The 144,179-nt window shown below is 44.0% G+C and overlaps 1 long non-coding RNA gene across 1 annotated transcript; it reads right to left on the minus strand.

The window, feature by feature from the left end:
* Positions 1-16,186: 16,186 nt before the first annotated feature.
* Positions 16,187-87,659, minus strand: LOC137380966 (uncharacterized). The gene is made up of 3 exons (XR_010977097.1): positions 87,611-87,659; positions 37,674-37,845; positions 16,187-16,269 (listed from the first exon to the last, which is right to left on the minus strand). It is a non-coding gene; the product is annotated as an uncharacterized lncRNA (long non-coding RNA).
* Positions 87,660-144,179: the final 56,520 nt, after the last annotated feature.

The following is a 144,179-nucleotide window of genomic DNA, read 5'->3' on the forward strand; positions in this document are numbered from 1 at the left end:
TTCCTCTTTTTATTTTCCATTTTGGGGTTTCCATCGCCTAACTTCTGGGAACCGTGATCTGTATTTGGTCCCATACATATTCCCCTCTGGACAAAAGATGGTAGCTAGTTATTAAACTTCATGGCATGTCAAAGGAAATTGAAGAGGCTACAAAACAGACGGTCAATAATAACTGCATTCTGGAAAACTAGTCAACCTAAGTGGACTTTTAGAAGCCCTGTGGCATGATGTACCTTAATTTCCAAAAGGCTGTTGATAAAGTTCCCTCAAAAGGCAATTAATTATACTCAAAGCTATGGGAAAACTCTGGAAATGGATAAGAAACTGGCTGAAGGGTAGGAGTATGTACTCATTGGAGCTGGAATCTCCTCAATCTACCTTAAAATTTATGCCCGTTCTGACATCGAACTTGCCGATGGCAACTTATGCTGGAATTTCCTGAGAATCTTATTAGCATAAAAAACAGCATCAAACAAATGGAAGTCAATGTAAACAACTGGGGCCTGAGGAAGACATGGAACGTACTATGTTATGAGAATTTAAGTTTGAAGCCATCAAACCAACATTTATTCACATTGAGCACAGTGTGTTTAAGAAAATACAAGTGAATAAGCTTTATTGTTTTTACATAACAGATTTTGTTGCTATATATAGCAAATGCAGTGAAGGTCAAGGTAAAGTGAAATAAAATAAAATCGCTTTAAAACAGTAGAAATTGTAACTTTGGGCCCTGCAGTATCTAAAATTTTCGCCTTAAATTTATGCCAGCATAAATGCAGGAAACTCACATTCTCTGGCATTTTGTGTGGGAGGGCGGAACTATGTTAATCAGCTGAGTAGGGTCGAAACTTGGAAAAGTGGCTAACGATCAAGTAAATTTGCACCTAGTGAGGTTCTGGTGCAAAACCAGTGTAAGAGATCTTATCCATTTCCACTGAACTCAAAACAAAACGAAAACCAGGAGAGGTGCTAACTGGTCCATAGCGTATAGCTATTACTAGAATTTCAACTTACTCCCCCCACCAAATAGTGATCAACAGCTGGATTAAACTTCCATGTAGACTAGTGGAGGGAAAACCCCTGAATCACTGAAAAAATAATTAAATGCTACAACGGGAGACCATTAGATGCTCTCTGGATGGTTGAACGAATTGAAACAGATCTAATGGCCTTCTTCACCTGTAATTATTGTGTGATCTGGCGAAAAATGTTTGCTCACAAAATTGCTCAGACAAATTGATGGCAGTTAATATTTGCATCCCATCCGTCCAGCAAAATAGTATAATGATCCAAGGTTTCAGACAGGGTAATTTCAATATTTGGATTAATAACTCAATAAAAGCATTGTTCAGTCAATCCGAGACTTCTAGTCCAATATTTATTGATCTTATTTAAAGAAAGTCTCACATGTTTGAATTTGAAAGAGGCTGCCAGGGAAGATAAAGTGCATTCTGTTTAAAAGAAAACTGGTATGTATATTAGCTGGGGAGTTACATGTTATTTGTGAAGGTGATGCATGCCATTAATATGGTTGATGTCAGCAGGTTGTAATCCAAGGTAATTGAATACTGGGCCTTTATCATCATCTCAGTTTAACTGCTGTTGATATACTGACTATGGCTCAGTGAGTAACACTCTTGGGAGGTTGAAGACTCAAGTGCCACTCTGGAGACTTGAGTCCAAAGAAACTAGACTGGCAGTCGAGTACTGTACTAAGGGAGTGCTGCCCTGTCAGAGGTGCAGTCTTTCACATGAGATGTTAAACTGGGGCCATGTCTGCCCTTTTTGGGTGGATGTAAAAGATCCCATGGCATTGTTTCAGAGAAGAGAAGGGGTGTTATCCCTAGTGTTCTGGCCAATATTTCTCCCTCAACCTTCGCATCAAAACAGATTATCTGATCAATATCACATAAGAAATGGGATTAGGACTAGGTCATATGGCCCATCAAGCCTGCCCGCCATTCAGTATGATCATGGCTGATCTTGGGCTTCCACTCCACTTTCCCACCTGCTCCCCATATCCCTTGATTCGCTGAGAGGCCAAAAATCTGTCTATTCCAGCCTTAAAGGTATTCAATGATGGAGCATCCACTCCCTGCTGTATTTCCTACATTGCAATAGTGACGACACCGCAAAAGCACTTCAAATGCCCTCGAAACCTCCTGCCCCTTACCTCAAATCTATGCCCCCTGGTTCTTGACCCCTCCGCTAAGGGAAAAAGTTTCTTCCCATCTATCCTATTAATGCCCCTCATAATTTTGTATACCTCAATCAGGTCCCCCCTCAGCCTTCTCTGATCTAAGGAAAACTACCCTAGCCTATCCAGACTCTCTTTGTAGCTGAAATGCTCCAGCCCAGGCAACATCCTGGTGAATCTCCTCTGCACCATCTCCAGTGCAATCACATCCTTCCTATAGTGTGGTGACCAGAACTGTACACAGTACTCCAGCTGTGGCCTAACTAGCGTTTTATACAGCTCCATCATAACCTCCCTGCTCATATTCTATGCCTCGGCTAATAAAGGCAAGTATCCCATATGCCTTCCTAGCCACCTTATCAACCTGTGCTGCTGCCTTTATACAGCTCCATCATAACCTCCCTGCTCTTATATTGCCGTGGTTCACGTAGGTACGAACAACATAGGTAGGGCTAGTAAAGTGGTTCTATGAGGGACTATGAGCAGCTCAGGGCTAATTTAAAAAGCAGAACCACAAAGGTAATAATCTCCGGATTACTACCTGAGCCACATGCAAATTGACATAGGGTAAATAAGATTAGAGAGGTAAATGTGTGGCTCAAAGATTGGTGTGGGAGAAATGGGTTCCGATTCATCGGACAGTGGCACCAGTACTAGGGAAAGAGAGAGCTGTTCCGTTGGGATGGGCTTCACTTGAACCATGCTGGGACCAGTGTCCTGGCGAATCGTATAACTAGGGTTGTAGATAAGGCTTTAAACTCAATAGTGGGGGGGAGGGTTCAATTGAAGGGAAGTTTAAAAAGTCGAAAAGTAACAAGAGAGCAGAGGTGCAGGGTAGTGAAGGGGCCTACATTAAGCAGAGTGTGACAGGTAGGGACAGAGAATGCAAGCATAAGAGTACAGCAGAAATTAGAACCAGAATAGGTAAAAATGGTAAAAAGTCAAATCTTAAGGCTCTTTATCTGAATGCACTTAGCATTTGTAACAAGATAGATGAGCTGATGGCACAGATAGAAATAAATGAATATGATTTGATAGTTATCACAGATAGTTATCACAGGTTGCAGGATGACCAGGACTGGAAACTTAATGTTCAAGGATATTCAACGTTCCAGAAGAATAGGCAGAAAGGAAAAGGAGGTGGGGTAGCTTTGGTATTAAAGGAAGGGATCAGTGCAGTTGTGAGTAATGATATAGGTGTAATAGATCATGATGTAGAATCAGTTTGGGTGGAAATAAGGAATAGTAAGGGAAAGAGATCATGGGTGGGAGTGGTCTATAGGCCCCCGAAGAGTAGCCTCTCTGTAGGACAAAATATTAATCAGGAAATAATGGAGGCATGTAAGAAGGGCACTGCAATTGTCATGGGTGATTTTAATCTGCATATAGACTGGACAAATCAAATTGGCAAGGGTAGCATGGAAGACGAATTTGTAGAGTGCCTCAGGTATTATTACTTAGAGCAATATGTCGCAGAACCTACCAGGGAACAGGTTATTTTAGATTTGTTATTGTGTAATGAGGTAGGATTAATAAGAGATCTCATAGTTAATGATTCATTAGGGGGAAGTGATCATAACATGGTAGAATTTCAAATTCAGTTTGAGGGTGAGCAACTCGGGTCTCAAATCAGTGTCTTCAACTTAAACAAGGGCAATTACAGAGGAATGAAGAAAGATTTGTCTAAAGCAGGCTGGGAAAATAGACTAAAGGGAAAGTCAGTAGATGAGCAGTGGCAGACTTTTAAGCAGATATTTCATAACACTCAGAAAACATTTATTCCGGTCAGAAGGAAGGACTCGATGAGAAGGATGGACCACCCGTGGATAACAAAGGAAGTTAAGGAGAATATCAAATCAAAAACAAAGGCATACAAAGCGGTAAAAGCTAGTGGTAGGCCAGAGGATTGGGAATATTTTAGAAACCAGCAGCGGATGACTATAAAACAAATAAAGAGGGAGAAAATTGATTATGAGAGTAAATTGACAAGAAATATAAAAACAAATGGTAAGAGCTTCTACGGGTATATAAAAAGGAAGAGAGTAGCTAAAGTAAGTGTGGGACCCTTAGAGGATGAGACTGGGGAATTAATAACAGGGAACAGGGAAATGGCAGATAATTTAAACCAATAGTTCTCATCAGTCTTCATGGTGGAGGACACGATAAACATCCCAACAATAATAGATAAGCAAGGTGTAAATGGGAGGGAGGAACTTGTAACAGTCTTTATCACGAGGGAAAAGATGCTTGACAAACTGATGGGATTAAAGGTAAACAAGTCACCAGGACCTGGTGTTTTAAAAGAAGTGGCTGCAGAAATAGTGGAGGCATTGGCCATAATATACCAAAACTCACTGGATTCCAGTAGGGTACCAGCGGATTGGAAAACCGCTAATGTGATGCCCCTATTCAAGAAAGGAGGGAGACAGAAAGTAGGAAACAAGAGACCAGTTAGCTTAACATCTATCATTGGGAAAATGCTAGAGTCCATTATTAAGGAAGAAATAGCCGGACATTTAGAAAAACATAATGCAATCAAACAGAGTCAACATGGTTTTGTGAAAGGGAAATCATGTTTGACAAATTTGTTAGAGTTCTTTGAGGATATAACAAGCAGAGTGGATAAAGGGGAACCAGTAGATGTAGTGTATTTGGATTTTCAGAAGGCGTTCGATAAGGTCCCACATAAAATGTTATTGCACAAAATAAGAGCTCAGGGTATTGGGGTTAATATGTTGGCATGAAGTGAGGATTGGCTAACACACAGGAGGCAGAGAGTCAGTCTCAATAGGTCTTTTTCACGTTGGAAAGCTGTAACTAGTGGAGTGCCAAAAGGATCAGTCCTAGGGCCTCAACTATTTGCTATCTATATCAATGACTTGGAGGCAGGGACAGAGTGTAGTGTATCCAAATTTGCTGACAATACAAAAATAGGTGGGAAGGCATGTTGTGATGAGGACACAAAGAATCTGCAAAGGGATATAGATAGGTTAAATGAGTGGGAAAAAACTTGGCAGATGGAGTTCAATGTGGGAAAGTGTGAGGAAGAATAAAAGGGCAGATTATTATTTAGATGGAGAAAGACTACAAAATACTGCAGTACAGAGGGATCTGGGTGTTCTTGTACATGAAACACAAAAAGTTAGCATGCAGGTGCAGCAAGTAATTAGGAAGACAAATGGAATTTTAGCCTTCATTGCTAGGGGGTTAGAACTTTTAAATAGGGAAGTCTTGTAACAAGTGTACAGGGTGTTGGTGAGGCCACACCTGGAATACTGCGTACAGTTTTGGTTCCCGTATTTAAGGAAGGATATACTAGCATTGGAGGCAGTTCAGAAAAGGTTCACTAGGCTAATGCCTGGGATGAAGGGGTTGGCTTGTCAAGAATGGCTAAACAGGTTAGGTCTTTATTCATTGGAGTTTAGAAGAATGAGAGGTGATCTTATTGAAACATATCAGATTTTAAGGGGGCTTGACAGGGTAGATGTTGAGAATATGTTTCCACTGGTGGGGGAATCTCAAACTAGGGGACGTAGCTACAGAATAAGGGGTCACACATTTAAAACTGAGATGCGAAGGAATTTTTTCTCCCAGAGGGTGGAGAATCTCTGGAATTCTCTACCTCTGAGAGTTGTGGAGGCTAGTTCACTAAATGTATTTAAGGAGGAGGTAGATGGATTTTTGAAATCTCGGGGAGTCGAGGAATATGCGAAGCAGGGCCAAAAGTGGAGTTGAGGCCTGGGACAGATCAGCCATGATCTTATTGAATGGCGGAGTAGGCTTGAGGGGCTGAATAGCCTACTCCTGATCCTATTTCTTATATTCTAAGCCTCGGCTAATAAAGGCAACTATCCCATATGCCTTCCTAACCACTTTATCTACCCGTGATGCTGCCTTCAGTGATCTGTGGACAAGTTCACCAAGGTCCCTCTGACCCTCTGCACTTCCTAGGGTCCTACCATCCATTGTATAGTCGCTTGCCTTGTTAGTCCTCCCAAAATGCATCAGCTTACACTTCTCAGGATTAAATTCCATTTGCCACTGTTGTGCTCATTTTACCAGCTCATCTATATCGTCCTGTAATCTAAGGCTATCCTCCTCACTATTTACGACACCACCAATTTTCGTGTCATCTGCAAACTTACTGATCATACTTCCTATATTCACGGCTAAATCAATAATGTACACTACAAACAGCAAGGGTCCCAGCACTGATCCCTGCGGTACACCACTCTTCACAGGCTTCCACTCGCAAAAACAGTCCTCAACCAACACCCTCTGCCTCCTGCCATGAAGCCAATTTTGGATCCAATTTGGCAACTTGCCCTGGATCCCATGGGCTCTTACCTTCTTGACTAATCTTCCAAGCGGGACCTTATCAAAAGCCTTACTGAAGTCCATGTAGACTACATCAACTGCTTTACTCTCGTCTACACATCTGGTCACCTCTTGGAAAAATTCAATATTTGTTAAGCACAATCTCCCCCTGACAAAGCCATGCTGACTATCCCTGATTAATGCCTACCTCTTCAAGTGGAGATTAATCCTATCCCTCAGAATTTTGTCCAATAGTTTCCCTACCACTGATGTTCGACTCACTGGCCTGTAATTACCTGGCTTATCCCCGCTACCCTTCTTGAATAATGGTACCACATTCGCTGTCCTCCAGTCCTCTGGCACCTCACCTGTGGCCAGAGAGGATTTGAACATTTGTGTCAGAGCCCCTGCAATCTTCTCCCTTGCCTCACATAACAGTTGCATATAGGTCAGGAAGCTACACTCAAACTGTACCGCACTCCGGTCTTAAAGATTGTATGCGACAAAAAGGAGAAATTCCAGCAATGGGGACAGTTCAGAGAAGGTTGATCCCTGTCTCTCCTCTGAGGTCAATGTAAAAGATCTCAAAGCTCTACTGGAAGAAGAGTTGCAAATTTCTCGGTGTTCTGGCCAACATTTATCCCTCAACCAACACACCCAAAACATATTATTTGATCATTTAATTCACTGATGTTTGTGGGACATTGCTGTGAGCATATTGTCTGTGGTGTTCCTTATATTACAACAATGGCTACATTTCAAAAGTACTTCATTGGCTGTGAATCACCTAGGACATTGTGAAAAGCATGATATGATGTGCAAGTTCTTTATTTCTTCTTCCTTATATTACTATCAAAATAACGAATTACTATTTTTTTCCAAGTTCTGCAACAGGAAGGCAAAAATTCAGCATTCAAAGTATGGCAGAAATGTTCCCACATATATTTGTTCTTTGCGGAGGTACTAACTGACTTGTCGATGGTTTCCAGCATTTTCCGTGATTTGTTTCAGAATTCCAGCATCTGCAAATTTTCCTTCGCTTTTTGGCTAAACTCATTACCATACTTCAGTGATGTTTGAGACTACGGGCTGAATTTTACAGGGGGAGTTGATGATGAACTGTCAGCCTTCACCGTCATTACTCCACCGAAATTCACCGCAACTTCAGGATGTCGGGCATGTGCGGGAATTCTGAAGTTGCGGTCTGTCACTCAGGGCTTCAACACAGGCTGCACTGTGGACTCGCACCCATCCTCAGACCCAGCAATCACTGAAATCAGCGAGAATTTCAACTTTCCCACTCACATATCGTCATTTGAAACCCCTTAAAAAATTACACCTTGTTCAATCATGTGTAACTGGATTTTTATTGGCAATGTGTTTAATAAAATTTGATGAACAACAGAACTGGCCCTGAAAATTTGTTCTTTATAATTGTGATTTAACTAGCCGATTTTTTAAAGTTCATATTTTTTATTAATTCTTTAAAAAGATTTTGCAGAATATTTTACCTTCTGCATTCATCCCATTTGTATATCCAAATCTTTAATTTTCACTATTGCACTTTTTTTAAATGATTTTACTTTCATGCTTTTCCTTTCCTGGTTTTGGTGGTGGGGGGAGGGGTGGCTGTGAGTGGTGGTTCCGTGCAAATTCTTTAATGTGATTGGCTGCTTGTACATCCTGATGATATCGCTTCACGCTGGGAATCCCGCAGTAAAGAACTCCACAATCAGTTGCCGTACCACTGAACGGTGATAGAGCTGAAATTCTTGCGAGATCTCTCATTGAGACTTAATTCGTGGTCAGCGGTGAGTGCCCTTGCTCATGACTGACCGCATATGACAGCCCATTAAGTTACAGCTAATGATATGACATTTCACAGCACTTACAGCACAGAAACAGGCCAGCTGAGAACATAGAACATAGAACAGTACAGCACAGTACAGGCCCTTCGGCCCACGATGTTGTGCCGATCCTTTAACCTACTCTAAGATCAAACTACCTACATACCCTTCATTCTACTATCATCCATGTACCTATCCAAGAGTCGCTTAAATGTCCCTAATGTATCTGCTTCTACTACCACCGCTGGCAGCGCATTCCACGCACCCACCACTCTCTGTGTAAAGAACCTACCTCTGACATCTCCCCGAAACCTTCCTCCAATCACCTTAAAATTATGCCCCCTGGTGATAGCCCTTTCTGCCCTGGGAAAAAGTCTCTGGCTATCCACTCTATCTTTGCCTCTCATCATCTTGTACCCCTCTATCAAATCACCTCTCATCCTTCTTCGCTCCAATGAGAAAAGCCCTAGCTCCCTCAATCTTTCTTCGTAAGACATGCCCTCCAGTCCAGGCAGCATCCTGGTAAATCTCCTCTGCACCCTCTCTAACGCTTCCACATCCTTCCTATAATGAGGCGACCAGAACTGAACACAATATTCCAAGTGTGGTCTAACCAGGGCTTTTTAGAGCTGCAGCATAACCTCGCGGCTCTTAAACTCAATCCCCCTGTTAATGAAAGCCAACACACCATACGCCTTCTTAACAACCCTATCAACTTGGGTGGCAACTTTGAGCGATCTATGGACATGGACCCCAAGATCCCTCTGTTCCTCCACACTACCAAGAATCCTGTCTTTAAGCCTGTATTCTGCATTCAAATTCGACCTTCCAAAATGAATCACTTCACACTTTTCCAGGTTGAACTCCATCTGCCACTTCTCAGCCCAGCTCTGCATCCTGTCAATGTCCCGTTGCAACCTACAACAGCCTTCCACACTATCCACAACTCCAGCAATCTTCGTGTCATCGGCAAACTTGCTAACCCAGCCTTCCACTTCCTCATCCAAGTCATTTATAAAAATCACAAAGAGCAGAGGTCCCAGAACAGATCCCTGCAGAACACCACTGGTCACCGAGCTCCATGCTGAACACCTTCCATCTACTACCACCCTCTGTCTTCTATGGGCCAGCCAATTTTGTATCCAGACAGCCAACTTTTCCTGTATCCCATGCCTCCTTACTTTCTGAATGAGCCTCCCATGGGGAACCTTATCAAACGCCTTGCTAAAATCCATATACACCACATCCACTGCTCTTCCTTCATCAATGTGTTTTGTCACATCTTCAAAGAATTCAATAAGGCTTGTGAGGCATGACCTGCCCCTCACAAAGCCATGCTGACTGTCTCTAATCAAACCATGCTTTTCCAAATAATCATAAATCCTGTCTCTCAGAATCCTCTCCAATAATTTGCCCACTACCGACGTAAGACTGACTGGTCTATAATTCCCAGGGTTATCCCTATTCCCTTTCTTGAACAAGGGAATAACATTTGCCACCCTCCAATCATCTGGTACTACTCCAGTGGACAGTGAGGACGCAAAGATCATCGCCAAAGGCACGGCAATCTCTTCCCTCACTTCCCGTAATATCCTTGGGTATATCCTGTCTGGCCCCGGGGACTTATCTGTCCTCATATCATTCAAAATTTCCAGCACATCCTCCCTCTTAACATCAACCTGTTCGAGCATATCAGCCTGTTTCATGCTGTCCACACAAACGACCAGGTCCCTCTCACTAGTGAATACTGAAGCAAAGTATTCATTTAGGACCTCCCCTACCTCCTCCGACTCCAGGCACAAGTTCCCTTCACTATCCCTGATCGGCCCTACCCTCATTCTGGCCATCCTCTTGTTCCTCACATAAGTGTACAATGCCTTGGGATTTTCCTTAATCCTACCCGCCAAGACTTTTTCATGCCACCTTCTAGCTCTCCTAAGTCCATTCTTCAGTTCCTTCCTGACTACCTTGTAACCCTCTAGAGCCCTGTCTGAACCTTGCTTCCTCAACCTTAAGTAAGCTTCCTTCTTCCTCTTGACTAGCTGTTCCATATCTCTTGTCATCCAAGGTTCCTTCACCCTACCATCCCTTCCTTGTCTCATCGGGACAAACCTATCCAGCAGTCGCAGCAAGTGCTCCCTAAACAGCCTCCACATTACTGTCGTGCATTTCCCTGAGAACATCTGTTCCCAATTTATGCTCCCCAGTTCCTGCCTAATAGCGTTGTAATTCCCCTTCCCCCAATTAAATATTTTCCCATCCCGTCTGCTCCTGTCCCTCTCCATGACTATAGTAAAGGTCAGGGAGTTGTGATCACTATCACTGAAATGCTCTCCCACCGAGAGATCTGCCACCTGGCCTGGTTCGTTGACAAGCACCAAGTCCAACATAGCCTCCCCTCTAGTCGGCCTATCTACATATTGAGTCAGGAAACCTTCCTGGACACACCTGACAAAAGCTGCTCCATCCAAACTATTTGCACTAAGGAGGTTCCAATCAATATTAGGGAAGTTGAAGTCACCCATGACAACAACCCTGTTACTTCTGCACCTTTCCAAAATCTACCTCCCAATCTGTTCCTCCGTGTCTCTGTTGCTATTGGGGGGTCTATAGAAAACTCCCAACAAAGTGACTGCTCCTTTCCTGTTTCTGACTTCCACCCATAATGACTCAGTAGACAAACCCTCCTCGACGACCTCCCTTTCTGCAGCTGTGATACTATCCCTGATTAGCAATGCCACTCCCCCACCTCTTTTACCTCCCTCCCTATTCCTTTTGAAACATCTAAACCCCGGAACATCCAACATTCATTCCTGCCCCTGTGATATCCACGTCTCCGCTTAATTGGTCCCTGCTAATGTTTATACTCCACATGAGCCTCTTCCCATCCTACTTCATCTCACCCCATCAACATGCCCTTCTATTCCTTTCTCCCTGATGTACTTAGCCAACTTGCCCTTAAATGCATCTATGCTAGTCGCCTCAGCTACTCTTAACGCATTCAAATAGTGATCCTTTGTCTGCTCTATTACTGAGTGTGCTAGCCCATTTAATGGTTAACGTTATCACCAAAATAGCAGAGAAAGTAGTGTCATAAAAAAATATCAAACTTTCAGCCCCCCAATACAGAGTATGATAGTGTAGTGCCTGTGGTACTGGACTAGTGGCCCAGAGGTTGTCAGTTGAATTATTGCCATGGCACACTTTTAACTTGAATGGAATTAAAGCAGTGATTTTTGGCTTGGCGACATGGTTGTTGATTGGTGCAAAAACCCAACTGGCTTCCTAATCTCCTTTAAGGAAGGCAACCTGTTACCCCTCTTCAGTCTCCATGTTATTCGATGCGATTGTCTCTTAATGCCCTCTAAGGCGGCCTAGCAAGCTACTCAGTTATACAAACACTTGCTGAAGCATGTTTCCCATCACCAGCAGGGCAACTGGAGATGGGCAACAAATGCGGCCTCGTCAACTATGCCCATATATTGAGAACAAATCGGCAATGGTAATTCTATATCAGGATGAAGATTTTCCATTGAGTGTCTGCATGATGCCAATGGCTGACACCATTTCCTTTAGGGGGCACTGTTGTCAGTTCCATTGATAATGAATAGACTCTCTGAAGGTTGGCAGTCCGCATGGGCACAATATGCCGGGCATACACTGATGTTTAAACTTCTTAAACATTTATGTGCAAAAGAACGTGAACAAAGCTAAAATTGATATATTTGGACAAATAACATGACAAACACAAATAGGCAACAATGCTGCATAAGTGGGGTTTCCAGTGCTCTGATATAGACTGTGAAAGCAGTGATATCATGTAAACAACATAAGAATAGAACATAAATACTCACTCAAGTAGAGCTTGTGTTAAGGGTAATATTTGCAAATTTAAAGGAATCGTACTCATCAACTGGTAGTGTTAGTAATAAAGTTGTTGGTCTTATGTATCTATTACCAAAAACCCTTCAACTCTGCATGTATATTTTTGAAAGAAAACATCATTCTGTAATTAATTTTATGTTGTGTAACACTCCTACCACTCTCCTTATTCTTCATTTTTCTGAGGGCAGACTGCACGCTTTTGACCAACTATAACAAATCTGTTTCCTGTGACCGGATCTGTTGGGAGTCTGGGCTTACTAAGGGCTTCCCTGGTGGTAAATGCAATGTATACGAGTCAGAAAATTAGATGGCCCCAGGTTCAATCCCCTCTGCGCTCTGCTTGCCGATCTCCGTCAGGTTGGCAGCATGGGTGCTCGGCAGAGTAAGGCAGTGAAAAGTCAGCCACGACTGTCAATCCTGATCATTATTCAGTGACTCCAAGTTGGAAAGGTCACGTGTGGGAACATGCAGTGAAGACAGTGCTGGGTTCAGCTACAGTGGTCCCCTGGTCAAAAATCTTGCAATAAAACAATAATTGTCTAGGCTCGTTATTGGCCAGTGTATTGTTGTTCATTGAAACATTCTGTCGTGATCCTGTGGACGGATTCAACTTAACAAACATGAAGCACATTGCTCCTTTATTTTTCAGCTTTCTTTCCTGAAGGTCATTCCACAGTTGTGCTGGCGCTGCCAACATCTCTTTGCGACAGCGCCAAGCATCCGTTCGTTATTTGTGAAAATTGAGAATTGGCAAGCTATTTGTTCAAACAGGAGTATCATAATCAGATGCTAATCTGTTTTCACAGACATGCACTATCCAACAGTAGAAAGCGCTTGATAAGAGAGGCTGCTGCTGCCACACTGTACCACTCGAAACCCCACGATCATTTTAGATATAGTGTCATAGAAAGCTTACAGCACAGAAGGAGGTCATTCGGCCTGTCATGTCCGTGCCAGCTCTCTGCAAGAGAAACTTGCTTAGTGCCACTCCTCCACCCTTTCCGCCTAGCCCTGAAAATGTTCTCTCTTCAGATAATTATCCAATTCTCTTTTGAATGCCTTGATTGAACCTGCCTCCACAACACTCTCTGGCAGTGCATTCCAGATCCTAACCACTCACTGGGTAAAAAATGTTTTCCCTCGTGCCACCTTGGTTCTTGTGCTATTCACCTTAAATCGGTGTCCTCTGGTTCTCAACCTTCCGCCAGTGGGAACAGTTTCTCCCTATCTACCCTGTCCAGATCCCACATAATTTTTAACACCTCTATCCAATCTTTTCTCAAACTTCTCCAAATCAGAGAACTTTTCTTTCAAGGTTTTAGAAGCTGCTTTAAACAAATGAATAGAAATCTTTTAATTGCAGGAGCACTGCAGCTCCTCCCAACCCCTTAGAAATAATTCAACATGTGGCTTTGGCAGGCCTCTTTAACTCCATCCTCCATAGAATGAATCAAAGTGAGCTCAACCTAAATTGGTAATGCAGCCGGCCCCAGAATATCAAACAATGCCAACTGCTCCAGCGGCTCAAAAGTTTTAGCACTCCTGTACACTCAGCACTCAGACTTGAAGCTCTGCCCTTCCCAGTATGTGTTATGAAAGGCGGATAGACCTATAGACTTTAGGAATCATAGGAATCACAGGAACATAGGAGCAGGAGTAGGCCATTCAGCCCATCAAGCCTGTCCCGCCATTCAATATGATCACGGCTGATCTTCCACTTCAATGTCTTTTTCCCACACTATCCCCATATCCCCTTAGGTCATTTGTATTTAGAAATCTGTCAATCTCTGCTTTAAACATGCTCAATGACTGAGCTTCCACAGCCCTCTGGCGCAGAGAATTCCAAAGATTCACATCCTTCTGAGTAAAGAAATTTCTCCTCATCTAAGTGGCTTCCCCCTTATTTTGAAATTGTGTCCCCAGGTTCTAGCCTCCCCGACCAGGGGAAACATCTTACCTGCATCTACCCTGTCTATCCCTTTCAGTATTTTGTAGGTTTCAATGAGATCACCTCTCATTCTTCGAAACTCTAGAGAATACAGGCCCAGTTTCCCCAATCGCTCTTCATAGGACAGTCCCGCCATCCCGGGAACAAGTCTGGTGAGCCTTCGTTGCACTCCCTCTATGGCAATAATATCCTTCCTAAGGGTAAGGGGTCCAAACCTGCACACAAGACTCCAGGTGGGGTCTAACCAAGGTTCTATGCAATTGAAACAAGACTTCACTACTCCTGTACTCAAATCCTCTTGCGATAAAGGCTAACATGCCATTAGCCTTCCTAATTGTTTGCTGCACCTCCATGTTAGCTTTCAGTGACTTATTGACAAGGACACCCAAGTCCCTTTGTACATCTACACTTTCTGATCTCTTACCATTTAAGAAATACTCAGCACATCTATTCCTCCTACCAAAATGGATAACCTCACATTTTTCCACATTCTATTCCAACTGCCGCATTCTTACCCACTCACTAAGTCTGTCGAAATCCCCTTGAAGCCGCTTTACACCTTCCTCACAGCACACATTCCCACCTAGTTTTGTCATTCGCAATCTTGGAAATACTACATTTGGTCCCACATCCAAATCACTGATATATATTGTGAACAGCTGGGGTCCAAGCACTGTTCCGTGCAGTACCCCACTAGTCACAGCTTGCCAATGCAAGAATGACCCATTTATTCCAATTCTTTGCTTTTTGCCTATTAACCAATCCTTAATCCATGCCAGTATATTACCTCCTATCCCATGTGCTTTAATTTTGTGAAACAACCTAGTGTGGGGGACTTTATCAAAAGCCTTCTGAAAATCCAAGTATACCATGTCCACCAACTCCCCTTTATCAATTCTGTTAGTAAGATCCTCAAAAAGCTCCAACAGGTTCGTCAAACATGATTTCCCATTCATAAATCCATGTTCACTATGCCCAATCAGATCATTATTATCCAAGTGTCCATTTATCACATCCTTTAGAATAGATTCTAGCATTTCCACTACTACTGATGTAAGGCTAACAGGTCTGTAATTCCCTGTTTTCTCTCTCCCTCCCTTCTTAAAGTGATTATCATTGACTGTCCTCTCATCTCAAATCAGCCACAGAGCAGAAGATTCCTTTTCATTCCACTCTCCCTTTAACTGTGAAGAATGGTTTTTACGCCCTTAGTCTTGCTTGATCATGTATGCGGGTCAGGACACAGCTACATCAGTGCAATATCAAATTTAATCGCAGAATGAACCTTCATTGCCCAGGTCACTAATTATGCAATTTTTGTTAGCTGAAGGCATTAAAGGTATGGAAACAAGGCAGATAGAGGGAATTAAGAAACAGATGGCTTGTGATATAATTGAATGCAGAATGGCGTACTCCTGTTCCTAAGTTCCTATAACCATCACCCTTCCACCAGTGGTTAACATTTGGTGTTAAAGGTGTATTATCAACAACCTTGAGTGTCTGAATCAGAGATGCCAGTTTGTTTCAAAACTGCTACGGCAGGAATCACCATTCCAACTTCTGACAAGCAGTATTATAATGGCAAATTATTTATGTGATCACTATAAAATTCAGTGTCTGATTCGCCAATCCACACCCCTGCTGAATGACTCCTGTGCCCAAATGCTTCACCTCACAAATTAGATTTTAAATTAAGTAAAGCATTTCAATTATTTTAATGAAGTTTACATTAAATTAAATTTTCTCAGTGTACTCAGAAGAAACATATTTTTAATAAGATAATAATTGATGAAATTATTTCCTGGATGAGCTGCTATAGTGATTGCTTCATCATTTTATTTCAAGAGAAACATTTATTAAAGCAATTAAAATTAATTTCATCTAAAAACAATTGTTTTCTAATTGAATTCTGAGACGCTATTCGAATTAAACATGATTTCCAGCGTTCAAAGTCAAACCATGAAAAGGAAGATATGAATATGAACGTAGATGAGGAAAGGTCTCTGGGTTCATCCATTCTCGTCCCAGCCAGTGGATCGTGCAACATCGTCCCCAAATTATAGCCATTCTGATTCCTAGAGGAGGGAATGAAGGGAAAAAACATTGTAACAAATCCAACCACTTTCTGTCCTTAAGTTGCCCTTAAAATGACTGGGTAAGTTGTAGGACACCATGGTTACTCGTGATGCATAATGGCTGGGATTACTTGCCCTTCCTTTACCCAATTCCATGTGGAATTGTGAACTGGAATGAGTTGAGAATGTGATCTGTGACTTCCCAGCATTTTTACGCTGCTCCGATTTCCCACTAAAGTGAAGGGTGGTACTCAATACACATGCCCAAAATTGGGACTAGTGTTTAAAGGGTTTTCAAATTTGCACTATAGCAATGCTGGTTGCCAAAATTTCTGTTTGTCGCTGGAGTCTATTGTTGGTCATGGGTTATAGATGGGTCCAAGAGCCAATGTAGTTGATCCCAGAGCAATTGCTAAGCTTAAACTCTTTTGGTGCTTATTTTAAAAAGTTGAGACATCTTCTGTCAGCACAATATCATTGTGATGGGCCTCCGAGGCCTATCACAGACTCCCTCCACGTGCCCTCCAGGCAGACCCTATGAAGGAGGCCATATTTATGAAAATGACCTCACGGTTGAAAATCAACCAGGGTCAGGAATACAATGTCAAGGCAGGCAATGTTCCCACCAAGACAATGATGCATTCCAATTCCATATAGGCAGAATGGCTGAGTCAATTAAACAGCTCACCAGCAGCTGCTGTTCAATACCACCAGAAGCTTGTATTATAAAGCACTTTTTATGGAGTAAACGTCCCAAAACATTTCACTGAGGCAATAAATCGGGTAAGTAAAGCTGACAGGTTTTTAGAAGTGAGGCAGAGTGTTTTGGGAAAATGGGGCAGTATTGAAAAGAACAGAGGAGTTTGGGGAGGGAGCAAGGATGTTGGACTGAGTCAAGAACTGGAAGTCTTATGATGGACATAGATAGTGGGACCCTTGATAGGACAAGACAATATGGCTGACGTGCCTTTTATAAACTTTGACATTTTAATGTTGTATCTCTGTAAATCAGCGGCAGAGAGAGAACACCACGAGAACAATGGAAGGGCCGAGAGCACAGTGGGGATAAAGCAGTGGCAGGGAGAGAGAGAGAGCACTGTGAGAGCAGCGGAAGGTCCGAGAGCACAACAGGGATAAAGCAGCAGCGGAAAGAGAGAGGGAGAGAGAGAGAGAATGAGAGAGCACTGTGAGAGGAAACCAAGAAACAAATATCAAAATGTGACATCACAGGGAAGCGGGTAAATAATTGATAGGTGAGTATTTCTCTTTTTCTCTCATTAAACTAGGACATTCTTTAAAATTAGGAACTGGGAAATTAATAAACTCAATCAGAGTGATTATAACAGTGAGTTAATTAAGAGTAGGAACACAAGGTCTGGAAGCATTAATTAAAATTAATAGCTTAAACAAGGTACCAACTAGATTCTAAAAAAGGGAATGGAGTATTTTTTTTAGATCATGGATGGGCAGCTGTGACCTGTTGCTTGCATTCCTGTGCCACGTGGCAACTTCAGGGCACTTCACATGTCTTGGGCGACCACGTGTGTAGGAAGTGTTTCCAGCTGCTTCAGCTCGAGCTCAGGATTTCCAAGCTTGAGGGGCAGTTGGAGTCACTGCAGAGCATCAGGGAACAGGAGAGTTTCCTGGATCGTACTTTCTAGAAGGTGGTCACCCAACAGGGAGTAAGAGTTCAGGATAGTAGGTGGGTGGCCGTCCGGAAGACTAGGAAGAGACAGGAGGTGCAGGAGTCTTCAGGGTGTATGCCACTCTCAAACTGGTACTCAGCATTGGAGACTGCTGGGAGTGACGATACCCTGAAGGAGTGCAGTCCAGACCAGGGCACCAATGGGCATGTGACAATACAAGAGGGAGAAGCAAAGTGCAGAAATGCAGTCATTATAGGAGATTCCATAGTCAGAGGGCAGACAGGCATTTCTGTAACCATCATCGTGAGTCCCGCCTGGTGTGTTACCTCCCTGGTGCCAGGTAAAGGACATCACAGGGAGGATGCAGAATATTCTGCAGGATAAAGGGAGTGATCCAGAAATTGTGGTAGACATTGGTACCAATGACATCGCAAGGGCCAGTATTAAGGACCTACAGTCAGATTTTCAGGAGCTAGGGAGGAGGTTAAAGAGCAGGACCTCAAAGGTAATGATCTTTGGATTACTCCCAATGCCATACACTAACGAGAGTATAACTAGGAAGATCATTGCATGGCTTGAAGCATGGTGCAGAAGGGAGAGCCTCAGATTCTTAGGGCTTTGGGACCAGCTCTGGGGCAAAAGGTAGATATTCAAGGTAGAGGGCGGCACAGTGGCGCAGTGGTTAGCACCGCAGCCTCACAGCTCCAGGGACCCGGGTTCGATTCCGGGTACTGCCTGTGTGGAGTTTGCAAGTTCTCCCTGTGTCTGCGTGGGTTTTCTCCGGGTGCTCCGGTTTCCTCCCACAAGCCAAAAGACTTGCAGGTTGATAGGTAAATTGGCCATTATAAATTGTCACTAGTATAGGTAGGTAGGGACAGGTGGGGATGTTTGGTAGGAATATGGGATTAGTGTAGGATTAGTATAAATGGGTGGTTGATGTTCGGCACAGACTCGGTGGGCCGAAGGGCCTGTTTCAGTGCTGTATCTCTAATCTAAAAAAAAGATGGGTTGCACCTCAACAAGCTTGGGACCAATATCCTCGCGGGGAGGTTCACTACTGTGATTGGGGAGGGTTTAAACTAAATGAGCAATGGAGGTCAATCATTTCAGCTCCAGGACATCACTACAGGAGTTCCTCAGGGTAGTGTCCTAGGCCCAACCATCTTCAGCTGCTTCACCAATGACCTTCCTTCAATCATAAGATCAGAAGTGGGGATGTTCGCTGATGATTACACAATGTTCAGCACCATTCACGACTCCTCAAATACTGAAGCAGTCCATATAGAAATGCAACAAGACCTGGACAACAACCAGGCTTGGGCTGATAAGTGGGAAGTTACATTCACGTCACACAAGTGCAAGACAAAGACCATCTCCAACAAGAGAGAATCTCACCATCTCCCCTTGACATTCAATGGTATTATGATCACTGAATCCCCTAACAACATGCTGGGGGTTACCATTGACCAGAAACTGAACTGGAGTAGCCATATAAATACCATGGCTACAAGAGCAGGTTAGAGGCTCGGAATCCTACGGTGAGTAACTCGCCTCCTGACTCCCCAAAGCCTGTCCACCACCTACAAGGCACAAGTCAGGAGTGTGATGGAATGAATACTCTCCACTTGCCTGGATGGGTGCAGCTCCAACAACACTCAAGAAGCTCAACACCATCCAAGATAAAGCTTGATTGGCACCCCATCAGCAAACATTCACTCCCTCCACCATCAACACACAATGGCAGCAGTGTGTATCATCTACAAGATGCAATGCACCAAGGCTACTCAGACAGCACCTTCCAAACCCGTGACCTCTATCACCTAGAAGGACAAGGGCAACAAATACATGGGAACAGCACCTGCAAGTTCCCCTCCAAGCCACACACCATCCTGACTTGGAACTATAACGCCGTTCCTTCGCTGTCACTGGGTCAAAATCTGGGAACTCCCTTCCTAACAGCAGAATGGGTGTCCCTACCTCACATGGACTGCAGGAGTTTAAGAAGGTGGATCACCACCACCTCGTCAACGGCCATTAAGGATGGACAATAAATGCTGGCCTAGCTAGTGACGCCCACATCCCAGGAATGAATAAAAAAAAGTAGGGTAATGGGCACCAGCATATAGAAGTAGAAAAGAGTAATAAGATGCATAATGTGAGTGTTGGACAGTACTAGAGAAGGGAGTAGTTCCATATTAGATAAGAGCAGACTGAGAAGGGCTACAAGGAAGTCAAAGACAGGATTACAATGCATGTATGTAAACGCACAAACTGTGGTGAATATGGTTGGAGAGCTACAAGCACAAATAGCAGTATGGGAATATGATGCAGTGGCAATAATGGAAGCATGGCTTAAAAATGGTGAGGACTTAATGCTTAATAGAAAAGGTTCATCAAAGATAGAGAAGGGAAAAAGGGAGGTGGGGTGACAGTACCGATTAGGGAAGACATTGTAGTGCTGGAAAGAGGGGATGTCCTTGTGTGGGCAAGGACAGAATCCATTTGGTTAGAGGTAAGTAGCAAAAAGGGTATGATCGCGCTACTAGGGGTATTCTATAGGCCTCCAAATAGAGAGAGAAAGATAGAGGAGCAAATTTGCAGGGAAATCACAGAGATGTGCACGACCTATAGAGTGGTGATATTCGAGGACTTTAATTACCCAAATATCGATATATCGATTGGGATAATTTTAGAGTAAAGGGAAAGGAGGGGGAGGAATTTCTGGATTGTCTTCAGGAGAACTTCCTTGATTAGTATGTTCTCGGCCCAACTAGAAAGAAGGCATTGCTGGATCTAGTGCTGGGAAATGAGGACCGGAATTTTACTCACCCCTGGAAGCAGGCTGGAGGTGTGGGGGGGATGGGGGGGGGGGGATGTAAAATTGAGTGGAAGGCGGGGGGGTGGTGTGCCGTTCCCATTGCCTACCTGCCCCTGCTACCATTTTACCAGCAGTGGGGAGGGTTAAAAATGCCCAATTGAAGCCCTTAATTGGCCACTTAAGGGCCTCAATCCACTGCCGCTAGTATTTTACCATCGGCAGCTGGGAATTTCAGCATCTGTGGAGGTTGCCCAGTAAAACCTAGCGGGCCCGATGGGAGGGGGCCCTCCTGATCGGGCACCCTGTAACCCAAAGAAGGCCCCCCAGCACCACATGCCACCCCAGATGGAGCACATCCCATCTTGCCTTCCTGAACGAACCACACAACCCCTTGCTAGGGCCCCGCCGATTGTCCCCGATGAGGCCTAAAACCCTACTTAGCTTTATGCAGGCCCGGAGTCCATGGTCCTCTTCTGGCTGGCTGCAGATCGGTGAATCAAAAAACAGAGCTCCTTGGATGACGAGAGAGGTAGAGATTATGACGAAACAAAAAAAGAGAATGTATGATGCATGTCAGGTGAATTCTTCAAGTGAGAACCAGGGCAAAAACAATAAGTTGAGAGGGGAGGTGAAGAGGACAATAAGACTGGCAAAAAGAGAATATGAGAATAGAATGGCAGTCACCATAAAAGGAAACTCAAAATCTCCTACCAACATGCAGGGATAGTCATCAACATGTTGTACCACAGACATTTAACAAAATTATTGACTTAGCCACAGATGTGGGGGCAATTAATCTGCATATAAAGTGCATAGCCAATCTAATGCCATCAAAACACAGTCCAATTTAAAACACATTTCTCCCTATAAATAAAGTAGCTAAGCATACAAATATCAATGGAGAATAGCTCAACTGTATTAGTTAGCTAGCAAGCAAAATAGTATGTAATGCTAATGCAATTACTTTCGTTGATAGAATAGAGATAGCTACATCATATCATGGGGTGGTAGTTGGACCTTATCGTATGACCTCTGTGGATTCACACTGTGTCAGGAGTGCAAATTCATCCAATAAACCATAGAGCTCAAGGAGAGGATTGTTATTGTGGTTATTGAGGTGAGGTAGTAGAAAAATCAGCAATAGGAAGATGGACCATTTCTCACACTGCTGTTGTCACAAGACAATTTAACCCATGGTCAATGTTTATGCAACTTCTCCACCTGCTTGTAATACGTGTATGAAGACAGGGTAGTCAACAAAAGGGCAGTAATCTCCAAATCAGGAGAATTTTATATGATGGAACAGATAGTATTTCAGATGAGTCATGTAAAACAGAAAAGCAGAGTGGGAGAGGAATGGACATATAGATTTATGGTAGGTAGCCAAGACTAGTTTATTCATCTTAACAGGCTTTAAACAAGTCCTGGACTCTAAAATATAGAAACAACAGAATCTCTCATGGACAAAACATCATTTGCTCACCAAAGCTAGTGACAAAATTAGATAAACACAATTACAAATAAAGAGCACCCTTTAGTTCCTGCAATAAAACGATTGTCTCAAATTCACTTTGGTCTATATCTGTCGATTCTGATACAGCTCTGGCAAGTTAATTATTAACAAAAGAATTTTTTGCAAAACGTTCAGCAGTTGTAACTGCATGTATTATTCAATTACAAAATGTTTAGTCACTATCTGTATGATTGTACTCCAGCCTAATCAATTTATGTCCAAGCAAAATCTGTTAGCAAAGGTGCACTTGTAATATGATACAGTTATATGATACAGACAACTTTCAAATGACATTGGCCACTTAGGTTATCTGCCCTCAAACTGGATAGTAAACGATGCACATCACAGTTACTGATCTTTGACATACTTGTGAAACTTGTCCTTTAATCCAATTTGCAGCAAAAAAAATCAATTAATGACTGTTTCTAACATGGTCATTGAAACAGAATAAATTTTTACTAAGTCTTCCCTGATCATTTTTAAAAGTGCAACTGCAGCATGGATTTTGTTAAGGGAATCATAGACAGTTCATCATAGATTAAGGTTTATTAAAACTATGCATTACTTTGTATTTACTAATTATTGTATATGGGTCAGCAGCATCTTGTTTTCACCAATATCACTCAGTCCCAATACACCATACTCTTGTATTCATGAAGAACATACAGTGCTGACTTCTGGAGACTCCATGGATTTTCTTGCCTGTTTTCCCCTCAATACAGTTCTGGAACAATGTGATTCCAAATCGATAGCAGCAGAATTGTGCATTCATAGAGAAATAAAAGGTTAGTAACTTTCAACATGTCACTAAACTTGTGTCCCAAGTGAAAGTAATGCGTGCCAGAGCGTAGAAATCGAAACATTCCCTAAGTGACTTTTGCCATTTAAAAATGAGTTTACATTACACAAGCCTTTAAATTTGTGTTTTAAAATAACCTCGCTGCTAAGTTATTTTAAAGCACAAGGTTAATGGCTTGGAGCAGGGGTGTCTAACATTTTTGCATGGGGGGCTACATTACAATTTTTGTCTTACATAGGGGACTGGTGAGACAATTTTGGAAAGATAGAGGCATTAAAATTTATCTTACTATGAATCAAAGCAGCAACCAATGTGCATTTTTGTGAAGAAGCTTTAACTGAGAAGACTACTTTATTGACTTACTTTCTCATCACTATGTTAGACACTGATTTAGTGAGATACCTGGAATTCTTTTGCTTGCACAAGTTGTCAATTAGAACATTACAGCGCAGTACAGGCCCTTCGGCCCTCGATGTTGCGCCGACCTGTGAAACCATGTCTGCCTGCACATTTGTTTAGTATTCCAGATAGATGTCTATCTGTGAGGAATGACCTTGATTGCTGTCTTCCACCTCTCTCTCTCTCTGTCTCTCTCTCTCTCTCTCCCCTCCATCTCTGTGTCCCCCCTCTCTGTATTTCCCTCTCTGTGTTGTCCCCCTCTGTGTTGCTCCCTCCCCACTCTGTGTTGCTTCCCCTCACTGTGTTACCCCCCACTTCTGTGTCGTTCCCCCCTTCTGTGTCATCCCCCACGCTCTGTGTTGCTCCCCCCTCTGTGCCATTCCCCCTTCTGTGTTGTGCCCCCCCCATGTTGTCTCCACCTGTGTCGTCCCCGCACTCTCTGTCCCCCCCTCTGTTCCCCCACCTCTCTCTCTCTCTGTCCTACCACCTCTCTCTCTGTCCCCCTCTCTCTGTCTCACCTCTCTCTCCCTCTGCCCCCATCTCTCTCTCACTCTGTCCCCTACCTCTTTCTCTCTTTCTGTCCCCCACATCTCTCTGTCTCCCCATCTCTCTCTCTCTCTCTGTTCCCCCCCCCCCCACCCACATCCCTCTCTGTCAGCCTGCTCCCTCTGTCCTCCCTCTCTCTCCCTCTGCCCCCATCTCTCTCTCTCTCTGTCCCCCACCCATGTCTCCCTTTGTCAGCCTGCTCCCTCTGTTCCCCCCCCCTCACCATTCTCTCCCTCTCTCTCTGTCATCCCCTCTCTGTCCCACTCACCTCTCACTCTCTCTGTCTCCCCCCCCCCCCTTTGAGTCCCGCTGCTCTCTATCCCCCAGCTCTCTCTCTGTCCCCCTCTCTCTCTCTGTCCCCCAGCTCTCTCTCTGTCCCTCTCTCTCTCTGTCCCCCCACTCTCTCTGCCCCCTCCCCATTCTTTCCCTGTCTCTCTGACCCCACCGTCCCCACTCTCTCTCTCCCCCCCACTCTCTGTCCCCCCTCTCCCACACTCTCTCCCCTCTCTCACTCCCTCGCCTTCTTCTCACTCTCTCTGTGCCCTCCACTCGCTCTCTCTTTCTGCACCTCTCTCTCTGTCCCCTTTCTCTCTCTGTTCCGCCCTCTCTCTTTCTCCCCCCTTTCTGTACCCCCACCTCACTCTCCTTCCCCACCTCTCTCTCTCTATCCCCCGCTCTCTCTGTCCCCCTCCCCATTCTCTCCCTCTCTCTGCCTCCCCCATCCCCACTCTCTCTCTCTCTCCAACTCTCTCTCTCCCCCACTCTCTCTCTCCTCCTCTCACTTACTCTCTGCCCATTGCTGAGAGTAGAAACAGCACTTTTAAACTTGCGACAGATTCGTGGTTTTCCAGCAGACTTTAAAAAGACCCGCTGGAAAAGAACAAATCTTTCCGAAGTTCAGAAAGAGCTGTCTCTGCTTCAGCTGTGAAACTGACACTTGTGATTTTTTTTAAAAACCGGCCTAAGAAGCCAATAGGAAATTTCTCATTGGTGAAATTACCAGTCACGGTCCTCAAAGTTGTTTACCACAGACACTGGTATCCATGTACGGACACGTTGCCAGCCCCTGCCAACGTGTAAGTAGTAAGAGGTGGAGTGGGGCTTATTAGGGACAAAGAGGCGAATGCTTAAAGGCACAGGGCAAGGCTTGAATACTTGAATACTTTTTTGTATTCATTTCATGGGATGTGGGCATTGCTGGCCAAGCCAGCATTTATTGCCCATCCCTAATTGCCGTTGAGATGGTAGTGGTGAGCTGCCTTCCTGAACAGCTGCAGTCCATGTAGGGTAGGTACACCCACAGTGCGATTAGGAAAGAAGTTCCAGGATTTTGACCCAGCGTGAAGGAACGGCGATATAGTTCCAAGTCAAGATGGTGTGTGGCTTGGAGGGGAACTTACAGGTGGTGGTGTTCCCACACATCTGCAGCCCTTGTCCTTCTAGGTGGTCGAGTACTTAATGAGTACTTTGTATTGGTGTTAACTAAGGAAGAGGAATCTGACCAAATATTGGTAGAAGCAGAGAGAGGAGAGGTAATGGATAAGATAAAAATTGAGAGGGAGGAGATACTGGAAACGCTGGCTATACTGAGAGAAGAAAAGTCACCTAGTCCAGATGAGCCGTGATAAATGGTTGTTTTTCAGACTGGAGGATGGTAGACAGTGTTGTTCTCCACGGGCCATTGCTGGGACCACTGCTTTTTTTGCTGTACATAAATGACTTGGATCTTGGAATACAGAGTAGAATTTCAAAATTCGCCCCATGATACCAAACTTAGAGGTGCAGCAAACAGCGAGGATAATATGAACCTCTTGCAACAAGACATGGATAGGCTAGCAGAATGGGCACAGAAGTGGGAGGTGGAGTTCAATACAGACAAGTGTGAGGTGATGCATTTTGGCAAGAGGGATAGGGCAAGGCAATATAGACTTAATGGCACAGTTCCAAAGAGTGCAGAAACAGAAGTTCCTGGGGGCGCATGTGCATCAATCTTTGAAGGTGGCAGGAAACATTGAGAGAGTGGTTAGCAAATCATATGAGATCTTGGGCTTGATAAATACAGGCATAGAGTACAAAAGCAGGGAAGTTATGCTGAAACTTCATAAAGATCTGTTTAGGCCCCAACTAGCGTATTGCACCCAGCTCTGGTCATCACCCTTTAGGAAGGATGTGAGAATTCTTGAGAAGGTGCAGAGGAGATTTACCAGAATGGTTCCAGGGATGAAGAATTTTAGTTACAAGGTTAGCTTGGAAAAGCTGGGGTTGTTCTCCTTAGAGCAGAGGAGATTGAGGGGAAATTTAATAGAAGATTATGAGAGGCTTAGATAAGTTAGACAAGAAAAAACTGCTCTCATTAACTGATGGCACAAGGACTCGGGGACACAGATTGAAGGTTTTGAGCAAGAAGTGCAGGGGGAATGTGAGGAAGAACCTTTTGACGCAGCGAGTGGTAATGACCTGGAACATGCTGCCTATGAGAGTGGTGGACGCAGAGACAATCAATAATTTCAAAAGGAAATTCGATGGGCACATGTAGGAAATAAACTTGCAGGACTACAGGGATCCAGGTGGGGAACGAGGCCAACTGGATAGCTCCATGGAGAGCTGGCATGGGCTCGATGGGCCAAATGGCCTCCTTTCATGTTGTAAATGACTCTTAACTCTATGGCTGTATAAGCAAAAATAGTGGCAGTTCTTATCCATTCTCCTCACTGAAAGTAATACTGCTGTATAACCTTATAGTGCAGTTCCACTTATGCCAAGACTGCAGATTATAACCTGTAGTAGTTTAATGTTCAGGAGTACCTGAATTTGATGTTCTGATTTTAATCTCACCCATTCAACAAGAATTGGATTGGTTTGAGTCAGACATCTGAGTTACAGCTGAAGGAAGCTTGCATTTTTGTTACTTGTTTTATAGACTATGATAATAGACTTGGAAGGGAACCCTTGCTTTCTTGTCAGCCTGTCAGCCTGACTGAAGTCAGGGTGCATATTATTTAGGATGCTGAGAGAGGGAAACCTATGTGTTCGGCAGATGAAAAGGAGCCTTTGTAAGATTATGGCTGAAGTCACTGATAAGAAGAAACTGTGCAACCAGTTGGAGAGATAAGGAAGCAAGGCCTGCAAAACTGTTAGAGATTCTTTGATGCTCGATAATTGAACAGCAGACTTTGGAGTAGAAACCATATAAATCAGCTCATTCTGCAGGGATTTTCAGGAGAACTACAGGCCACACCAGAACAATTCAATGGAGGAAAGAAACCTTTGTTTTCTCCCCAAGACAAAAAATCTGTTTGATTCTTTATGTCAAATTCTACTCGCTAGAAAGATAAAAGTTGGGTGAAAAGTTATTACTTCCTTCCTGCTACAAACTGTCGCCTGCATGTCAAATTCTTTCAGGTTAGAAAATAATGACAGTGCTTGCCTTGATTTCCTCGCCTTTTATATTCTGACCAAAAGAGAAAAGTAATCATACGAACCCTACCCTGAGGCCAATGGAGGGTAAACTTGGGCACGATGTCAATCAAGTGTCCAATCCGTGCCTAGCCTGTTCTTAATGGGTGTGTTAGTGCCATGCTAAGAACCCACCTGTCAAGAATGAGGCACATTAATTTTGTCATGAACATTGATTTTAAACTGTTACTGGAGTGAAGAAAGGACTTGTTAAACAGATCAGCTGTGGCTGGAAAGACATTTCCATATTAACAGACAGTGATTGGAAGGACAAAGGACCATTCCCTGACACATTCAACCCACCATGGACCTTGCTCACCAGGTATTGTGTGTAAGAAGAGAATTTCAGAGACTGCTGTAATCCAAGATGTGGTTAGACCAGTTAGTCACATGACTAACCTGCTTGCCAACCTGGGTTTTTTTGAATTGTATAAACAGTTTGAACTCAGAGAGAAGGACTGGATTGAGAAGATCTCTCCTGTCTGCTCCCATCTCTTTCTCACAAGTTTCTGAATCCACTGAAGACACATGAACCCCAAGAGAGAAAAGTCTCTGACAGAAAACAAGGGTTAAGAAGAATACTGGGCCCCAACGAAAAGCAAGATCTACCTAAAATCATCGACTCTACAGTGAGCTCGAAGAACCGCAACAACAACTCTCCAGATATTGCCTCAAACTTTTCCACTTTAGTTTTCTTTTGCTCTTTTCTGTCTCTATTTGCATGTGTGTATCGCACATGCATGCTAGCATGGGTGCATCGTGTATCCGCAGGCGTTAACCGAATTAGAGTTTAAGTTTAAGAAATTTCAACTTTTCTTCTTTAAACCTAAGAAAGCCATGTTTGCTGGTTTCTTTGCCTTATGATTGGAAAGCGCTGAACAAGGATTCACCAAGGGAGAGCTAAAAACACAATGTGTTTAAAACGCTGTTACAGTAAGACCAGGTGAAGGATGAGCGGGATCCCAAGACACCTTTATCACCTGGTCGTAACAGTTAAGTTAACATCAGGGCCTGGAGTCTCTGCTCAATTGCACTAGTTTTTTGACACCATTGACCTCATATCGGCATAACTGCTGCAAAAGCTTCCAGACTTTTCAGAGCAAATTGCGTTCAGTGCAACTCCATGTTTCCTGGCCCCAACCGCCTCATCTTCACTATGGACATCCACTCTCTCTACACTTCCATCCCCCACCAGGACGGTTTGAGGGCTCTCCACTTTTTTCTTGAACGGAGGCCCAGCCCAGTCCCATCCACCACCATCCTCCTCCACCTGGCTGAACTTGTTCTCACATTGAACAACTTCTCCTTCAACTCCACTCACTTCCTTCAAGTAAAAAGTGTTGCTATGGGTACCCACATGGGTCCTAGTTATGCCTGTCTTTTTGTGGGATAAGTCGAACTTTCCTTGTTCCAGTCCTACTCAGGCCCCCTTCCCCAACTCTTTTTCCAGTACATTGATGACTGTATTGGTGCTGTTTCCTGCTCCCAACCCGAAATGGAAAACATTATCAACATTGCTTCTAATTTCCGCCCTTCTCTCACCTTTACATGGTCCCTCCCACTTCCCTTCCCTTCTTCGATTTCTCTGTCTTCATCTCTGGGGATAGGCTGTCTACTAATATTCATTATTAGCCCACCAACTACCATAGCTACCTCAACTACACTTCTTCACACCCTGCCTCCTGTAAGGACTCCATTCCATTCTCCCAGTTTCTCTGTCTCTGACGCATCTGCTCTGATGATGCAATTTTCCATGACAGCGCTTCTGATATGTCTTCCTTTTTCCTCAACCGAGGATTCCCGCCCACTGTGGTTGACAGGGCCCTAAACAATGTCCCGCCCATTTCCCGCACCTCTACCCTCACCCCTTCCCCTCCCTCCCAGAACCACGACAGGGTTCCCCTTGTTCTCACTTTCCACCCCACCAGCCTCCACACCCAAAAGATCATCCTACTCCATTTCCACCACCTCCAGCATGATGCCACTACCAAACGCATCTTCCCCTCCCCTCCCCTGTCAGCATTCCGAAGGGATCATTCCCTCCACGACACCCTTGTCCACTCTTCCATTACCCCCAACACCTCATCCCCTTCTCACAGCACCTTCCCATGCAATCACAGGAGGTGTAACACCTGCCCTTTTATCTCCTCTCTCCACACTATCCAACGCCCCAAACACTCCTTTCAGGTGAAACAGCAATTTACTTGTACTTCTTTCAATGTAGTATACTGTATTCGCTGTTCACAATGTAGTCTCCTCTACATTGGGTATACCAAACGCAGACTAGGTGACCGCTTTGCGGAATACCTCTGCTCAGTCCGAAAGCATGCTCCAAGCTTCCAGTTGCTTGCCAATTCATCACACTCCCCTGCTCTCATGCCCACATCTCTGTCCTGGGCTTCCTGCAGTGTTCCAGTGAACATCAACGCAAGCTCGAGGAACAGCATCTCATTTATCGATTAGGCACACTACAGCCTGCTGGACTGAACATTGAGTCCAATAATTTCAGAGCATGACAGGCCCCCCTTTATATTTTTTTGTTATTTTTTCCTTTTTATTATTTTAGTTTGTTTCATTCATTTTTTTACCATGTGCCTACCGACTGTTTTTTTTTCATGTTTGTGCTTTGGCCAGGGCTGTTCATTTTTCTGTCAATTAACACCCTCTCTGCACTAATGCTTTGTCTTTCAGCGCACCATTAACATACCTTTTGCCTTTGCTCCATGACCTTCTGGTCAGTTATTCTCTGGGACCCTCTGTCCTATCAACACCTTGCCTTTTGTTATCTCTTGCCCCACCCCTGCTTTATTTGCTTGAAACCGATTAAATGTCTAAGATTTGTCAGTTCTGATGAAGGGTCACTGACCTGATACGTTAACTCTGCTTCTCTCTCCGCAGATGCTGCCAGACCTGCTGAGTGTTTGCAGCATTTCTTGTTTTTATTTCAGATTTCCAGCATCTGCAATATTTTGCTTTTATTTCAGTATTAATGTAGCTGCATCATTAGTACTCTTAAATATATCAATGAATAATTTTTAAAGCAACTTTTTAAAAAATTATGCTTTAGAACGCGAACCAATTGCACTGGTTCATGGCAGATTTTGCGTTTGATGATATGCAAATGAGTTTGAATGGAAACTCGTGGGGAAAGACTTGCAGAAACACTACAGCTCAGGCTTTAGATTCTACGAAGTCACTTCCGAGCCGAAAATCAAAGCCAGCTTCAACGCTCCTTTCCCTGGTTTAACGAGCTGTGATGTGATGACTTTCAAATTGACAGCTTTTAAATAAAGCTGTACAAACAGATCCCGATTCAATAATATATCACAGCAAAGTAATTATGAATTTATGGATTTTGCTCCAGCACAACCACGCCCCTGGGCTGATCATTTATAATTTGAATTGACTTTACTCTCTAGATTAGTGAGCTTGTACCTTTCAATAGAAAATTGAACAGAGGTCAACCTAAAAGAACAGCAAATGTTATTTCAGAGCAATTTTCATTTTATGAAACAGCACTGATAATACTGACCTGTTATTATTTTAGAATGCCATCTCTGGAAAATGCCAGCTTTCATTTTCAAAGCTAGATCAAAGTACGAGTACTTTTTCCACACACTCACTTATTGTAATGCTTCATTTGTACTAACAGAGTGTCCTTCCTATCACCAACCCTTTGGATTCAGCCTGGATCACACATGAGATCACAATTCAACTTGTACTGAAATATCACTATGTATTACAAAGTATGTATACCATAGAAGCAGCCCATTCGACCCAACAGGTCCATGCGGGTGTTTATGCTCCACACGAGGCTCCTCCCACTACCCTTCATCTAAGCCCATCAATTTATCTTTTTATTCCTTTTTCCCTAGCTTCCCCTTAAATGCGTCTATGCTAGTCACCTCTAGTGCTTTCACATTGTCACCTCTCTCTGGGTAAAGAAGTTTCTCCCAAATTCTCTGTTTGATTATTTAGTAACTATCTTAGAGTTATGGACCTTAGTTCTCGTCTCCCCTACAAGTGGAAACATCTTCTCCACATCTACCCTATCAAACCTTTCATAATCTTGAATACCTCTATCAGGTCACCCCACAGTCTTTTTGCTGGAGAAAAGAGCCTGAGCCTGCTCAATCTTTCATGATAGATATAACCTCCCAGTCCTGATATTATTCTAGCAAATCGTTTTTGGACCTTCTCTAATATGTCTATATTATTTTTATAACATGCAGACCAGAACTATTTACCGTCATCCAAGTGGGGTCTAACCAAGGTTGTATACAAATTTAGACTATGGTTGATGCGATCCAAATGCGAGGTGGAGGGTGGTGGATGAGGTCCAATCGAAATTAAGCCTTATCTGCATGAAAAAAAAATGAACTGTGGGTGCCAATTGGCATCCGAAAGTGGCTCACTAGTTGGGGCCTTAGGAAGTTTAGCTGGCTTCGATGTCAAGCTGGCCCACAGATAGATATTGGGGCGAGGGGGAGGCGCGAAGTGAAGTGAAGGGGGCAAGCCTGGGCCTGCATTATCTTTCTGGAGCATTCCTGCTCCTCTTGGCTACACACCGAGAAGCTGCAGGCTTCCAATGTGGTCGCCTGTGAACGTCTGAGGGAGATGGAGCATGTTAGATTGTGGCCCAAAATTTGTCCCCCCACCCATGCTGATTTTTCTGCCCCAAAAAAAGGGCACTCATGTTCAATTTCTCTTTCTTAGTCTCAAGATGTCATGAGGCAGCCAGCGACTAAGGGAAAAAGAATGCAGGATTATCTAAATATATCCTAGGAGTAGTGAAGGTCTTATATTAAAACCATTAGCTCGAAAGTTTGGATGAAGGGCTTTCATTATGATCAAACTATTTTATTACAGTAATCTCCCTTATAAATGTACAGATCAGTCTGCCTACATAACAGTCACTGCACTCAGTAATTCATTGTATGTAAAATGCTTTGAGACGTTTCTGAGAGATGTGATAAAGGCTCTAAATAATTACATAGAATTTACAGCACAGAAACACGCCATTTGGTTGAACTGGTTGAGCTGTGCCAGAGTTTAGACTGCACTCAATCCTCCTTGCACCCAATATCATTTGTATATCTTTCTCGCCATCAGCATGCCCTCCAATAGTATATCATTGCAAGTGTTTCATTTTTCACATAGTGGACCATCATTTATAATCTGTGGTCATTGATCAGTACTAATTCATAATGCTCAATTCCCTTTACCTCATCCAATCAGCCTCTTGCACCAGGCCAAATGCAGGACATTTTTTTTCATTCTGCAAACACTGCCTCACCTCTTTATTCCGTTGGTCCTGCAAGGGCCTGCCTACTCTCACCGGCAAGACAGCGACAGGCTCCATCACAGCTGCCGTCTGCCTTTGCCGCTCACACTTTGTAGGCAGCTGCCGCCTCCTGCAGATACTCGGCACCAATAATTGGACACCGAGCACGTCTCCTGCCCGATCAGGGCACTACCTTTTGAAGATCGTGTCACACTAGCGACGCAGCTCAGGCACAGGTTCGCGACCCGGAAATCATCCGGAAGTCGAGTTCCCGACCCCGTTTTGAAACTTCAGCCCCTTATTTCATATGCCTGCAATAATTATGTAAGGGTGGGGTGGTGTTGGGCAACTTCCAGAATCTCCTTGTTCCTCAAACTCTGGCCTCTTGTACATCCACCACTTCCTTCACCCCAACATTGATGACAGTGCCTTCAGACAAACGGGCCCCAACCTAGCCGGCTTCCAGGTGGGAAATGGAAGAAAAAGTTTTAGTGAGGTCTTTTTGTTAAATCCGACAGGACCTCCACATCCCCAGTCTTGCCGAGATTCCCTTGTGCTCTGTCAGCTCCCCAGAAAAAGTAAGGCGTATGATTACATTTCAAATCAGAGGCTGTTTAGGGCTGGCATGTCATGCTTGTAAGCCCCACTGGTCATCTGGACCCAGCTACCTCACCATACAGAGGGTCCTTGGGTATGCGACTGTCTTCCATCCTGCGGATGTGTCCGATCCACCGAAGCCGCCTCTGTTTGATCAGTGCCAACATGCTTGGGAGCTCTGCCTTTGAGAGGACTGCCACATTTGTGATTTTGTCCTGCCAGGATATACCCACAATGCGCCGCAGACAACGAAGATGGAAATTATTGAGGTTCCTTTCCTGGTAGCTGTAAGCCATCCATTTTTCACTGCCGTACACCAAGGTGCTGAGAACACAGGCCTTATAAACCATGAGCTTGGTCCTAAGGGTCAGCTTGGTGTTATGCCATGCGCGTTTTGCAAGTCGGCCAAATGTGGTAGCTACTTTCCCTATGCGTATATCGAGCTCTGCATCAAGGGACAGATTGTCCGTCACCGTGGACCCAAGTAGCAGAATTTGCTAACCACTTGTAGTGGGTGTTATTTAGTGTGAGCAGGGGCGGAGACGCAACACCTTGTCCCATGACCACTGTTTTCTTGAGACTGATAGTCAAGGAAATGAGTTACAGGCACGGGAGAGACAGTCCATGGGACTTCATGGGCCCTTAATTGGAGGCAAGTGGCTTGCTGTTCCCTCCACCACCCCCACCCTACATTGAAAATTTCAGACTGTCCCGATAGTGTCGGGTTCCAGAGATGACCTCCGGGAATGCGATTTTCAAATCGCATCGCATTAGGTCCCGACCCCATGGCCCTCTGAAAATCCAGGCGCAGAAGTTAATAACTGCAATTTGAAGTAATGTCTTTCAATCAAACTGATGGTAGTTATACTTAGATGAGAGTTTTTGTAGATATGTTTTGATTGTTTGCTTTTCTGAGTATAGTTTAGAATTTCTCAGTAAATAAATATAATTTATAGTTTAGAATTCCATAATTAAAACCCTCCTCTGAGTTCTGTTACTGTATTGTGAATAATTATATAAGAAGAAAGGATATCAGAGTGGCAAAAGCCAAAAATGACAAAAAGGCAATTTTACACGTTGAGATAAACATAATAACCCTTACATTCCAATCTATGAGCAAACTGAACAGAAACATGTGGGAGCATGTGGAGGGAAGTGGGGAATGCAGACAAAGCTGAGAAAACAAGAAAAACCCTTAGGGACAGCAGCTTAAAATGAAATGTTTGAACTGTTCACCACGGAGAGAGTGAAATATCGGAGGGCAATTTATCTCTGAGGCCAGTCAGGGTGGAAAAACTCCAGAGGTAACTTTTTAAAAATTTAATTGGAGGAATAGCAAGCAGTACAAGCAAAGTTAGGTGGTAAATTAGAAATTCAAGACCAATCGAGGTGCATTGTGACAGGAAGTGGTCCAGGGATATGCGTGGAAAGTTCTTTACGCAGAGGGTGGTGGGTGCCTGGAACGCGTTGCCAGCGGAGGTGGTAGACGCGGGCACGATAGCGTCTTTTGAGATGTATCTAGACAGATACATGAATGGGCAGGAAGCAAAGAGATACAGACCCTTAGAAAATAGGCGACATGTTTAGATAGAGGATCTGGATCGGCGCAGGCTTGGAGGGCCTAAGGGCTTGTTCCTGTGCTGTAATTTTCTTTGTTCTTTGTTCTTTGTTTTCCAAGAATGATTGACGCAGACAATTCTATCTGAGGTTTCAGAAATCCCAGCAGGAATGATGCGCTCATGTGTGCAAACGATGATGGATTAGATGGTGAAAAATGCTGACTCTCCAGCCATTTTTCACTAATCGGTCACAGGACAATTAAGTAACAGGGTTGATGGGCTCTCTGTGTGTCTCATTCTCATTTCCATTGACGTGCTTGAGAAAAATTATCTGACGTGTTGCTCGACATCACGGGAAATCGCAAGCACCTAAAGTAGCATGGAATGAGCAATGACTCTGAATCCTATTAACTCCATTCTTTTCACTGGCCATGAGGAAAGATTTTGCAAAGTTTACCCTCGCCCCCACCTTCCTCCATTTTACCTAATTAATTTATTCTTATTTATTCTTGCATCCTTCATCCCAAGCCAGCATGCTGTTCCCATGGTTGCAGAGGCACAGAAACCATTCATGTTACCATCAGTATTTGCTAATCTCTTTTCTGTACTTGCGTTTATCCCCCTGAAGCTTGTTTCTAATTTTAAGTATCCTTCCAGTGCTTGTTTAAAAAGATGTTAATTGGCATTTCATTGGATGTTCCATTTGGAAATTTACTCTTTACATCAGCCAGTCTGTAGGGAGAAAACCCTTCCAACTGCAGTCACTGGAGCTTGTTAAGACATTCTGGATGGAATTCCTGAGACCCTGGGTCTCTTCTCCCCGTACATAAATGGATGTGTGTGACTTATTTTGAGGCTCCCCCCAGACATTTAGCAATGTCATCAAATCTACAGAAAGGCTTTGTTTCCTGGCATATTTATCTATCTTCTATCAGCTCTTCAGTTCTTCTGGGTTCATTAAGATTGAGACAAAAAATCTAGAGTCTTTAGCAACCGTTCCCATAAACAGTGTCTGCACTTATCCTGGGTCATCACCTATATCAGGCAAATGACACTAACTATTTGCCATTACCATAGGCATCAATTACAAAGATGCCACTTTGAACACTTTGGGCCCAATTTTAACTCTATGCTAGTGGTTTTGAATGAGTTAAAATCTCACCCAATGGGTTTTGAGTACGTTAAAATCGGGCCTTTTAAGTGAGCCGACTATTTCAGGCAGCTGTTTTCGGTTTGTTTGCTCCTCTAGCACATTTCAGAAAGCTGGGTACTGTACAGGCTTCAAAGAAAGAGTCAGAACTATTTCATTATTTCAGAATCTTCAGTAGTTAAATTTGTAGGAAGATGTTCTCTCACAATTAGCCATTCAATGCTAATAGTGGGCAAATCACACTAATACTAAACACTTCTACTATAAGTGGTGGAGACTGTATTTGATTAGACAAAACCCCATGTATCAATTTGTAATAAGGATCCTTGCTCAGGTTTGGTAGTCCAGGAATTATAAAAATGGGGTGCTTTCAATCATAGAATCATAGAGTATTACAGCACAGAAGAAGACCAGTCAACCCATTCTGTCAACACTGGCTCTTTCAAACAGCAATCCAGTTTAGTCCCATTCAGTGATTTCTTTTCCCATATCCCTGCAATTTCTTCTCATCCAAGTATTTATCCTATTCCTCTTTGAGAGCTACTATTGAAACTATTTTCATCACCCTATCAAGCATTTCTAAACCTAAACACTCATTGCGTAAAAAAGGTTTTTGCTCATGTCACCTCTGGCCCTTTTGTCAATCACCTTAAATCTGTGCCCTCTAGTTATCAACCCTTCAGCCATTGGAAACAGTTCCAATTTTGAAGCGCCTTCTCTATTACTTACCTTCCTTTACAGCCTGCTGCTCCTCTCTGACTGGCCCTCCAGCTTTGAGTCCTGCCCGCCATCCTTAATTGGACAGAGAGCCTGTCTCCAGATCATTAAGTTGCCATCTTGGTGAGTGATTGCTTCCACTCCAGGGGTGGGTTCAGGACTCACAAACAGTCCTGACCTCTGTTCCCCACCCCCCCCGGAGATTTGATAGAGACAAGTTGCTCCTGCACCCAGAGATACGTTGCGGGATTTCCTCCAATCATACAGACTGAGTTACTCGAGTTGAAATTTCAGAAACCTTTGTCATTCAAATAAAAGTTACAAAGACACCAGGATCATTCTCATCTTACATCAAAAACTAAAGACCATCTGTAGTCCAGTGCTATTTCTGGTTTGCAATACTTCAAGAGAAAATATCACCATTAAGGCTCCTTTAAAAGAAAAATCCAGCAGATTTTAAAGGCCCACAACTTCATAGTGAAATAAAGCATTACTGACACTGGTGAGGAGCGCAGGGCGGAGAGTCTTTCAGTCACACATAATATTGTAATTTCATTGATAATGTTATGACCGGGTGAGGAAGGGGTCTCAGGCTCCCCTCTCACCCCTTGCCTGGTTTGGCTGTAACAGGGTTTAATTTTTTAAAACACAGTATTTTTAGCTTCCCCTCAGTGAGTCCTTGCTCACTGCTCTCTAATCGTAATTGTAAATGAACCAACCAGACAGGTTTCCTTCGGTTTAAACAAGAAAGATATAAGTTTATTAACCTTATCACTCTAACTCAGTTAAAATTACTAAAATATGCGACGCAACCATGCTAGCATGCATACGAGATGAACACACACACAAATAGTTCAAATAGATAGATGGGACAAAAGAATAACAGGGAGGGGTTGGAGTAGTAAATGGAATTAAGTTACCTTCAGTCCTTCAGTCTTTAGTTTTGCTGTAAAGTCCTTGATTGGAGTTGAAGTCTTGCAGTTCTCACTGGGGCCCAGTGCATACTTTCAAACTTGTTTCCCTGGCACCAGAAGGGTGAAGAGGTTCTCTGTCTTGAGGCTTAAGCTGCTTCTATGGGTCCCTGGGATTTTTCTTGAGAGAGAGAAAGAGAGAGAGAGAGGTACATTCCTTCTCTTTGGTCTTCAAATTGCAGTCTGTCCCAAACCTTTCTGTGAGGCACAATTCAAACAGTTCCCAGTCTGGACAGCAGATAAGTCAGGTGACCAGCTCTTTGTTTGAAACAACATCTTCTGGGTCTTACACAGACAAGATGTGAATCACTACTGTTACCCAGACCAATCTTGTTAATTGAATCAGTGAGCACTTCCATTGTCTCTCTATTCAACTGTCTCTCAGAATGCAATGTGCAACCATGTTTTAGCTGTTCAGCTCTGTGACCCTTTGAAACAAGTTATGTTCAATGTCCAGTAAAAGTTCAAGTAGTGTTCCATATGATGAAATTAATATGTTTCCATTTGGCAGGTGTGGTTTCCATCGCACCTCCACCTCTTGCCGAACGAAATGCAACATTAGGGGAGCATTTCATTATAACTTAGAAGAAAGAGACAATATAGGAAAGCACATATGCATTTCTCTTATTCGTTCTCATTCATTCAGAAATCTTAAAAATTGTTTCAGCCTGTTTTTCCTTTGTAGCAAGGCTGCTTTAAACTTCCCCTTTTCCTGGAGGTGGGCCTGAAATAGCAATGTGTTGCCCAAGGGGTTTAAAGTTTCAACACTATCAGCCTGCAATACGTTGGGAATGGGCATCGCAATAAACATGTGATTTTTGGGGAGGTGTAAAGTTTGCACATTTCCATGATTGTTTAAGGTGCCTTTGTTCCTGTTGGGGTCTGCAGGGGAATAGTTAGACTTAATTAGCCCTGGTCTGGAGCTCTGATCATGGAAGTCAACAGTGTGTGGATCCACTCTGACCTCACTTTCAGTGCTCTGGTGAGTCATGCAAGTGCTGTTCACTTTGGGGTATTGTTGGTTCCCTTTTCTCCTGACTGTGGGGTTGGGTTATTTGCTAATCTTCCCTTTGTCCTTTGGGATACTCCTGCTTGCAGGTGTTTGTCCAGATTTTATTGCACATCCCTGTGGCACTTCGACTAGGTGAAGCATCATCCTCAAGGTTTTTCTGCCCTCTTAAGGACTTTCTTTGTCCCTGCAGGTTTCTGTAAATGCTGTTAGAAATGCTGGTGGGGTGCTTCTGGTGTCTGCATTTACATAGGAGGATGTGGTCTAGTTTTTCAAACACTTTGGGGTTGGCTGACCAGACAGTAGGGGTTTTTCTTTGGGAATGCTCCCGGACCTCTATTAACCTGTCCTCTTTGTCCCCTTTTCCCCTTTCCTCTCTAACGTTTTGCCAGCCCTGTGCCTGTCTGTCTCCTTTTGTTCTCGGCAGGGGTCCCTTACAATTCACCAGCCCTCTGCTGGAGGGTTTCCCAAAGGCAATACAGGAATACGGGGTGCAGATTTCACTGCAGGTTGGGGTTTTCCCTCAACCTGGCACATGTGGCAATTCATACAGTACTCCACCACATCTTTGTGGCATTTTGGCCAGTCAAACTGCTGTCTTGTACAGGCTTTGGTTTTTCATATACCGACATGTACAGACATTGTAATCTCATGGGCCATTTTTTATATTTCATTCCGGTACCTCTGCAGCACCAGTAACTGGTGAACCACTGTCCACACTTCCAGTGTCCCTGACGACCATGTGTGCAGGAAGTGTATCCATCTGCAGCTACTGGCTACCCGCATTATGGAGCTGGAGCTGCGGGTGGATTCACTGTGGAGCATCCACGATGCTGAGGATGTTGTGGATAGGACATTTAGAGAGGTGGTCACACCGCAGGTAATGGCTGCACAGGCAGAAAAGAGATGGGTGACAACCAGACAGAGTAGTAGGCACAGGCAGGTAGTGCAGGAGTCCCCTGTGGCCATCCCCCTCTCAAACAGATACTGCTTTGGATACTGTTTGGGGGGATGACCTCCCAGGGGAAAGCAGCAACAGCCAAGTTCGTGGCACCATGGAGGGCTCTGCTGCACAGCAGGGAAGGAAAAGGGTTGGAAGAGCGATAGTGATAGGGGATTCTATTGTAAAGGGCGCAGATAGGCGTTTCTGTGGCCACAAACGAGACTCCAGGATGGTATGTTGCCTCCCTGGTGCTAGGGTCAAGGATGTCTCGGAGCAGCTGCAGGACATTCTGAAAGGGGAGGGTGAGCAGCCAGAGGTCATGGTCCATATTGGTACTAACGACATAGACAGGAAGAGAGATGAGGTCCTGCAAAGTGAATATAGGGAGTTAGGCAGAAGGTTAAAAAGCAGGACCTCTAGGGTTGTAATCTCAGGATTACTCCCTGTGCCACGTGCTAGTGAGGGTAGGAATAGGAGGATTAGGCAAATGAATGCGTGGCTGAAGAGCTGGTGTAGGCGGGAGGGCTTCAGCTACTTGGATCATTGGGATCTCTTCTGGTGCAGAGGTGACCTGTACAAGAAGGACGGGTTGCACCTAAACTGGACGGGGACCAATATCTTTGCGGGGAGGTTTGCTAGTACTACTCGGGAGGTTTTAAACTAGTCTTGCAGGGGGGGATGGGACCCAAAGTGGTCGTCTCTCCGATGAGATAGTTGAGGCAAATGTAGAGGTTAAAGCAAGCAAGTCCAGTAGGCAGGCCGGGCAGGGGCAGGACAGGGAGCATGGAAGATCTGGTAGGCTAAACTGCATTTACTTTAATGCAAGAAGCCTTACAGGTAAGGCAGATGAACTCAGAGCATGGATCGGTACATGGGATTGTGATATTATTGCTATTATGGAAACTTGGTTGAGGGATGGGCAGGACTGGCAGCTCAATGTTCCGGGGTGCCAATGCTTTCGTCGTGACAAAGTTGGAGGTAAGAGAGGAGGGGGAGTTGCACTATTGATTAGGGAGGACATCAAGGCAGTACTTAGGGAGGATATCCCAGGGGGAATGTCCAGTGAGGCCATATGGGTAGAACTTAGAAATAAGAATGGGGTGATCACTTTGATGGGATTATACTATAGGCCCCCCAATAGTCAGAGGGAAGTGGAGGAGCACATATGTAGGGAAATCACAGATAGGTGTAGGAATTATAGGGTTGTAATAGTAGGTGATTTTAACTTCCCTAATATTGACTGGGACTGCCTTAGTACTAAGGGATTAGATGGGGAAGAATTTGTTAAGTGTGTCCAGGATAGTTTTCTGAAGCAGTATGTGGATGGCCCTACTAGAGAAGGGGCTACACTTGACCTCCTCTTAGGAAATGAGGATGGGCAGGTGGTTGAGGTGTCAGTGGGGGAGCACTTTGGGACCAGTGACTATAACTCTATTAGCTTCAAGATCGTTATGGAAAAGGAAAGGACTGGTCCTCAGGTTGAAGTTCGAAATTGGGGGAAGGCTAATTTCGATGGCATCAGACAGGAACTCTCAAAAGTTGAATGCGAGAGGCTGTTTACAGGTAAAGGGAAGTCTGTTAAGTGGGAGGCTTATAAAAGTGAGATAGGAAGAGTTCAGGGCCGCATGTTCCTGTTAGATGGAAGGGCAAGGCTGACAAGTTTAAGGAACTTTGGTTGACGAGGGTTATTGAGGGTCTGGTCAGGACAAAGAAGGAGGCATATGTCAGGTATAGGCAGCTGGGATTGAGCGAGTCCCTCAAGGAGTATAGGGGATGTAGGACTACACTTAAGAAGGAAATTAGGAGGGCAAAAAGGGGCATGAGATTTCCCTGGCAGATAAGATAAAGGGGAATCCTGAAAGATTCTATAAGTATATTAAGAGTAAAAGGGTAGGTCGGGAGAGAGTAGGTCCCCTTAAGGATCAGTGTGGCAATCTATGTGTGGAGCCACGGGAAATGGGCGAGGTCTTAAATGAATATTTCTCATCCATATTTACAGTGGAGAAGGTCATGGAAGCTAGTGAGTTCAAGGGAGGGAACACCGATATCCTGGAGCATATCAACATGACAAAGGAAGAAGTGTTGGAGGTTTTGAAGCACATTAAGGTGGATAAATCCCCAGGGCCTGACCAGGTGTATCCTAGGATGCTATGAGAAGCAAGGGAGGAGATTGCTGGGGCCCTGGCAGAGAATTTTGTTTCATCGTTAGCCACGGGTCAGGTAACGGAAGACTGGAGGATAGCTAATGTTGTGCCTTTATTGCAGCAGGGATAAGCCAGGGAACTACAGGCCAGTATGCCTTACATCATTGGTGGGAAAGTTATTGGAAGGAATTCTGAGAGACAGGATTTATATGCATCTGGAAAGGCATGGTCTGATTGGGGATAGTCAGCATGGCTTTGTGTGTGGGAAATCATGCCTCAAGAATTTGATTGAGTTTTTCGAGGAGGTGCCCAAGCGGATTGACGAGGGCAGGGTGATGGACGTTGTCTACATGGACTTTAGCAAGGCCTTTGACAAGGTCCCACATGGTAGGCTGGTCCAGAAGGTTCCAACACATGGGATCCAGGGTGAGCTAGCCAATTGGATACAAAATTGGCTTGGTGATAGGACGCAGAGGGTGGTAGTGGAGGGTTGTTTTTCAGATTGGAGGCCGGTGACCAGTGGTGTGCCGCAGGGATCGGTGTTGGGCCCTCTGTTGTTTGTCATATATATTAATGACTTGGATGTGAATGTAGGGGGCATGATTAGTAAGTTTGCAGATGACACCAAAATTGGTCGTATAGTGGACAGCGAAGAAGGTTGTTTAAGGTTACAACAGGATATAGATCAACTGGGAAAGTAGGCAAAGGATTGGCAAATGGAATTTAACGCAGACAAGTGTGAAGTGATGCATTTTGGGAAGTTAAACCAGGGCAGGACATATACAGTGAATGGCAGGGCCCTGGGGAGTGTTCTTGAGCAGAGAGACTTTGGGGTGCAAGTGCATAGTTCCCTGAAAGTGGCAACACAGATAGATAGGGTGGTGAAGAAGGCATATGGCATGCTTGCCTTCATTGGCCGAGGCATTGAGTACAAGAGTTGGGACATCATGTTACAGTTGTACATAACGTTGGTTAGGCCACATTTGGAGTACTGTGTGCAGTTCTGGTCGCCGCACTACAGGAAAGATGTGATTAAGTTAGAGAGGGTGCAGAAAAGATTCACAAGGATGTTGCCTGGTTTGGAGGGCTTGAGTTATAAAGAGAGATTGGATAGGCTGGATCTGTTTTCCCTGGAGCAAAGGAGGCTGAGGGGGGACATGATAGAGGTATATAAAATTATGAGAGGCATAGATAGGGTAGATAGCCAGAGTCTGTTTCCCATGGTAGGGGTGACTAAAACTAGAGGGCATAGATTTAAGGTGAGAGGGAGGAGGTTTAAAGGGGATTAAAGGGGTAAATTTTTCACACAAAGAGTAGTGGTTATCTGGAATGAGCTGCCTGAGGAGGTGGTGGAGGCAGGAACAGTAGCGACATTTAAGAGGCATCTGGACAGGTACTTGAATGAGGGATATGGAATTAATGCAGGCAGGTGGGATTAGTATAGATAGGCATTATGGTCGGCATGGTCGCGTTGAGCCGACGGGCCTGTTTCTATGCTGTACGACTCTATGACTCTATGTTTTAGCTGTTCAGCTCTGTGATCCTTTGAAACAAGTTATGTTCAATGTCCAGTAAAAGTTCAAGTAGTGTTCCATATGATGAAATTAATATGTTTCCATTTGGCAGGTGTGGTTTCCATCACAATAAGGTTACTTTTGGTTTTGTTGCTTAAATTAAACATCATAGTTTAATTGGACCACTTGTTTATTTATGATATTAGTGGCGCCCGTAAAAGTCCACTTGTGCTGATTCTTATTTGGTGACGCTAGACGTTTTGATCCATTAAAATAGACCCAATGATATATCACTAATAATGCAAGTTTCTGTCTGTGTCTGTGTCTGACACTGCCACTCCCAAGCCATTCTGTATCGGCACAGCAGAGTTGAAGGTCACTGCCAGCAGAGAACGGGCGGGCAACAGGTAGAGCGTACTCACCACCCACCCATTCTCCGGGATGCCTGAGCCATTTAGACGCTTGGCCCTCATTTGCATTCCATCTACAAGCTGTGTGCCCCGAAACGTTCGCCTGCTACAGCTTATAACCTCCTACTGCAACATCCTTCCAGCTCCACAAAAGCTCCACAAAAACATAACGCAAAACATTTCTGAGTCTATTTTAGAAATGGTTCCTTTAAGAGCCAATGTTTAGCCTGCTCACAGCCTGGTACAACTGTGCCGAGTGTCCACTTGTACCTCAAAATTGCATTGGGACCCTGAGTTGCATACTTTAATGGGGCTCCCACTTGATACAGGAAGGCATCTAGGCTACCCTTCCGATTGCCCTGGGCAAAATGGTGGTGGGCCGGCTCAGAGTAGGGGCAGAGCAGTAAGTGCCAGCAATCTGATTTTAACTCTGCTCTACCCTCCATTCCCATCTGGTGAACTGAGTTAAAAACAGGATTTTAAATTGTGTGACGCATAAACACTTACTGCTTTCGAAAGAGCAAACAGCTCTGCCTTCCTGCCCAAAGCTTCTCTGCAACACTGGAGAGGAGGTGCAAAGATTAACAGTCCCTTCTGGTGATTTTAAAACAATCTGCTGCAAATAATTTTGCTGCTTTTGAAAAATCAAAGCCACCTTCGGACACTGATTTTTATTAAAAGCAAATAAAACAGGATGGAGACATGGCAATAAATGAAGTGCCATTGGCACAGGCCCTAAACACATGACTTTCTACCATTTTTTAATCTCCGCTTGTGAACTGTGCATGGAAAGCGTTTCCATTTACAATGCAGAGGGTGCGTAGCCCCAATGACCTACCTCCCCTCTCAGCTAGAGTAAATAATAGAACCAGAGCAAAGATGGAGCAATAATATAAAATAACTACTCCCGCAATAAAGAAAATGATTGTGGTCCTTAGAAGCCTTCCAAGCATGTTATTGATAGATTTAAATGTGCACTGTTTCCTCAGCAGCAGGTCTAATAAACATTAAGTGACCACATTATTGAATTATGCAACCCTTTCTTCAGTCATTTTAACATTTGGGAATGCATTAAAGTCAAATCCAGCTGCTTCTGACAATGTCATATAAATGGATTAAATTGTTTATTGTTTTATGTCACTGAGCATTTCTTGATTGCGCGACAGTTAGAAAGTTAGTGATGGTGGGGGCAGGGGGGAGGTTATATATTTTAGTGACTCAAACCCATTGACCATTCAGCTAAAAACCTTCAGGTGCCTTTTGCTTTAATTCAGTGCAGTAATAAATCCTAACGAGCAATATGCTGTCCATTCCAGTTCATATGAAAATTGGAATGTTTTCTCGGAATTTCTCCCAGAAGATCCTGATCATAGAACTAACTGTCAGAGGAAGAGACATGTTTGGACAGAGGGAAAAAAATCTGTCTGAGTGTGCACTTAAATCTCAGCCAAAAAAAAACAGGCTTCCATACATCTTGAATTAAACTTTTATAGTTCTGTCCATTCGTTTGCTTTTCATTCTTTTTCCTCATAGTTTGTGCAGGATGTCATTCCCAAGCCCTGTTATGAGGTTACATATTTACAACATGTAAGTTCCCATCTACAAGAAAGGAAAGAACAGAATGTGCATTCCCTTGTTTACAAGAACAAACAGCGGACGTGGACAGTTCCCAGTGTCACGTAACCCATAACAAAATGCTGCATACTGTACCAGCTAATCTCTCAGGACCAGCATGTCAGCGAGAAGTTTAGTTTGTCTCTCTGAGGTCCCAGCTGTCAACAATTATAATGCAGATCGGTGACAGGTGCATCTCAAGACCTGCAAGCCTAATATATATTTTAAGGACTGATTGATCCTTAATCACTTCAATCTGATAGCATATTGTTTAAAGGGAACATCAGTCAACGAAATACAGTCGGAGTAGAGCTACATATTAATCACAGTTGATCCCATGGGGCCCTGTGTATTGAAACTGGAATATTAGAAGCTGATTAAATTACTTCCATTTCAGTTGTTAAATTTCAGCAGGGATTTAGATGTACCACATTCTATCCTATTTATGTAGCTGAGGGCATTTTATCTTTTGCCATATCTTGAAATGTTGCCCTTACCCCACCCACCCAATATTGAATTATTTTACGTCACAGGTCATTCCTAAGCTGGGGGGGAGCACGGAGGGAAGTCTGGTGATAAATCGTCCCGCCCCGACACCTTTTCCAGGTTTTACACTGGAGGTGACATCAGGTGTACAATACACCCACATAAATATGCTAGAATTTTATCGCTTTCATAAATTCCCTCTGTGACGTGATACAACATGCGTCCTGCCATTTTCACCCTGACAACGATGAACACAAAGAACACTGCTGCATTTCTGCCATCCAGCATGACTGAGGGTATGAGTTTAAAAATACCAGTCCCAATCCAGGACCCTGGGCTCCAATCTCAGATAGCTGGCTCCAAACCCAGTCCCCTGGTCCCCATCCTAGACCCTCGGTCCCGATCCTAGATACAATCCCTGGACCCCTCGATGTAGTAAACCAGAAAGCCAGTTGGTGAAGGATAGAACTGGAGCCAAGCTTTACACACTGTTTATAAGCATTTATTTAGAGTTACACATTACAACAAAGCACCTCCTAACCCCAATCACCACTGTTTCAATCTGTGTTCATTTATAGGGGCCAAGTGAATCCCTAGTTAATGCCCATCACCTGCATACAATTAAACACAATTAATATACAATAAACACCCGGCCCCTATCCTGAAACCCCACCCACCAACTGTGTCCAATTCCAGAACTTCCAGCCCCAATCTCAGACCATAATGCCCAGACACACATTCCTGAGTACCTGCTGTGACTGTGCTTTGTCCATCACCCGCCTGGTGCCCGCCAATAGCAAGAGTATCTTTTCCTCTTTAAACAGACAAAAGAACAAGCAATGGTTTACTGCCCTGGAAACTTGCAGTCCCCCTCCAACATACAATCATACATATATACACAGACACATCCACATAGGCACAGATACAGGCGCGCACACACACACACACACACACACATCAGACATACATTCGCACACACAAATACATAGGGCTGAATTCTACTAGCGCTCCAACATCAAGGATTGTGGCGGGGGCCCCGGAAAATTCTTCCGGGAGAGGCCTGCCACGAACCCCAATGCCGAGAAGGCCCCACCGTATTTTACCGACAGTGGTGAGGCCTTGGTGCAGCGAGGCCTTCATTTTAATATTAAAATTAATTTAAAAACATACAAATAAACTTACCTGGGCCCGACGGCCGTCCCACGCCAATATTCTGGCTGACCTGCTGGAGTTCCTGTGCCTTCGGATATCCACACGGACATCCAAGGCGTGACACTGGTGGGAAGGGGGGATCAGTGAAATTCTCAGGGAGGGAGCAGAGGGGAGTGGGGGGGGGTTGGGGGGCAGTAGTGAAAACTGATTCAATTGGCTGAGTGAATGGTGGGAAGGGGTTGAAGAGCAAAGAGTGCAAAGTTTGGGGCTGAAAGGTGGGGACCGGCGAAAATGGTTTTTCACGGGGGAGAGGGAAATAAATATATTGTTTCATCATTGGGGGGAATGGAAGAGGGGCTTTGATGTGTAATGAACTGCTTTTATTCAAGTAAAAGGTGATGGTGGCTTTAAAAATTTAAATAATCTGTCAGGGATTGAAGCCCTTTAAAAATGGCACCATTGCTGGGGATGGAGCAGTCACCCCCTCTATGTCATCAGGGGCCGCCGTCATGCCCTCTCCATTTAAATGAGCTCCTGTGTGAAATATTGTAAGAGCTCAGCAATGGCGGTTCCGCGTGGGCGGACCGCCAACTTCAAAGAGTGCTGCCGCAATTTGCGGCGCCCTCATAAAATTCAGGCCACAATTTCCGACTGCATTTTCTGTTCACTGTCTCTCGCTAACTGATTAGCTGCTTTCTTGCAGTCTACACTTTATCTTTTATAAATGCTGGCTGATTTCTACCTCTTTGGTAAGATACACAGCTTATTCAATGAAAGGTTACATCAAATTGCCTCTAGGTCAAATGTCAAGAACACGCACCACATATTAAAGTAAGCATGCTGTGTGGTACCCAAATAAAATAATATATGCTTGGAAGTGAGTTACAAAGCAGTAATCCATGCAAGTGGGTGACATCAACAAAGTTCACGTGATTAATGAATATTGACAGAACTGAGAGATTGAATATCCTACTTTAAACTTAGAGGCAGACCTCTGCTACTGTTAGGGTTTATCAAATTTGCAGTTTATTAACACGGAGTTTGTTAGGGTTGATGCGACATACGTTAACCAGTAATTCTAGCATGAATGATGTGTAATTCTGTGGTACATGACATGAATTATTATGTTATGATACATAATCATACTGAGTACCATTTGACATGATGATTCCTATTTGCCATCAGAGTTATTTGCATCAAAATGACTACTTCCATTGAGAAGCACACTGTAATGTTAATAGTGAAGCAAACATTCCTGCAATAAGAACTGTAAAGTAGCATACAGTTATTCTGCACAATTCTTGCACAGCTACCGCCCAATGCAAAGAATTGCAAAGAACCAAAGAGATGAATTTCCACAAGGGTTCTCTTGCTCATCCACCATAACTTTAGCAGAGCAACGGAAAACCGAGAAAGCATAAATAGCACTTTTGCCATTGCCCTGGGTTTTCTACTGGGCGTCATTGGGTGAACTTAGCTCCGTGTATTACCTTAATTCAATTGTTAGCAGTCTTGGCCACAACATTATGAGTTCAAGCCTCGTGCCAATAGATTATGATCATAACTTAAGCTAATCTAGCCTACCCGCCCACTTTTCAAATCCCACAAGATTCATTTGAGGCAAGAAGATGCCACATAAATAGAATCAGATGTTATTTGAAGAAGAGAGAAGAGTTCTCCCTGTGGATGAATTTGCTGTTACTTCTTTTCCAATTCAGGGGTGAATGAAAAAAAGCTGTTAGGACGAGCACAATCCTGGCACAGCTTGGCACGTTCTGTCAGCTACTCCTACAGAAAGACTGATGGCAATCATGGAGGAGTCAAATGAGGCACCAGTGGAAGACTGAGGAATGTTGGAAAGAGAATTCGACAAAGAATAGGAAATTGGTTCAAGGTAAACATTCTGCTGAATAAACCATTACCACTACTGGCAATAGAATTCATTAAAATAAAAGCAAAATACTGCGGATGCTGGAAATCTGAAATAAAAACAAGAAATGCTGGAACCACTCAGCAGGTCTGGCAGCATCTGTGGAAAGAGAAGCAGATAGAATTCATTTACTTGACCAATGCTAAATTGTACAAAACTTCATGTTTATCTACCCAATAGCATGCAACTACTGTAGTTGATTGTTAGCAGTGCTGATCACCGAAATAAATAATCTTTCCGCAATTTGATTTCAAACGATTTGTTAACATATTCTTGAAATGGAGCACTTGGTTCCGGCACTGCAGAACTTGGCACAGTTTGTGCTTAATGTTTTGTGAAAATAATACAGATTTTTATAACACCCCGAATGCATTTTTATCTCAACATGGGAAAAGAACAGCTGAGGTTTTCACAAGCCACAGCTCTGCTGATCTATGTCTTTATGACAGAATTAAAGCTGGCCCATCACTTTTCTCCATTAACCCTCTGTTCAACTGTGACCCATTTATCTTTTTAAACCCATGCTCACCAGCCAAATGAGGCTTCAAATATTCTGAACATAACTAAATTGCCTTTCTAATAGTTCATACCAAATGCATCATTTCTCATGTCGTTTGAAGGCAATGCACATTATTACATGCTTGTTATTAAACTGCCTCTTCAGTTTTATTCATCTCCATCATACCCACAGAGCTCAACGGATATCCCTTCAGTTAAAAGGACTAGCAAAATAAGAGTCCTAATAGGACAACAGCTACTGTGTTAGTTCACAATACAACAGTCAGCAGAGTGTGAGTGTAAATGTAATTAAACACAGACCTCCCCCCCGCCCCCACCATGATGAAGGAATGTGCATAAAATATTTGAAAATTTTCAGTAAGGTGCAGGTAGCAAAGGACTGTGCCTGTTGCCAGTGGTAATGAACACCAGAGCTTTCTGAGTGCATACTGGCAGTCAGCAGGTTACCTTACTATTGGTGCAGGCTCTGAAAATAATTGCATAAAAACTCCCTAAAATGAAGCCCTGTTAGAGTCACCTTGTTTATTAGGAAGATGGATAACTGGAATAAAGTATTTTGGTCCACCGGTCAGCCACAGAGCTCAAAAACAGTTCACTACCTATATCTCCCAAATGATTTTCTCACCATCTGCTTGTCCAACTCAGCCTCAATCACCTTCCTGGACATTCCATCACAAACCTTGAACAATCAAATACAGTAGTTGTATCTCATCTTTCACTTTCACACTTTTGGGCTTCACATTTCACTTAATTTAGGTTCAGTGTTAACCAGATACATTAGTTCAAGATCATGCATGTATGAAAGGAATGGCCAGCTCGATGAGCCTTTCAGGGGCCTCCATATTACTAGACCATCTGAACAGCTTCAAAGAAAGCTCAGATTGTTGCCATATTGGCTCAGGGATGCAGCATCTCCTTTAGTTTTCATAACTTGACATAGTCGTACTCACAGAATCATACCTGACAGATAATGTCCCAGACACTGCCATCACAATCCCTGGGTATGTCCTGTCCCACCAGCAGGACAGACCCAACAGAGGTGGCGGCACAGTGGTATACAGTCGGGCGGGAGTCACCCTGGGAGTACTCAACATCGACTCCGGGCCCCATGAAGTCTTGTGGCATCAGGTCAAACATGGGCAAAGAAACTTCCTGCTGATTACCATCTACCGCCATCCTTCAGCTGATGAATTAGTAGTCGTCCATGTTGATCATGACTTGGAAGAAGCACTGAGGGTGGTAAGGGCGCAGAATGTACTTTGGGTGGGGGACTTCAGTGTCCATCACCAAGAGTGGTTCGGTAGCACCACTACTGACAGAGCTGGCCGAGTCCTAAAGGACATAGCTACCAGACTGGGACTGCGGCAGGTGGTGAGGGAACCAACAAAAGGGAAAAACATACTTGACCTCGTCCTCACCAATCTGCCTCTTGCAGATGCATCTGTCCATGACAGTATTGGTAGGAGTGATCGCCGCACAGGCCTTGTGGAGAAGAAGTCCCGCCTTCACATTGAGGACACCCTCCATCGTGTTGTGTGGCACTATCATCGTGCTAAATGGGATAGATTTTGAACAGATCTAGCAATGCAAAACTGGGCATCCATGAAGTGCTGTGGGCCATCAGCAGCAGAATTGTACTCAACCACAATCTGTAACCTCATGGCCCAGCATATCCTCCACTCTACCATTACCATCAAGCTGGGAAACCAACCCTGGTTCAATGAAGAGTGCAGGAGGGCATCCAGGAGCAGCACCAGGCATACCTCAAAATGAGATGTCAACCTGGTGAAGCTACAAGCCATAGCTACTTGCATGCCAAACTGCATAAGCAGCATGTGATAGACAGAGCTAAGCGATCCCATTACCAAAGGATCAGATCTAAGCTCTGAGGAGGTGGCTCCACAAATATCCCCATCCTCAATGATGGGGGAGCCCAGCACATCAGTGCAAAAGATAAGGCTGAAGCATTTGCAACAATCTTCAGCCAGAAGTGCCGGGTTGATGATCCATCTCAGCCTCCTCCTGAAGTCCCCAGCTTTACAGATGCCAGTCTTCAGCCAATTTGATTCACTCCACATGATATCAAGAAACGACTGAAGGCACTGCATACTGCAAAGACTATGGGCCCTGACAATATTCCAGCAATAGTACTAAAGACCTGTGCTCCAGAATTGCCGCACTCCTAGCCAAGCTGTTCCAGTACAGCTACAACACTGGCATCTACCCGGAAAGGTGGAAATTTGCCCAGGTATGTCCTGTACACAGAAAGCAGGACACGTCCAACCCGGCCAATTACCGCCCCTTCAGTCTACTCTCAATCATCAATAAATTGATGGAAGATGTTGTTGACAGTAATATCAAGCTGCACTTGCTTAGCAATAATCTGCTCAGTGACGCTCATTATGGGTTCAGCCATGGCCACTCAGCTCCTGACTTTGTTACAGCCTTGGTTCAAACATGGGCAAAAGAGCTGAGCTCAAGAGGAGAGGTGATAGTGACTGCCCTTGACATCAAGGCAGCATTTGACCGAGTATGGTATCAAGGTGCCCTGGCAGAACTGGAGTCAATGTGAATCAGGGGGAAAACTCTCCGCTGGGTGGAGTCATGCCTAGTGCAAAGGAATATGGTTGTAGTTGTTGGAGTCAATCATCTGAGCTCCAGGACATCACTGCAGGAGTTCCTCAGGGTAGTGTCCTAGGCCCAACCATCTTCAGCTGCTTCATCAATGACCTTCCTTCAATCATGAGATCAAAAGTGGGGATGTTCGTTGATAATTGCACAATGTTCAGCACCATTCGCGACTCTTCAGATACTGAAGCAGTCCGTGTAGAAATGCAGCAAGACCTGGACAATATCCAGGCTTGGGCTGATTAGTGGCAAGTAACATTCATGCCACACAAGTGCCAGGCAATGACCATCTCCAACAAGAGACCATCTAACCATCTCCCCTTGACATTCAATGGCATTACCATCACTGAATCCCCTACCATCAAAATATTTGGGGTTACCATTGACCAGAAACTGAACTGGAGTACTCATATAAACACCATGGCTACAAGAGCAGGACAGAGGCTAGGAATCCTGCAGCGAGTAACTCGCCTCCTGACTCCCCAAAGCCTGTCCACCATCTACAAGGCACAAGTCAGGAGTGTGATGGAATACTTTCCACTTGCCTGGATGGGTGCAGCTCCAACAACACTCAAGAAGCTCAACACCATCCAGGACAAAGTAGCCCACTTGATTGGCACCCCATCCACAGACATTCACTCCCTCCACCACCAATGCACAGTGGCAGCAGTCTGTACCATCTACATGATGCACTGCAGCAACACACCAAGGCTCCTTCGACAACACCTTCCAAACCTGTGACCTCCACCACCTAGAAGAACAATGACAGCAAATGCTTGGGAACACCATCACCTGCAAGTTCCCCTCCAAGTCACACACCAGCCTGACTTGGAACTATATCATCTTTCCTTCACTGTCGCTGGGTCAAAATCCTGGAACTCCCTTCCTAACAGCACTGTGGGTGTCCCTACACCACATGGATTGCAGCGGTTCAAGAAGGCAGCTCACCACCACCTTCTCAAGGGCAATTAGGGATTGGCAATAAATGCTGGCCGAGCCAGTGACACCCACATCCCATGAATGAATTTAAAAAAGTCTGACAGAGCATGTGGATAGTGGCTTTGAGAGTCTCCCAGTGTGCCTGTTCTCCTGCAGTGGATTTGCTGAGGTTTAGCTCCCTAGGAGTGGCATTGGCTCCAGGAAGGAAGTGCCTGTTGTCGTCTTAAGATGATAGTATACCTGCTCCCTCGCCAACCTCTCAACCAGAGCTCTTGTGGGGACCAGTTGCCCTGGCAAAAGCCAAGTCTCAGCAATCTGCAGCAGGGTCCTCAAAGGCCTGAGTTCCTCAAGGTTACTGACCATGACCATCTCAAGCACCCTCAGTAGAAGTTCAGAAGACCTCACCTCCCAATCTGTAGTTACTCGGGAACCACCTTGTAGTAACACAAGAATAGGGAAAATAGCACACAAGACAGGAACTTAGAGTTTGTACAAGGGTGATTTGGAGACAGGCATCAGTCATGCAACCATTTGTCATATAAAGACTGGAGTCTTTTGAGGTGGCGAAATGAAATGTTTTGGCTTTGGTATAGCTCTTGATCTTCAAAGTCTTAGTGTTATTACAGAAATAGCCATGATGTTGTACATATTGAGAGGCTGAGGTTATATGTTGGGTCTTAAGACTGGGTAAGGTGGAATGAGGGAATGTTGGTGCTCTGAGGAGGGGAGGGGAGGTTCAGGACATTCTCTCCTTGATAATTTGCTGCCTTACAGTTTTGGCTGTTCACTGTATTACTGGGCCATGCTCTACCCCTGCATCCTCTTTCTCTTCTTCGTCTTTATGCTCCACTTCCTCCTCCTTAAGAAGTTCCATGCAACTTCCCTTTGTATTGCGGAAACTGATTATGAATGTTGACACTTGCTCTGGGTTGTACTGAGGGACTCCTCCTGAACTGGGCAGATAACAGAACAGTCGCAATCGTTTGCTCAGTCTGAACCCTCCTTGCTGCATGACTCTCATTATATCAGCTCTGCCTTTGCGCCCGGGTTCCTGAGAGAAATCATGAGCCAGTTGGTGACGGGATAGCCCTTATTCCCCCAAAAGCCAGCCTGCCACCAATGATCTGTTTCCAGACTTCCAGCATCTGCAGTTGCTTGCTTTTTGTTTAACAATTGTTCTCACACGTTATTAATAACCGTCTCAGCACTGACTCTGAAATAGAGGTTGAAAGAAAGGTGGGTGCCCCTTCAAAGCTATTGTTGAGATTTAAAACTGATTGAAACTGCTTTGAAGGAAGTAGAATAAAGAATGAAGAATGGAACGAATCGTCATCTCCTTGTTTGAACTTCACTACAGGGACTGACAATGAGAGTGAGGTTAATGTACTTGAACTGCATGGAAGAATCTAGAAAGGATGCTTGAGAACTAGTGCTAAATCATCCATCATTAAAGTTGAGTGAAGAAAAGCTATTACTATGATAGACACTGAGGAACCTAAAATGCGATCGAGTATTAAATTGAACTACTGCTGCACATTGACAAAAGGAATAAGAAGAAAATGGCTGCTAGATAGTTATTGCAATCCAACTTCAAACATTTATTCATGTAATAAGCATGGTTTTAGTGCAGTAATGGAACAAGAATTTTGTGATGAACTTCTATCATTTGCTGTGTAAAGCCCAAATAATGTGCAAGTAAGCTGCAAGCGGTGATAGGGTCAGGATCGTCCACAATCATTCTTATGGTTGGACAGTCTGCCGGCATCAATGCCTCAACTCACATGCTAAAGGTCACTGCTTGAGCAGGGAACTGGACAGCAGCCGAGACTGTGGACCCAAACTCCAGCAAAGAATCTACACCTTCAGCAGAACAGGATGGGAGAACATTGGTAGGAGAAAGGATGAGAGCCGAGGTTTCTGTAATGAATTCCAAATTACTTCTTGATTAACGTTCATTAATAATCTCAAGATTATTAATGCTGAATCCTTCAGCGTGATCATCATCCGGCACCAACAAAGTGGATTGTATTGTGTATTTATCAAGCCTGATATGTTAAACGAACGTATGTATTTCTATAACTATTGAGAGCACAGGCTGCAGGCGTGCCATTTACTTTCTGAAATCGAAGGCTTTTTATTTGGTCCTTTTAACTCCGTTGTCCCCCAATCCTGACCAATTGCAATACTCTAAGGTTCATTTCTTTATACCACACTGGGGTCAGAATGTAATGGATGGGATTGCGTATCGAAATTGATTGAGTAGGGATTCTGATACTGAGTTGATTCAGACTCCAGCAGTCAATATTATGGGAGCTCAACATTTTCTTTTATTCGTTCTTAGGATGTGACTGTCGCTGGCTAGGCCAGCATTTGTTACCCATCTCTAATTGCCATTCAGAAGGTGGTGGTGAGCTGCCTTCTTGAACCGCTGCAATCCATCTGGTGTAGGTACACCCACAGTGCTGATAAGGAGGGAGTTCCAGGTTGTTGACCCAGTGACAGTGAAGGAATGGCGAAATAGTTCTAGGTCAGGATGGTGTGTGGCTTGGAGGGGAACCTGCAGGTGGTGGTGTTCCTATGTATCTATTGCCCTTGTCCTTCTAGGTGGTAGAGATCGTGGGTTTGGAAGGTGCTGTCTAAGGAGCCTTGGCGGGTTGCTGCAGTACATCCTGTAGACAGTACACACTGCTGCCACCGTGCGTCAGTCAGGGAGGGAGTGAATGAATGTTTAAGCAGGTGAATCGGGTGCTGATCAAGCAGGCTGTATTGTCTTGGATGGTGTCGAGCTTCTTGAGTGTTGTTGGAGCTGCACCCATCCAGGCAAGAGGAGAGTATTCCATCACACTTCTGACTTGTGCCTTGTAGATGGTGGGCAGGCATTGGGGAGTCATGGAGGTGAGTTACTCACTGCAGGATTCCCAGCCTCTGACCTGCTCTTGTAGCCAGAGTATTTATATGGCTACTCCAGTTCAGTTTCTGGTCACTGGTAACTCCAGGATGTTGATGGTGGGGGATTCAGTGATGATAATGCCAATGAATTTTAAGGAGAGATAGTTAGATTCTTGTTGGAGATGGTCATTCTCTGGCCCTTGTGTGGCATGAATTTTACTTGCCATTTATCAGCCCAAGCCTGAATGTTGGCCAGGTCTTGCTGCACGCAGGCACGGACTGCTTCAGTATCTGAGCAGTGGAGGATGGTACTGAATAATGTGCAATCATCAGTGAACATCCCCACTTTGGCCTTATACTGGAGGGGAAGTCACTGAAGCAGCTGATGATGATTGGGTCGAGAACACTACCCTGAGGAACTCCTGCAGTGATGTCCTGGGGCTGAGATGATTGTCCTCCAAAATCACAACCATCTTCCTTTGTGTTAGGTATAACTCCAACCAATGGAGAGATTTTGCCGTGATTCCTCTGATTGAGTTCAATTTTGCTCGGGCTCCTTCATTCCACACTCGGTCAAATGCTGTCTTGATGTCAAGGGCAGCTACTCTCACCTCACCTCTGGAACTCAGCTCTTTTTTCTTTGTTGGGACCAAAGCTGTAACAAAGTCTACAGCTGAGCCCAAACTGAGCATCGGTACCTTCCATGGCTTTGCTGATGATTGAGAGTAGATTGATGGGGTGGTAATTGGCCAGATTGGATTTGTCCTGCTTTTTGTGGACAAGACATGCTTGGGCAATTTTCCACATTGTCGGGCAGATGCCAGTGTAGTAGCTGTACTGGAACAGCTTCGCTAAGTGTGCAATGTGTTCTGGAGCACAAGTCTTCAGTTGTACAGCTGAGATATTGTCAGGGCCCATAGCTAATAATTTCTATCTTCATGAATAGTAACAACTACATACTATGGAATACTTGAAATTCTTGGAAGCAACAGAGATTGAGTAATTTAACTGCTTTAACATTTTGCTTCATGAAGGCCCAAAGTTCAATTTATCATGACATCCTAAGCTAAGACCTGGTCACTACAACACAGCTGGCAACCACAGTCATGATGTATATTTCTACCAAAGATCAAATAAATTCTCTGCTGTGGATAATCAGACACGTCCACCTCACTAAACTCTCTTTACATTTTTAGCTTAATCACAGCCAAACATGCAAAATATCAAAATTTACTTTGATAAAACCTGTTCAAAACAAGCTTATCAATATGAAAAGTCTAAGAGTACATGAAATATTAGGCCTCAGGGTCAGGATAATGTGACATTTGGGAGCACTTGAGAGATTCTTTGAGACAATCCTGTCCTTGTGTTGTGAGTAATGACAGTAATAATTTTCAGAGTATCATTCCCTATAAATCAAATTATCTGGCAGTCAAGTCTTGTTATTAAGATTGCATTTTAAATTGGCACAGACTTTCACTTCAAACAAGGTGACATTAAGATAAAATGCCAGTGACCTTTAATGTCTACCAGTGTCAACACTAATGAGGCTGTCATCTATCTAACAGAGATATGTGTGTTCTCATGATGCATTGGGCCCTGGAACAATGCTCACCTGATGAAAGCCTAAAGCCATCACTAGTTTAAACCTATTACATGACTCAAAAGTGCAGTGCACAATGGCATCCATTACACACTTTTGTTAATTTGCATGTCAAAAAATGTATGGCTTTAAAATATTAGAAAGAATTGCATCGAATCTACAGGACAGAAACAGTCCATTTGGTCCAACTGGTCTGAGCCCAGTGTTAATGCTCCACACAAGCCTCCTCCTGCCCTACTTCATCTAAACCTGTCAAACTATCTCTCTATTCCTTTCTCTCTCGTTCTTTTCTAGCTTCCTCTTAAATGCACCTATGCTATTTGTGTCAATTACTCTATGTGGTGATGAGTTCCACATTTTAACCTCCCTCTGGATAAAGATGTTTCTCCTGAATTCCCTAAAGAGTTCATTAATGATTATTTTATTTTATATTTATAGTCCCTAGTTCTAGTCTCTTGCACAAGTGGACATATCTTCTCTATGCTTATCCTATCAAATCCTTTCATAAACTTAAAGGCCTCTATCAGGTCAACCTCAGCCTTCTCTTTTCTAGAGACTGGTGTTGAGTCTAAGGCCTGGATATTATGTAAGCAAAGTGGGGAAATTTCAGCTGAGAAACCCGGAAATCTGAGTTTCCTCACATGCTGGGGAGTTTTAACTCCCTGACAGGTTCCCTGCCCAGAGGTCAGCCTGATTGACCTGCATAGCTCCCAGTTGGGTGGGAAGTGCTGCTCTGCAGGAGGCCACAGGCCCAAGTAAGTCTGATCCATGACTCCGGGGGGTGGCTGTTACTATCTGATCCGGGAGGGGGCCAATTCCCCTATCCCAGATGGGTGTCTGATCCTGGGATAGGAGGTCCAATCCCAAGAGTGGTCCCATCCCCAACCCCAGGGGGGTTCTATTCTGTGAACCTAGGGAAAGGGTGGCCAATCCCGACAGCCTTTCTATGGGGGGGGGGACGAGTCGGGGGGCTTGGGGGGGCTGCAGGGGAGGAGGAAGCACACCTGCTCCTTCTGTCCCACAAGTAGCATTGCTGAGAAGGCACTTACCTTCTCCCCGAATTTGTCCTCGCCTCACTTCAGCTGCCAGGTTTCTTGAGGCCTGGGAAACCCAGCTGCCTAAGGCATGAATGAAAGTGGACTTTAGTTTTGGGTTCATGTGTTAAGTATTACATAAGACCCATGTATTTATAGTACTCCACACATGTGACTAATCAGTGGCCAAATACACCTCAGCAACATTGACCTTCATACTAACTCAACTACCAGGGTTGCCAATCTTTTGATCTGTTATCCCACATCAAGAGAGCCCTGAGAAAAATGTAAATAATGTGCACCCATATTTTATTTCCTAAAATGGTTGTGTGCGTGTGGCTGGTGTTTCTTTGCCCCCTCCCCATTACTCCTCCACCATGCCTCCACTTGATGACAGTGTGTGTCTATTAAATCTAATCTTGTGCTCCCTCTGGTTGCTCCCCCTGAGGCAGGAATAACTGGACTGGTTGGCTGCTGGGTGTCAGTGGGAGCCTTTTGAGAATGAGTTGCCTCTTGACTGTCTGTGTGCTGGGCTACAAGATGGCCCTGCAATGTTTATGCCACATTTGCCTTTGCGATTTGTGCTGTCATTTGGCCACTTTCTGGGGCATCTATTGTCATTTGAGCCAGGTGGATGGATGGCCCAAATGTGATGTTACTCTGAGAGGCAGCTCCAGCCCTTCTGGTGGGAATTGACTCTGCGCAACCAGTAGAGTTACTGCCCAGACAGTGAAGCTGAAAATCACCAGGTTTGCAATCTGGAATGCACTGCCTGAAAGGGCGATGGAGGCCTTTAAAAAGGAATTCGATAAGCAACTGAAGGGAAAACATTTGCAGGGCTTTGGGAAAAGGGCAGGGGAGTGAGACCAGCTAAATTGCTCTAGCAGAGAGTCGGCATAGGATTGACGGACCAAATGGCCTCCTTCTGTGCTGTAACCATTCTATGATTCTATTTACGACATAGGATCCAATTTTCATGTTCAAATGGGTCTATTGCCTGAAGCAGGCAGGCACTTTCAAAGCAGAACCAGCAGCATTACAAAGTGGTAAAGCTACCAACCTCATTTTGAATCTGTTACTGCCCCCTTAGCGCCAGGCAAAGGGAGTGAAAATTGAGCGCTCTTGCTTTTTAATACACTAGTGCATCTCTATCTCAATTAACTCCAGCAATCAACTGGGGGTTAGTTAATAAGCACTTTCATGCACAAAAGAAATGGTTTCAGTGAGGCCAGACCATAACTACAACTAGCAAATAAGGAAACATCAAAAAATAGGCATTTTCTCAACATAGTCAAAAATATTAAATGATATCCTGGTTTATTGTTCACTTTTTTCTCCTTGAATGGCTAAAGGTAAAAAATGCAATAGTCTGAGCAAAACTAATACAAAAATACACCTACAGCAGAAGGAAAGATTAAACAGGCCTGATTCTTTTCATTTTTGCTCTAGGATCTCTATCATGATACCAGTTTTATCAGTGAGCCTTTGTTACAGTGCAAGGTTGATCTTATGAGTAGAATTCTATTATAACATGTCAGCATTCAGGACTTCAATCCAGGATTCTTCGTTGATGGTACATTTCTTCCAGGTGTACCTTGTTATCTTGTTTTTATCTCAAATGCACGTAATTAAAGAAGATTCAACCATGCCAACCACTCACAACTCATTACAATACAAAATTTCACTTGTCTGAAATAACACAAAGAATCTTCCAGGCATTTTTGTTTCACACTGATAATTTTGAATACCATTGTGTTTGATAGAAACTGTAAAATCCGTATACAGAAGTTTCTATGGAACGTAAAGATCGTACAATTTAGACCAAAGGGTTGTCCAACCCTTTTGGAAGGTGGGGGGCCACTTACAATTTTCATCTTACATTGGGGGTCAGTGAGACAATTTCAGAAAGATAAAGGCATTAAAAATGTATCTCGCTATTAATCAAAGCAACAACAAATGTGCATTTTTGTGAAGAAGCTTTAAATGAAAAGATTAATTTATTGACTTACTTTCTCATCACTATGTTGGACACTGATTTCATGAGATATGTGGCATTTATTTTTGCTTGCACAAGTAGTCAATGCTTGCCCGCACATTCTGGAAAGATGTCCGTCTGTCAGGAGTGATCTTAATCACTACCTCTCCCTCTCTCTTTCTGGCCCCCCTCTCTCTGCCCCCCTTTCTCTCTCTGCCTTGTCTCTCCCTGTTCCCCCTCTCTCTATCTCTCTCTCTGTCTCTCTCTCTGTTTTCCCTGTCTATCTATTCCCCTTTCTCTGTTTCCCCCCTTTCTCTCTGTTTCCTCCTCACTCTGTTTCCCTCTCTCTGTTTCCCACCTCTCTCTGTTACCCCTCTCTCTCTCTGTTCCTCTCTCTCTCTCTGTCCCCCACTCTCTCTCTCTGTTCCCCCGTCTCTCTCTCTCTGTTCCCTCCTCTCTCTGTCTCTCTGACAGTTGCAGGGAGCTGGATCACTCAGCAAAGCAGCTTTGTGGTTGATCAGTTTGTTTTAATAAAGTCGCACTGTCAGTTACACAGCTGACAGGTGCTGGAAACTGTAACAGCGGTTTCCCAACTTTGGGCAGATTCGGAGATTTTAATAATAGAGTTGGAAGCTGCCGGAAAGCGCCACATCTGTCCACCTGTCAGCTGTGAAACTGAGTTATGATTTTTTTTTAAAAGCCGGTATGAAAGAAGAAAACAATGGGAAATTTCTCATCTCTGAAATACATCCGCAAGCCAGATGGAAACTTTTAAGGAGCCCAGATCCTCGCCCGCAGGCTGTATGTTGGACAACCCTGATTTAGACTTTTCAAATATAGTGTCATTGCGGGGGACAATCGGCTGGGCCCTAGCGAGGCAAGGGGCAGTCAGTTAGGTGGGGCGGGGTGAGTGTTGTGCAATGGGGGTGGCTGAGGCTTTGGAGGGGGCCCTCCATGGGGCACAGGGTAGTTTAAAAGTAGTTTAAAGTTCAAAGTGAGGTAGGTGTTCGTGATTTATGGTAAACCTGTTGACTTTTTTCAGGAGGACAGTCTCTTTTAAAGGTGCAGGCCTGGGTGTTTTTGGTCTTGAACTTGTTGAGAAGTTGTAGATTTTCTGGTGGTTAAAACTTCAGACTGGAGGTGATGGTCACCTTAAGTCCTCTTTCGCATCAAGCTGAAGTGTAGAATTAGCAGCAGGGCTTCTTCCTTGATTGGCTGTATCTCTTTTACAGCCTCTTGCGGGACTGCTTTCTGAAGGCATTGGCTTGATCTCCCCTCTCTCTCCAGAGGGTTACCTTTACAGGGTAATAAATAATCATATTAGAGTTCTGGGTTACAAGACACATGGCTTGTTCCCCTGGTGCAACCACACAATGGACCAGGATGTGGAGACTATGGCTATCGATTGATGTCTGAATGGGGACCCTTCTGTTAACCTGGTGCTAATTCACACCAATTCAGTTTAGGTTCGTCCTGTGAGTCCATCAGTCTCCTGAATCCTTTGTTAGTTCATTCATGTCGAGAAGAGTCATTAATGCAAGAGCGTTCTTTTCAGTTTCAAAGGAGCTCCCCCCAGAGCTATTTCAGAAGAGGTTAACAAGTTCGATTCTTGTAGACAGGTTTGTTGATTTCCGCTACTCCAGTTTGACTGTGGTACAAGTGACCATAATCCTGTGGTTTTGTTTAACAGTTTTTGATTTTTTAAAATTCATAATCCTTCCATTTCATTGTTTATTTCATCATGGCTCCTTCCGTGCATGACACTTGAAAACAAATTGTACTGGTTGACTTCATTGAATCCAATTATAACCACAGGTCTGTATGAGACTTGCTGTCTGAGATATAAAACAGCTTAATCTGGCCTCATCTTACGAACGTACAGGCAGTCTAACTACTGAAAAATTACAGACATCCATGTGTGGGCGCATTCAAAAGACACAATGTCCAATTCACCTATCCAGGAGATACATTCTCTAGGTTACATTATTATATAAGTAGACATTGGGCAGTGTGAGTCAACTCCAGAATGTGAGGAACATGGGACTCATTAATCTACTGAATATCTTCTGACATTGAATACTTAGTCGTACGTTGACTGAGCAAACTTTTGATTACTGGCAACAAATAGGATTAAGAACTCAAACTTTTAAAGTAGCAGCAGACATTGTTTTACTGGGGTCGGGGAGAACAAAATGATTCCTAACAGTCAAGTATGTGGTGGCTAAGTAATTACAATTCCCATGACTGCAGTTAACTTTATTGCAGAGTAATCTGGAAAAAGAGACATTCGCCTCAATGTAAGCACAGAATATGCATTACTTTTGAATGCATTTGGTTTGGGAGAACTGTGTTACCCAATAGCCCTGGAAAATGATATCTGTTGTAACTTACTCACTCCATCCTCCTGCTCTAGAGGAGTGTCGTTGCTTCTGTGAGGTTCATCATGATCAGAGTAAACTTTTGATTTTATTTTCCAGTCACATTACTTCAAATCTCCCCGGCCTCCATGTTAACTTATTTCACCTCTGTCTGTGCTATAACACGGCAGATGGTGGAATTTGAATTCAATTAATAAATCTGGAATTTAAAAAAGCTAGTCTAGTGGCGACCAGGAAACCATTGTCGATTGTTGTAAAAACCCACCTGGTTCACTAATGTCCTTTAGGGAGGAAATCCATTGCCCTTACCTGGTCTGGCCTACATGTGACTCCAGACCCACAGCAATGTGGCTGACTCTTAAATGCCCTCTGAAATGGCCTAGCAAGCTACTCAGTTGTATTAAACCACTACAAAGGCTAAGAAAAGGAATGAAACCGGACCTGGCATTGACCTAGGCACTGGAAACGACAATGGCAAACCCAGCACTGTCAACCCTGCAAAGTCCTCCTTACGAACATCTGGGGGCTTGTGCCAAAATTGGGAAAGCTGTCCCACAGACTAGTCAAGCAACAGCCTGACATAGTCACACTCATGGAATCATACCTTACAGACAATGTTCCGGACACCAACAGGACAGACCCAGCGGAGGTGACGGCACAGTGGTATACAGTCGGGAGGGAGCTGCCCTGGAAGTCCCCAACATAGACTCCAGACCCCATGAAGTCTCATGGAGTCAGCTCAAAGATGTGCAAGGAAACCTCCTGCTGATTACCACCTACCGCCCCCGCCCCCGCCCCCCACCTCGGCTCAGCTGATGAATCAGTACTCCTCCATGTTGAACAGCACTTGGAGGAAGCACTGAGGGTAGCAAGGGCACAAAATGTACTCTGCGTGGGGGTCTTCAATGTCCATCACCAAGAGTGGATTAGTAGAGTGGACCACTACTGACCAAGCTGGCCGAGTCTTAAAGGACATAGCTGCTAGACTGGGTCCGCGGTAGGTGGTGAGGGAACCAACAAGAGGAAAAACCTACTTGACCTCGTCCTCACCAATCTACCTGTCATAGATGCATCAGTCCATGACAGTATTAGCAGGCGTGATTACCACACAGTCCTGTGGAGACGAAGTCTTGTCTTCATATTGAGGATACCCACCATTGTGTTGTGTGGCATTATCACCGTGCAAAATGGGACAGATTTCGAACAGATCTAACAACTCGAAACTGGGCATCCATGAGGCACTGTGGGCCATCAGCAGCAGCAGAATTGTACTCAACCACAATCTGTAACCTCATGGCCTGGCATATCCCCCACTCTACCATTATCATCAAGCTGGGGTCCAACCCTGGTTTAATGAAGCATGTGGAAAAATATGCCAGGAGCAACACCAGGCATACCTAAAAATGAGGTGTCAACCTGGTGAAGCTACAACACGGGACTACTTGCATGCCAAACAACAAAGGCAGCAGGGCTAAGCCAATCCCACAACCAACGGATCTGATCTAAGCTCTAAAGTCCTGCCATATCCAGTCATGAATGGTGGTGGACAATTAAACAACTAACAGGAGGAGGAAGCTCCACAAATATTCCCATCCTCAATGATGTAGGGGTGACTGAAACTAGAGGGCATGGATTTAAGGTGAGAGGGAGGAGGTTTAAAGGGGATCAAAGGGGTAAATTTTTCACACAAAGAATAGTGGGTATCTGGAATGAGCTGCCAGAGGAGGTGGTGGAGGCAGGAACAGTAGCAACATTTAAGAGGCATCTGGACAGGTACTTGAATGAGCAAGGCATAGAGGGATATGGAATTAATGCAGGCAGGTGGGATTAGTATAGATAGGCATTATGGTCGGCATGGATGCGGTGGGCCGAAGGGCCTGTTTCTATGCTGTGCGACTCTATGACTCTATGATGGGGGAGCCCAGCACATCAGTGCAAAAGATAAGGCTAAAGCATTTGCATTCATCTTCAGTCAGAAGTGCCGAGTGGATGATCCATCTTGGCCTCCTCCTGAGGTCCCCAGCATCACAGATGCCAGTATTTAGCCAATCTGATTCACTCCAAGTGATATCAAGAAACAGCTGAAGGCACTGGATACTGCAAAAGCTATGGGCCCTAACAATATTCTGGCAATAGTGCTGAAGACCCATGCTCCAGAACATGCCACACCCTTAGTCAAGCTGTTCCAGTACAACTACAACACTGGCATCTACCCAGCAATGTGGAAAATTGCCCAGGTATATCCTGTGCAAAAAAGCAGGACAAATCCAATTCAGCCAATTACTATCAATAAAGTAATGGAAGGGGTCGTCGACAGTGCTGTCAAGCAGCTCTTGCTCGGCAATAACCTGTTCACTGACGCTCAGTTTGGGTTCCTCCAGGGCCACTCAGCTCCAAACTTCATTACAGCCTTGCTCCAAGCATGGACAAAAGAGCTGAACTCAAGAGGTGAGGTGAAAGTGGCTGCCCTTGACATCAAAGTAGCATTTGACCGAGTATGGCATCAAAGAGCCCCAGCAAAACTGGAGTCAATGGGAATCATGGGAAAAACTCTCGGCTGGTTGGAGTCATATCTAGCACAAAGGATTGTGGTTGTTGGAGGTCAATCATCTGTGTCCCAGTACATCACTGCAGGAGTCCCCCAGGGTAGTGTCCTTGGCCCAACCATCTTCAGCTGCTTCATAAATGACCTTCCCTCCATCATAAAATCAGAAGTAGGGATGTTCGCTGATGATTGAACAATGTTCAGCACCATTCATGACTCCTCAGGTACTGAAGCAGCCCATGTCCAGATGCAGCAAGACCTGGACAACATCCAGGTTTCTGCTGATAAGTGGCAAGTAACATTCACGCCACACAAGTGCCAGGCAATGACCATCTCAAACAAGAGAGAATCTAACCATCTCCCCATGACATTTAATTGCATTATCATCGCTGAATCCCCCACTATCAACATCCTGGGAGTCACCATTGACCAGAAACTGAACTGAACCAGCGACATAAATGCTGTGGCCACAAGAGCAGGTCAGAGGCTGGGAATTCTGTGGCAATTAACACACCTCCTGTCTCCCCAGTGCCTGTCCACCATCTACAAGGCATAAATGAGGAGTGTGATGGAGTACTCTCCACTTGCCTATATAGGTGCAGCTCCAACAACACTCAAGAAGCTCAACACCATCTAGGACAAAGCAGCCCGTTTGATTGGTACCCCATCCACCACCTTCAGCATTCACTCCCTCCACCACCAATGCACAGTGGCAGCATACCATCTACAAGATGCACTGCAGCAACTCATCAAGGCTCCTTCGACAGCACCTTCCAAGCCCATGACCTCTACCACCTGGAAGGACAAGGGTAGCAGATACATGGGAATACCATCACCTGCAAGTTCTCCTCAAAGCCACACACCATCCTGACTTGGAACTATATTACCGTTCCTTCACTGTGGCTGGGTCAAAATCCTGGAACTCCCTTCCTAATAGCACTGTTGGTGTACCTACATCTCAAGGACTGCAGCATTTCAAGAAGACAGCTAACCACCACGTTCTCAAGGACAATTAGGGATGGGTAATAAATGCTGGCCTAGCCAGTGATGCCCATATCCCCCGAACAAATAAAAAAAAGTGAATGACTGGAATTTCTCTGGACTTGCTGACTGCGTAATAGTTAATATTTGTTAACCACAGGAATGGAACTATCTTTATCACCATAGCTACATTAAGCTCTCGACAACCACAAACCCACTGTGACATGATTAATATGTATATATAAATTATTTGTACTGTCCAAGGCCATCCTAGATTACTTTATCATCCTGAGCTAATTTGCTTCATATTACACAAGGTTGTAAAACACAGTGCAAAATCTCCAAATATATAATCTTAAAGCATATATTTCAAAACCACCTTGATGTTATCTATTACATAGAATTTACAGCAGAGAAACAGGCCTTTCAGCCCAACTGGTCTATGCCATTACTTCATATGCCAAAGGAGTCTTCACCCACCCTACTTCATCTAAGCCTATCAGCAGAGCCTTCTATTCCTTTCTCCTCATGTACTTAGATAACTTCCCCTGAAATGCATCTATGCTTTTCGCCTCAACTACTCTCTGGTAGCGAGTTCCGCAAAATTACCACTCTCTGGGAAAAGAAGTTTCTCCTGAATTCCTGATTAGGTTTATTAGTTATCATCATCTTATGTTTATGGCCCCTAATTTTGGTTTCAGCTGCCTCGGCCCTAATCTCTGGAATTCCTTCCCTAAGCCTCTCCACCTCTTTCTCCTTCTTTAAGATGCTCCTTAAAACCTACCTCTTTGATGAGGTTTTTGGTCACCTGTCCTAATATGTCCATCGCATGTCACCATGCGGGCGTTTAATCCAGAATTGAAGTTAGTGACAAATTTTCTTTGATAACGCTCCTGTGAAGCACTATAGGATGTTTTACTACATGAAAGGCACTATATAAATGTAAGTTGTTGCTGTAATTTAAATTTCAAAGTGATGATACATTTTTCAACTGACAATGTTCACATAAAAATGCTCAATGTGCTTATTTTAATTGTCTCGTGTGATACTCGACATTCGGTATGACTATACTTCAAAAGTACTTCACTGGTTGGAAAGCACTTTGGAATGCCCTGAAGTCATGTAAGTTGCTCTAGAAATGCAAGTTTTTTTAAATCGTTTATTTTTCCAAGTTTATTGTTTACATTAAGAAAACATATGAACATACAAATTAGGAGCAGGAGTAGGCCACTCGGCCCCTCGAGCCTGCTCCAACATTCGACAAGATCACGGCTGATCTGATTGTAACCTCAACTCCACATGCTCGCCTACCCCCAATAACTTTTCACCCCTTTTCTTATCAATAATCTATCTATCTCTGCCTTAAAAATATTCAAAGACTCTGCTTCCACCGCCTTTTGAGGAAGAAAATTCCAAAGACTCACGACCCTCTGAGAGAAACAATTTCTTAAATGGGCGACCCCTTATTTTCAGACAGTGACCCCCTAGATCTAGATTCTCCCACAAGGGGAAACATCCTTTCCACATCCACTCTGTCAAGACCCCTCAGGATCTTATATGTTTCAATCAAGTCACCTCTTGCTCTTCTAAACTCCAGTGCATACAAGCCTAGCCTGTCCAATATTTCCTCATAAGATATCCCACCCATTCCAGGTATTAGTCTAGTAAACCTTCTCTGAACTGCTTCCAATGCATTTACATCATTAAATAAGGAGACCAATACTGTACACAGTACTCCAGATGTGGTCTCACCAATGCCCTGTATAACGAAAGCATAACCTCCCTACTTTTGCATTTAGTTCCCCTCACAGCAAACAATAACATTCTATTAGCTTCCCTAATTACGTGTTGTACCTCTATACTAACCTTTTGTGATTCATGCATTAGGACACCCAGATCCCTCTGCATCTCAGAGCTCTGTAATCTCTCACCATTTAGATAATATGCTTCTTTTTTATTCTTCCTGCCAAAGTGGACAATTTCACACTTTCCCAATTATACTCCATTTGCCAGATCTTTGCCCATTCACTTAACCTATCTATATCACTTTGTAGCCTCCTTATGTTCTCTTCACAACTTATTTTCACACCAATCTTTGTGTCATCAGCTAATTTAGCAACCGTACCTTCGGTCCCTTCATTCAAGTCATTTATATAAATTGTAACAAGTTGAGGCCGCAACACTGATCCCTGTGGCACACCACTCGTTCCATCTTGCCAACCAGAAAATGACCCATTTATGCCTACTGTTAGCTCGCCAATCTTCTATCCATGCCGATCAGTTACCCCCTACAGCATGAGTTTTTATTTTCTGCAATAACCTTTGATGTGGCACCTTATCAAATGCCTTCTGGAAATCTAAGTACAGTACATCCACTGGTCCCCCTTTATCCACAGCACATGTTACTTCTTCAAAGAACTCCAATCAACCTTTCACAAAACCACGTTGACTTTGCCTGATTATCTTGATTTTGTCTAAGTGCCCTGCTATATCATCATCTATAATAGCTTCTAACATTTTCCCTATGACAGATGTTAAGCTAACTGGTGTATCGTTTAATGCCTTCTGTCTCCCTCCCTTTTTGAATAAAGGAGCTACATTGGCTATTTTCCAATCTAATGTTACCTTCCCCAAATCTAGGGAATTTTGGAAAATTAAAACCAACGCACCAACTATCTCACTAGCCACTTCTTTTAGGATCCTAGGATGAAGTCCATCAGGACTCGAGGATTTGTCAGCCCGCAACTCCAACAGTTTGCTCAGTACCACTTCCCTGGTGATTGTAATTTTCTTGAGTTCCTCCTTCCCTTCCATTTCCTGATTTACAGTTATTTCTGGGATGTTACTTGTACCCTTTATAGTGAAAAACGATGCAAAATACCTGTTCAATTCATCTGCAATCTCCTTATTTTCTATTATTAATTCCCCAGACTCACTTTCTATAGGACCAATGCTCACTTTGTTAACTTTTCTTTTTTAAATATCTATCGAAACTCTTACTATCTGTTTTTATATTTCAAACTAGCTTTCTAGTACTCTAATTTTTCCCTTCTCCTTATTAATCTTTTGGTCATTCTTTGCTGTTTTTTTATATTCTGTCCAATCTTCTGAACTGCCTCCCATCTTTGTGCAATTATCTGCTTTTTCTTTACTTTTGATACTAACTTTAACTTTTTTAGTTAACCACAGATGGTGGGTACCCCCCCACCCCCCCACCCCGCCCTTAGAATGTTTCTTTCTCATTGGAATGTATCAATTCTGTGTATTCTGAAATATCCTCTTAAATTCTGCCACTGCATCTCTATTGACCTGTCCCTTAACCTGATTTGCTAGTTCACTTTAGCCAGCTCTGCTTTCATGCCCTCCAAATTGCTCTTATTTAAGTTCAAAATACTAGTCTCCGACCCACTCTTCTCTCCCTCAAACTGAATGTAAAATTCAATTATATTATGATCGCTGCTACCTAAGGGCACCTTCACTATGAGGTCATTAATTAATTCTATCTCATTGCACAATACCAGGTATAGTATCACCTGCTCTCTGTTTGGCTCCAGAATGTTCTGTTCCAAGAAACAATCCCAAAAACATTCTGTGAACTCTTCATCTAGGCTACCTTTGCCCATCTGATTTTTCCAGTCTATATGTAGATTATTGCCATACCTTTCTGACAAGCTCCCTTTATTGCTTCCTTTATACCCCGTCCTACCATGTGGTTACTGTTAGGCGGCCTGTACACCACTCCCACAAGTGACTTCTTGCCTTTATCATTTCTCATCTCCACCCAAACCGCTTCTACATCCTGGTTTCCTGAACTTAGATCATCCCTCTCTATTGCACTAATACCATCAGTAATTAACAGAGCCACCCCTCCACCATTCCTAGTTTCCTGACCTTCCGAAATGTCATGTATCCTTCAATATTCAGACCCCAATTTATGTCATCCTGCTGCCATGTCTCTTTAATGACAATCAGATCATACTTATTTATTTCTATTTGCACTCTCATTTCATCTGTTTTGTTTCAAATGCTACATGCATTCAGATATAGAGCTTTTAGTTTTGTCCTTTTATCATTTTTGTAACCTCTAACCTTGACTGCTGATTTACTCTTTGATTTGTACGCTCTGTACCTTCCTGTCACAGTCTGTTTATCATTTCCCATATTAATACCTTTCTCTCTTGCCTTGTCTCTACTCTTTGGTTTACCATATCTTCCCAAATTTGATCCCTTGCCCCCATTATTTAGTTTAAAACCCTCTCTAACTCCCTAGTTATGCAGCGCTCTAGAACAGCAGCCCCAGCACAGTTCAAGTATAGACCATCCCAAAAGTACAGCCTCCACTTTCCCTAGTACTGGTGCCAGTGCCCCATGAACTGGAACCCACTTCAACCACACCAGTCTTTGAGCCACGCATTCACTTCCCTAATATTATTTGTCCTAGGCCAATTTGCAGGTGGCTCAGGTAATAATCCAGACATTATTACCTTTGAGGTTCTGTTTCTTAATTTGGTGCCTAGCTCCTCATACCGACTATGCAGACCCTCCTTCCTTGTCCTGCCTATGTCATTGGTACCTACATGGACCACTGGATCCTCCCCCTCCCACTGTAAGTTCCTCTCCAGCCCTGAGCAGATGTCCAGAACTCTGGCACGAGGCAGCAACACAGTCATCTGGACTCTCGCTCTTTGCTGCAGAGAACAGTGTTAATCCCCATCACCATACTGTCCCCAACTACCACTACTTTTCTTTTTGCTCCCCCCACCCCCGCTTGAACGGCTTCCTGTACCATGGTGCCATGGCCAGTCTGCTCATCCACCCTGCAGACCTTGCTTTCGTCCACACAGGTTTCAAACACCTCAAACCTGTTTGACAATTGAAAAGGCTGAGGCGCCTCCACTACTGTCTTCTTGGTCCCTTTACCTGCGTCACTCACGGTCACACCCTCCTGTCCCTCACCGCTGACCAAAACAGACGACCCTATTCTAAGGAGTGTGACTATCTTCTGGTACAAAGTATCCAGGTATCTCTCCCCCTCCCTGATGTTGCGTTGTGTCTGCAGTTCAACTTCCAGATGAATAATCCTGGTCCTGAATTCCTCTAGCTGCTTATGCTTTCTGCAGACGTGTCTGTCCTGGATTGTGTTGGCGTCCAAAAGATCCCGCATTCCACAGCTGCAACACAACACCTGTCCTGTCATTGTTACTTATGTTATTTAGTTAATTTACTTTAATTACTTTCTTAATTAACTTAGAATAATTGCTATGTATACTAAAATTTACTTTGCTTGTTATGGTGTAATTTAGTGATGTGTTAAACATTTGACACAATTGATAAAGTAGTTGATGGAAGGGTGACAGGTGGCCACATTGTTGGCAGGAAATGATAAAACAATGGGCTATGGTTTGGGAGGCAGGTGTTCGGTGGGAAAAACTGCAAGGCGCAACTTCCACTTGCCCATGGGGATCATGTCCCTAAAATAATAACACCTGGGTCTAGGATTTCCTGCATATTTGTCCTCAGACATGGACAATAGGAGCACAAGGCAAATACCCGGCTTAAAAGATTGCAAAATGTTGGGAGTAAGTGAGTTATGTGCATAGATTACAATGCCACTAAATCTCCTTTCCCTTTTATGATCATCCACCCATCCGTCCAAGTGAATCTACACCCATAATCGTGGCTCCTCCCTCTAAACCCAGCAACTACAGGCCAGTCAATTTAACCTCGATGGTGGAAAGGTCTTCTGGTTCTCAAAGTTAGAAACAATTGCACTGTAGGCTTAAAAATGCTGGAGCTCTTTGTTTGTTTTGTCGAGCTCACTATGCTGCTTGGTATAGACTGCTTAGACTGGTGTAATGTAACACATCGCATGACTCCAATGCAGCAGTGAATGTAGCACCCTGGAATACATTTACACATAACAATTAGCTCCTCGGCCATCGGCGGGACCCAGAGTTGCATTTTATAGGAGGGGTTAGGCAATTATTTAGTTGACGTCGGTGCTGTTACCTCTATTAAGGACAGCTGCCTGCTCCCAGGAGCTGCTGACCAATCAGAGGGCAAGCAGCTCAGAAGTCTCAGCAGCACCACTGGGAGCGGTGGCCACTGCTGAGACCCTACCTGGAAGAAGAGGACGCCATGGAAGGATCTCGCCCTCTCAACTAGCTAAGTGGGGGCTGAGGGCACTGTGGCTAGTCAGGCAGTCCCCATCAAGGCAAGGAAGGGTGCTGTTGCCATGGGGTGACCGTTGCTGCTGGGGGCCCCTCCTTGGGTCAAAGAGCGCCCGGATAGGAGGGCCCACCCCCCCACCACTCCAGACCACTGAGAGGCTGGTAGAGTTTATGTGGTCCATCCATCACTGGTAAAATTCCAGTGGCGATGGGAAGAGGGCCTTAATCAAGCCACTTAATTGGCTCAATCTACCTCTGGGCGGGAGATCATTCGCCAGTTCCCTGCCATTGGCAAGATGGCATGGTGGTGGGAAGACAACGGGCACTCCAAACCCTGCCTTCCCGAGCAATTCTATGGGACCCCTCCCCCACCCTCCCCCCCATCTCCCAGCCTGTCCCCAGGGGTCTTGTAAAATTCCACCCATGGATCCAGTGGAATTTGGAGCAGTACCTTGCCATTCCAAAAGGGGGAACTAGAGGTTCAAAACAGGCTGAAAAGATACCAACAACCTTTTCAATTTTGATTCTGGGATTGGCATGCCTACTTAGTAACAGCAATCAATGACTCTGAGATCGACTGTCATTGGACGACTGATTCACAGGGCTCTCAGCAGGCGTAGGTTCTATCGGAGGCAACTTCTGACAGAATTTCCAGGCTTAGCGTGGGTGGGCCAGTCAGAAAGATCTAACCTCATTCTGGAGGTACAACTTTCTGGGGAGTCTAATTGGACCGCAATCAAACCACCCTAAACTGCCACCCCCTCCCACCATGATTGTGCCAGAATTCTACTTCCCCCTCTCAGTTGATAGAATTTTCAGGCTCATTCCTATGTGGGAAGGTTTCTGATTGTGATAACAATGTTCGAATTTTAAACACACTGGCCAAGGTTTTCTGTTATGATTTCTCCCCATTTATTTTAATGGACAGAAAAACTGCAGGTCGAGCGCTCAAGAGGAAAACACTGTCTCTATCAGAGAGAACCTTTGTCCTGATCAAAAGCAGCCTAGAATTATAAGGCAGTCACATAAATCTGGATTCTCCTCTGTGACCCTGGCCAGATGAAACATCTTAGCTGCATCTACCCCATCTATCCCTTTCAGTATTTTGTAGGTTTCAATGAGATCACCTTTCATTCTCTGAAACTCTAGAGAATACAAGCCCAGTTTCCCCAATCTCTCTTCATAAGACAGTCCCGCCATCTGGGGAACAAGTTTGGTGAATCTTCGTTGCACTCCCTCTATGGCAATAATATCCTTCCTAAGGTAAGGAGACCAAAACTGCACACAGTACTCCAGGTGCAGTCTAACCAAAGTTCTATACAATTAAAGTAAGACTTCACTACTCCTGTACTCAAATCCTCTTGCGATAAAGGCTAACATACCATTATCCTTCTTAATTGCTTGCTGCACCTGCATGTTAGTTCTCAGTGACTTACTGACAAGGACACCCAGGTCCCTTTGTATATCTACACTTTCTAATCTTTTACCATTTAAGAAATATTCAGCACATCTGGTCTTCCAACCAAAGTGGATAACCTCACATTTTTCCACATTATATTCCATCTGCACATTCTTGCCCGCTCATTACGTCTTTCCAAATCCCCTTGAAGCCGCTTTGCATCTTCCTCACAACACACATTCCCACGAGTTTTGCATCATCCACGAACTTGGAAATATTACATTTTTTCCCCATATCCAAATCATTGATATATATTCTGAACAGCTGGGGCCCAACCACTGCTACCTGAGGTACCCCACTAGTCACAGCCTGCCAACATGAGAATGACCCATTTATTCCTACTCTCTGTTTTCTGCCTGTTAACCAATCCTTGATCCATGCTAGTATATTACCTCCGATCCCATGTGCTTTAATTTAGCTAACCAACCTCCTGTAGGGGACTTTATCAAAGGCCTTTTGAAAATCCAAGTATACCATATCCACTGACTGCCCTTTATCAATTCTGTAAGTTGCATTCTCAAAAAACTCCAACAGATTCGTCAAATCCCATTCATAAATCCATGTTGACTATGCCCAATCGGATCATTATTATCCAAGTGTCCATATATCACATCCTTTAGAATAGATTCTAGCATTTTCCCAACAAATGATGTAAGGCCAACAGGTCTGTAATTCCCTGTTTTCTCTCTCCCTCCCTTCTTAAATAGTGGGGTGACATTTGTGACCTTCCAATCTGCAGGAACCGTTCCAGAATCTATAGGATTGTGAAATTTAGAGAGATGGGAAAATTAACGGAGATTTTTAATCGCTCCACCATTGGTGCCATACCTACAGCTGCCTAGGCCCTAAGTTTTGGAATTCCCTTCCGAGACCTCTTTGCCTCCTGCTTTCCTCCTTTAAGAGGCTCTTTGAAACTTACCTCTTTGATCAAGCTTTTGGTCATCTGCCCTAATATCTCGTTATGTGACTTCTTGTCACATCCTATTTTATAACACTCCTGTGAAGTGCCTTGGGGCATTTTATTACATTAATTATAAATACAAGTTGTTGCTAGTGTTGATGGATGGCAAAAATTCTGAAGACTTTGGAAAGCCTCAGTAGGCACCTCAGTTGTTTAACAACTTTTGACAAGGCTGCAGAGGCAAATGAATGAGAGGAGTCAGGAACAAAGTCAAGGAAAAGAAAACCCAAGGTGCATGAGTCAGTGAGGAAGCTATGGTAAAGTCAGCATGAAACACCCTGTTTAATTGCTATCCTGAACTGGAGGTGATGCTAAATGAGCGGTTTGTTAGAATCCATGCTGTTAAATGCTAGAATTCAGGTTAAAACTGCAAGTCTAATTTATTTAGGAATATGGGACCTCTAATCATGTGCCTTGTATCCCCATAACCTTTGTCTTTATCAAGCTCAAGTTGCCTCCCATGTCTGAAATATTTCTCTTTGGATTCTAATTCTCATATCTCCCTTTCTCTGTGATCTCTTCTTGCCTTATGTCCCTGCATGCACTCTCTGCTCTTCTGACATTAGCCTACTTTTCATTCCCAAATCCATCTGCTCCATCAACAGCAGCTGGTCCTTCAACTACTCTTTTCTCTGGATCTTCTTCTCAGAATCATTTACTTTCCCTCCCACCCTCTGCCTTCATCAGTGTCCTAAACACCTTTTATACTCTGTTGCCTCTTTCAGCAGTGTCCTAAACACTTTTCTTACTTCCCCACCCCGAACTTAATCAGTGTCCTAAAGATCTTTCTTACTTCCCCCCCACCTTCTCCCTCCCCCGCTTTCATCAGTGCCCTAAGCATCTTTCTCTTCAACCATGTGTTTGACTCCTCACAACCTTGTCCCCTTTCTCCATCCTGCTAGTGACCAATCAATGAAGGCTCTGAGATACCTCTGTATGTACTACTTCAATATTCCTTCTTCGAATATGGGCATCACTGGCAAGACGAGAATTTATCGCCCTTCCCTATTTGTCCTGATACAACTGAATGGCTTGCTCAGTCACTTCCAAGGACTGTTAAGAGACAGCCACATTGGAATGGGACTGGAGTCACACATAGGACAGACTGGTTCAGGAATGGCTAATTTCTTCTCCAAAGGCCATCAGTAAACCTATTGGATCTTTACAGCAATCTGACAGCTTTGCGGTCACTTTTACTAATGCCAGCTTTCTATTTCCAGATGTCTTAAAACTGAGTTCAAGTTCTCAAACTGCTATGGTGGGATTTGAACTCACATGTATGGAATACTATTCCAGTAATGAGCACTATCAAAATTTAAGTTGTTGCTGTTTATGGCAGTTCAACTGAGAGGGATTGCAAAGATGCACTTGTCTAGATTTTCTAATGATTTGAATGCAGGGGTAGCCCATTTCAAATAAGTGGGTTTCTGCAAGCATTAAAGTAATGTTATTCGGAAAATCTAGATGATTCTTTAGAAATAGCACTTGTGCTGGTAAAAATAAGTGCATCGGTGTCATTTTAGCTTTCCATTGACTTTGGACAAAGTGCAAAATGGGCGGCCGATCTGGTCTGTTTACCGCTGTGTGAATTAAGTTAAAGTCACTGCCCCCCCCTTCCCCCACACCTCCCCCCCCCCACCCCGCATCCACCCACCCAGGTTCCCTGTGACTAGGCCTTTTACGTGTTGAAGTGAGTGTGTGGTTTAGGAATCTTGTACTGGTTTTCAAGTGCTTGTTGCTATCACTTGTTGAATAATAGTTAGATATTCCATTCCGTTCTACTGTCATGCTTTCTCTCGACGAATAAAATACACAGAACAAGCAATATTTTAAAAGAGAAAATTGTTGACGACTAGTGGAAACAAGCAAGGAACAATCAGATAAACAGTGCTCTTATTGTAACATTCCCAAAAGTTCTCTTGATCCAAAGGCTATTTAGATTCTAGTTAACAGTGTGGTGAAGTTACTCTTAACACATTAAGGACGTGTTAAACAAGAGTTAATTTTTAGTCCCCTTTTTTGGATACATTGGCAGCTCCACAAAGCTTAACACTGAGCACTTTCTCTGTGGTAACTAAGGTTACCTGCAGCAATGCCACCAGGTTATTTGATAACCAAGCATGTAATGAGCTGGGATCTGTAATAGTTGGGTAATACTCCGACTGCAGTGCCCATGCCTCTGAATGCTCCAGGTAAATCTAATGCATCTTACACACACCTAGGACTTGCACTAGCACTAATATATAAGGAGGATTGCACTCTGCAAGTAGTTGGGATGTTTTACTATGTTACAGGTGCCATATAATGCAAGTTGTTGTTGTATTGCTCAATCAAAGTGACGATACAGTGAATTCCTTTTTAAAATGTGTTTGCCTTGTCTTTTAACACATATGAGCTTGTACTAAGGGAAATATCAATCAGAAAATTCACTGCACGAAGAAACTGGGAGGGCGGCACAGTGGCACAGTGGTTAGCACCGCAGCCTCACAGCTCCAGCAACCCGGGTTCAATTCTGGGTACTGCCTGTGTGAAGTTTGCAAGTTCTCCCTGTGTCTGTGTGGGTTTCCTCCGGGTGTTCCGGTTTCCTCCCACATGCCAAAGACTTGCAGGTTGATAGGTAAATTGGCCATTATAAATTGCCCCTCGTATAGGTAGGTGGTAGGGAAATGTGGGGATGTTGTAGGAATATGGAATTAGTGTAGGATTAGTATAAATGGGTGGTTGATGGTCGGCACAGACTCGGTGGGCCGAAGGGCCTGTTTCAGTGCTGTATCTCTAAATAAATAAAAAATAAATAAATAAAATACTGGGAAAAGGACAACTGCAAAAATTGGAAGTCTGAGAGAACGGCAGGAGTTTCTGTACGTTAATCAGTATCTGCATGAAGAGGGCAGACTGATGTTTCAAATATGACTTTTACAAAAGTGCTTTTGGTTCCTGTTGTGGGATGACCTTAAGAAGACCTTATGACTGGACCACCTTAAGGACTACAAGTGCAGATCATCAGAGGAAGTGATGGCAACTCACATTGTGGGTGGAGCCCGAGATAGTAAGATGGGTTCAAATGTGCTCGTGCAGTAACTATTTGTGTATATATGTTCCAGTTCTGTTATAATAAACCCTACATTTATTTTGGATCTTGTTTTTTTTATTCATTCATGGGACGTGGGCGTCACTGGCTATGCCAACATTTATTACCCATCCCTAATTGCCCTTGAGAAAGTGGTGGTGAGCTGCCTTCTTGAACCGCTGCAGTCCATGTGGGGTAGATACACCCACAGTGCTGTTAGGAAGGGAGTTCCAGGATTTTGACCCAGCGACAGTGAAGGAACGGCGATATAGTTCCAAGTCAGGATGGTGTGTGACTTGGAGGGGAACTTGCAGGTGGTGGTGTTCCCATGTATTTGCTGCCCTTGTTCTTCTAGTTGGTAGAGGTCGCGGGTTTGGAAGGTGCTGTCGAAGGAGCCTTGGTGTGTTGCTGCAGTGCATCTTGTAGATGGTACACACTGCTACTGTGCATCGGTGGTGGAAGGAGTGAATGTTTGTGGATGGGGTGCCAATCAAGCGTGCTGCTTTGCCCTGGATGGTGTCAACTTGAGTGTTGTTGGAGCTGCACCCATCCAGGCAAGTGGAGAGCATTCCATCACGCTCCTGACTTGTGCCTTGTAGATGGTGGACAGGCTTTGGGGAGTCAGGAGGTGAGTTACTCGCCTCAGGATTCCTACCCTCTAACCTGCTCTTATAGCCACGGTATTTATATGGCTACTCCAGTTCAGTTTTCGGTCAATGGTAGCCCCTAGGATGTTGATAGTGGGGGATTCAGTGATGGTAATGCCATTGAATGTCAAGGGGAGATGGACAGATTCTCTCTTGTTAGAGATGGTCATTGCCTGGCACTTGTGTGGCGCGAATGTTACTTGCCACTTATCAGCCCAAGCCTGGATATTGTCCAGGTCATGCTGCATTTCTACATGGACTGCTTCAGTATCTGAGGAGTCGCGAATGGTGCTGAACATTGTGCAATCATCAGCGAACATTCCCACTTCTGACCTTATGATTGAAGGAAGGTCATTGATGAAGCAGCTGAAGATGGTTGGGCCTAGGACACTACCCTGAGGAACTCCTGCAGTGATGTCCTGGAGCTCAGATGATTGACCTCCAACAACCACAACCATCTTCCTTTGCGCTAAGTATGACTCCAGCCAGCGAAGGGTTTTCCCACTGATTCCCATTGACCTCAGTTTTGCTAGGGCTCCTTGATGCCATACTTGGTCAAATGCTGCCTTGATGTCAAGGGCAGTCACTCTCACCTCACCTCTGGAGTTCAGCTCTTTTGTCCATGTTTGAACCAAGGCTGTAATGAGGTCAGGAGCTGAGTGGCCCTGGCGGAACCCAAACTGAGCGTCACTGAGCAGGTTATTGCTAAGCAAGTGCCGCTTGATGGCACTGTTGATGACACCTTCCATCACATTACTGATGATTGAGAGTAGGCTGATGGGGCGGTAATTGGCCGGGTTGAACTTGTCCTGCTTTTTATGTACAGGACATACCTGGGCAATTTTCCACTTTACAGGGTAGATGCCAGTGTTGTAGCTGTACTGGAACAGCTTGGCTAGGGGCGTGGAAAGTTCTGGAGCACAGGTCTTCAGTACTATTGTCGGAATATTGTCAGGGCCCATAGACTTTGCAGTATCCAGTGCCTTCAGTCGTTTCTTGATATCACATGGAGTGAATCGAATTGGCTGAAGTCTGGCATCTGTGATGCTGGGGACTTCAGGAGGAGGCCGAGATGGATCATCAACTCGGCACTTCTGGCTGAAGATTGTTGCAAATGCTTCAGCCTTATCTTTCGCACTGATGTGCTGGGCTCCCCCATCATTGAGGATGGGGATATTTGTGGACCCACCTCCTCCAGTCAGTTGTTTAATTGTCCACCACCATTCACGACTGGATGTGGCAGGACTGCAGAGCTTAGATCTGATCCGTTGGTTATGGGATCACTTAGCTCTGTCTATCGCATGCTGCTTATGCAGTGTGGCATGCAAGTAGTCCCGGGTTGTAGCTTCACCAGGTTGACACCGCATTTTGAGGTATGCCTGGTGCTGCTCCTGGCATGCCCTCCTGCACTCTTCATTGAACCAGGGTTAGTCTCCTGGCTTGATGGTAATGGTAGAGTGGGGGATATGCCGGGCCATGAGGTTACTGATTGTGGTTGAGCACAATTCTGCTGCTGCTGATGGCCCACAGCGCCTCATGGATGCCCTGATTTGCATTGCTAGATCTGTTCGAATTCTATCCCATTTAGCACGGTGATAGTGCCACACAACACGATGGACGGTATCCTCAATGTGAAGGCAGGACTACGTCTCCACAAGTACTGTGCGGTGGTCACTCCTACCAATACTGTCATGGACAGAAGCATCTGCGGCAGGCAGATTGGTGAGGGCGAGGCCAAGTATGTTTTTCCCTCGTGTTGGTTCCGCCACCACCTGCCGCAGACCCAGTCTAGCAGCTATGGCCTTTAGTACTCAGCCAGCTCGGTCAGTAGTGGTGCTACCGAGCCACTCTTGGTGATGGACATTGAAGTCCCCCACCCAGAGTACATTTTGTGCCCTTGCCACCCTCAGTGCTTCCTCCAAGTGGTGTTCAACATGGAGGAATACTGAGTCATCAGCTGAGGGAGGGCGGTAGGTGGTAATCAGTATGAGGTTACCTTGCCCATGTTTGATCTGATGCCATGAGACTTCATGGGTTCCGGAGTCGATGTTGAGGACTCCCAGGGCAACTCCCTCCCGACTGTATACCACTATGCCGCCACTGTGCCGGTGGGACAGGACATACCCGGGGATGGTGATGGCAGTATCTGAGACATTGTCTGTAAGGTATGATTCTGTGAGTATGACTATGTCAGGCTGTTGGTTGACTAGTCTGTGGGACAGCTCTCCCAACTTTGGCACAAGCCCCCAAATGTTAGTAAGGAGGACTTTGCAGGGTCGACAGGGCTGGGTTTGCCGTTGTCGTTTCCAGTGCCTAGGTCGATGCCGGGTGGTCTGTCCAGATTCATTCCTTTTTATAGACTTTGTAGCGGTTAGATATAACTGAGTGGCTTGCTAGGCCATTTCAGAGGGCGTGTAAGAGTTAACCACATTGCTGTGGGTCTGGAGTCACATGTAGGCCAGACCAGGTAAGAACAGCAGATTTCCTTCCCTAAAGGACATTAGTGAACCAGATGGGTTTTCCCAACAATCGACAATGGTTTCATGGCCATCATTAGACTAGCTTTTTAATTCCAGATTTATTAATTAAATTCAAATTCCACCTTCTGCTGCGGTGGGATTCGAACCTATGTCCTCAGAGAAATACCCTGGGTCTCTGGGTTACTAGTCCAGTGATAATACCACTCGCTGCCACCTACTTGTTTGTGGTGCTGTGACTCTTAACAACAGCTCACACACCTCGGGACAAGTAATATTATATGGTGGTTGTGTCGGGATCTACTTATTTTTTCTGAAGACCGCCGAACATCACATCGTGGAAACTTTTGATTTTTCTTGAAGAATACATCAAGTAAGAGAACAAGGAATGGCAAACAGCCTACCCAAGTGGCTGAAGATCCAGCAGGAGAGCAGCTGGCAAGAAATCCCACAACACTGCCGTGAGCCAAGAGCACATCCAGGACCTGGGAGGTAGGAACTCTGAAGTACAGCAGGCAATTTGCCTGGAGATCAGAGCTTTCAGCTATCTGACAGTGAGTCAAAAAATTTTAAAAGCTGTATCTGAAGCCATTACTGTTATAGTTTTCCCAATTTTTTCAGCTTTTTGGGCAGGGACTAAGCTCAAAAGAGTGTGTTGTGGGTGGGGCTTCAGCCCAATAGAGCACGAAGGACTCGACAGCACCATGGGAGGAGAAGCACAAATTTAAAAGACTGATTGTGGCAGCTACAAGTACTGCAAGTTGCCAGCCTTCAAAAAAGCCCTGTTTAAAAAAAAGGTCATTCACTGAGGCAATAAAAAAAATTGCACAGCTATGACAATTGCTACAGTTACCAAGGCTCTGAAGTCTGTTAAGCCTTGTGGCAACTGTGGCCTGACTCACCTAATTCGCAGTTGTCCAGTATACCAGGACCAGTGCAGAGTTTGTAGCATGTGAGGATATTGGACAAGGCAGTGCAGAAGCTCAAATACTGCACACATGAATGGTGGCAAATCACAGGCAGAGAGAACGTCTCCAAGAAAGGATGGAAAACACAACACAAGGTATGCCAACACACAACAAAAGCCCAAGAAGGTACATTAGGTCAGCAGAAAAACAGATTGCCAGGAGGACATTGATAAAGAATGTACTCATGTGAACAGTGAGCAAATATTCCACATAGTCAATTTAGATTAGCATCTCAACGCTATCACGCAATCTGAGGCATTCACCGTGATCGGGATTATATGTCCGCAGAAGAGTTGCAAGCATATGCTCAGAGTAAAAATCGACACTGGGGCAAGTGTAAGTATTTTTCCCATCCATATACTGAAGGACATGTACTCCAAGAAATGGGAATCCAAGTTGTGACCCACCACAGCTAGGCGGACGGCCTACAATGTTTCGCCAATCAGGTGCATTGGAACGATAACCTTGCAGTGCAGCTATGGGAGCTCTGAATGGCTGCCACAAATGTTCTACATTGTAGACATAGGACTTCCAGTGTGTCGCTGTCCACTAATTATCACCATACATGAAGTCAGTAATGCACCAAAGATGGCAGAAAATATCCAGGTCGAGTGTGTCAGGTCGGTGCATGTAAAAGACGACACAAAGGCTGTCACTCCTGGCATGAAGAGGCCGTGCGATCAGGAGTCTCTCCTCAGACTTCAGTTTGTTGAAGCAAGTACCCAGAGGCCAGAGGGATTGCCGATGATTGGCTATATTGCCAGTCATCATTTTTCCAAGCTCTCCAAACGAGAGAAGAAGCTCACGACAACCATATCCAGATGAATAAGCCACCTCTACATTTTAGAGACTGTTAAATTTGCTTATCTGTAAATAACGGGTTGCTCAATCATGTATAGTTAATCTGAACCACAACATCCTTGTTTATTGTACATATGTTTTATTTCTGGAAAAAAGAGTAATGTTGTGGGATGACCTTGAGACTGGACCACCTTAAGGACTGCAAGTGCAGATCATCAGAGGCAGTGATGTCCAGTCACACGTGACCGGTCAGTTGTGGATAGAGCCGGAGATGGTAAAATGTGTTCAGATATGCTTATGTATATATGTTCCAGTTCTGTTATAATAAACCCGACATTTACTTTGAATATTACTTGTAGTCTTGTGACTTTTAACAGATCATATACCAAGTGGCAAGTAATATTACAGTTCCCTTTTTAAAAACAAAGATGAAGAAAATTTTAATCAGTTATCAGTATGCTGTTGCTTTACAGTAACAATTGCCTTTAAATAATGCCTCAACCTGGTATAACACCTCAAAGAGCTTCAGACAATGAATTACTTTTCAAGGACAGTGACTGCTACATAGACAGAACTACACTTAACAACGCTGGTATCATTTCCTTGAAAGACCTAGGGGTGAAATTCATCCTGTTGATAAACTGAGTGAAAAAAGTCAGTGTGAGCATGATATAGGCAGAGTGTCAATTTGTTCTCATGCCAATTTTTTGATTAAAATTTTTGACAGAATGAATGTTACGCTTCTCCTTTGAGTGATATAAGCCTAAATATGCTTTTGATCCAGTGAAAATTTTAATTCATCACCTACTTTAATCAGACATGATTCTGATCTTGCTGCTAGTGTCAGTATTGGTGCCAATAATGTTATGTTCCTCTGTGTTGTGGAGCTAAAAGATTAATTTACTTGGCCAGTGGGGTGAATCGTCTCACTGCCAGATGAATTTATGTAAACACACTTTTAAACTGCTCTGTTCTAACTGGAACATCGTGAAGGAATAACTAAAAGGTGACCAAGCCCCACCGAATCTTTCATCCATACCCTCATTAACTTGATGGGATAGATTTTTCAACTTGCCATCCAGGCATAAAAGTGACATTGTGGATTGACTGCCCATTATAGAAACCACCCAATTTCATTTCCATTGAGGTGCCTGCACGGTGACCACTGTGCTGAACTTTATCCTCCCCCAGTCCTACAATGCTTCATGAACACTGTGTTCTTCCAACTCTGGCCTCTTGTGCATCACCTCCCCCACTTCCTTCGTCCTTCCATTGTGGGGGGTGGGGGGGTCATGCCTTCAGCTGACAAGACCCTAAGCTCTGGAATACCGTCCTTAAACCTCCATCTTCTGCTTTAAGATTCTCCTTAAAACTGACCTCTTTGACCTTTGGTCACCTGACCGAGTGTCCTGTTATTGGGCTCGGTGTCAATTTTTAGCTGATTACAGTCGTGTGAAGAGCCCTGAGACATTTTTCTACATTAAAGGCGGTATAGAAATGCAAGTTGTCATTGCCATGATGCTTTCTCTGGTCCTGCAATGATCTCCAGTTACTACCCTTACCTCCAGTAACCTCTCCCTATTCCACACCCACATCAATGTGTATATAATACGAGGCACTCATGTTGCTGCACACTCCAGGCCTCTGAACAACACATTTGTGTCTGTATAAGTTGCTCTGCCAGACACCAGAACAGCTGAATGCTGTGTACTTAGCAATTTAGCAAAGGTTGAAAAGATAAATAACAGCTAGGCTTATATGGGTCAGCATCACAGCCTCAAACCAAGCACTCTCTGTGACCACAGCGTTCTCAGGAACTTTGACCATCCCCCACCCCGCCCTCACCTCATGCCACCCTTGTCCAATCCCCATCCATTCCCTCAATTTATCAATAGATTTTGAAAATTGATCAATGGCCGGAATTTTACACCCCCCCCCAAAAAAAGCGGGAAGGTGGCGGGGGGTGGGATGTAAAATGGAGCAGGAGGCTGGAGGCGGGGGCCTTCCCAACCCACTCCTGCCTCCATGGCCACTTTATGCAGGGAGGCGGCGATGAAAAACGGCCCACCCGCCCCAAGTAAAATTAAGGCCCTTAAGTGGCCACTTAACAGCCACTTAAGGACCTCCGCCCGCCACCACGGGGATTTTACCCGTGGCTGGTTGGGCAGCCCAGGCCCGAGAGAAGGAGGCAAAAGCAGGCAGCTCTCTGACGGTCTGGGGTGGGGGGAGGGGTGGCAGGGGGGTCTCATGATTAGGCACCCTGTTCCCGACGGAGGGCCACCCCCGCTGCCCGAGCCACCCCCAGCACCCTACACGCCCCCCCATCCAGTCCCCCAATTCAACCACCCTTGCCTTGCCGGGGCCCAACCAATCACCCCCAGTGAGGCACTAAAAGCTTACATTCGTTCCGGGCTCCCCGACATCTTCTTTGCGATGGCTGGGTTGCAGTCCCAGCAGTGGCCACCGCTCCCGATGGCGCTGCTAGGACTAAGAGCTGCCGGCCCGCTGATTGGCTGACAGCTCCATTAGGCGGGACCTCCTGCCTCAATGAGGTAGAAGTCCCGCCTCAGACCAATTGAAGGCTTTGGGACCGAAAAATGCGGATTGGATCCCCAGGCCAGGCGGAGGTGAGTACGCCACCGACTTTTCAATTGGTGAATGGTTCCCGTCCGCCAAAATTTCCAGCCAATATATCTTCTCCATCGTGAAAAATGACTTTTTTTAAAAGATTCCGATAGTTGTTTAGACAACCAAAGAGGAGTTTGAAACCTAACCCAAACTTCTTTATTTATTTGCTAACATTTTGTTCCCTGACTTACTAACATCACTCTGCCCTAGAAAGGCAGTACAGCTGAATGATCTCAAGATGTGGAGATGTTAGTACTTGACTGAAACCACTTCGACTGACTGTTTACAAATTGCATATAAACACCGGGAATAAGGAAATGGTTTCAAAGTAGCTAAAAGTGCGAGATTGACAAGGCTAAGGCCAGGAAACTCCTTGGAGATGCTCCTGCTTTGCTGGCATTAGTTTGTTGAAAGTGCGACGGAAATCACATTTACACATGTATTCATGAAGCAGAATTTCTCCTTTGTGACCATCTCTAGAACACACCTCTTTATCCAAGTGTTTTGTCACTGCTCTTAATACCTCCTTCTTTGTTTTGCCATCCCACCTTTCTCTGAAAGCACAGTATAAATGTTGTTGTTTTGGCAGCATTAGGAAAAACACTGTGTGGGGAAATATCACCTCACCAGCTACATGATTAAGCACCATTTAGCTTCCCTATTTTAACAATAAACAATTCTTTGCCTTTAGGCAAAGAGATTCCCTCCATTCAACAGCAACTTGTTAAATTAAATTTCCTCCATGTGTTATATTAGGAAATCCTAACCGGGCCTTTTTAATTTATTTTTTTTCTCCCTAGGTTTCTATCAGCGGCCACACATTTACTTGGGGGTTGGGCGCAGCCAGGGTATGATTCCTTATTCCAGGGGTTTCCTGACTCAGAAGGGACTCAGCATTTCACCGGAGGTTAACATCCCAAGGAGATGAGGTGAGATGAGCCAAGTGCCTGAGTGAGTCTTGCTGGGTTGGGATAGGATTCTATTTGGGTATTCAGATCCAGGACCCTGCATAAGTGGCACAACTATAGTGCACCTTCCCGATGTCATCCTGTCTCTTGACATCAACTCATGTGACTTTTCCAACTAGACCCTTCATAAAACCTCTCCTGTAGGTGTCAGGGTACTGCAGCAGGCTGGCCACACACTGCAGCAGCAGAAAGCTCCTGTAGAGTCCACTGCATACTCAGAAGCCCTGAGATGAGGACAACTTGTCGCCAGAAGCTCATGATATCACAGAGCTGCTAAGCACCATTGATGTTCTTGGTCGTCAAGCTATACCTCAGCACAGCTCTAGGTTACAGCCCAGAGTGGCAAGAGGGGTAGGCTTGGTGAGAATAACCAGCATTTGCTGAAAATATATATGTGCACAGTAAAAGAAAATTGTGATATAAAGTTGATATTTCAGACATTGGCCCTTTATCTTAACTTCATCAATCTGATGAGTTTGAACCTGAAACTTTAACTTGTCTGTTCTCTCCACAGATGCTGACTGTCCTGACAAGTGTTTCTAGCTTTTTTTGTTTCTAAGACTTACAGCATCTGAGGGCTGAACCACTATTATCCCTGCCAAAGTTAAAAGTTCCAGCTGGAGATTTTTTTGGGGGAAGTCAGTTCCAAAGTCTGTCCATTTGGGCTTAATGTTTGAAAGGATATTTGAAGATCAGTTTGCAATGAGAGATGGCATTCCTTCTATGTCTCCTTACTGAACTGTTGCATTCTTAATCAGACACCTCAGGGGCTCCCCCTCCTTTAATCTGAGGGTCAGCCTGAGCATAACATGATCACAGCTCATCGCATAATTGCTTGGGACTATTTGATCTGTAATAAGACTGACTAACATCATATCTGTGCCTGTGCTCAGCACCGGTGAGCTGCAAAGTGTGGCAACTGATGCTGTTCTCATGCCTGTGACAGTATAACACCTGAGGTTGGGTCAGAACTGGGCCTTGCGCCAATGGACAATGCAAGAGGATGACAACCAGCGCTAGCAATATCACTGAGACGATGCTCACCTTAGTTCTTGAAAACTCCAGAGGGATCTTCCCAGCCACACACCCCTCTACTTTGTGCCACTCAGGAAGCAACTTGCCAGAAGTAGCAGGTTAGGAGCTACAGCAAATAAGGCACAAAGGATAATGATGGTGGTTAGAAACAGTTGAAGTTAAAATGTGTAAAATGATTGGAAACTTTTGTTGAATTTTGTTGTGGAAAGTTAAAATTGTTCGACCACATTGATTTCAGGATTCATTCCGCATGATTGAAACTTATTGGATTTAGACTATGACATATCAGAGTGTGAAATCTGTACTTTGGAGGAAATGTGAGGTTTGATGAGGTGGTTGGGGATGAAAGGAGGTGCAGGTGGGGTTAGTGTAGTTTAATTCAGTTTCTCAATTTTTATTTACTGAAAGCACTCAGCTATAATTTGTAGTCTCTTTTCTCTGGCTGTAGGCTGATAGCTTTCTTACTCCACCTCCTGTCCAGTGCCCCCTCCTCCTGATGTTGGCATGGTGGGCTCTCTTCTTCATCATTATGATTATCATTTCCTTCAGCTTCGGGAAGTAGCAAACGTTCTGCTTAGTGACATTATCAATTTCAAAGCTAGCTACCATGATTCTAGAGACTCTGTAAAATTGGACTGCTCACACTCTTTAATTTACATGTTCCACAGAGAGGTAATAAACTGTGATGCTCACCATACAGTGGTGTACTGCTGACTGACTAATGTGAAAAGGTTGCCCAAGCTGCCTGGAAAGATCCGATGGCAAAATCATTGAAGTCAGTGGTCACTTTCACTGCTACAGACATGTTGTTTTTCTGGCACAAGTGAGCTATAAGACTTCAGCTATCAGCTGGTATAACTCCCCAATAGCATAGAAGCATAGGAACAGAAGTAGGCCATTGAGTCCCTTGAGCCTGTTCCACCATTCAATGAGATCATGATCTGGCCTCTGAGGAGAACTGTAGCCTTTGGAGGAACTGATGTTCAGAGCAATCTAACTAATGCCTTTTCAGTCTGTAAACCTTGTTGGAGTGGTTGTCTACACATAAGAAATCATCACCTAAAATGCCTCACCCTCAGTCTCCAATCTTTCCTCTTTCACATCCTCATCCTCCTCTTCCTCATAATCCAGAAGAGAGAGATAGCCATTCGGAAATCAATTTCCCCATTCCTGAAATTTCTCAAGTATTCACTAAACCAGTCAGGATAAGTATTCAAGAACAAGAACAAACCAAAGATCACAGTGCGGGCAAAGTTTCTGATATCAGGAAATCAAAAATGGCCTTGCGCATGTTGTATCTGCCTCAGGGATACGGTTGTACTGCTCATACTGCAAATTTGTCTGGGTAAGGCAGTTCTTTGGGAGGTCAGGTTAGGGGTGCAAGTTGGAAGAAGTGGGACATGAATGTTGACCGTGCAGTTAGGAGCGTGTATCTTTTCTGGGTCCCATCCATGCTTTTTTCAACATCTGCTGCTTCCTTACCAGTTCCCATGCAGCAACATTCCCTGCTTGACAAATGAAATCAACTTAGTCAGAAGCAGGAAGTAGAGGTGTGAATTGCGTGGAATGAAATTGAATATGATTTTCCAGTATGACCAGTTGAATTCACTAAATTGACAATCATTTCATCAACATTGTAACTTAAATATTTCATGACTGTAACAACATAGCGTAACGATACAGCATACTACATGAGTGTAGTATCTGATACAACAGCAGACAGGATTCAAAGTAAAAGTTACACTTGCCTCGAGATAGGATTTGATATCAATGATTGGCTTACACATGATACTTGGGACAAAAGCTAGTTTTGACAGAATTGGGTAAGCATGAGAGGAGATGCTAATCTATTAATTACATTTGTTCGTCTGTTGAAATATCTTACAATATGACTTGGCTGGGCGTAGCTGTTTATTTTCCAGTTCTATATACAGACCTGTTATGTTTGTAGGCATAACTTTATCAAGGACAAGATGACAAAGAAGGACCACCACAGCTACAGACTACATCATTAAAGACTGGGACTGTGATTAGACTATGGTGGTAATGTTAAACAAAATCCGGAGTTCCAGTAAAGGCTTTGTGTTCGCCTAGTGTACTGATATGGGTTTTCCAGACAATATTAATATTGCTATTACCACTAGAGGCTCCAGCTTCTCTTCATATCATTTCTTCTTCAGGATTTTCCAATGATCTATCAGATTCATATGCATTACTGGTTAAGGAGAATATCACAGCTGTACTGCGGGAGGACACCTCGGAGAGGTCATGCAGCGAGGCAATATGGGTGGAGCACAGGAATAGGAAGGGTGCAGTCACGATGTTGGGGGTTTACTACAGGCCTCCCAACAGCCAGCAAGAGGTAGAGGAGCAGATATGTAGACAGATTTTGGAAAGCTGTAAAGGTAACAGGGTTGTAGTGGTGGGTGATTTTAACTTCCCCTATATTGACTGGGACTCACTTAGTGCTAGGGGCTTGGATGGGGCAGAATTTGTGAGGAGCATCCAGGAGGGCTTCTTGAAACAATACGTAGATAGTCCAACAAGGTATGGGGCTGTACTGGACCTGGTATTGGGGAATGAGCCCAGCCAGGTGGTCAAAGTTTCAGTGGGGGGAGCATTTCGGGAACAGTGACCATAATTCCATAAGTTTTAAGGTACTTGTGGATAAGGATAGGAGTAGTCCTCGGGTGAAGGTGCTAAATTGGGGGAAGGCTAATTATAACAATATTAGGCAGGAACTGAAGAATTTAGATTGCGGGCAACTGTTTGAGGGGAAATCAACATCTGACATGTGGGAGACTTTCAAACGTCAGTTGATTAGAATCCAGGACCAGCATGTTCCTGTGAGGAAGAAGGATAAGTTTGGCAAGTTTCGGGAACCTTAGATAACGCAGGATATTGTGAGCCTCATCAAAAAGAAAAAGGAAGCATTCGTAAGGGTGGAAGGCTAGGAACAGAGGAATCCCTTGAGGAATATAAAGACAGTAGGAAGGAACTTAAGCAAGGAGTCAGGAGGGCTAAAACGGGTTATGAAAAGTCATTGGCAAACAGGATTAAGGAAAATCCCAAGGCTTTTTATTACTATATAAAGAGCAAGAGGGTAACCAGGGAAAGGGTTGACCCACTCAAGGACAGAGAAGGGAATCTATGTGTGGAGCCAGAGGAAATGGGCGAGGTACTAAATGAGTACTTTGCATCAGTATTCACCAAGGAGAAGGACTTGGTGGATGATGAGCCTAGGGAAGGGAGTGTAGATAGTCTCAGTCATCTCATTATCAAAAAGGAGGTGGTGTTGGGTGTCTTGCAAAGCATTAAGGTAGATAAGTCCCCAGGGCCTGATGGGACCTACCCCAGAATACTGAGGGAGGCAAGGGAAGAAATTGCTGGGGCCTTGACAGAAATCTTTGCATCCTCATTGGCTACAGGTGAGGTCCCTGAGGACTGGAGAATAGCCAATGTTGTTCCTTTGTTTAAGAAGGGTAACAAGGATAATCCAGGAAATTATAGGCCGGTGAGCCTTGCGTCAGTGGTAGGGAAATTATTAGAGAGGATTCTTCGGGACAGGATTTACTCCCATTTGGAAACAAATGGACTTATTAGCGAGAGGCAGCATGGTTTTGTGAAGGGGAGGTCATGTCTCACTACTTTGATTGAGTTTTTTGAGGAAGTGATGAAGATGATTGATGAAGGAAGGGCAGTGGATGTTATCTATATGGACTTCAGTAAAGCCTTTGACAAGGTCCCTCATGGCAGACTGATACAAAAGGTGAAGTCACATGGGATCAGAGGGCAGCTGGCAAGATGGATACAGAACTGGCTCAGTCATAGAAGACAAAGGGTAGCAGTGGAAGGATGCTTTTCTGAATGGAGGGATGTGACTAGTGGTGTTCCGCAGGGATCAGTGCTGGGACCTTTGCTGTTTGTAGTATATATAAATGATTTGGAGGAAAATGTAGCTGGTCTGATCAGTAAGTTTGCGGACGACACAAAGGTTGGTGGAGTTGCGGACAGTGATGAGGATTGTCAGAGGATACAGCAGGATATAGATCGGTTGGAGACTTGGGTGGAGAAATGGCAGATGGAGTTTAATCCGGACAAATGTGAGGTAATGCATTTTGGAAGGTCTAATGCAGGTGGGAAGTATACAGTAAATGGCAAAACCCTTAGGAGTATTGACAGGCAGAGAGATCTGGGCGTACAGGTCCACAGGTCACTGAAAGTGGCAACGCAGGTGGATAAGGTAGTCAAGAAGGCATACGGCATGCTTGCCTTCATCGGTCGGGGCATAGAGTATAAAAATTGGCAAGTCATGCTGCAGCTGTACAGAACTTTAGTTAGGCCACATTTGGAATATTGCGTGCAATTCTGGTTGCCACACTACCAGAAGGACGTGGAGGCTTTGGAGAGGGTGCAGAGGAGGTTTACCAGGATGTTGCCTGGTCTGGAGGGCATTAGCTATGAGGAGAGGTTGGATAAACTCGGATTGTTTTCACTGGAACGACGGAGGTGGAGGGGCGACATGATAGAGGTTTACAAAGTTATGAGCGGCATGGACAGAGTGGATAGTCAGAAGCTTTTTCCCAGGGTGGAAGAGTCAGTTACTAGGGGACATAGGTTTAAGGTGCGAGGGGCAAAGTTTAGAGGGGATGTGCGAGGCAAGTTCTTTACACAGAGGGTGGTGAGTGCCTGGAACTTGTTGCCGGGGGAGGTGGTGGAAGCAGGTACCATAGAGACGTTTAAGAGGCATCTTGACAAATACATGAATCGGATGGGAATAGATGGATATGGTCCCCAGAAGTGCAGAAGGTTTTAGTTTAGGCAGGCATCAAGATCAGCGCAGGCTTGGAGGGTCGAATGGCCTATTCCTGTGCTGTACTGTTCTTTGTTCTTTGTTTGTTCTTTGACTCAAACAGATTATCATTAGTTCATTCTTCACATGAAGATAAAATCTAATTTGATTCTTTGCTCCTTAAATAGGAAATAATTCAGTATTGAACAAAGTTGATGATGTCTTATGGGGTATCGAAGCAAGTTTATCGCTGCTCTAATTAAAAAGTAGAGGAAGTTACAGCTCCAAAAGGCAGTTCAAGAAAAGAAAGAACGACTTGCATTTATATAGCATCTTTTACAACCACTGGATGTCTCAAAGCACTTTACAGCCAATGGAGTCCTTTTGAAGTGTAGTCACTGTTGTAATGTAGGAAACACAGTAGCCAATTTGCACACAGCGAGATCCCACAGCCAACAATGCTATAATGACCAAACAATCTGTTTTTGTGATGTTGATTGAGGGATAAGTATTGGCCAGAACACTGGGGATAACTCCCCTGCTCTTCGAAATAGTGCCATGGGATTTTTTACATCCACCTGAGAGGGCAAACAGGGCCTCAGTTTAACACGTCATTCAGAAGACGATACCCTCCCACAGTGAAGCACTCCCTCAGTACTGGACTGGAGTGTCAGCCTTGATTTTTGTGTTCAAGGCCTGGCGTGGAACTTAAACCCACAAAGTTCTGATTCAGAGGCAAGAGTGCTTCCAGCTGGCCACAACTGACACTGGGTCTTATCAAGGCTCTCCTAATATGGTGCATTGATTCTCCTGATTGATAATGAACAATCTAAGGGATGGAATTGCATTGTGCATTATTAATAATGGGCCAAAGCATTCGCATAAAATTCCTTCACCCACTTTTTCCATAGACTGCAAAACGTTGCACATCACAATTTTACCCCCATAACGAACCCAATGACCTTAGGAATAAAAATTAAAAAGAAGGCATTGAAAGCATTAATATCTAAAAGGCACTGCTCAGGTTGTGTAATGTTAAATATTACGTAAACTTAGAAAGAGAAATATGGTATCAATTTTTCTGTGTTGCCCTGCAAGGATTTTTGTTTTATAGCATTAATATGTGATAGGCCTTGCAGAACTCAAAATTTCTCTCAGAAGTGTCACTAATGTGTCTAAACTGATAGCAACATCACCAGGATAAGTGAGACCGTGTCATCTAATCGACCAGCACGTTGATTAATATGTGGCACTGAAGATCAATGGGTTTCATTGCACTTGAGTGATCTATGCTTTTGTTTCAGTTTGTTGGTTAACCCCATTGTGCAATATACTGTTTGGAATTTATCTCATAGAGTTTCTTTCTGCGAGTGGGTGTGCACTTAAGGAAGACTTGAAGTCCAGACAAGTATTTCCATCCCAAACAAAACACCAGACATTTTGAATTTCTGGTCCCTGGACATTCACAGGAGCTGTGTCCCAAGCTCTTTCCGGTTTGACTTGATCCAAATTTAATAAAACTTCTGCTTCAAATGATACAGCTCCAGGGCAGATCTGTACAATTCTGGGAATCGGTTATAGACGTTTTGGAGATTCAAAAACACATTTTATTCATCTCTTAAAGAGATAAAGCAAATACATATAATTCAGGTGGTTGATTACTGGAACCAGTGCTCTGTGAAACTTATTTTATTATTCATTCTTGGTCGCTGGCAAGGTTGACATTTATTGCCCATCTCTAGTTGCTGTTGAGAAATTGATGGTGAGCTGCTTTCTTGAACATTTGCCATCCGTCCAGTGAATGCATTCCCAATAGTGCTGATTTAGTGATTTTGACACAGAGATGATGAAGAAATGGGGAATACGTCCAATTCAGGATGGTGTGTGGCTTAAGGACATAAGAACTTAAGAAATAGGATCAGGAGTCAACCATACGGTCCGTCAAGTCTGCTCCACTATTCAGTACGATCATGACTGACCCAGGATAAGTGAGACCGTGTCATCTAATCGACCAGCACGTTGATTAATATGTGGCACTGAAGATCAATGGGTTTCATTGCACTTGAGTGATCTATGCTTTTGTTTCAGTTTGTTGGTTAACCCCATTGTGCAATATACTGTATGGAATTTATCTCACAGAGTTTCTTTCTGCGAGTGGGTGTGCACTTAAGGAAGACTTGAAGTCCAGACAAGTATTTCCAAGTATGGCCTCAATTCCACTTTCCCGACCACTCCCCATATCCCATGATTCCCTGCAAGACCAAAAACCTGTCAATCTCAGCATTAAATATATCCAATGATGGAGCATCCATAAGCCTCTGGGGTAGAGAATTCCAAAGATTCACAACCCTCTGAGTGAACAATTTTCTCCTTATCTCAGTCTTAAATGATCGGCCCTTATCCTGAGACTGTGCCCCCGTGTTCTTGATTCCCCAGCCAAGGGAAACAATCTCTCTGTGTCTTACCTTTCCAGCCCCTTCTGAATCCTGCATGTTTCAATGAAATCACCTCTCGTTCTTCTAAACTCCAGAGAGTTTAGGCTCAATTTACTCAGCCTCTCATCCCAGGAACTAATCCAGTGAGCTGTACCACGGACAAGGCAAATATACTCTTCCTTAAATGTGAAGACCAAAACTGCGCACAGTGCTCCAGGTTGGTCTCACCAAAGCCCTGTCTACTCCTGCACCTATTTCTTATGTTTTTGTATTCTTAAGTCACACACCATCCTGACTTTGGAGGCAAATTTGGGAGGGGGGGAGGGTGATGATATTTTACATTGGTAGTGTCAGAAGTGAAATACTTCTGCAGCCAATGATACACTATAATCTAAAAGAGATAAGCTCCTCACCTTTGATAGTATCTGGTATCCAATTTTCATAAATCCTGGGAATCGAGGTTAAAAACAAAGCACTCTTTGCCATTGCCCTCCAATGGAATAGGTCCACTAAAAAAGGAAAACTATTGCTTAGAGGCTGTGGGTTTTTGCTTCAGCTCTGCACTCCCAGACCTCAAGCACCAGTATAAAAGCGCCTACTTAGCTGTGTCATAGGAAGAAATGCAAATTGTCTAGTTTGCGAATTAATTATGAGTTAGGGGACAAGTGTGCTCAACACATTCAGGCAGTCCCTTCACAGATGTAAAGAGAAAATGCTGGAAATATTCAGCAGATCAGGCAGCAACTGTGGAATTATTCTTAGTGTTTAATGCACTGTGGTATTAGTATTTAATTCATTGCTGCTGCTCATTTACAGATGCTGCATGACTCTGCCGAGTATTTCCAGCATTTTCTATTTATATTTCAGATTTCCAGCATCCACAGTATTTTGCCTTTTGTATCAATTCCTCACTAATCCTGGTAAACAGGGACTTTCACACAGCACCTACTGCATTTCTAATGGAGCCAGAAGAGGCTACCCTTTTAATTCCCTTTCAAGTCGCATACCATCCTTACTTGGAAATATATCACAGTTCCTTTATTGTCGCTGGATCAAAATCCGAGAGCTCGCTACCTAACAGCACTGTGGGTGCACCTTCACTACATGGACTGCAGTTCAACAAGGTGGCTGAACACCAACTTCTCAAGGGCAACTAGCGATGGACTATAAATGCTGGCCTTGCCAGAGTCAACCTCATCTGCAGAATGCTTTATTCAAAAGCTGGAATGATAATTGAACTAAATGCATTTTACTGGAGGCCAAGAGACTGAGGAAAATTGGCCCTAAGATCTGAGCTCAATGTCATTTCTCCTGCTGAGGATACGATCATGCGAATTAGAAGCAGGGGTAGGCCACTCGGCCCCTCGAGCCTGCACCGCTATTCAAGAAGATCTGATCTTAGCCTCAACTCCACATTCCCGCCTACCCCCGATAACCTTCCACCCCTTTGCTTATCAAGAATCTATCTACACCTGCCTTAAAAATATTCAAAGACTCTTCCACTGCCTTTTGAAGAAGAGAGTTCCAAAGACTCACGACCTTGAGAGAAAATATTTCTCCTTATCTCTGTCATAAATGGGCGACCCCTTATTTTTAAACAGTGACCCCTAGTTCTAGATTCTCCCACAAGGGGAAACATCCTTTCCACATCCACCCTGTCAAGCCCCCTCAGGATCTTATATGTCTCAATCAAGTCACCTCTTACTCTTCGAAACTCCAGTAGACTAGCCTGTCCAACCTTTCCTCATAAGACAGACTGCCTATTCCAGGCATTAGTCTAGGAAACCTTCTGTGAACTGCTTCCAACGCATTTACATCCTTCCTTAAATAAGGAGACCAATACTGTACATAGAACTCCAGATGTGGCCTCACCCCCAATGCCCCGTATAAATTGATGAAGCTGTGACAAATCTGTCCTGTTGGGCTGATTTAGAATTTTTTTTCAAATGGTGTGCTACATGTTATAAGCAAGTAGAACACAAATCAGGAGATCTACACAGCTCAGCTGTTAAATTATTTTTGCCTTGAATAGGAAGCAAACAACAGTTTCGTACAATGTGCACTAATGAATACCTATCAGTGCTCTGATCTGGATGCTATCCGTAGCTGTGAATTTCTGCTTGCTGAAAATTCCCAATGTCGGTGGCACTTCAAGAAATCTTGGTGGAAGCCATTTGTATCACAGCAGAGCTTGCTGTCAACAATTGTGGTTGAATTATTAAGTTACCAGATGCACTCGGGTTACATCAGGGTATCTGCCGAAATCAGCTGCTTGGGAGTTAAAGTTTTAATGTGACAATGTGCACAAATGGCCCTCTTTAGCAAAATGGTTTGACTTTCTGGGTTCTTCTTCCGTCATTTTTATGCACTGTGTTTCTTTTTAGTATGTATAAATCGGATGTTAAACTTCCACTAGAGGGGATATTCAGCCAATATATGTAAATATAGTCACAATACAACCGGTGAATTCTAAATATAGTTTGTATTTAGCATGCACTATTTTAGTATCCTGTCACGATTGTAAAACGTCATAGTAAGAACAGATAAAATGGTTCAGCGGGTTAGATTGTGGCAGAATACAAGTCATTTATCCTTGCAGTACACCAGGAAAATTAAAGATAATGAGGCAAATATAATTTTGCTCCTTGTATTTAATTTCCGTGCACAAAGAGGACTAATGATGGAACGGAATGCAGGAAATTGGCAGCCTTTAACTGGAAGTATTGTTCTAAGGCACATTCTGCTTTTCTTTGATGTCATATTGCATTTAGAGCATTGAATGAGAAAGTAATTTTCTTCATTGCATTAGGAGCACACATGTTCAGTTTGTGGGAACACCTGGGAATCAACTGTATGAAAACAGTAAATGGAATGGAATACAAAATGACAGCATTCTTAATGGCCTGACAGCAGACTGAATGCTAACAAGCCAGTTAAGTAACAGAAGGGGAGAGTGTAATGAAGGCCACCTTATATATTCGAAAAGGTACTCTTTTTGCACAGCAGAATATATTGAAGTAAATAGGCCATCCTGAAAGGTTACTATTACAGCCATGCCCCAAGATCTACATATTCACATTTATATTGCTTTCATTTGAAATGGAAAATATATTAATATTATATTATTTGCTGCTTATTGGTTACTTTAGGCTCTGTGCAATTCCTTCAATAAAACCACAGTAATAATATGTTAAAGACATACTCTGCTGTGAATACCAGTAAGCACTGCACTAAGCTGCAAATAAAGACAGTAAAAATCCCTGCATCTTGTAATGTTTTACTGGGTTAAAGATGCTATATAACTGCCAGTTATTGTTGTGTTTGGACCCTTAGTAAAATAAAAACAAAACATTTTTAATATACGATTTCTGTGGAAATGTTTGCCCCTTATGTTGTTTTGAAGAAGTCAAACATACCCACAATTATCTCTCTAACATGGGCTGGTGTTTTACAAGGAGGCGGTGGTCATGCTATTGTCTGAAGAGCCGGGGGCAAGCCTGCGTCTGCCAGCCCTGGAATCTACAACCGTATTTCACGGTCCTCAGGCAATTAATTGTCTGCAGTCGTGACTTCCACCCCTCTGAGGCAGGATGTCCTGCCTTCAAGAGCTGTCGGACAACCAGAGGGCCGGCAGCTCTTCAGATCCAGCAGCACCACTGGGAGCATTGGCCACCTGCTGGGACTGTATCCAGTGAGAAGAGGCACCAGGCACGCTGGCCTCGGAAGCAGGTAAGTGGGGTCGGGGCTCGCCAGGGCCAATCAAGCAGGCCCTGGCAAGGAGGAGGGGGGTCAATGGAGAGGGTTGGTGGGTGGTGGGGGGGGGGGGGTGATGGTTTCCAGTGGGCTGGCCTCCCTAGTTGGTGAAGTGCCCATCCGCTGCTGGTAAATCACCAGCGGTGGTATTAAGAGATCCTTAAGTGGCCATTAATTAGACACGGTGCCCCTCCCCCCATCGCCTCCCACCCGATTTTGCATCCCTCCCGCCCGCCTCCCAGGCGACTCCCAGTCGGGTGGGTGGAAAATTAAATTCCAGCTGTGGTTTCAATCAAATGTTGCTGAAACATTTATGAGCTATTAGTATATCTAGCCAATCAAGTATTTTTCTTTTCTTGACTTAAAGGCATGTATAAAAAGGGATTGTAAAACGTCATCTGGTCTCTCAGTCCACCCCATCCAGACAGGTTGTAGCTTTGTACATTATTTATTCACCCTTAAAGTTAATCAAGCAAAATCCCAGGAGAGCGTACTAATCCACAAGTCTCAGTGGACCCAACCCACGAATTACATTTTAAAGCTCAAACTCCCTATGTGCCCAGGAACTTGTCCCCCCTCCCCCCCTTTTTATTGGTCCGCAAAGAATCCATACTGAGTGCTCACTTCAGTAATCTGTTTGAGAGGTCTCTGACACTCTACAAAAAGAATGGTGTCTTTGGGCAGTGCCATTCTGCCAAGATCTAGATTCAGGACTTTTAATTATAAATATTGGTATCTGTTTATTGTAATTAGAAGCTCAGGTTAAATGTATTTGATTTCTCACAGATGGCAAAATACCTTACAGACTGCAATCAAACAGCAGAATATCCCAGGTCTGTGGTTTAGGATTTTTTGATGCCCATTTGTGGTATGTCAGATACCTCATTGCCTGTGAAGACATCAAAATCTAGCCTTTAACGTACGTGTTTATTCATTATATTTTTATATATATAGGACCCAAGCGAAATATCTTTTTAAGAATTAACTTTCAACCCTAATCTATGGTGTTCCCATTGCTGCAGCAAAAATTGCTGGAATTTCTTGATGTTAAGTAAAGACAATTGCTGTAAATGGGAAATATAAACTGCGCAGTTCTGGAACTTCCCAAAATTGGAAGGGTTGGTGGCTTTGAAATGTACAAATGGTGAGGTGGGAACGTGTAGATTCAGAACAAAGAAAAGCAAAGCTGGAAATGGAAAGCAGAAAATTAGTAAATGAGTGTGGAAGGCAGAAGGCACAAAGAAAATAGACAACAAAGGAGTTGTACAGTGATTAATGGTATATACCCCAACGCACAGGGTCTAGTGAGGACATAGCTGAGGGCATAGGTAGACACCTGGAAGTACGATATCATAGCTATTACAGAAACATGGCTTAAAAAAGGGTATAAATGGCAGCTCAACATTCCTGGTTGCGGGGTTTTCATACAGGATAGAGAGGGATAAAAAAGGAAGGTTGCAATATTGGTCAAAGAAACACTCAGAGCAGTGAAGAGGGATAATATACTGGAAAGATCATATCCATTGAACTGAGGAACAAAACAAGGGTAGTCACTCTGTTGGAAGACTACCATAAACCCCCAAACAGTCAGAGGGAGTTAGAAGAGCGAATATATAGGCAAATTGCTGAGAGTTACAGAAACAATAGGGTAGTAATAGTCGGGGTTTTCAACTACCCTAATATTAACTGGGATAAAATCAGTGTGAAAGGTGCGGAGAGCACAAATTTCTTAAAGTCAAGTATGTGGATATCCCAACAAGAGAATGAGCAGTTCTGGACTTAGTTTTAGGGAATGAAGCAGGGCAGGTGGAAGAAATATCAGTGAGAGAGCATTTTGGTTGTAGTGATCATATTTCAGTTAGATTTAGCATAGTCATGGGAAAGGATATAGATAGATCAAGAGTTTTAAATTGGGGAAAGGCCAATTTTACTAAGCTGAGTTGTGGTTTGGCAAAATTGGACAGGAAACAGCTACTTTAAGGTAAATCAGTGTGGGAGCAGTGGGAGGCACTCAAAGAGGAGATTGAAAGGGTTCAGAACAAATATGTCTCATAAAGAAAAAGGATGGGACACTCAAATATAGACCCACCTGGATGACAAAGAGCATACATAAGGCAAAAAAAGGAAATCTTATGGCAGATACCAAGAGCTCCATACTACAGAAAGCCTGAAGGTGTATAGAAAGTGGAGGATAAAACTAAAAAGTAAATTAGAAAGGCAAAAAGAGGGCATGAAAAATATTGGCAAATAAAATCAAGGAAAACCCAAAAATGGTTTATAAATATATAAAGAACAGGAGAATAACTAAGAAAAGAGTGGGCCCATTAAAAGTGTGGAGGCAGAAGATGTGGGTATGGTCCTTAAGGAATACTTTGCTTCAATTTTCATAAAGGAGAGGAATAATGCAGACATTGCAGTTAAGGAGGAGGAGTGTGAAATATTGGATGGGATAAACATAGTGAAAGAGTAAATATTAAGGGGCTAGCATCTTTGAAAGTAGATAAATCACCCGGCCTGGATGAAATGTTTTGCAGGCTGCTAAGAGAAGCAAGGAAGCAAATAGCAGAGGCTCTGACCATCATTTTCCAATCCTCTCAGGCTACAGATGTGCTGCCAGAGCACTGGAGGACTGCTAACATTGTATTGTTATTTAAAAAGGGAGGAAGTGATAGAGTAAATACTGGCCACTCACCTTAACCTCGAAGGTGGGAAAATTATTGGAAAAGATTCTGAGGGACAGTGTAAATTGTCATTTAGAAGGGCACTAATTAATCAAGTACAGTCAGCATGGATTTGTTAGGGGAAATGACTAACTTGTTTGAAGTTTTTGGGAGGTGACAAGGAGGATCAATGAGAGTAGTGTATAGTCTTGGATGTGGATCTTAGCAAGGCTTTTGATAAGCTCCCATATGGCAGATGGTGAGAAAAGTAAGAGCCCATGGGATCCAAGGAGAAGTGACAAGTTGGATCCAAAATTGACTTAGTGGCATGAAGCAAAGAATAATGGCGAACAGGTGTTCTTAAACTGGAAGGTTGTTTTCAGTGGGGTTCCACAGGGCTCAGTTGCTTTTCATGGTATATACATCAATGATTTAGACTTAAATGTAGGGGCATGATTAAGAAGTTTGTAGACGATACAAAAATTAGGTGCATGGTTGATGAAGAAGAAGAAAGCTATAAACTGCAGGAAGATATCAATGGGCTGGTCAGGTGAGCAGTAAAGTGGCAAATGGAATTCAATCCAGGGAAGTGTGAGGCAATACATTTGGGAAAGGCAAACAACGCAAGGAAATACACAATAAATGGTAGGATTCTGAAAAGCGCAGAGGAGCAGAACAACCTTGGAGTGCATGTCAACAGATCCCTCAAGGCAGCAGGACAGATAGATAAGGTGGCTAAGAGGGCATATGGGATACTTTCCTTTATTGATCAAGCTTTTGGTCAGCTAACCTAATATCTCCTTATGTGTCATATTTTATCTTATAATGCTCCTGTGAAGCATCTTGGGATGTTATGTTACACTAAAGGTGTTATATAAATACAAGTTGTTGTTGTTAAATCTCCAACAACAATTAAAATCTGAAGGAATGAGACTCCGTGCTTTTAAAAGTAAATTTTAATTGCCAGAGACCTTCATTGGCAGTAATTGAGACGCTAGACGGTCTTGTCCGACTTATTCCTTAATAATAATGAGCGCTGATAGTCTCAAGATTATTCTTACCACAAAATCTGGGTTATCTCTTTAAGTAATAATTTTAATGTTTTCTCTGTAGTTGTTTAATATTTATATATTATGAAGGAAGACTATGAGATGTGATCTATTTTAAACAAATCTCAACAGTTATTCCAAAATTTGGTCAATACTTGTCACAGCTATATTCAGTATGCTGATAATCATTTACAATTAATAGGGTTACATATAACATATATAGATATTCCTTTCTTTAACACTACAGTTATCAGGAAAATACCTTCATTAAAATAAACTCACTACAGAAATTCAAAGAGAAAAGAACTGAATAGTACAGTTAGTTAGAGCTGACGCAGGTTTGAATAAAGTCAGAGCAAGTGGATGGAGACCCATTTTTTTCTGACAGCTGATAAGAATGTGGCTGAGGTGCTGAGATAGGGCAGAAGGGGAGAGAGAAATCTGAAATGAAAGTAATTGCTGCAGTCACAGGGCAATTCCCAGCAGATGGAAATCCTGAATGAAAAATGGCCATCAGTCACAACTAATTGGGTGTTCTTGTTCTCATTCAAACAGTTTATTATAGATGGCTGGTATAGCAAATGGAAGCGGTGCATTGGAATGGTCTCTTCCGAGATTGGGGTTAAGGAACATGGATTACATCGAGATGCGTTATCTAACCTTGAATTGTGAACCACTCATATTGGATATAAGGAAGAAATAGTAAGGAGGAAATATGTTCAATTTTCTACAACCATCAAACATTATTTTATGATGTCATTGATAAAGAAATCGAGAATAAAACCTTATTAGAAATGACATTCATAATCAAAGTAATGGGACATAGGATCATAGAATAGTACAATACAGAAAGAAGCCATTTAGCCAAGAGAGTCAGTGGTGTTTTTTTCGAAAAACACTCCCACTCCCTGCTCTTTCCCCATAGCTCTGCAATTATTTCATCTTCAAGTATTTATCCAATTCCCTTTGGCAGTCTCCTATTGGCTCTTTATCCACTACCCTATTGGGCAGTGCATTCTAAATCCTTACCACTCGTTACATAAAATTGTTTTTTCTCATGTCACCTTTGGTTCTTTGTGCTTTAAATCTGCACGCTCTGGTTAGTGACCAGATGCAGCCACAAGAAACAGTGTCTCTTTGTTTCCTCAATCTAAATCCATCATGATTTTAAATGCCTCGATCAAATCTCCTCTTAACCTCCACTGCTCTAAGGAGAACTCCAGCTTTTCCAGTCTATCCAGGTAACTGTAATCCCTCATCCTGGAACCAGTCTTGTAAATCTCTTCTGTACTCTCTCTTTAAAGCCATCAAATCTTTCCGAAAGTGTGGTGCCCAGAAGTGGACACAATGGGCTGACTTTGTGCCTTTGGTAGGGGTCTCAATACTGGGCTGGAAAGCTGGGGCGACCCCGCCTTGGCCATTTGGGGGCCCCTGGCAGGATTTTCCAGCACATGCAATTAACTGGCTGGCACAGGAGCCTGCCCACAAGAGCTGCCAGCCAATCAGAGGGTGGACAGCTCTTCAGTCTCAGTTTTGAGTAGTGGGCACTGCTGGGGCTGTAGTAGGCCTGAACCAGACAACCTGGAAGAGACCCCAAAATGAAGGTAAATGCATGCTCACCGGGGTCAGTCAGGTAGACCCAGGCAAAGGGGGGGAGAAAGTGGCCATTCATGGCTGGGGAAGAGGGTTTTTGCCAAGGGGATGATCGTTGCCGCTGGATGGGGCCCTCATGGGCCGCAGGAGGGCCCACCACCCATCACCGCCCCCCACCCACCCCCACTGCCGAGCCTGCAGGAAGGTTGCCAGCTTTTACTAGGTGACCCCCATGTGACCAAGGACCCCCCACCACTACTAGTAGAATACCAGTGGCAGTGGTGAGGGCCTTAAGTAAGCCTTAATTGGCCGTTTGAGGGCCTCAATTGGCCTCTGACCGGGAAGGCTGTCCTTGACCTTTCCTGCCCCTGGTAAAATTCCATGGCATTGTAAAGGCAACGGGCACTCCACTGCCACCATCCCTCACCATTTTATGCCCCTCCCCCGTTTCCCAGCCCGTCTCTAGAGGATTGGTAAAATCCAGCCTTAGTCTTACACCTATATGTATCAAAATAGGTTACTGTTTGTGACTAAACTGATTGACCTTGTTTAAAGTGTCTTGTTACAGTTAATGAACACTAAATTAAATAATAAATCCTGTTGGTGATATGAGTGGTCAAACATTTAAGCCATGGTTCAGTTGCTAGCCCTCTCACCTCTGAGTCAGGAGATTGTAGGTTGAAGTTACATTCCAGAGATTTGAGCACAAAATCTAGGCTGACACTCTAATGCAGTAATGAGGGAGTGCTGCACTGTTAAAGGTGATGACTTTTGAATGAGACATTAAAGCGAGACCCTGGCTGCCCTCTTTGGTGGCCATGAAAGATCCTTTGGCACTGTTTTGAATAAGTGCAGGGAAATTCTACCCTGTGTCCTGGCGAATATTTATCCCTCAATTAATATCATTAAAACAGACTAACTGGTCATTCATCTCATTGCTGTTTTGCGGATCTTACTATGTGCAAATTGGATGCTGTATTCCCTACATTACTGCATTAATTTCAACAGTGACTACACTTCAAAAGTACATGATTGACTGACAAGCGCTTTGGGATGTCATGAGGTTGTGTAAGTGTGGGCATTTTCAGTGTGGTAGCCTTTGATTTTGTGTAATAGCATAAAATGGGATAGCAAATTTGCAGCCTGTTTTATATCTCTCCTGGCTTTCACTTCCATTGCTGATTCTCTATTACCCATTTTATACTATCATACAGAGTCGACAGCTGCTCTGTGTCTTTAATTATGTATGATTGGCAGCTTTATTTGATTTTCAACCATTCATTTTTCACATTTTATGTGTCTATCACAGTGGTCGACCGCCATCCAATCCAATCTGAGCCCATCAAGAGAAAAATGGAAGACTCCATGTAACGAATTAAGTACTGAATTTCAAGAAAAGCTATTGATAAGGAGTTGTCATCTCAAATCTGGCTTTGCTAGGAATATTAATGGAGGGTCACATTACTTTTTCATTTTCTGTATTGTATGAAAAACAGATACACTCTGCAAACTGGTGTGATCTGCTGTATTGTATATCATGACACTACCAGTCTATTACTTTTATCAATTCATGTTTGTAGTTTCTAGCATAAAATGTGGTCTGGTGTTTATTCTATCATGTCCAAAGTATACCAAGTCAATGAGGACTCATGACCTTCCCAGGGACATTCCAAATATTGAGCATATAAAGATACAGATGAGCAATCCTTCACATCCAGCCTTTCTCAATGCTTGCATCCAGATGATGCAACATACTCAGATGCAGGTATAGGAAATTCAGACCCAATGTGGGCCAGTCTTCAATATCATCTAAGGGTTCTACATCATATTCACCTATTGCTGAGAACGGCAAAATGGGCTGATAGATTTGTATTTTCTGTGAATTGTTGGGATAGAGGTACTGTTCCATACATGATGTTGCATTGAAACATAGAAAATAGGAGCAGGAGTAGGCCATTCGGCCCTTCAAGCCTGCTCCACCATTCATTATGATCATGGCTGATCATCCAACTCAGTAGCCTGTTCTGGCTTTCGCCCCATACCCTTTGATCCCTTTAGACCCAAGAGCTATATCTAACTCCTTTTTGAAAACATACAATGTTTTGGCCTCAACTGCTTTCTGTGGTAGTGAATTCCACAGGCTCACCACACTCTGGGTTAAGAAATTTCTCCTCATCTCAATCCTGAAAGGTTTACTCCGTATCCTTAGACTATGACCCCTGGTTCTGGACTCCCCCACCATTGGGAACATCCTTCCTGCATCCACCCTGTCAAGTCCTGTTAGAATTTTATAGGTTTCTATGAGATCCCCCCCACACTCTTCTGAACTCCTTTCACTGCTGTACCTGCTGCTAGACTGATGTATATGCACTTTGCCCATATGTTGTTTAATTTTTGTTTCAGTTAACTTGCTTTGCCTCTTTTCTGATTGCTGTGCTAATGCAATCCTTAATTGTTAGGGGCTTTCTTCATTACAACCACTTTAGGTGAAAATTGAACAGTTGGTTTGACTCGCTGGGAGTCCGGAACTTCCAAATCAGCAGTCTTTGTTTATTTAAAACTTCAAATATCAAAGTAGCATTGTTGGCATCAGAAAGTGAACCAGCAGCAGAGATGGCAGCAGTGAGTTGTCATGATTTTTGCAATAAACATTGTTTTGGAGAGGTTCTAAAGTGAGGTTGTCTCATTTGCTTATAAGAATATCGCCAACAGTCCAAAGCAAACATTCAGTGCCATCAGTCTCTGCAATCAGACCAGTCTTCTTTCATTTCTGCCATAGACCCTCTGCTCTCCAGAATGGCAGCAACACAACAGCTGAAGCTTAGTAAATGATCTTTTATGACAGAGAATCTTGGCATTTCAATTCTTTTAGACATCTGCATTTTGAGTGAGTTTAGAAATCTAAGGGACAGTCTATCAGAGATCTTATCTGAGGGCCACAAATATTCTGCAGTCCCATAGTAGCCTTGCAACATGTATTCACACATTATACAGCTGGAACTGTATAAAACACTGGTTAGGCCACAGTTGGAGTATTGCGTACAGTTCTGTTCACTACATTGCAGAAAGGACATAATTGCTCTGGAGAGAGTACAGAGTAGATTTACAAGAATGATGCCGGGGCTCGAAAGTTACAGCTATGAGGAAAGATTGGATAGGTTAGGGTTGTTTTCCTTAGAACAGAGGAGACTGAGGGGTGACTTAATAAAGGTGTACAAAATTATGAGAGGACTAGATAGAGTAGACAGGAAGGACCTGTTTCCCCTAGCGGAGAGGTTAATTACCAGGAGACACAGATTTAAAGTGATTGGTAGAAGGATTAGAGGGGACATGAGGAAAAACTTTTTCACCCAGAGGGTGGTGGGTGTCTAGAATTCACGGTCCGGAATGGGTTGGAGGCAGAAACCCTCAATTCTTTTAAAACCTGCACCTGAAGTGCTTTAACCTGCAAGGCTATGGACCTGGTGATGGAAGGTGGGATTAAATAGGACGGCTAGTTTTTTGGCTAGCGTGGACACAATGGGCTGAATGGCCTCCTTCTGTGCCATAATTTTTCTGTGGTTCTATGGTTCTAGCAGACAGATGATTGTATTGAAGGATGAGGCAATGGCTGAGGATATAATTAAGGCTGTAGTTTTTTCCATTTCTTTCTTCTGCAGAGTACTTGAAGCTCTTCAGAAACAGAATGTCAAGGGATATGGAGGATTGGATCAGGAAAAAAAAGGAAGCTTACAGCAGATCCCAAACGCTGAAAACAGCGGAGGCACTAGAGGAGTATAAAAGTGAAGCGTGGCACTTAAAAAAGTAATTAGAAGAGCGAAGAAGGGGCATGAGAAAACACTGGCGGGCAAGATAAAGGAAAATCCCAAGGCGTTTTATCAGTATATTAAGGGTAAGAAGATAGCCAAGGAAAGAGTAGGGCCCATTAGGGACCGATGTGGCAATCTTTGTGTGGAGCTGGAGGACATAGGTGAGGTTTTAAATGATTACTTTTCATTGGTGTTCACTATGGAGAAGGACGATGTAGGTGTAGAGATCAGGGAGGGGGATTGTGATATACTTGAACATATTAGTATTGAAAGGCAGGAAATATTAGCTGTTTTAGCGGGCTTAAAAGTGGATAAATCCTCAGGCCCAGATGAGATGTATCCCAGGGTGTTATGTGAGGCAAGGGAGGAGATAGCTGGGGCTCTGACACAAATTTTCAAATCCTCTCTGGCCACAGGAGAGGTACCACAGGACCGGAGGACAGCGAATGTGGTACCATTATTCAAGAAGGATAGTAGGCATAAACCAGGTAATTACAGGCCGGTGAGTCTAACATCAGTGGTAGGGAAATATTGGAACAAATTCTGAGGAACAGAATTAATCTCCACTTGGAGAGGCAGGGATTAATCAGGGATAGTCAGCATGGCTTTGTCAGGGGAGATTGTGTCTAACAAACATGCTTGAATTTTTCGAGGAGGTGATTAGATGTGTCGATGAGGGTAAAGCAGTAGATGTAGTATACATGGCTTTCAGTAAGACTTTTGATAAGGTCCCGCATGGGAGATTGGTTAAGAAGGTAAGAGCCCATGAGATCCAGGGCAATTTGGCAAATTGGATCCAAAATTGGCTTAGTGGCAGGAGGCAGAGGGTAATGGTCGAGGACTGTTTTTGCGATTGGAAGCCTGTGCCCAGTGATGTACCACAGGGATCGGTGCTGGGACCCTTGCTGTTTGTAGTGTACATTAATGGTTTAGACGTGAATATAGGAGGTATGATAAGTATGTTCGCAGATGACACGAAAATTGGTGGTGTTGTAAATAGTGAGGAGGAAAGCCTTAGATTTCAGGGAGATATAGATGGGCTGGTAAGATGGGTGGAACAGTGGCAAATGGAATTTAATCCTGTAAAGTGTGAGGTAATGCATTTTGGGAGGACTAAAAAGGCAAGGGAATATACAATGAATGGTAGGACCCTAGGAAGTACAGATGGTCAGAAGGACCTTGGTGTACTTGTCCATAGATCATTGAAGGCAGCAGCACAGGTAGATGAGGTGGTTAGGAAGGCATATGGGATACTTGCCTTTATTAGCTGAGGCATAGTATATAAGAGCAGGGAGGTTATAATGGAGCTATGTAAAATGCTAGTTAAACCACAGCTGGAGTACTGTGTACAGTTCTGGTCACCACACTATAGGAAGGATGTGATTGCACTGGAGAGGGTGCAGAGGAGATTCACCAGGATGTTGCCTGGGCTGGAGCATTTCAGCTATGAAGAGAGACTGAAAAGGCTAGGGTTGTTTTCCTTGGAGCAGAGAAGGCTGAGGGGGGACATGATTGAGATGTACAAGATTATGAGGGGCACTGATAGGTTAGATAGGAAGAAACTTTTTCCCTTAGCAGAGGGGTCAAGAACCAGGGAGCATAGATTTAGGATAAGGGGCAGGAGGTTTAGAGGGGATTTGAGGAAAAATGTTTTCACCCAGAGGGTGGTTGGAATCTGGAACGCACTGCCTGCAGAGGTGGTGGAGGCAGGATCCCTCACAACATTTAAGGAGTATCTAGATGAGCACTTGAAACGCCATAGCATACAAGGCTACGGGCCAAGTGCAGGAATATGGGATTAGAATAGTTGGGTGCTGGATGGCCGGCACAGACACAATGGTCTGAAGGGCCTGTTTCTCTGCTGTATAATTCTATGACTCTATGACTCTAGGAGATAATGTTGTTCCAAAAAGTGTTCTTCATGGACTCTGTGTAAAATGTCTGCAGTTAGAAACCAAATAATCATTTGAACGCTTTCAAACATTTTTCTGTTCTTCTTCTCCAATGATGAGAAATATTGGAGTCCAATGAAAAGAGATTCTGATGTATTACAAAATTTATATTTTTGAATAATTTGTGAGAAGGTTGCAAGTTTCTTAAGCCTGAGTCCAAGATAAATATCTTTGAATGAAAGGCTGACATTTATATTAGCTGCGACTGTTAGTGTTAATTAATGATTCTAGGTAGCACTCCTCATTCATGATGCCACTGGAGTTAAGACTGTATAATGTCAATGGAATCAGGTTCCATTCAATGCATTAGATTTTGTTCCATCACTCTGGTCAAAATTCGGTGCCATTATGGAAGAAATAGCAGATAGTGGTACAGTGAGGTCTAGCACTGCCTCCCTACTCCAACCTGGATTTTCCTCCTTCTGCGTCAGTTGAGACAGCAGTAGCCATCCCTTTCCCAAGGTTTACATGTAAATATTTTGCATCTTGTCCTTGCACAGGGGGGTCCAAACCATGGACTCTGGGCCACGTGTGATCCTGACCTCTGGCAATGTGCTCTCAAAGCCCAAAGCAATTCAGTTCAATTGGCAAGCTGTTCCAGTAGAGTTACAACACAGGAATCTACTGGACAATGTGGAAAATTGCCTAAGTATGTCCATTCCATAAATAGCAGGTGGGAGGTTGATTGAGGGAGAGGAGGTGGATTGATCTGAGCTGGGGGCGGGGGGTGTAGGCGGGGGGTGGGGGGGGGGGGGGTCAATCGGAGGGCTGCTGATTGCTGATTCAGGGGATGGGGGTCTGAGGGGGTAATCGAAGGCTGCATGATGTGATCGGAGGACTCGGAGGGGATAGTTGGTGGGAGGGTTCCCAATGGCAGTGAATCCTCAGGCAGGAAGGTAGATGTAAAGGCACTGACCTCCTGAATCTGCCAAGTCCTCATCTGGATGAAGCTGCCAGGTTCCCCAACAATCAGGAAACCCAGCCGAAAGCAGTTAAAATTGAAAAGTAGAATGACAATGAGGCTCCCAGTCTCATTACCATATTTAAATTCTAACCCACCTCCCTGGAGTGGATTGCTCACCTGCCCACCTTCCAGCCTCAGTTCAAGCTGGAAATGAGTGGAATGGGAGTAGGTTTGAATTGGGAAACAGATATCTCACTCTTTAACCCTCCCCCACCCGACACAAACCCACCCACTCTTTTAGGTTAAAATTCCCCCCAAAGTTTCAGTGAGCTAAATATTTACAATAACTGCATTTCATTTAAAATTACCTTCTCTCCAGCAGCTGGACAAAGGGCAATCTATGTAGTATTTGCTAATACCCTCTATTTTCATCATATTTCTGTAGCAGTTGCACAACATATGATATGAAAGATTAAATTCTAAGGAAAGGCAGAGATAGATAGCTTTTCCCCCTGAAGGAAGACCAGAACGTAACATTATTTTCACATCCTTTTTCAAAATCACAGCATGCTGACATAGCGCTATTGAAGACTCAGTGTTCAGATTAATAAACCCTAGAAATGCTGCACTTTAGACAGTAACGTTACCGGCTCCAGATGATAGTATTATGGTCTAATACCAGGAGCAATAAATGGTGAAAAGAATGTAACAGAAGCACTATGTCAGGTTTATATATTACGGATTCCCCAATAGCCTGATAGGTAAAAACACTACTTGGTGCAGCAGAACATCATAGGAACCAAAAGGCCTGAGCTGCCTTTTCCAGTTAATGCTGAACTTGCCAGTTTCAGTCGGGTCCATATTAAGGGTGGAGTGCCCAGCCTTGTTCACTAACCAGTTAGTTCAGCTGGAAAGTGTGCATGTGTGGATATTGCATATCAGTGTGATATCTTCCGCAGTTGAATACCCTGCCAATGCTTACTGCCTTCATCAAGGTAGCCATGTACTTCAACCAGAGTGGTGTCCTCAGAACATGAAGGGAAAAAATTGGGAAACTTTTCATTCAAGTATGTCTTAAATATTTCACAGCTGACCATTCCAGCATGCAACAACCCCTCCAACTCCAGTGATTTTTCAGGAATATAACTAATTCTCCATTTGAATTTTCTTGCTTAGTGTTAAATACATTACACGGGTGTTGGGGCGGAGAGCAGCATCATTTTATGAGTAAAGAATCCACACAGGAGTCTTGGCTGCAATGGACAATGGACTTCTGCATGATGAAAGGTCCATTTGCAACCTGTGTTGTGCCAACTACTGTAAGACACTTTAAAATAGAAACTGGAACCAAGATCTTGACTCCTGCAGGATGTTGGTCCGTTCTTTCATCTGTCAGTTAATTAAGTCCCAATGCTTGAGTCAAGGTGCTAATTAAATGATTATTCCTTTGAACAATAATCAGTATTTCATTACTAAAACTCCAGCTGCTGACAGTTCAATGTAGAAATGGCTCCAATTGCTTTCAAATGTCAAAGTGTATGAGATGATTGCACACAAAATGGCTGAACCGCCAAACAGGTCTTGTTCTAACAGAAGTTTAAAATCTACATTGCTTAAAGCAGTCCTGCGGCAGTCAATTTGCATAAAGCAAGATCCCACAGAATGAGACTAATGACCAGTTGATCTGTTGGTTGAAGGATAAATGTTGCCAGGATAGGCAGATAATGCACTGCTCTTCTTTCAGTAATGCAGTGGGATCTTCTACATCTCCTGAACAGGCCAACTGCACCTTGGCGTAATGTCTTAGTTCAATTGTATGATTTATTTCAAGGTTACCTAGCAACCTAGAAATCTAATTTCTTTGAACCATTTGACATTAGGTATCTGCCCACCGTAAAGATAATTTTAGGGGTCAAACTCCTTTAAGCCTTAAATCTGATTTCATGCAAAAGTAATGCAGTAAAACGCAATGCATTTCATTCAAGTGACCGTTCAGTATGGATTTAATTTATAAGCATTTGGGATCAACTAAGGTCAGCACAGCCGATAAGAATGGAAAAGTTGGTGAAGGGACCTATCTTATCCTGGAAATCTATGAGAAAGTAATTTGTCATCAGAGAGTAGCTGACAGGCTGGTAACGATCTGGTAACAAGTATACATTGTGACAGCAATTGCATAAATCAGCCTACAAGTTCAGCCGCAAAGTTTTTTTTACTCTTTCATGGGATGTGGGCATCAGTGTCAAGCCCAGCATTTGTTGTCCATCCCTAATTGCCCTTGACAACTGAGTGGCTTGCTGGGCCATTTCAGAGGACAGTTAAGAGTCAACCACATTGCTGTGGGTCTGGAATCACATGTGGGCCAGACCAGGTAAGGATGGCAGATTTCCTTCCCTCAAGGACATTCATGAACCAGATGGATTTTTGACAACAAGCGGTGATAGTTTCATGGCACCATTACTGACTAGCTTTCCATTCCAGATTTTTATTAATTGATTGAATTTAAATTCCACCAGCTGCCGTGGTGGGATTTGAGCCCATGTCCCCAGGGCATTAGCATGGGCCTCTGGATTACTAGTTCAGTGGCATTACCACTAAGTCACTGTCTCCCAGTGCTTAACTGGATTACTAAGCTCCAAGATGGCAGGCCATAAATTCACACTCATTTCCAGTCAGAGGCATGGCTGCCGCTATATTGCTATAGGAAAAAATATAGGCATCCAGAGCCCACAGTAGGTCCTTGTCACATTGGGGAACCTCGGGCTGCACCTTTGTGGCCCAAGGAATGGACCCTGCATGTCCCACGCACCCAAAAAAATGGGTGCTCCCAAATCTCTAGATCAATGTTTCACCATGAAATCCCACATTCTTGTTTCAATATATGCTTGAGATAGTTGTTTGGTAGTACAGAACTTGAGTTTTGCTGAAAATAGAGACATATTGCCAAAGCTTTTTGTCTTGCACTCATCAGGACAACACGCAAGAATAACCAATGTAAGGGAAAACAACAACTTTTACTGCTTGAGAAAAGAGTGCTGATTGGTTGGCTCGTGAACTCTGATTGGTAGAGGCGTTGCCATGGAGAATGCACCAGTTTGTGGTGACTGACAGTTAACTGCCAAGCTTTGTTTGAAATTTAAACCAGGCAGCTTGACTTTGATTGGCCAAGGCATTGCCCTGAGGAATGAACAGTCACTTATTTTGTTCAGCTGCAACAGGCGCAATGTGTATACATGTTCTTTCTGTCTGCAAAGAACAGGGCCCTGTGCATTAATGTACATGCAAATGCGCCACACTGCGAGTCTGACTGACAATCTTAAATTGGTTGTCAGCATAGTTTTTAGCACACTTAGCACACATGTCTCTATTTTCAGCAATATGCTTAAGAATTCTATGAATGATGTCCTGATAAGATGTGGCCGACTATGGCAATCTGTGATACTAATGCTATACATGTTGTTCAGCTGCATATTGGCAAATCAAATATTTCAACCATATCCTTCCATTAGTGTTGGCACCATGCTACTGTGGGATTGGATTGGGCACTAGAAAACTGCCATTAATTTGGCACCTGAAACATTTGCATCTAAATTTAAAGAAACCTGTTGCCCCTCCAATCTCAAGCCCAACATAGCTGGTTCTGCCTCCTGAGGACAGGGGTGTTGTACTATTATCCAACTATTCAAACAAAAGGTCAGAAATTAATATACAATTTACAAACCATCTGGCACCATCAAGGCTACAGATCCAAGGAATAATAGTCCTTTAAAATCCTTGTGAATGTGTGATTGTTTTATCCTACAGCTTATAGAGATACAGCACTGAAACAAGCCCTTCGGCCCACCAAGTCTGTGCCAACCATCAACCACCCATTTATACTAATCCTACATTAATCCCATATTCTTTACCAAGAACAAAGAACAGTACAGCACAGGAACAGGCCATTCGGCCCTCCAAGCCTGCGCCGATCTTGATGCCCGCCTAAACTAACACCTTCTGCACTTCCGGGGCCCATATCCCTCTATTCCCATCCTATTCATGTATTTGTCAAGATGCCTCTTAAACGTCGCTATCATACCTTCTTCCACCACCTCCCCCGGCAGCAAGTTCCAGACACTCACCACCCTCTGTGTAAAGAACTTGCCTCGCACATCCCCTCTAAACTTTGCCCCTCGCACCTTAAACCTATGTCCCCGAGTAACTGACTCTTCCACCCTGGGAAAAAGCTTCTGACTATCCACTCTGTCCATGCCGCTTATAACTTTGTAAACCTCTATCATGTCGCCCCTCCACCTTCGTCGTTCCAGTGAAAACAATCCGAGTTTATCCAACCTCTCCTCATAGCTAATGCCCTCCAGACCAGGCAACATCCTGGTAAACCTTTTCTGTACTCTCTCCAAAGCCTCCACATCCTTCTGGTAAACCCCACCTTCCCTCAATTCTCCCACCACCTACCTACACTAGGGGCAATTTACAATGGCCAATTTACCTATCAACCTGCAAGGTTTTGGCTGTAGGAGGAAACCGGAGCACCCGGCAGAAACTCACATGGTCACAGGGAGAACTTGCAAACTCTGCACAGGCAGTACCCAGAATCAAACCCAGGTCACTGGAGCTGTGAGGCTGCAGTGTTAACCACTTCGCCACTGTGCTGCCCTGCCCCGTGCTGTGTGCTCTGCACTTATGCAGAAACATGCCTCCTGTCATTTATGTTAACTTCAATTAGAATATTCCTACAGCAGAACATATCAGCTGTTTGTGCCACTGATTAAAAGCATTTTTTCAACCTTCGCCCTCTTAGTTCCTAGAAATGGCAAAATCAGGTTGACATAAGTTTGTGAAAAAACCTAACCCAGGTTTTGATTAAAGGTTGTTTACTTTCCCACACTTAATACTTGCCCACTAGAAATATGTAACGAATTATGGCAACGTATCAAGAATGTTTCAAAACCATGCTTCCTTCATGGTGCAATGTTGTATGTAGAGCAAAAATGCAAGAAAGAAAAGCTTTTAAATTGCAAGACATCTTCCCCTTTGCTGAAAGATGTTTGAAATCTGCAGTGAAAAAGACAACTAGGATAAAAGAAAACTGCAAGAGAGATGCAAATTGAGGACAAGAAAACTTAAGATCACAAGAGAGAGGGAAAGCTTAATCAGACCAAGAAAAGCGGTGATAGGCGAGAACTGATTTTCCTTCATGAAACAAAATTTGAAATTCTGCGAGTCACTGGATAGCAACTGTTGGTTGGAACGATACCCGAAACTAATTCTAATTGGGCATTGGGCAAGGACTTAAAGAGCGTCCAGTTCAGATCACTCCAGGCTTTGACATACAGCACAGTTTATGTAAATTGGCACAGAACTCACGGGGTAAATTTTGACTTTGTACAATAGTGTAAAATAGGTGATAGCAAATCAGCAGCCAGTTTTAAATCTCTTCCAATTTTTATTACCATTGAAGTCAAGGGAGAGATGTAAAATGGGCTGCTGGTTTGCTTTCATCCATTTTATACACTCTTTTTTCCCTTTCCTTTATTTCATTGAAAATTTCTCTACTTTCCTGTTGAGATTTGAGTTCCAGCAACGATTACACAGTGCCTTCACTGGAAAAAAAATGCCCCAGCATGCTTTACAGAGAATAAGGGAACCAAATGAGGAGGTCAGTGGACAGTAAGGAGGTAGTAACTAAAGCCTGTAAGGAACTAGATAATGAAGTCAGCATGACTAAGGGAAAGAGTAGACAGGGAGCAGATGATGAACGCAAAGGGACTGGTGGTCTGAGGTGCATTTGTTTTAATGCAAGAAGTGTAGTAGGTAAGGCAGATGAACTTAGGGCTTGGATTAGTACCTGGGAGTATGATGTTATTGCTATTACTGAGACTTGGTTGAGGGAAGGGCATGATTGGCAACTAAATATCCCAGGATATCGATGCTTCAGGCGGGATAGAGAGGGAGGTAAAAGGGGTGGAGGAGTTGCATTACTGGTTAAAGAGGATATCACAGCTATGCTGAAGGAGGGCACTATGGAGGACTCGAGCAGTGAGGCAATATGGGCAGAACTCAGAAATAGGAAGGGTGCGGTAACAATGTTGGGGCTGTACTACAGGCCTCCCAACAGCGAGCGTGAGATAGAGGTACAAATATGTAAACAGATTATGGAAAGATGTAGGAGCAACAGGGTGGTGGTGTTAGGAGATTTTAATTTTCCCAACATTGACTGGGATTCACTTAGTGTTAGAGGTCTGGATGGAGCAGAATTTGTAAGGAGCATCCAGGAGGGTTTTCTAGAGCAGTATGTAAATAGTCCAACTCGGGAAGGGGCCATACTGGACCTGGTGTTGGGGAATGAGCCCAGCCAGGTGGTTGAAGTTTCAGTAGGGGACTACTTTGGGAATAGTGATCACAATTCCGTAAGTTTTAGAATACTCATGGACAAAGACGAGAGTGGTCCTAAAGGAAGAGTGCTAAATTGGGGGAAGGCCAACTATACCAAAATTCGGCAGGAGCTGGGGAATGTAGATTGGGAGCAGCTGTTTGAAGGTAAATCCACATTTGATATGTGGGAGGCTTTTAAAGAGAGGTTGATTTGCGTGCAGGAGAGACATGTTCCTGTGAAAATGAGGGATAGAAATGGCAAGATTAGGGAACCATGGATGACAGGTGAAATTGTGAGACTAGCTAAGAGGAAAAAGAAAGCATACATAAGGTCTAGGAGGCTGAAGAAAGACGAAGCTTTGAAAGAATATCGGGAATGTAGGACCAATCTGAAACGAGGAATTAAGAGGGCTAAAAGGGGTCATGAAATATCTTTAGCAAACAGGGTTAAGGAAAATCCCAAAGCCTTTTATTCATATATAAGGAGCAAGAGGGTAACTAGAGAAAGGATTGGCCCACTCAAGGACAAAGGAAGAACGTTATGCGTGGAGTCAGAGAAAATGGGTGAGATTCTCAACGAGAACTTTGCATCGGTATTCACCGAGGAGAGGGACATGACGGATGTTGAGGTTAGGGACAGATGTTTGATTACTCTAGGTCAAGTCGGCATAAGGAGGGAGGAAGTGTTGGGTATTCTAAAAGGCATTAAGGTGGACAAGTCCCCAGGTCCGGATGGGATCTATCCCAGGTTACTGAGGGAAGCGAGAGAGGAAATAGCTGGGGCCTTAACAGATATCTTTGCAGCATCCTTAAACACGGGTGAGGTCCCGGAGGACTGGAGAATTGCTAATGTTGTCCCCTTGTTTAAGAAGGGTAGCAGGGAAAATCCAGGTAATTATAGACCGGTGAGCCTGATGTCAGTGGTAGGGAAGCTGCTGGAGAAGATACTGAGGGATAGGATCTATTCCCATTTGGAAGAAAATGGGCTTATCAGTGATAGGCAACATGGTTTTGTGCAGGGAAGGTCATGTCTTACCAACTTAATAGAATTCTTTGAGGAAGTGACAAAGTTGATTGATGAGGGAAGGGCTGTAGATGTCATATACATGGACTTCAGTAAGGCGTTTGATAAGGTTCCCCATGGTAGGCTGATGGAGAAAGTGAAGTCGCATGGGGTCCAGGGTGTACTAGCTAGATGGATAAAGAACTGGCTGGGCAACAGGAGACAGAGAGTAGCAGTGGAAGGGAGTTTCTCAAAATGGAGACGTGTGACCAGTGGTGTTCCACAGGGATCCGTGCTGGGACCACTGTTGTTTGTGATATACATAAATGATTTGGAGGAAAGTATAGGTGGTCTGATTAGCAAGTTTGCAGACGACACTAAGATTGGTGGAGTAGCAGATAGTGAAAGGGACTGTCAGAGAATACAGCAGAATATAGATAGATTGGAGAGTTGGGCAGAGAAATGGCAGATGGAGTTCAATCAGGGCAAATGCGAGGTGATGCATTTTGGAAGATCCAATTCAAGAATGAACTATACAGTAAGTGGAAAAGTCCTGGGGAAAATTGATGTACAGAGAGATTTGGGTGTTCAGGTCCATTGTTCCCTGAAGGTGGCAACGCAGATCAATAGAGTGTTTAAGAAGGCATACGGCATGCTTTCCTTCATCGGACAGGGTATTGAGTACAAGAGTTGACAGGTCATGTTACAGTTGTATAGGACTTTGGTTCGGCCACATTTGGAATACTGCGTGCAGTTCTGGTCGCCACATTACCAAAAGGATGTAGATGCTTTGGAGAGGGTGCAGAGGAGGTTCACCAGGATGTTGCCTGGTATGGAGGGCGCTAGCTATGAAGAGAGGTTGAGTAGATTAGGATTATTTTCATTAGAAAAACGGAGGTTGAAGGGGGACCTGATTGAGGTGTACAAAATCATGAGAGGTATAGACAGGGTGGATAGCAAGAAGCTTTTTCCCAGAGTGGGGGATTCAATTACTCGGGGTCACGAGTTCAAAGTGAGAGGGGAAAAGTTTAGTGGGGGATATGCGTGGAAAGTTCTTTACGCAGAGGGTGGTGGGTGCCTGGAACGCGTTGCCAGCGGAGGTGGTAGACGCGGGCACGATAGCGTCTTTTAAGATGTATCTAGACAGATACATGAATGGGCAGGAAGCAAAGAGATACAGACCCTTAGAAAATAGGCGACATGTTTAGATAGAGGATCTGGATCGGCGCAGGTTTGGAGGGCCGAAGGGCCTGTTCCTGTGCTGTAATTTTCTTTGTTCTTTGTTCTAGATGGCAAGCTACTGAGGAACAGATTATGACGGATGACTGAAAGCATATTCTGATAGATGGGGCTTGGGGAAGGCTTTTAAATGTGGATAGGCTGGTGGAGATGCGGAGTTTCAAGATTTTGACTCAGTGCCAATGAAGGAACAGCAATGTACTTCCAAGTCAGGATGATATATATTACTTGGAGGGGAACTTGCAGGTGGTGGTGTTCCCATACACCTACTGCTCCTGTCCTTTCAGGCAGTAGAGATCGCCAGTTTGAAGGTGCTGTTAAAGAAGCCTTGGTTAATTTCTGCAGCACATCTTGTAGATGGTACACACTGCTGCCAATGTGTGCAGGAGGTAGAGGGAGTGAATGTTTAACGTGGTGAAAGGGGTGCCAATTAAGCAGACTGCTTTGTCCTGGATGGTGTTGAGCTTCTTGAGTGTTGTTGTAGCTGCACTCATCCAGGCAAGTGGAGAGTATTCCATCACACTCCTGACTTGTGTCTTGTAGATGGTGGACAGGCTTTGGGGAGTCAGGAGGTGAGTTACTCACTGTGGAATACCCAAGCTCTGACCTGCTCTTGTCGCCACAATATTTATGTGGCTGGTCCAGTTAAGTTTCTGGTCAATGGTGACCCCCAAGATGTTAATGGTGGGGTAATGAATATCCAGGGAAGGTGGTTAGATTCTCTCTTGCCTGGCACTTGTGTGGCACAAATGATACTTGCCACTTTTCAACCCAAGCCTGTCCAGATCTTGCTACATGCATCGGCATGGATTCTTTCATTATCTGAAGAGTTGTTAATGGCACTGAACACTGTGCAATGATCAGTGAGTATCCCTACTTCTGCCTTACGATGGAGCGAAGGTCATTGATGAAGCACCTGAAGATGGTTGGGCCTAGGACACTACCCAAAGGAATCCTGCAGTGATGTGCTCGGGCTGGAGTTGATTGGCCTCCAACAACCACAACCATCCTCCTTTGTGCTAGACATAACTCAACCAGTGGAGAGTTTTCCCTTTGATTCCCATTGACTTCAATTTTAGGGCCCCTAGATCAAATGCTACCTTGATATCAAAGGTAGTCGTTCTCTCCTCACCTCTGGAATTCAGTTCTTTTGTCCATATTTGGACTTTAATAAGGTCTGGAGCTGAGTGGTCCTGGTGGAACCCAAACTGAACATCAGTGAGCAGGTTATTCGTGAGTAAACATGACATTGGATTTGTCCTACTTTTTATGGACAGGACATACCTGGTCAATTTTTCACATTGACGGTTAGAACCAGTATTGTAACTGTACTGGAACAACTTTCTTAAGGGCGGCTGGTTCTGGAGCACAAGTCTTCAGTATTACAGCTGAGATGTTGTCATGGCCCATTGCTTTTGCTATATCCAGTAATCTGCCATTTCTTGATATCACCACCTTTCACAACTGGATGTGGCAGAACTGTAGAGCTTAGATCTGATCCATTGGTGATGGGATTGTTTAGCTCTGTCTATAGCATGCGGCTTCTGCTGTTTAGCATGCATGTAGTCCTGTGTTGTAGCTTCATTATGCTGGCACCTCATTGTTAGGTATGCCTGCTGCTGCTCCTGGCATGCCCTCCTGCACTCTTCCTTGAAGAAGGATTGGTCCCCTGGCTTGATGGTAATGGTACAGTGAGGGATATGCTGGTCCATGAGGTTACAGATTGTAGTGGAATACAATTCTGCTGTTGCTGATAGCCCACAGCGACTCATGAATGCCCAGTTTTGAGCTGCTAGATCTGTCCTGAATCTATTTCAGTTAGCACTGTGATAATGCCACATAACACAATGGAGAGTGTCTTTGGTCTGAAGATGAGACTTGGTCTCCACAAGGACTGTGCGATGGTCTATCCTACCAATACTGTCATGGACAAATGCATGTGTGACAGGTTGATTTGTGAGGACTAGGTCAAGTAGGTATTTCCCTCTTGTTGGTTCCCTCACCACCAACTGTTCTTCGCGATTAGGCCAGCTCCGTCAGTAATGGTACTACCGAGCCACTCTTGATGATAGAGATTGATGTACCTCACCCTGCGCAAATTCTGTGCCCTTGGTTTCCCATTGAGCTTCTTCCAAGTGTTGTTCAACAAGGAGGAGTACAGATTCATTAGCTGAGGGAGGGCAGTAGGTGGCAATCAGCAGAAAGTTTCCTTGCAGAGAAAAAATGAGGTGAAGAAGTGGAATGATTTAAAATAAGGATAAGTATTTTGAAATTGATGCAGGTGGAGGCTAATGGAGCTCAGCAAAGATGGGTGGCAGTGGCTGAACAGTACACGAGTGGTTGAATAATAGGACTCTATGGAGGGTGGAAGATGGGACATTGGAGAAATCAACTCTGTCGATGACAAAAGTTTAGGTAAGAGATTGGTTGGTGGAGGGGTGAAGGTAAAGGCAGAGATGGGCAATGTGGCAGAGGTGAAGTCAGTGGGGTCGATGATGGATAGGATGTGGAGTTTGAAGCTCAGCTCTGAATCAAACAAGATTCCAAAGTTTTACATGGTCTGGGTCAGCCAGAATAAATGGCTGGGGAGAAGGATGGAATCAATAGTAAGGAAGCAGTGTTTATGATAGTGACCAATAATACTGGTCTTCCTTCTCCCAGTGTCTACTTGGAAGAATTATTGATTCATCCATGATTAATCCCCATCAGTATTGTGCATATCCAATTTCTATGGCATTCTCGTGGTGAAAGAAACATCCACTGGGCCTAGCATGTTGGTAATCAGAGGCGTTTAGGGAGGAGACTAGAATCCATTTTGCCATTGATCCGGTCCAGGACAGGTGTCTTCCCTGGCAAACCAGAAAACTTGGTAAGTATTCAGATGAGCTTTTCTCAATGCATTAATTTTGGATTTCCTCAGTGGAATCCAAAGCCAAACCCTAAACAAATTCTCTTCATTACCTTTGGCTCAGCTTTAGAGGAAGCTTATCACTACTTGCGGAGCAATCAGTAGTAACTGAGTCCCAGAAGTGCCGTACATCATTCTCATTCTTGTACATCCTGATGACATCATGTGGAAGCAATGTCATAACACAAATCAAGGACAAATGATGTTTAAATGATGCAAGTTGCTTCAACATATTACAGACTAGGTAGGTTAATGTGTGACAGCCCATTTTCTGAGGTTCGAGTACCAGTAGTAGATGAAAATAGAGGAACAGGAATAGAACATTTAGCCTCTTGAGCCTGTTCCGCCATTCAATGAGATTATGACCTAACTCCATATACCCGCCTTTGCCCCGTATCTCTTAATAACCTTGATTAACAAAAATCTATCAACTTTAAATTAAAAATTAACAATTGATCTGACATCAATTGCCATTTGCAGAAGAAAATTCCAAACTTTGACCATTCCTTGTGTGTGGAAGTGTTTCTTAATTTCACTCCTGAAAGCTCTAGCTCTAATTTTTAGACTATGCCCTGAGTCCTAGACTTCCCAAACAGCAGAAATAGTTTCTCTCTATCTGTTCTCTCTATTTGTTCTGCTTAATATCTTGAAAACTTCGATTAAATCACCCATTAACCTTCTAAATTCCAGGGAATACAATCCTAGTTTGTTAATCTCATTTTGTAATTTAACCCTTGCAGTCCAGGTATCATTCTGGTAAATCTGCACTGCACTCATTCCAAGGCTAATATATTTCTAAGGTGTGGTGCCAAGAACTGCTCACTTTACTCCTGGTGTGGTCTAACCAAGACTTTGTATAGCAGAAGCATGACTTCTACTCCCTTGTATGATAGTCCTCTTGATATAAAGGCCAGCATTTAATTCGCCTTTCAGATTATTTTATGTATCTGATCATGACATGTTAATTATCTATTTACATGGACCCCCATATGCCTCCACTGTTTCTAATTTTCCATTATATAGAAAGTGCTTTATTCCATCCTTTCTAGATCCAAAATGGATGACCTCACATCTGCCTTCATTGAAATCCATTTGCCAGTTTTGCCCATTCATTCAATCCATTAATATCTCCTTGGATGAGGAAAGATTTCCTCCAATTGCATATTGGGAAGACAACATTCCCCGCTACAGACTCCATTCCCTAGTTACTGACTCCATCCTCTCCCTGGCATCTGCCTAAGGCTGAATCAGACTGCTCGCAATCTACATGTCATATTTGACCCCGAGATGCGTTTCCGACCAGATATCTGGGCCATCAGTAAGACTGTTTACATCCACCTCTGTAACATCACCCAACTCTGCCCCAGCCTCAGCTCATCTGCTGCTGAAACCCTCATCCATGTCTTTGTTACGTCTAAGTTTGACTATTCCAATACACTCCTGGCCTGCCTGTCATGCTCAATGCTCAGTAAACATGAGCTCATCCAAAACTCTGCTGCTCATGTCTTTGCTTGTGCTAAGTCCCGTTAATCCATCACCCCTGTGCTCACTGATCTACATTAGCTCACGGTTAAGCAATGCCTCAATCTTAAAACTCTCACCTTCATTTTCAAATCCCTCCATGGCCTCCTCTCTACTTACCACTGAAATTTCCTCCAGCCGCACAACCCTCCAAGATATCTGCTCTCCTCTGATTCCGGCCTCTTAAGCATCCCCGATTTTAATCGTTCCAGCATTGGTTGCCATGCCTTCAGCTGCCAAGGCCCTAAGCTCTGGAATTCCCTGCCTAAACCTCTCCACCTTTCTATCTCTCTTTCCTCCTTTAAACTGCACCTTAAAACTTACCACTTTGGCCAAGCTTTCAGTCATCTGCCCAAATATCTCCTTTCACTGTTAAATTTTGCTTTATAACCTCCTGTAAAGTGCCTTGGGACATTTTATTATATTAAAGGTGCTTTATAAATACAAGTTGTTTTTGTTTGTAATTTTATGCTTCCCTCTACTCTGCTTACAATGCCGCCTACCTTTGTGTCATCAGCAAACTTGGATATGTGGCTTTCTGTCCCATCATCTGTCGTTAGTAACTACAATAAATAGTTGAGGTCCCAACACTGATCCTTGCAGGACACCACTAGTCACACCTTAGAGTCATAGAGCCGTACAGCATAGAAACAGGCCCTTCGGCCCACCGTGTCCATGCCGACCATAATGCCTATCTATACTAATCCCACCTGCCTGCATTAATTCCATATTCCTCTATGCCTTGCTCATTCAAGTACTAGTCCAGATGCCTCTTAAATGTTGCTACTGTTCCTGCCTCCACCACCTCCTCAGGCAGCTCATTCCAGATACCCACTATTCTTTGTGTGAAAAATTTACCCCTTTAATCCCCTTTAAAGTTCCTCCCTCTCACCTTAAATCCATGCCCTCTAGCTTTAGTCACCCCTACCATGGGAAACAGACTCTGGCTATCTACCCTATCTATGCCTCTCATAATTTTATATACCTCTATCATGTCCCCTCTCAGCCTCCTTCGCTCCAGGGAAAACAGACCCAGCCTATCCAATCTCTCTTCATAACTCAAGCCCTCCAAACCAGGCAACATCCTTGTGAATCTTTTCTGCACCCTTTCTAGCTTAATCACATCTTTCCTGTAGTGCAGCGACCAGAACTGCACACAGTACTCCAAATGCAGCCTAACCAACGTTATGTACAACTGTAACATGATGTCCCAACTCTTGTACTCAATGCCTCGGCCAATGAAGGCAAGCATGCCATACGCTTTCTTCACCACCCTATCTACCTGTGCCACTTTCAGGGAACTATGTACTTGCACCCCAAGGACTCGCTGCTCAAGAACACTCCCCAGGGCCCTGCCATTCATTGTATATGCCCTGCCCTGGTTTAACTTCCCAAAATGCATCACTTCACATTTGTCTGCATTAAATTCTATTTGCTACTCCCTTGCCCACTTTCCCAGTTGATCTGTATCCTGTTGTAACCTTAGACAACCTTCTTCACTGTCCACTATACCACCAATTTTGGTGTCATCTGCAAACTTACTAATCATGCCCCTTACATTCACATCCAAGTCATTAATATATATGACAAACAACAGAGGGCCCAGCACTGATCCCTACGGCACACCACTAGTCACCGGCAACCAATCTGAAAAACAACCCTCCACTACCAACCTCTGCCTCCTATCGCCAAGCCAATTTTGTATCCAATTTGCTAGCTCACCCTGGATCCCATGCGTTCGAACCTTCTGTACCAGCCCACCATGTGGGACCTTGTCACAGGCCTTGCTAAAGTCCATGTGGACAATGTCCATCGCCCTGCCCTCGTCAATCCTCTTGGTCACCTCCTCGAAAAACTCAATCAAATTTGTGAGACATGATTTCCCACGCACAAAGCCATGCTGACTATCCCGAATCAGACCATGCCTTTCCAGATGCATATAAATCCTGTCTCTCAGAATCCCTTCCAATAACTTTCCCACCAATGATGTAAGGCTCACTGGCCTGTAGTTCCCTGGCTTATCCCTGCTGCTTTTCTTAAATAAAGGCACAGCATTAGCTATTCTCCAATCTTCCGGTACCTCACCCGTGGCTAATGATGATACTGTCCATTTTCGTTACTCTCTGTCTCCTTCTGCTACTTCTTTAAAGAAGTAACATGTGCTGTGGAACTGGTGGATGTACTATACTTAGATTTCTGGAAGGCATTTGATAAGGTGCCACATCAAAGGTTATTGCAGAAAATAAAAGCTCATGGTGCAGTGGGTATATTATTGGCATGGAAAGAAGATTGCCTAGCTAACAGGAAACAGAGGGTAGGCATAAATGGGTCATTTTCCGGTTGGCAAGATATAACAAGTGGTGTGCCACAGGGATCAGTGCTGGGGCCTCAACTTATTACAATTTATATAAATAACTTAGATGAAGGGACCAAGGTATGATTGCTAAATTTTCAGGTGACACATAGATAGGTAGGAAAGTAAGTTGTGAAGAAGACATAAGGAGACTACAAAGGGATATAGCTAGGTTAAGAGAATGGGCAAAGATCTGGCAAATGGAGTATAATGTGGGAAAATGTGAAATTGTCCATTTTGACAGGAAGAATAAAAAATAAGTATATTATCTAAATGGTGAGAGATTGCAGAGCTCTGAGAGGCAGAGTGATCTGGGTGTCCTAGTGCATGAATCGCAAAAGGTTAATATGCAGGTACAGCACGTAATTAGGAAAGCTAATAGAATGTTGTCATTAATCGCGAGGGGAATTGAATACAAAAGTAGGGAGATTATGTTTCAGTTGTTCAGGGCGTTGGTGAGACCACATCTGGAGTACTGTGAACAGTCAGTATTGGTCTCCTTATTTAAGAAAGGATGGAAATGCGTTGGAAGCAGTTCAGAGAAGCCTTACTAGTCTAATACCTGGAATGGGCAGGTTGTCTTATGAGGAAAAGTTGGACAGGCTAGGCTTGTATCTACTGGAGTTTAGAAGAGTAAGAGGCGACTTGACTGAAGCGTATAAGATCCTTACGAGTCTTGACAGGGTCATAGAGTCATAGAGCACAGAAAAAGGCCCTTCAGCCCATCATGTCTGTGCTGGCCATCCAGCACCCAACTATTCTAATCCCATATTCCTGCACTTGGCCCGTAGCCTCGTATGCTATGGCGTTTCAAGTGCTCATCTACATACTTTTTAAATGTTGTGAGGGTTCCTGCCTCCACCATCTCTTCAAGCAGTGCGTTCCAGATTCCAACCACCCTCTGGGTGAAAATTCTTTCCCTCAAATCCCCCCTAAACCTCCTGCCCCTTATCCTAAATCTATGCCCCCTGATTCTTGACCCCTCCGTTAAGGGAGAAAGTTTCTTCCTATCTAACCTATCAATGCCCCTTATAATCGTGTACACTTCAATCATGTCCCCCCTCAGCCTTCTCTGCTCCAAAGAAAACAACCTTAGCCTTTTCAGTATCTCTTCATAGCTGAAACGTTCCAGCCCAGGCAACATCCTGGTGAATCTCCTCTGCACCCTCTCCAGTGCAATCACATCCGTCCTATAGTGTGGTGACCACAACTGTACACAGTACTCCAGCTGTGGTCTAACTAGTGTTTTATATAGCTCCAACATAACCTCCCTGCTCTTATATTTTATGCCTCGGCTAATAAAGGCAAGTATCCTGTATGCCTTCCTAACCACCTTATCTACCTGTGCTGTTGCCTTCAATGATCTATGGACAAGTACACCAAGGTCTTTCTAACCTTCTGTACTTCCTAGGGTCCTCCCATCCATTGTATATTCCCTTGCCTTATTAGTCCTCCCAAAATGCATTACCTCACACTTTACAGGATTAAATTCCATTTGCCACTTCTCCGCCCATCTTACCAGCCCATCTATATCTCCCTGTAATCCAAGGTTTTCTTCCTCACTATTTACAACACCACCAATTTTCGTGTCATCTGTGAACTTACTGATCATACCTCCTATATTCACAACTAAATCATTGATGTACACTACAAACAGCAAGGGTCCCAGCACCAATCCCTGCGGTACACCACTGGTCACAGGCTTCCACTCGCAAAAACAACCCTTGACCATCACCCTCTGCCTCCTGCCACTAAGCCAATTTTGGATCCAATTTGCCAAATTGCCCTGGATGCCATGAGCTCTTACCTTCTTAACCAATCTCCGATGTGGGATCTTATCAAAAGCCTTACTGAAATCCATGTATACGACATCTACTGCTTTACACTCATCGACACATCTAGTCACCTCCTCGAAAAATTCAATCAAGTTAGTTAGACATGATCTGCCCCTGACAAAGCCATGCTGACTATCCCTGCTGAATCCCTGCCTCTCCAAGTGGAGATTAATCCTGTCCCTCAGAACTTTTTCCAATATTTTCCCAATAATTGACGTTAGACTCACCAGCCTGTAATTACCTGGTTTATCCCTACTACCTTGAATAATGGTACCACATTTGCTGTCCTGCGGTCCTCTGGTACCTCTCCTGTGGCCAGAGAGGATTTGAAAATTTGTGTCAAAGCCCCTGCTACCTCCTCCCTTGCCTCACATAACAGCTTGGGATACATCTCATCTGGGCCTGACGATTTATCCACTTTTAAGCCCGCTAAAACAGCTAATATTTCCTCCCTTTCAATGCTAATATGTTCAAGAAAATCACAATCCCCCTCCCTGACCTCTACACCTACATCGTCCTTCTCCATAATGAACACGGATGAAAAGTAATCATATAAAACCTCACCTATGTCCTCCGGCTCCACACAAAGATTGCCACATTGGTCCCTAATGGGCCCTACTCTTTCCCTGGTTGTCCTCTTACCCTTAATGTACTTATAAAACACCTTGGGATTTTCCTTTATCTTGCCTGCCGGTGTTTTTTCATGTCCCCTCTTCGCTCTCCTAATTACTTTTTTAAGTGCCACCCTACACTTTCTATACTCCTCTAGTGCCTCCGCTGTTTTCAGTGCTTGGGATCTGCCATAAGCCTCCTTTCTTTTCCTGATCCAATCCTCTATATCCTTTGACATCCAGGATTCCCTGGGCCTGTTAGTCCTACCCTTCACCTTAACGGGTATATGTTGGCTCTGAACTCTCACAATTTCCTCTTTGAATGACTCCCACTGATGTGATGTAGACTTTCCTTAAGTAGCTGCTCCCAGTCCACTTTGACCAGATTCTGTTTTATCAAATTAAAATCAGCCTTCCCCCAATTCAGTACCTTTATTTCTGGTCCATCTTTGTCCTTTTCCATAACCATCTTAAATCTTACAAAGTTATGGTCACTATCCCCGAAATGCTCCCCCACTGACACTTGTACCACTTGGACGGCTTCATTCCTTAGGATTAGGTCCAGTAATTTCTACATACTGGCTCAAAAAACTCTCCTGTATGCATTTTAAGAATTCCGCCCCTTTTAAGCCTTTTGCACTAAGACTATCCCAGTTAATATTGGTGAAGTTGAAATCCCCTACTATTATTACCCTATTATTTTTACACCTCTCAGAGATTTGCCTACATAACTGCTCCTCTATCTCTTGCTGACTGCTTGGAAGCCTGTAGTAATTGCCCCCTTTTTGTTTTTAAGTTCTACCCAAATGGCCTCATTTGAGGAACCTACTAAGATGTCATTTCTCCTTACTGCAGTAATTGACTCCTTGATCAACAGTGCAATGCCACCTTCTCTTTTATCCCCTCCCCTGTCGCGCCTGAAGATTCTATACCCTGGAATATTGAGTTGCCAGTCCTGCCCCTCCTTCAACCATGTCTCTGTGATAGCAATAATATCATAATCCCATGTACTAATCAACGCCCTCAATTCATCTGCCTTACTAGTAAGACTCCTTGCATTGAAATAGATGCAATCCAGCCTTGCATTTTTCCCTTGTGCCTTGCCAGGTCTATATTTGCTCTGCCTTCCAGGCAGAGTCACTTTCTGTTCTATATTACCCCCTACTTTACCTCCACTCTGTATCCCATCCCCCTGCCAAATTAGTTTAAACCACCACACAACCCCCCAACAGCACTAGCAAATCTCCCAGCAAGGATGCTTATCCCATTCCGGTTCAGGTGCAACCCGTCCAACTTGTACAGGTCCCACCTTTGCCAGAAACGGACCCAGTGATCCAGGAAACTAAAGCCCTCCCTCCTGCACCATCTCCTCAGCCACGCATTCATCTGCTCTATCTTCCCATTTCCAAACTCACTAGCACGTGGCACCGGGAGTAATCTAGAGATTACATCCTTTGAAGTCCTGCTTTTTAATCTGCTACCTAGCTCCCTGAATTCTTGTTGCAGGACCTCATCCCTTTTTCTACCTATGTCGTTGGTACCAACATGTGCCACAGCCTCTGGCTGCTCACCCTCCCCTTTCAGAATGTCCTGCAGCCGCTCCGTGACATCCTTGACCCTATCACCAGGGAGGCAACATACCATCCTGGAGTCACATTTGCGACCACAGAAATGCCTATCTGTACCCCTTATGATAGAATCCCCTATCACTATAGCTCTTACACTCCTTTTTCCACCCTACTGTGCAGCAGAGTCATCCTTGGTGCCACAAACCTGGCTGTTGCTTCTTTCCCCTGGGAGGCCATCCCCCCCAACAGTATCCAAAGCGGTATATCCGTTTGAGAGGGGGATGGCCACAGGTGACTCCTGTACTACCTGCCTGCGCCTACTACTCCACCTGGTGGTCACCCACCTATTTTCTGCCTGTGCTGCCATTACCTGCAGTGTGACCACCTCGCTAAACGTCCTCAGCATCGTGGATGCTCCACAGTGAATCCACCCGCAGTTCTAGCTCCGTAATGTGGGTAGTCAGTAGCTGTAGATGGATACACTTCCTGCACACATAGTTTTCAGGGACACTGGAAGCATCCCTGATTTCCCACATAGTGCAGGAGGAGCATACCATGGGTGCGGGCTCTCCTGCCATGACTTACCTTTAAATTAATTTAGTCACTCCCTTCAAAAAATACCAATTACATTAGGGGTTTTGTTCTACTCCAAACACTACCCAGTACAATCTAAAGTCCTTAATAAATGACACTAATTTAAGTTGTACTACTCACCTTATCACTTGAGGTTTTTTCTTTTTAAAAAAACTTTCCCCTTTTTTAAGCAATTTAAATGCACTAACAGCTGTTACTTACCCAACCAATCACCTTGCAGAATTCCCGTGATGTCACTGTAAGAGACACAGGCAGTCTGCCGCTGCTCCGGATCAGGTTCCACGCAGGTCCGCCAGCCGCCACTCCGCTCCCAGGTAAGATGTGGATGTGGAAAGGATGGTTCCCCTTTTGGGAGAATCTAGAACTAGGGGTCACTGTTTAAAAATAAGGGGTCGCCCATTTAAGACAAAGACGAGGAGAACATTTTTCTCTCAGAGGGTCGTGAGTCTTTAGAACTCTCCTCCTCAAAAGGCAGTGGAAGCAGAGACTTTGAATATTTTTAAGGCAGAGGTAGGTAGATTCATGATAAGCAAATGGGTGGAAGGTTATCGGGGGTCGGCGGGAATGTGGCATTGAGGTTCCTATCAGATCAGCCAAGTGGCCTACTCCTGCTCCTAATTCGTATGTTCGAATGTATGTTCATATGCTCAGCCAATTTCCTAGCCAGGTCAATAATTTTCCTTCAATTCCATGAGTTTCAACTTTAGCTAACAATCTCTTATGAGAGACTTTATCAAATTCCTCTGGAACATCCATAGACAGTTCTCTGACCACTACTTTAGTCATCTCTTCATAAAATTTATTCAGGTTCATCAGGCATGACCTACCCTATATGCTGCCTCTCCCTGATCATCTGAAAATTTTCAAGGTATTCAGTCACTCTATCCTTAATTACAGGCTGAATTTCCCCAGCCCTTTGGAGATGGGCTGGAAGGTGGGAGGCTGATAATATGATGGGGGCAAGTGCGGGAGGGGAGATCGACATCTTCCTGTCACCATGGCATATTGCCAGTGGCGGGCATCTGAATGGTGTGGGAACCCATTAGGCAGCCAGTAGAGGCAATTAATTGCTCAATTCAGGGCCAACTCCAACCCTGCTGACATTTTACTGGTCTTGGGAGGGGCTGCCACTGTGTGGGGAGACCACCAGGGAAAACCTGGTGGTCTCCCAGTGGAATCCTGGTGGGGAAAGCCCTCCTTGGTGGGCCCTCCATGGCCCCAGGAAGGGCTCCTTAGTGGCAATGACCATCCCCATTCCCAAGGCACCATCGCTAGCACAACTGAATTGGATGGTGGCCCTGGCATAGTCTAATAATTGACTGCCGCCGGCAAAATCCCAACCCAGGGTGCCACCTCCCACTGGAGCCGGATCAGCTCCTGCTTGAGGGAGGAAGTGGGACATGACCCTCTCCCGCAAAATTCAGCCTCTCGACTTCCTGACAACAGATATGAGACGAACTGGTCTATAATTTCCTGGTTTCCCTTTCTCACCTTTCTTAAATAGTGGAGTAATATGCACAATTTTCCAATCGAAAGGAATCGAGACAATCCAAATCAAGAGAACTTTGGAAGATTATAATTATAATTAGGGAAACTGCAATTTTCTCATCTACTTCTTTTAAAACCTTGGGATGGAAACCATCTCTTCCTAGCGATTTGTCACTTTTTAGTACCATTATTTTCTTCATTACTGTTATTTTGCTTATGTCAATTTTGGTGAGTTCCTGATTGACTATTAGTTTCTTTGAGATATCCGTCATGCAGGCCTCTTCCTTTACAGTAAGTACTGACGCCAAATATTAATTCAATATGTCCGCCATTTCCTAATTTTCATTGACAGTATCACCGTTATCAGTTTTCAAGGGATTCACATTACCCCTGACCATCCTCTTTTACCTAATATAATTATAAAAGTTTTTTGAGTTGATTTTGATAATCCCTGCAACTTTCTTTTCATACTCCCTTTTTGTAGCTCTTACTATCTGTTTTGTCACCCTTTGCTGTTCTTTGTATCTCTCCCATTCGCCATGAGCTGTGCTATTTTGCGTATTTTTATATGCTTTTCCTTTTTAATTTTATGTTGCCCCTTACCTCGTTAGTCGTCCATCATTGGGAAATCATGGGGGCACTGGCCACAAATCTTCCTGCTATTCATTATAATGGACAAGAAATCTTGTGTGGTATGCTGCACTTTCTGATCTGTGCAGCCAGCAGGCAAGGCTCCTGTAAGCAGCTCAGACTAAGAAAATGAACCCAACTGGAGTCCAAGCTTTCAGGAAAGGAGAAATTGAAGACAAAAAAGACTTTATAAGTACAATAATGCTTCCAGCAGAAGAAAGCTCTCGGCTCCAGACGTATCAGATTATGGCACTAATTTCCTTTTAGCATTTCCAGATTTTTTTAAACTCACCTTGTAGAAATCATTAACTAGCTAGCTGCATTTTGAACTCATATATGGGGAGCTGGAAATACTACCATAGCAAAGCTTTTATATTTTTGCTGAAATAAAAATAGACTGCTGCTAATGGGTAAACAGAAAAGAAATGTCGGTACATTAATGATCATCCAGCAATCTGCTGTTAATGATCTTTCCAGAACACATGGCTATTATCAGATGAATGTAAAACGTCCACTATGCAATTTGTCCTACTGAGTGTGGTAGATCAAGTCTTTGGGTTCCTTCTGCCACTTTTAAATTGATGACCTCCTTTTTTGATGGTATTGCACTGCCACCACATCTTCCTTATTGGCAGTCGCAAGTTTCTTCTTTGTAAAATTTGGGGCCAGTACATACCAGCCAAGCTCCCGCACCTGTTTTATGGGTGATGTACACCCCTCCCCCACACTCCAGCACCTCCTCCTTCATTACAATACAACCTCTGACTTACTGAGAACAATGTCACAGGAGATTTGCTATAGATTTTTTACAAATGTAAGCTACAAGATTACCATACTGGAAGAGTTCCATGTTGTTGCGAAAGGTCCCACAGTTTGCCCATTTACTGAAGTATAACAAAGTGAAATACTGTGCTGAAGCTGCTGTTAGATTTAACTCCCTTGAAATGCACCACTTGGTATATGGCATCAGCAGTTACTTCTGACGTCATGTGAGTATAACACTAATCGTTGTGACAAACAAAGCCTGAGACATCAAAGGCTCATGCAAATACCCTTTTTGAGAATGCGGAAATATTATAATTCTGAACTCTGACCCCAACCTGCCTTCAAGCTGTCCACTTGCGGGTTTTACAGAGGCATCGGGAAACCTGGCAGCTGAAGTGAGTGGAGGACAGCTTCAGGGAGAAGCTAAATGCCTTTATAGCACTGCTTGTGGGCCAGGAGGAGCAGACGTGCTTCTACCCACCTCCTCCCTTGCCAGCCCCTCCCCCATTACACCGCTCCCTACACAAAGATCCTTGGAATCAGATCACCACCACTCTGCAATCAAGGATCAGACACAGCTCCTGGGGTCAGAGATTGGACCTACCTAGTCCTGCAGCTTGCTCAGGAGTGCTTTCCCCCCCACTCCCCCACAACTGGAGGCCAAGCCTGACAATCAGACTGACATCCGGATGGGGAACATCTTAGGGCCAAAAGAGGCATGCGGGAAATCTGGACTTGAGGGTTGCCCATCCAAAATTCCACAACACTGCCCACATAACCCACCCCAGTTAATATCCAGGCCTGTATCTTTGCTGTTGGTGTGTTGCATGCTTCAGCTCTCCTTTGCTCAGCAGTTTTTAGGTCAAGGCTGGTATAAGGCGTGAGCAGTTACTTGTGGCCACATATGACTATATCACTAATCATTTTAAGAGCTGACAACCAACATCTGAGACATCGAAGGCTCACCTAAATCGTCTTTTTGAGAATGCAGGGGTAATTTTAACCCAACCCACCCCGCAGGAAGAGGGCGGGTTCTGGTCAGTCGCTTGTTTTACTACCACCAGTCACACCCCCCCACCCCCCCTCCCCCCCCCACCACCACCTGATATAAGGTTCTGCTGAAATCAATGGAGCAGACAACTGGGAAGGTGTAAAACATCCTTCCAGCTCAAAACTCCACCCTTTTTCACCTGTTGGGTTAGGTTAAAATGATTCCATAGACTTTGACTTCCATTGGTGTTATAAAGAAATGGAGAGGTAGTTCAGCTTACTTTTTTTTTGGTTAAGGATTTCAATCAAAAGCAGCATCTTTCCCAATGCCCACTCTCAGGGATGTTCCAAGGCACAAAGGGAATCAGTGCCTGTATCTTCCTAGTCAACATGTTGCATCTTGCAACTGTGCTTTCCCAGGCAGTTGTTAAGTGGAGGCCAGAAACATTCACACAGGAAGAGGAACAAGGCCTCTGATTCAATTGAAACAATAGGTCCTTTAGGAAATGAACAACACTTAATTCCAGTGCCAACTCATGATTTTCTGCTCATGGACAAACAGAATAACAGGTTTTCTGGGGGCCACTAGTGATGGGGAAGCAGACCATAAATCGACTTAAAATTTGTCTCCCACGACAGCTTATTGCCACTGGTGTATACTAATTAACAAGTGGTTATTTGTTGAGATTGTTTCATCTTAAATGCATGCTTTACCAACTGGGATTTGCAGTTGTTTGTCTTTGTTGCCTTCTTGATGACTCTGAATTCCTTATTTCTGTTATTTTTGCTGACAAGCGTAGCCACTGCATCCGCAATTAGAGCGGTGTTCTCAGAAAAGGTGGCAAAATTGTACTTGCTATAATTCCACCTGTCTCATTGGATAAGCCTAAAGACTACACTTCTCAATTTGGGGAATTCTTTAAACAAGCTCTAATGGCATATGTTGTCTTACCTTTTGTTACAACAGTGTTTCTGCTGTCATCAAAGAATTCATGTATGGGTGACTGATGGCTCTGATCACATACAAGGAAAACAAGCAGGCAAAAATTGAACACAGAGCAAGATACCCATCCAGAAGTTAATTTTTCACTGAGTAGAAATAAAGCTGAGAAGCTACTGCCACTCATATCATTCCTCTCCCCTTAATTTTCCAAGAATATTGCAATTTATAATCCAAAGCATATTTCTCCTTTATAGATGCAAGTTGTTATTGTTTCAGATTCTCTCAGTTTGTGACCATTTAGTTATTTATTATTTCTTAAAATTGAAAGAAATGGTTATAGGACTCCAGTAGTGAACGCCTCATAAAATTCAGTGCTATTACTAGTCTGCTTCCATGTCACTAGTGGCCCTCAGCAGACCTGTTGCACAAGACGTCCATGAGGAGCCAGTTATAACTGGGCCTATGTTGGTTATTGCTGGCACTGGAATTAATTATTGTTCCTTTCTTAAAGGCACTTTTGTTTTAATAGAATTGGGCATCTCTTTCCTTCCCGTGTGGATGTTTCCAGCCTCCACTTAACTAGGAGAGGACAGTTGAAACATGCAATACACTGACAACAAAGATGCTGACCTGAATATTAACAGGGGTGGGTTACATGGGCAGGGGTGTGGAATTTCAGACGGGACACGCAGAAGTCCAGGTTTCCAACGTGCATCTTTTGGCCCTGACAAGTTCCCCAGCCAAATGTCAGACTGTTTAACAGGCTTGGCCTCCAGTCGAGCAGGAAGCACTCCTGAACAGGCTGCAGGTAGGTCCAATCTCAGACCCCAGGAGTTGTGTCTGATCCCTGACTGAAGAGGGATGGAGATCTGATTCCAGTAGGAGGATCTGATCTCTGATCCTGGGGTAGAGGTCCGATCCCTGACACCATGGTGAGTCGGATCTTGGTGGGAGCTTTCTAAAGGGTGTAGTTTGATGGGGAGAACCTTGGGAGTTGGGAGATGTGTGGAAGCACACCTGCTCCTGCTGGCCGACAAGCAGTGCTGTAAAGGGACTTACCTTCTCCCCAAAGCTGCCCTCGCTTTGCTTCAGGCATCTGGGAAATCCAACCAGGCAGAGTTAAACCAGGTTAGAACAGTTAAGGCATTGAAGGTGGCAGGACAGGTTGAGAGAGAAGTTAATAGAGCATACAGCATGCTAGGCTTCATTAATAGGGGCATAGTGTACAAATGAAAGGAAGTTATGTTAAACTTGTATTGAACACTGGTTCGGCTTCAACTGCAGTATTGTGTCCAGTTCTGGGCGCCACACTTTAAGAAGATGTGAAGGCCTTAGAGAGAGTACAGAAAAGATTCATGAGAATGGTTCGAGCGATGAGGAACTTCAGTTACCTGGATAGACTGGAAAAGTTGGGACTGTTTTTCTTGGAGAAGAGAAGATTGAGAGGAGATTTAATAGAGGGTTCAAAATCATGAGAGATCTGGACATGATAGATAGGGAAAAACTGTTCCCATTGGTGGAAGGATCGAGAATAAGAGGGCACAGATTGAAGGTAATTGGCAAAAGAAGCAATGGCGGCATGAGGAAGAACATTTTCATGCAGCAAGTCATTAGGATCTGGGATGCACTGCCAAAACATGTAGTGGAGGCAGGTTCAATCGAGGCATTCAAGAGGGAATTGGATTGTTATCTGAAAAGGAAGAATGTGCAGGGTTACGGGGAGAAGGCAGGGAAGTGGCACAAGGTAAATAGCTCTTTTGGAGAGCTGGCAGAGACATGACGGGCCAAATGGCCTCCTGTGCTGTAACAATTCCGTGATTCTGAGAGGCAGCCAGACTTATTAATATATTTAATTTGCCAGCCCTCTTCCTGGGATTGGGTTGGCTGCACCCCTTGCCCGCCTCCATAAGTGGGCAGCTTGGAGGCAGGCTGGAGGCAGCATTGTAACATCTCCACATTATCAAAAAGGACATTTACGTGAACCTTTGTTCTCTCAGGCATTGGTTGTCACAATGATTAGTACTATACTCCCATATAGTCATAAGTAACTGTTGATACCAAATACCAGATGGAGCAATCCTAGGCAGTTATATCTAACTTGGTTACCAGCAGCTGCAGCACAGTATTTCACTTCATTATACTTCAGTTTATAGGCAAACTGTGGGATCTTTCACAACAACATGGAACTCTTCCAATATTGAAATTATGTAGCTTACATTTTAAATAATCAATAGCATTACTCCTGTAATTGTTATGAACACTGGGTTTTGTAGTATGATTATGTTTTAAAAATTGTGATCTTTAATGCAGTGTAAAATGAACATTCAGAGGGAACATGTGACCTCACATGAATTCTGCCCAGAGACAAGCCAGGGGTCTTGTTTACGCTGAGAACAAAGGACCCAGATCAAAGACCCTTTTGAAAGCAGGGTGCCAGGTTGTAACACCTAAAGGACCCCTAAATGGGTTTCATTCTCCCAGTCTCACAGATTGTAAACAGGGAGCCGGGGGCTCTAAAATGTAAATTTGAGTTGCAATCTTTAACATCTGGAAACAAAGGAAGGCCCTGGTTAGACTTATGGGCCGGAATTTTAAGCCACCCCAGCGAGCCGGATGGTGGCGGGGGGAGTGGCGTAAAATGGAGCGGGAGGCTCTGGGAGGCCTTCCCGACCCACTCCCACCTCCGCCCCACTTTACGTATGGCGGGGGGGGGGGGTGAAAAATGGGCTGCCCGCCCCAGGCCAATCAAGGCCCTTAAGTTGCCAATTAACGGCCACTTACAGGCCTTCGCCCGCCCCCACGGGGATTTTACCCTTGGCAAGCAGACGTCCTGGAGCCGGGAAAGGCCACCCAGTGAAAGCTGGTGGCCTCTCAGCCTCCCGGAGTTGGGCCCTGACAAACGGGCACAAGGTTGAGAGCTGCCCCTGCTTCCCCAACCACCCCTAGGATCCAAGACGCCCCCTTCCCCTCAAGTGACCACCCAAGCAGCCCAGCCGAGGACATGGAGCCAGGAGTGCAGAAGTTTGGTTTGCCTTGCCGGGGGTATTCGGTCGAGCCCCAGCAAGGCAAACTAAACTTAATTGCACTCGTGGCTCCATGTCCTCGGCTGGGCTGCAGTCCCAGCAGTGGCCACCGCTCCCGGTGATGCTGCTGGTACGAAGAGCTGCTGGCCCGATGATTGGCCGGCAGCTCAATGAGGCGGGACTTGCTCCCTCAAGCGGGTGGCAGTCCCGCCTCAGAACACTTAAAGCCTGGGGACCGGTAAAATGCGGGATGGATCCCCAGGCTAGGCGGAAGCGGGGTCACCACTGACTTTTACGTCGGTGGCCAGCTCCCGTCTGCCCGTCGTAAAATCCAGCCCTTGTTCTCTGAGAATTATAAAAGGCAAACAACTATTGACTTTTGATCTGGGTAAATTCGAGAAGCTTTTCTAGGTCTGGAGGCTGAAAGGAAGAAAGGAAGAACATCAGAGCAATGCAGCCTAAAGAGAGAGAGAGAGAAACCAGTGAGCTGTTTTCTGGGAAACAGCTGCACGCAGATCACTGATATAACAAAAGGCTGCTAAGATTTGAACCAAGTTCAAAGTCGAGGTTTGCGAAGGAGAGAAGACCAACTCGGTCACCAGAGATCGCCTTATTAATGGAAATCCAGTTGAATGTGCTTGGAAGAGGTGAGTAAAGAGTATGTTGGCTTTGAGAAGGACATTGGGAGGTCCAAACTATTGCAGCTGGGAGGAGTTTGGGACTTTTAACTGCAAGGATACCTTTTCAATTAGAACACTCTATAACGTATAAATGTGGTGTGGGTCTTTCAAGTATGTTAATAGGATAATGGGAAATATCTTTCTCTGTGATTTAGTGCAGAAGCTGCCTACTAAGTACTGTTTAGTTAATGTTGAAAGCGTCAAATCTTGTGTAATTCTTTAATTGGGCTGGGGAGTTCATATCTCTTACTTTAAAGTTAATGGTCTCTACTGAGATCCTAGCATACATTGTTCTCAGTAAGTCAGAACTTGTGTTGTTATATACAAACATACGGACATGAGAATTAGGAGCAGGAGTAGGCCCCTCTGCCCTTCGAGCCTGCTCCACCATTCAATAAGTTCATGGCTGAACTGATTACTCCACATTTCCGCCTACCCCCGATAACCTTCCACCCCCTTGCTTATCAAGAATCTCTCAACCTCTGTCTTAAAAATATTCAAAGACTCTGCTTCCACCGCCTTTTGAGGAAGAGAATTTCAAAGACTCGTACCCTCTGAGAGAAAAAATTTCTCCACATCTCTGTCTTAAATGGGCGACCCCTTATTTTTAATCAGGGAACTCCTGTTTGCTGACGATGCTGCTTTAACATCTCACACTGAAGAGTGCCTGCAGAGTCTCATCAACAGGTTTGCGGCTGCCTGCAATGAATTTGGCCTAACCATCAGCCTCAAGAAAACGAACATCATGGGGCAGGACGTCAGAAATGCTCCATCCATCAATATTGGCGACCACGCTCTGGAAGTGGTTCAAGAGTTCACCTACCTAGGCTCAACTATCACCAGTAACCTGTCTCTAGATGCAGAAATCAACAAGCGCATGGGTAAGGCTTCCACTGCTATGTCCAGACTGGCCAAGAGAGTGTGGGAAAATGGTGCACTGACACGGAACACAAAAGTCCGAGTGTATCAGGCCTGTGTCCTCAGTACCTTGCTCTATGGCAGCGAGGCCTGGACAATGTATGCCAGCCAAGAGCGACGTCTCAATTCATTCCATCTTCGCTGCCTCCGGAGAATATTTGGCATCAGGTGGCAGGACCGTATCTCCAACACAGAAGTCCTCGAGGCGGCCAACATCCCCAGCTTGTACACACTACTGAGTCAGCGGCGCTTGAGATGGCTTGGCCATGTGAGCCACATGGAAGATGGCAGGATCCCCAAAGACACATTGTACAGCGAGCTCGCCACTGGTATCAGACCCACCGGCCGTCCACGTCTCCGCTTTAAAGACGTCTGCAAACGCGACATGAAATCGTGTGACATTGATCACAAGTCGTGGGAGTCAGTTGCCAGCATTCGCCAGAGCTGGCGGGCAGCCATAAAGACAGGGTTAAAATGTGGCGAGTCGAAGAGACTTAGTAGTTGGCAGGAAAAAAGACAGAGGCGCAAGGGGAGAGCCAACTGTGCAACGGCCCCGACAAACAAATTTCTCTGCAGCACCTGTGGAAGAGCCTGTCACTCTAGAATTGGCCTTTATAGCCACTCCAGGCGCTGCTTCACAAACCACTGACCACCTCCAGGCACGTATCCATTGTCTCTCAAGATAAGGAGGCCCAAAAGAAAAATAAGAGACCGCTAGTTCTAGATTCGCCCACAAGGGGAAACATCCTTTCCACATCCACCCTGTCAAGCCCCCTCAGGATCTTATATGTTTCAATCAAGTTGCCTCTTACTCTTCTAAACTCCAGTGGATACAAGCCTAGCCTGTCAAATCTTTCCTCGTAAGACAGCCCACCCATTCCAGGTATTAGTCTAGTAAACCTTCTCTGCTTCCAAAGCATTTACATTCTTCCTTAAATAAGGAGACCAGTGCTGTACACAGTACTCCAGATGTGGTCTCACCAATGCCCTCTATAGCTGAAGCATAACCTCCCTACTTTTGTATTCAATTCCCCTCGCGATTAATGACAACATTCTATTAGCTTTCCTAATTACGTGCTATACCTGCATACTAACCTTTTGCGATTCATGCACTAGGACACCCAGATCCCTTTGCATCTCAGAGCTTTGCAATCTCTCACCATTTAGACAATATGCTTCTTTTTTATTCTTCCTGCCAAAGTGGACAATGTCACACTTTCCCACATTATACTCCATTTGCCAGGTCTTTGCCCACTCACTTAACCTATCTATATCCCTTTGTAGCCCTCTTATGTTCTCTTCACAAGTTACTTTCCTACCTATCTTTGTGTTATCAGCAAATTTAGCAGCCATACCTTCAGTCCCTTCATCTAAGTCATTTATATAAATTGTAATAAGTTGAGCCCCCAGCACAGATCCCTGTGGCACATCAGTTGTTACATCTTACCAACCAGAAAATGACCCATTTAGCCCTACTCTCTGTTTCCTGTTAGCTCGCCAATCCTCTATCCATGCCAATATGTTACCCCCTACAGCATGAGATTTTATTTTCTGCAATAACCTTTGATGTGGCACCTTATCAAATGCCTTCTGGAAATCTAAGTACAATAGATTTTATCCACAGCATATGTAACTCCCTCAAGAACTCCAATAAATTGATTAAACGTGATTTTCCTTTCACAAAACCATGTTGACTCTGCCTGATTACCTTGAATTTTTCTAAATGCCCTGCTATAACATCTTTAATAATAGCTTCTAACATTTTCTCTAAAGCAGATGTTAAGCTAACTGGCCTGTAGTTTCCTGCTTTCTGTCTCCCTTTTTTAATAAAGGAGTTACATTCGCTATTTTCCAATCTAACGGAACCTTCCCCAAATCTAGGGAATTTTGGAAAATTAAAACTAGCGCATCAACTATCTCACTAGCCACTTTTAACGCCCTCGGATGAAATCCGTCAGGACCCAAGGACTAGTCAGCCCGCAGCTCCAACAGTTTGTTCAGTACCACCTCCCTGGTGATTGTAATTTTCTTGAGTTCCTCCCTCCCTTCCATTTCCTGACTTGCAGCTAATACTGGGATGTTACTTGTATCCTCAATAGTGAAGACCAATGCAAAATATCTGTTCAATTCATCTGCCATCTCCTTATTATCCATTATTAATTCCCCAGGCTCACTTTCCATAGGACCAACGCTCAGTTTGTTAACTCTTCTTTTTTAAATATCTACAGAAATTCTTACTATCTGTCTTTATATTTCTAGCTAGCTTTCTCTCATACTCTAGTTTTATCTTCCTTATCAAGCTTTTAGTTATGCTTTGCGATTTTTTATATTCTGTTCAACCTTCTGACCTGTCTCCCATCTTTGCGCAATTACAGGCTTTTTTTAAAAGTTTGATACTATCTTTAACTTTTTTAGTTAACCACGGATGGTAGGTCCCACCCTTGGAATTTTTTTTTTCTCATTGAAATGTATCTAATCTGTGTACTCTGAAATATCCCCTTAAATGTCTGTCACTGCATCTCTACGGATCTATCCCTTAACTTGATTTGCCAGTTCACTTTAGCTAGCTCTGCTTTCATGCCCTCATAATTACCCTTATTTAAATTTAAAATACTAGTCTTGGACCCACTCTTCTCTCCCTCAAACTGAACGTAAACTTCAATCATATTATGATCGCTGCTACCTAGGGACGCCTTAACTATGAGGTCATTAATTAATCCTATCTTGTTGCACAATACCAGGTCTCATATAGCCTGCTCTCTGGTTGGCTCCAGAACATATTATTCCAAGAAATTATCCCAAAAACATTCTATGTACTCCTCATCTAGGCTACCTCTGCCCACCTGATTTTTCCAGTCTATATGTAGGCTAAAATTCCCCCATAATTATCACTGTACCCTTTTGACAAGCTATGTTATTTCTTCCTTTATATTCCATCCTACACTGTGGTTAATGTTAGATGGTCTGTACACCACTCCCACAAGTGATTTCTTTCCTTTGTCATTTCTCATCTCTACCCAAACTGCTTCTACATCATGGTCTCCTGAACTTAGGTCATCCCTCTCTACTGGGCTAATACCAGCATTAATTAACGGAGCTACTCCTCCACCTTTTCCTAGTTTCCTGTCCTTCCTAAATGCCATGTACCCTTCAATATTCAGGTCCCAATCTATGTCGTGCTGCAGCCATGTCTCTGTAATGGCTATCAGATGGTAGTTATTTATTTCTATTTGAGCTCTCATTTCATCTGTTTTGTTTCAAATGCTACATGCATTCAGATACAGAGCCTTTAGTTTTGTCCTTTTATTATTTTTGTAACCTCTAGCCTTATCTGTTGATTTACTGTTAGATTTGTACGCTCAGTCCCTTCCTGTCACAGTCTGTTTATCATTTCCCATATTAATACCTTTCTCTCTTGCCCTGTCTCTACTCCTTAATTTACCATATCTTCCCAAATTTGATCCCTTGCCCCTATTATTCAGTTTAAAACCCTCCCTACTTCCCTAGTAATGCGGCTCTTTAGAACACCGGCCCCAGTACGGTTCAAGTGTAGACTGTCCCAACGGTACAGCCAACACATCCCCCAGTACTAGTGCCAGTACCCCATGAACCGGAGCCGACTTCTAACACACCAGTCTTTGAGGCACACATTAATTTCTCTAATTTATTTGCCCTAGGCCAATTTACACATGAGATTATTACTTTTGACGTTCTGCTTCTTAATTTGGTGCCTAGTTCCTCATACTGGCTATGCAGACCCTCCTTCCTTGTCCTGCCTATGTCGTTGGTACCTACATGGACCACTGGATCCTTCCCCTCCGACTGTAAGTTCTTCTCCAACCCTGAGCAGATGTCACGAACCCTGGCACCGGGCAGGCAACACAGCCCTCTGGGCTCTTGCTGTTTGCTGCAGAGAACAGTGTCAATCCCCCTAACTATACTGATCCCTACTACCACTACAGTCCTTTTTACTCCCTCCACTTGAATGGCTTCCTGTACCATGGTGCCTTGGTCAGGTTGCTCACCCACCCTGCAGCCTCCACTCTCAACCAAACAAGGTGAAAGAACTTCAAACTTGTTGGACAATCGCAAAGGCTGGGGCTCCTGCACTTCTGTCCTCTGGGTCCCCTTACCTGCCTCAGCTGCAGCCACACTCTCCTGTCCCTGACCACTGACCAAATCAGAAG

The sequence above is a fragment of the Heterodontus francisci genome, chromosome 20 (genome assembly GCF_036365525.1).
Source record: "Heterodontus francisci isolate sHetFra1 chromosome 20, sHetFra1.hap1, whole genome shotgun sequence".
Lineage (NCBI taxonomy): Eukaryota > Metazoa > Chordata > Chondrichthyes > Heterodontiformes > Heterodontidae > Heterodontus > Heterodontus francisci.